Here is a 144,179-nt window from a genome sequence, read left to right on the forward strand (position 1 = left end):
GTTGTCTCGTGTCACCATCACATCGTGCACAGGAGATTGTTCCATCATCATCTTATTCCTACAAGGAGATGTTCAGTCTCTTTCCTCTGCTGCTTCTTCACTGGTTTCCTTTCACAGAATTAGCATGTGATCTCAGGATAAGAGAAGTTATAGATCATCTACATAAATCTCACCAGGATGGAGACCTCATCATCGGGGGGTTGATAACAATACATAAATATTCAAGTAATCTACATCTTCCATCAGAAAACTTCCCAGATATACATTGTACAGTGTAAGTCCTTGTCCTTCTGTATATTCTGATCTGTTGTGTGAAGGAGCTCGTGTTTCTGGGGTCTCCTTTTGGACCCTCTGCAGACAGTCTCCTGGTACCTACCTGCAGTGTTCTATTATATCATCACTGATATCAGATGGATAGGTGGCTACATTCACTCCCTGATCCCTCACATCCCTCGTCAGATCAGTTCTCTGTCACCAGACACTTCATGTACAATACAGCTGCTGATCTGTGGGGTCTGGATTGTTAGACCCCCAGTCTGATATGGGGGCCTAGTCCATGGATAGCTCATTATCTATATAGAAAAGCTAGAAAAGCTCTTTATGGTGTAAATGCACATATACAGGGGGTGCACAGTACAGGGGACATCATGTACATTGTGAGCTGTAGGGTGTAGGATCCTATGAATATGGAGCCGCTCATCATGTGTTTTATCATCAGTTCATGTCACTTCCATCCTGATGTCACATCTCTGTATAATACGAGGCTGTTATATGGAAATGTAAGGGGAAGCTATTAGGAGGTGGGGAGGGGGCACATACTTATTACTGTATTGTATAAGGTAAATCTGCAGTAATCTCTCATCTTCCTGAGGTGTGTAGTACAGACATGTCCTCTAGTCACTTACTCATCTGGATGTGTCTTTATCTTTATTTACAGGCATGAGTTTGATGGATTTCTACATCCTCTGATTTTTTTCTTTGCCATTGATAATATTAATCAGAATCCTGACATCTTACCCAATATTACACTGGGATACAATGTCTATGACTCGTGTCTAGCTGGACAAGTGGCGGTCAGCCGTGTGTTACATCTTCTGTCTGGTCCAGATAAGGTGATACCTAATTACTCCTGTCCGGGGCGTGGCCAGCTGGCTGGTGTCATTGGAGATCAGTACTCATCTACCACTATTCCCGCAGCACAGATCCTGGGACTATACGGATATCCTCAGGTACTGGATACTGCAGTCATTATCTATTGGTACCAGCAGGTGCCCCATACAGGAAGCTTTTCTGCCTCCGTCCACCCCAATCCCAGGGCACACATTACTGATCACCACTGTGACCCATATGACAATGTCACACACTAGGAGGTTAGTCAGTGACTACAGCACAGATCCTGGGACTATACGGATATCCTCAGGTACTGGACACTGCAGTCATTATCTATTGGTACCAGCAGGTGCCCCATACAGGAAGCTTTTGTGCCCCCGTCCACCCCAATCCCAGCGCGCACATTACTGATCACCACTGTGACCCATATGACAATGTCACACACACTAGGAGGTTAGTCAGTGACTACAGCACAGATCCTGGGACTATACGGATATCCTCAGGTACTGGATACTGCAGTCATTACCTATTGGTACCAGCAGGTGCCCCATACAGGAAGCCTTTGTGCCCCCGTCCACCCCAATCCCAGCGCACACATTACTGATACCACTGTGACCCATATGACAATGTCATACACACTAGGAGGTTAGTCAGTGACTACAGCACAGATCCTGGGACTATACGGATATCCTCAGGTACTGGATACTGCAGTCATTATCTATTGGTACCAGCAGGTGCCCCATACAGGAAGCTTTTGTGCCCCCGTCCACCCCAATCCCAGCGCACACATTACTGATCACCACTGTGACCCATATGACAATGTCACACACACTAGGAGGTTAGTCAGTGACTACAGTACAGATCCTGGGACTATACAGATATCCTCAGGTACTGGATACTGCAGTCATTACCTATTGGTACCAGCAGGTTCCCCATACAGGAAGCCTTTGTGCCCCCGTCCACCCCAATCCCAGCGCACACATTACTGATCACCACTGTGACCCATATGACAATGTCACACACACTAGGAGGTTAGTCAGTGACTACAGTACAGATCCTGGGACTATACGGATATCCTCAGGTACTGGATACTGCAGTCATTATCTATTGGTATCAGCAGGTGCCCCATACAGGAAGCTTTGTGCCCCCGTCCACCCCAATCTCAGCGCACACATTACTGATACCACTGTGACCCATATGACAATGTCACACACACTAGGAGGTTAGTCAGTGACTACAGCACAGATCCTGGTACTATACGGATATCCTCAGGTACTGGATACTGCAGTCATTGTCTATTGGTACCAGCAGGTGCCCCATACATGAAGCTTTTGTGCCCCCGTCCACCCCAATCCCAGCGCACACATTACTGATACCACTGTGACCCATATGACAATGTCACACACACTAGGAGGTTAGTCAGTGACTACTGCACAGATCCTGGGACTATACGGATATCCTCAGGTACTGGATACTGCAGTCATTATCTATTGGTACCAGCAGGTGCCCCATACAGGAAGCTTTTGTGCCCCCGTCCACCCCAATCCCAGCACACACATTACTGATACCACTGTGACCCATATGACAGTGTCACACACACTAGGAGGTTAGTCAGTGACTACAGCACAGATCCTGGGACTATACGGATATCCTCAGGTACTGGATACTGCAGTCATTATCTATTGGTACCAGCAGGTGCCCCATACATGAAGCTTTTGTGCCCCCGTCCACCCCAATCCCAGCGCACACATTACTGATCACCACTGTGACCCATATGACAATGTCACACACACTAGGAGGTTAGTCAGTGACTACAGTACAGATCCTGGGACTGTACGGATATCCTCAGGTACTGGATACAGCAGTCATTATCTATTGGTACCAGCAGGTGCCCCATACAGGAAGCTTTGTGCCCCCGTCCACCCCAATCCAAGCGCACACATTACTGATACCACTGTGACCCATATGACAGAACAATGTAACATACGAGGAAGTTAGGAATTGCCAAGAAGATGATTGCGGCACATCCATAAAAGTACAAAGCCTTCATTCAAATTTCTTTTAAAACATAATGGGTTAGTAGACGAGCTGCCTACGCGTTTCGAGCATCTTGTGCTCTTAGTTATAATGCCAATACATTGGTTTAAAAATTTAAAAGGAACATCAACCAATCCCACCACGTGGTGTGATACATCACAAAGGGAGGAAACCTTCCGGGACACATCACCCCTCGCCCACACATCTTCCAATATACAGGCCGTCCCCTACTTAAGAACACTCAACTTACAGACGACCCCTAGTTACAAACGGACCACTGGATATTAGCAATTTACTGTACTTTAGTTCTAGGCTACAATAAACAGCTATTACAGGTATTAAAGGAGTCTGCAATGAAGCTTTATTGTTAATCCTGGTTCATATGAGAACCCAACATTTTTAAAATGTAATTGTCACAGAGACCACAAAAATTCTGGTTGGGGCTACAATTATAAAATATACAGTTTCGACTTACATACAAACTCAACTTAAGAACAAAGCTACAGACCCTATCTTGTATGTAACCCGGGGACTGCCTGTAATGAAAATGCTTTACTTGCATTAAGAACAGGTGACTTTGTATATAACAGATGGCAGAACATAAACGGGATCGTAAATTCAGTTTAGAAAGAAATGATGTCTAATAAATACAAATATAACAAGCAAATTTATAGGACAAAAAAAAATGATGAAATGGGCATGTAAATATGTGGATACGAGAACCATGAATATTCATAGCTAACAGCCAGGACAAATTCATACGTATGCGCCAAATAACCCAATATTAAAAATCGTGCTTTACATATGAAATCCAAAACATCCAAAATTGATCAGTGACAAGGTCAATAAAATATGATATTTTGGTTCTTAAATTTAGACCTGATGGTGACCTGGTGCCTAACCAAAAATACAAAAGTCTTCTCTACATTTTTTTAATGCCGTAAAAACAAAATGTTTCTCCTGCATTTTTACTGGCAAAGTGTCTAGAAGCTCCTGACCTGCTATTCTGTATGTTTTTGGTTCTATCTCTCAGATGTTCCACAATTCTAGTTTTGAGTTTACGGATTGTGGAACCGACATAGTGGACGTTGCAGGTAATTCATTCTATAATGTAAACTGTGACTTTAGATTCACAATTAATGAAAAATATAATTGGAAATCTTTCTGAATTGTCCACAGTGCAGAAAAAATTCATGCGTTTTGTGTTGCAAACATTACATCGTGCGGTGCCGCAACGTTGAAAACCTTTTGTATCCAAGCAGGTGCCTGTATTTGATTGATCATTGGTGAATAAACTGGGGGATAGTGAGGAACATAACGTTGACCCCCTTCTTGAACAAAAATAGCAACCAAATGGATAAGTTTAAAGTTCCTCCCGTAACTTACAGTACAGAAAACAAGCTAAATAGGGGTATATAGGAGTAGAATTATGCTAAAATGTAACTTTTATTTAGTACACATAAAACCGCACCAAAGTAACATGTGCTATTGGTATGATGTAAGGAAAAAAAAGAGTGCAAGTTCCTGTGCCAGCTGCACACAACAGGTTCCTAAGTCCACCACTGGGACTAGGGATAAGCAGCTTCTATTAATGTCTTCGGGGCAGCAGCTTACAGCGAGCCCGTTCATGTTTTCCTATGCATGCCACTTGCGACCGCAACTAAAGCCGAGCATCTGGCAGGTTGCTTTATTTATCTACAAATCCCTCTGAAGAGTCTATTTTGACGAAACGCGTCAGGGTATACGGTGTTTTTTAGGGGGCATGCTTTGACTTTACAGGGTCAGTTGTGGACTGTCCTTGTAAGGGCAGGAGTCAATTGGGGTACTATAGGGACAGATGTCCACTTGTCACCCCTAACCTCCGGCCCGAATGATCCTTTTGGCGTCAGAATCACGGTAAAAGTGTTATTGTTTCTGATATTGACGTCCAAATTCACACCGAGACCTGTGAAGATACGGCACTCAATAAGGTTTAAATTGTTTTGTCTTTTTTTTCCTTACATCATGCCAATAGCACATGTTACTTTGGTGCGGTTTTATGTGTACTAAATAAAAGTTACATTTTAGCATAATTCTACTCCTATATACCCCTATTTAGCTTGTTTTCTGACCCCCTTCTTGAAACAAAATTGCAGCCATCTTTTAAGGCATTCAATTCATCGTCTTGGTATAGTATTGGCAATTTTTTTTAAGGATGTTAATAATTTGATGATAATTAGAGATGAGCGAGTATACTCGTCCGAGCTTGATGCTCGGTCGAGTATTAGCATATTCGGACCGGCTCGTTGCTCGGACGAGTATTTGCCCTGCTCGATAACGAACATTTAATTTTAAAAAAAAAGAGAAGAACAGTAAAAAAATACAATTAAAACATTTAATTTAATCATTTAATTGAAGAATACAGTGAAAGAACACTATGTTTGGAAACATCTGCAAGTTGTTCTCTACTAGAGATGAGTGAGCACTAAAATGCTCGGGTGATCGTTATTCGAGAAGAACTTTTCCCGATGCTCGAGTGCTCGTCTCAAATAACGAGCCCCATTGAAGTCAATGGGAGACTCGATCATTTCTCAAGGGGACCAAGGCTCTTCACAGGGAAGCTTGGCCAAACACCTGGGAACCTCAGAAAATGATGGAAACACCACGGAAATGGACAGGAAACAGCAGGGGCAGCATGCATGGATGCCTCTGAGGCTGCTTAATCGCACCATTATGCCAAAATAATGGGCAACAGCATGGCCATGACAGAGTGACAGAATGAGGCTAGATAGCATCTAAAACATCCAATAATTGACCCTGACACTATAGGGGACGGCATGCAGAGGCAGCGGCAGCAGCGGCAGGCTAGAGAGTGGCATGGCGACATACCCTAAATGGACTCAGGCTTCAAACCAATTTAAAAAATTCCTTTTGGCGAGGATAACGTGTAGCACTGTATGTATCAGTATTTTGCCTGGTTAAGGCGGCAGAGAGGAACCAAAGGAGGTGAGCAAGAAGCGCTGAAATGATTTCCTATGTGAACAAAAGGTTGACGGTATATTTAGTCGATAACACAGCATGGTGGCGACATAGAGACCAAGTTCCATAACGTATCTGGTGAAACAACCGAAAAATTAGCCTGACACAGCTCGTTTGATAAGGGGACGACATGTGGAGGCTGCCATGGAGACGACTTCCATGATTAAGAGTGACAGTATGGGGCATCCATATTGTGCTGCTATGATTGCAACTTCAGGTCTCCAGCATAGCGGCGACAGATGGGCCGAGTTCCATTATGTGTCTGGTGAAACACCCGAAAATTCTGCCTGACACAGCTCGTTTGATAAGGGGACGAGGCAGTAAAGTAGTAATAGATTAAAGGTGCTGCAGTTAAAACTATGTTAGTTGGATCTTGGGATGGAGCTGGCGCTCCGCTGCCAGGCGAGCTTTCGCCTGTCCAAGCCCCTGTCTCTCGGCTCCTCCCCAAACAGCACTTCTAAGAACCTTTTGTTTAAGATCAAGTGTAGTAGTGTTCTTATAAGTTTGGGTTATGGCGGGTGAGGGGAATGTAAACAGATGCGCAAGAAGTGCTGAAATAATATCGGTAAATGATAAAAGTTTGCCGGTATATTTTGCGGATAACACAGCAGGGTGGTGACAAAGTTAACGAGTTTGATGTGGAAGTAATGAAAACAACCCAAAATTCTGCCTGACACAGCTCGTTTGCTAAGGGGACGATGTATGGAGGCAGTAAGGTAGAAGTAGATTAAAGGTGCTGCAGTTAAAATTATGTTAGTTGGATCTTGGGATGGAGCTGGCAGTCCGCTGCCAGGCGAGCTTTCGCCTGTCCAAGCCCCTGTCTCTCGGCTCCTCCCCAAACAGCACTTCTAAGAACCTTTTTATAAGATCAAGTGTAGTAGTGTTCTTATAAGTTTGGGTTATGGCGGGTGAGGGGAATGTAAACAGATGCGCAAGAAGCGCTGAAATAATATCGGTAAATGATAAAAGTTTGTGGATAACACAGCAGGGTGGCGACAAAGTTAACAAGTTTGATGTGGAAGCCATGAAAACAACTAAAAATTCTGCCTGACACAGCTCGTTTGCTAAGGGGACGATATATGGAGGCAGCTATATGGACGACCTTTGGAGGCAGCTATGGAGATGACGTGTGGAGGTAGCAATGGAGACAACGTGTGGAGGCTGCTATGGAGACAATTTAATTTGGATAGTGCCTGTATGTGGCAGTCCAAAAAAGTTTTCAAACCAGAGGAGCAGGTAGGTGGTCCTCCAGAAAAATTAAATAGATTGAGTGCCTGTATGTGGCAGTACAAAAAAGTTTTCAAACCAGAGGAGCAGGTAGGTGGCCCTCCAGAAAAATTAAATAGATTGAGTGCCTGTATGTGGCACTCCCAAAAAATGTTTAAAACAGAGAACCGGGTAGGTGGCCCTCCAGAAAAATTAAATACATAGAGTACTATAGCTAGAGCCAGTTGGCCCTGGCAAAAAATAGCCAGTTTCCTCTGCTTTAGTGTACAAACAGGAGGAGAAGGAGGAAAATGAGGAGGAGGAGTGCATAAATTATTCAGGCAAGAACTTCCAAGGCGTGCAGCGCCAGTTCGTGCCACATGTCCAGCTTTAAAACCCAGTAGTTGTAGGGAGTTGTGATCATTTAGGACGATGGTATGGTCAACTACGTACTCCCTCACCATCTTTCCGTAAAGATCAGCCCTACTCTGCCGAGACTGGAGACAGGTGACAGTGTCTTGCTGGGGTGACCTAAAACTGGCAAAGGCCAAAGGAGGCATAGCAGGCCTGAGAGACCTGGACCGAGGTAGGCCCGCAATCCTCTGCGTCGGCAGTATATGACCAGCCCCAGGGTCAGACTCGGTCCCAGCCTCCACCAAGTTAACCCAATGTGCCATCAGCGATATATAGTGGCCCTGCCCGGCAGAACTCTTCCACGTGTCCGTGGTCAGGTGGACCTTCTCAGAAACGGCGTTGGTCAGGGCACGGATGATGTTGTCTGACACGTGCTGGTGCAGGGCTGGGACGGCACATCGGGAAAATTAGTGGCGGCTGGGGACCGAATACCAAGGGGCGGCCGCCGCCATGAGATTGCGAAAGGCCTCGGTCTCTTACATCCTTTAGGGCAGCATCTCAAGGCTGAGTAATTTGGAGATGTGGACGTTGAGGGCTTGGGCGTGTGGGTGGTTTGCACTGTATTTCCTCTTGCGCTCCAGCGTCTGGGATATAGAGAGCTGGACGCTGCGCATGGAGACATTGGTGGATGCTGTGGAGGATCGTGGAGGCGAAGGTGTGGTTTTCGCACGAAAGGTGTTTGGGCCGGGGTCCTGGGCAGGGGGCTGACTAGCAGAGGCAGCAGATGACACAGCGGAAGGATTAGTGGTGTGCCCGGCCAGAGGTGAATGGCCTTGGTTCTATTGAGGGGGGTGTTTAGCATTCATATGCCTGCGCATACTGGTGGTGGTTAAGCTGGTAGTGGTGGAACCCCTGCTGATCCTTGTGTGGCACAGGTTGCACATCACAGTACGTCAACAATGTCATTATCACCCACAGACTGCACTACTAGTGCCAGCAAGCCCAGCCACAAGCAAAGAAAAAAAAAAATATATATAATGCTATTGTAGCCCTAAGAAAGCTGGTTGGGTTCTTGTATGCCTAGTTTCTAACCTACACTGACAGTACACAACTGGATTTTGTGGTTTGCCTGTGACTTTAAGTTTTGAAAAAAAAAAAATCGGCAGACTGTGCCTAATTCAATCAAAACCCCTAATACATTGTCCCACTTAGGTGTTTGAGATGGATATGTTTGTCACTAAGAGCTAAATAGAACGTTTGCAAGTCTCCCTGCAAATTTGTCACAATATGGTACTAGCTGCACTACTAGTGCCAGCAAGCCCAGTCACAAGCAAAGTAAAAAAAAATATATTCTAGCCCTAAGAAGGGCTGTTGCGTTCTTGTAGAATCACTCCTGCCTAACAGTAAGCTAATATAGTACCCTAACGCTATCCCTGCAGCAGCAGCAGCTCTCTCCCGAACGGCATCCAGACAGAGAATGATCCGAGCAGCGTGGGCATGGACTAGTCTATTCCAGGGTCACCTGATCAGGCCAGCCAACCACTGCTATCGAAGTGTAAGGCTACCATGTCATGCTGGGTGGAGTGCAGAGTCTCCTGGCTTGTGATTGGCTCTGTTTCTGGCCACCAAAAATCAAAACGGCGGGAGATGCCATTTTCTCGAGCTGGCGAAATACTCGTCCGAGCAGCGAGCAGTTTTGAGTACGCTATTGCTCGAACGAGCATCAAGCTCGGACAAGTGTGTTCGCCCATCTCTAGTCAACACAGATGGTCAGTGGCGATTCCGCCATCATCAGCCTCACCATCCCACCGCTTGGCCTATTGAAAAACTCTCTATTCAGCATGAAGTCGGAAGCTTTGCGCTCGTCACAAGAGATGGGGGAAGAAGATTCCCTTGTTGATAGCCAAAGCACCCTTAGGTCTGTTTCTCAGCGCATATCGGAGGAGGTGGAGGAGGATGCGGAGGAAGAGGAGGAGAATGTTGGCGAGACAGAAGAGGGGAGCATTGCTCAGACCTTCACTGTTCAGCGTGTATGGGCAGAAGAAGAGGAGTTGGAGGAGGAGGAGGAAATGGAGAGTCAGGCCAGTGAGGGGAGTGAATTCTTGCGCGTTGGGACTCTGGCGCATATGGAAGATTTCATGCTAGGCTGCCTATCCCGTGACCCTCGTGTTCAAAGAATTTATTCCAGCACCTATTACTGGGTATTCACTCTCCTGGACCCACGGTACAAGCAAAATCTTTCCACTCTCATCCCTGGAGAGGAAAGGAGTGCGAGAATGCATGAATACCAGCAGGCCCTGGTGCACAAGCTGAAACAGTATTTCCCTTCTGACAGCGCTAGCGGCAGAGGGCGTACTTCTGCGGGACAAGTAGCGAGGGAGAGTAGGCGACCAGGCAGCTTGTCCAGCACTGGCAGGGGTACGCTTTACAAGGCCTTTGCCAGTTTTATGTCACCCCAGCAAGACACTGTCACCTGTCCCCAGTCTCAGCAGAGTAGGGCTGATCTTTACAGAAAGATGGTGAGGGAGTACGTAGCTGACCATACCATCGTCCTAAATGATCACACAGCTCCCTACAACTACTGGGTTTCAAAGCTGGACATGTGGCCCAAACTGGCACTGTACGTCTTGGAGGTTCTTGCCTGCCCTGCCGCTAGCGTGTTGTCTGAGCGGGTTTTTCAGTGCAGCTGGTGGCATCATCACCGATAAGCGTACACGCCTGTCGACTGACAGCGCTGACAGGCTGACGCTTATCAAGATAAATAAAGCCTGGATTTCACAGGATTTCCATTCTCCACCAGGTGAAAGCAGCTCAACCTGAATAATTCTCATGTATGCACTCCTCCTCCTTCTCCTCCTCTTTGTTCACTAAAGCAGAGGCAACTGGCTATTTTTTGCCAGGGCCAACTGGCTCTAGCTACAGTACTATATCTATTTAATTTTACTGGAGGGCCACCTACCCGCTTCTCTGTTTTGAAAACATTTTTGGACTGCCACATACAGGCACTCTATCTATTTAATTTTTCTGGTGGGCCAAATATGCGCTCCTCTGTTTTGAAAACTTTTTTGTCTCCATAGCTTTCTCCACACGTTGTCTACATAGCTGCCTCCACATGTCGTCTCCATAGCTGCCTCCAAAAGTCTTCTCCATATCTGCCTCCACATGTCGTCCCCTTAGCAAACGAGCTGTGTCAGGCTCATTTTTCGGTTGTTTCACCAGATACGTTATGGAACTTGGTCACTATGTCGCCACCATGCTGTGTTATCGACTAAATATACCGTCAACCTTTTGTTCACATAGGAAATCATTTCAGCCCTTCTTGCTCACCTCCTTTGGTTCCTCTCTGCCACCCATTGGTTTGAAGCCTGAGTCCATTTGGGGTATGTCGCCATGCCACTCTCTAGCCTGCCGCTGCTGCCGCTGCCTCTGAATGCCATCCCCTATAGTGTCAGGGTCAATTATTGGGTGTTTTAGATGCTATCTAGCCTCATTCGGTCACTCTGTCATGGCCATGCTGTTGCCCATAATTTTGGTATAATGGTGCGATTAAGCAGCCTCAGAGGCATCCATGCATGCTGCCCCTGCTGTTTCCTGTCCATTTCCGTGGTGTTTCCATCCTTTTCTGAGGTTTCCAGGTGTTTGGCCAAGCTTCCCTGTGCAGACCCTTGGTCGCCTTGAAAAATGCTCGAGTCTCCCATTGACTTCAATGGGGTTCGTTATTCGAAACGAGCACTCGAGCATCGGGAAAAGTTTAACTCTAGTAACGAGCACTCGAGCATTTTAGTGCTCGCTTACCTCTAGCGCCTATACATGAGAAACACGAGCCCATAGGGCTTCCCTGGGTTTGCAAATAAAAAGTTTTATTAAAAAAGAAAAAATTGTTAGTTAGTAAAATGTGTGTCACTGATTAGATGTAATGTTGCACATCATAATCGGGCCCTTAGTAAATGACCCCCAATGTATCTATTTTGACACATGAATTTATTTCTGCTTTTCTAAACAATGTTTCTGCTTATACAGTGTTAAGTATACGTTAAAATTCCTTCTTATTTCTCTGTTAGCGGTTAACATTGCAGCCGGCAAGCTGTAATGTTGTACGCGTGCGCTCATCACAAAGTCTTCCATTTCACCTGTTACCTGCCTTTTATAAATCGAGTGTTTGTGCATTTCCTATAGACCATGAATAAGAACTAAATAGCTAGGCTTGAAACGCGTAGGTCCTTGGATCATGCTATGTATTTTTTGCTATTTTTAATGGATGTAAATTAAAATGAGATTTTTTTCTCCTTGGATATTGCTTTAGTTTGGACCTTCTGAGACAATTCGGGTCGTAGTCGGGATTCCAGGTAAATGTCACTAAATGTGAAATACTTAGTCTAAAGTCTAGGCCTCATGGTAACCTGCTAGAGCCCCCAGAGATATCACTTCAGTTGCAGAGTCATCCATTAAATACCTGGTTCTTAATTGTAGTATACAAATACCGACTGATGCTAAAAATATTATTTTCTTCCAGGCCTGCGAGAGCCTACCAGTCACGTTTAAGGCATGAATGTACTTTTCTGTATTTTTTTATTTCCTGTTTATAAAACAATAAAAAGTATGAAAAAATAATATCCTAATGTATAATGTGAGACCCCACTTCCCGGGAGAAAAAGCTTGGGATATTTGGTTGAATCTGCCCAGAATGATTGTTGTTTTGTGTCCTGTAGATCAGCTATGGAGCCAGCGACCCCTCGTTATCTGATAGACTCCTCTATCCACACGTCTTCCGAACAGTCCAAAGTAGCCACACCCACAATATGGTGATCATTGAGCTGTTGAAGTATTTTGGCTGGACCTGGGTCGGGATTATAGTATCAGATGATGATAACGGAGAGAGAGAACTGCAGATACTGACAAAGTACATGAGAGAGAACGGGATCTGTGCCGCCTTCACCATAACAATGACAGAGGAGTACAGATATAATTCTGAAAATAATCATGAGATTTTACGTGTCATGAGCAATCCACAAATCAGTGTCATTATAATGTGTGGGACCATGTCTTATGTTGGAATAAGTTTACTACAAATCCAAAATCTTGTATTAGCAAACAAAACCCTCGTCCTTCCCCCATCCTGGGTCTCCAGTCCTGTTCTTATGGAGTTTGCGTACATGAACCTGAATGTGAGTCTAGCGGTGGACTTCTCATCGCAGCTTTTTGTAGGAGAGGAAGATTTTGTGAAAAATTTTGGGAAATTACCTAAAATATTTGATCATGATTACTACTGGAAAATATTAAATTTTATAGCAAAAAACAAAAAATATAATTACTTTATTTCATTCTACAGAAACGCGACTTTAGCTATGGTCCGCTATACATATAGTTCCCCAAATCTGAGAACCCTCCTCTCCTCCGGGGTGACCCCACGATTGTATGAGGCAGTAGAAATCCTGGCAAAGTCTATACATGAAATGTTCTTACATATAAAAGACAAATATAAAGAAAACCCAATAACTGGACTTGTACAATACACACGGAAGTTACAGCGCTACATACAGAGGATGAAGAATTCCCGGGACCCAATGTCTCCTTCATATTACTTTACTGACCAGGGGGAAGCTCTACATCCATATAAGATCATGAATAAGAAGTTTGTAGATGAGGCCACAGGGGACGGGGAAGTAGGAAATTTTACCCCATGGGCTGTGAGTGGTCAGAAGCTTTACATAAATCCCCAGTCTATAACCTGGAGACACACACAGGAGGTAAGTAGCCTTACATTATATGTATATGGATGTGTAACGCTTTGGTTTGCTGTTGATCCTCATATACTGCAGGTTACATATAGAAGTGACAGTTTTATATAGGGAAGAGAGTAGCCACCATATTAGGGATGACCACAGGGACCTCCTGCTCATCAAAATGTGAGTTAGTGTTGAAGTCCTCTTGCTGCAGATCCTATGAGCCGGACGAGGTCCAGGTATTGTGTCTGTAATGGAGAAACACACATTACACCTATCCGGAAGCATCATTACTTATTTTTGTACAGATCCATGGTGCATGCTGTACTGCTCTCATCTGCTTACAAGGGCTGATGGGTCAATACCTTTTAAGTCACTAACAGTCTTGGGAAAAGCCAATCTTGATAAGCTCCACGGCCTGCTGCCCATTACACTATGCTCAGGACATGGACCCTGCTGAAAGATCTCTAAGAGAATCTGGAATGTCAGTTTAATTATCAGGAACAGCTTCATTAGCCCATAAATACTTATTATTGTAGTGGTGACTCTATTACTACTCTGCCTCCACCACAGCTGCAGTTCCTGGTGCCAGAGGAGACTCAATGGGGCACATTTACTAAGGGTATGTGGGACCGCGATACCATCGGGTTTTACGAATATTTACGATGTGCGCCGAATTGCCCCGGGTTTTTGGTGCATGCGAGTCCTAGATCTGTTGGGTCGCTCTCCTGTGTTCACCTGGTGTGGATTTATGAGAACAGTTTGACTGTCCTGATACAGTGTTATCTTCCACATTCAAGCAGGCTTAGTGGTCTACTTGTGGCCTACTGACTATATTGATTCTCATTCTTCGGTTTATGCGTTTTTATCCTAAATTGTGTGATCTATTTACAAATGAATAACATGTCGGATTCATTAATTGTTTAAAAGGGGGATAAGAACTGTTACAAATATCGATTGGATTCTGCTATCTACATCAGGTTCCTGTATCCAGTATTTTTGCTCTAGTTCTTCAGCAGTGCTCACCCATATGTGACAATGCCGGCAGCCCGTAAATAGGTTCTGTAGGAACAAGCTGATAAGTCTAAGGTCTGCTCTTACACGTTGGAGTATTATATGTGCTTTTCTGCCTCTTGAGTTTTCGAGGCCATTTTGAGGAACAAGTACATTGAGAAGGAAAAAGTTAATGAAGGCCAAGGTCAAACTTCCTGTGTCTTACTGAAACTTGGTTGAGGGGTGAAATATTGGAGGGATGCATTGAACTACATGGATTCCAAACTGTGCATGTAGACTGGAAGAAGGTGTGTAAAAACAAAGCAGTGGCCTAGTGGCATATGTTAATGAACGTTTGTGTCCTCCTGGACATTATAACGGGGAAGGAAGTGTTGTGTGATACAAATATTGAGATTCTTCAGGTATTTTGTAATGTGAGCTTCTGCCCTTACTGTCTGCCAGGGGAATTCCTTGGTTGATTCTGTCTTTGTGGTATACGTTCCTCTTTCTGGCGATGCTCGTATTGCCGGTGATCTTTGGGTAGTCAAGTGTGCGAGGCACAGCAAAATAATCCTCAGTCGTTAGCTATGATACTAGGGGAATTGAATCATTTAGAATTGGATGTAAGTTTTCTGGACTTCTATCTATACATAACATGTAATACTAGAGGTGGAAAGTGATTGTACTGGGTCTATGTTAATATCAAGCATGCTTATCCATGTAGTGCATCACCGGCCCTGGGAAATGATGTGTGGAATATGTCCCTAGTTGTCCGGTTGTTAAGTGCCAGCAGGATACAATTAGGATAGGCGGGCATTGGACTACAGAGAGGAATGAGAGGCTTAGAGCATGTTCTGATACCACTGATTGGTCAGTTTTTATAGATGTGAAGGATACATCAATGAATAGTAGCACAGAAAGTGTGTCGGCATATAGAAGGTTTTGTGTAGACATGATTGTTCTGGAGGAGCCAGTTAGAATTTTTCCTAACAATAATCCCTGGATAAGTAAAGATCTGAAGAAGGTTCCTTTTAGGAAAGGTGATACTGAAGGCTTAAGTAAAATGCAGAAGGTACTGAAAACTAAAATCAGGGAGGGAAAGATTTATTATAAGAGAAGCTTGAGACGAAGCTGAGAAAAGAGATGGAAGCAAATCTGTGGCCTGAATCCTGAAAGCAATAACTCTGCCCTGATAGAGAAATAAGTGTCTGAGTTACATCTTTACTTTGATGGGATTAGTGAGGGCAGTCAGTCACGTAGTTCAGAGGTGATTTTGTCTGATGCGTTGGGGGAGACGTACTATGTGGAGCTGATATGAATATAGTATCATGTACGGAAGTCGAGGGGAATTTTTAGAAACGTAATAGTCGTAAGTCTATGGGCGCTGATGGAATAGGACCAGTCGTGTTACAGACGTGTGCACAAGAACTGAGGGGGATTTTGTCTTTTTTTTGTTTCATTGGAGTTTAGCAGTGGAGATTGTACCAAACTTATGGAAGACCTCCCACATTGTTCCTCTACCAAAATGCTCCCGTCCGAGTAAATGAAAAGACATCTGTTACGTCTTTGCCTGTATCGTCTTCTGTCCGCGGTATGCGGCTTAGAAGGCGTTGAGGTTGTTCAGTGTTCCTGTGTGTGAACTGGGACTGAGATTGCTGCATGGTTTATTGTTGCACCACACCCTTTTCCCTGCAGTCTAGCAACGGTTAACCTGCTGTGAGTGACAGATCTCTCCTCCAGTCACCTTGAGGGGAGGTTCCCCAGTCACCTATATTACTTCCCAGCACAGGTTCCTCAGCGCTGGTAATATTCGTATTTTCAGCTCCCCAGTCCTTTCAGCGTTTTGTTCTTATATTGACTTCTCTGGCATTCTGACTTTGGCTTTCGTTACTTACCTCGGCTCTCGCTTTCTGATTCTGCTTATATATTGCTCTCTCCGTTGTGACCCGGTTTACCTGACTTCGCTACCTTTGTGTATTGTTTGTTTGTCGTGTTCTTTGTCTACACTGTGGCCTAGGAAGGGATCGTCTTCGTGGTTGTCCCGTATCAATAGGATACCGGAGGCAAGTAGGCAGGTGACAGCATTGGGGGGCTCAGACTTAGGGCTCACTGTCTGGTTTGTTGTCCCTGTATCCCCGAGCCATCATTACATTATTACCAGCCCATTAAAAATCCTTAGTTTGCTACGTCTTCCGGATCCGCCAGGATGAGCTCCATCCCGGATCTTGTGCATCGCATGGAAGGCCTAGCAGGCATTGTGGCTGATCTGGCTAACCAGGTCCATGTTCTAACTCAGTTTAGAGCAGAGACCCCTGCCACGTCTCCTGCTGCTCCGCAACCTCCACTCCCCAGTATTAACAAGGTAAAAATGTTACTCCCGGATCGATTCTCAGGTGATAGAGAGAAATTTGAGACTTTCAGGGAATCCTGTTTGCTTTATTTTTGGGTTAACCCGTTATACTCCCAAACTCAAATGGTGGGGGTGGTTATTTCCTTACTCCAGGGGGATCCCCAGGCATGGGCCCTGAAACTACCTCCAGCCGCAGAGGAGTGGTCCTCTTTGGAACGCTTTTTTCAATCCTTGGGGGCCATATACTCAGAACCCGATCATATTGGGCTTGCGGAGTCCAGTTTGCTGTCTCTTTCGCAGGGTACCCGCTCTGCGGAGGAATACTGCATGGAATTCCGCAAACATTGCGTAACCTTGAACTGGTGTGAACCGTCCTTGAAAGCCCTTTTCAGAAAAGGCCTGTCAGAACCTGTAAAGGATGCCTGGATTGGTCATCCTGATCCAAACTCACTGGAGCAAACCATGGCCTTAGCAGTCCGCATTGATCGTCGCCTACGGGACAGACGAAAAGATAGAGTAGATGCGAGTCACTCCTCCGGGTCACCTTTACTTTCTCCTAAAAACTCTGTCTCTCCTATATCTGAACAAGAACCTATGCAGTTGGGCACAGCGAGAGCCAAAACCCGGAAAGAGCATCGCCAGAAGAATCGTCTTTGCTTTTACTGCGGTGAATCTGGACACTTCCTGAGAGGCTGCCCTACCAGACCCAGGCCACAGGCGGAAAACTTCAGCGCCTGAGTGATAATCGGGAGTGTCACTCAGGCGCACAGGTATCTTCCGACTCTGTATCTAAAATTTTGTTGCCAGTGTCTCTGTTTGCTAATGATAAGTCTATATCTGGACAAGCTATGGTTGATTCTGGATCCGTTGCTAATTTTATTGACTCTGCTTTTGTTTCAGCCCTAGGGCTGGAGTTGGTTAACCAGAATCCTCCTGTCCTGGTTGTGGGGGCAGATTCTACCCCTTTAAGGGGGGGTAGAGTTTGTTTCAGAACTCCACAGATAACCATGCAGGTTGGTGCTATCCACACCGAACGGGTAGTGTTTTTTGTTTTAAAAAACTTGTCCGCTGATGTCATTTTGGGGTTTCCATGGTTATCTGTACACAATCCTGTATTTAATTGGACCACTGGAGAACTGGTTAAATGGGATCCGCTGTGTTCCTCCCATTGTAATACGCTGTTCCTCTCTAAATGTCAGTCAGAGGAAGAAACTCTGCCTGAATTTATCTCTGATTTCTCTGATGTTTTTGATAAAAAGACTGCCGAGTCCCTGCCTCCTCATAGGCCTTATGACTGTGGGATCGATCTCATTCCCGGGTCTAAATATCTCAAGGGAAGGATTTTTAATTTGTCTTCCCCAGAACGAGAGGCTATGCGAGAGTATATACAAGAGAGCCTTCAAAAGGGTCATATACGATCCTCGAATTCCCCTATGGGGGCTGGTTTTTTCTTTGTTGGGAAAAAAGATGGTGGACTTAGACCCTGTATTGATTACCGTGAACTGAATAACATCACTGTCAAAAACCAATACCCTCTTCCTCTTATCCCTGATTTGCTTAACCAGGTGGTGGGTGCCCGCTGGTTCTCCAAAATTGACCTCCGTGGGGCCTACAACCTGATTCGCATCAAAAAGGGGGACGAGTGGAAAACTGCTTTTAATACCCCCGAAGGACACTTTGAATATTGTGTGATGCCCTTCGGGTTGTGTAATGCACCAGCAGTATTTCAAGAATTTGTGAATGATATTTTTCGTGATATCCTGGGTCAATATGTGGTAGTCTATCTGGATGATATTCTGATTTTTTCCCCTGACTGGTCAACCCATATCCGACAGGTCAGGGATGTTCTCTCTAGATTACGTAAGAATTCCTTATGTGCTAAGTTGTCTAAGTGTCTGTTTGGGGTCCAAAAGATTACTTTTTTGGGTTATATCATCACCCCTAAATCTTTTTGTATGGATCCACTCAAGGTCACGGCTATCGAGAAATGGGAACGTCCCAACACTCTTAAAGCCCTTCAGCGGTTTTTAGGGTTTGCCAACTATTACCGCAAATTTATTAAGAATTTTTCTGTTGTGGCTAAGCCGTTGACGGATCTCACTAAAAAGGGTGCTGATCTGACCAATTGGACTCCAGAGGCGGAGCAAGCATTTGCACAGCTTAAAAGATGTTTTGTAACCGCGCCAGTTTTGACTCAACCTGATTTGAATCACCCTTTTGTAGTTGAAGTTGATGCATCCGAAGTAGGGGTGAGAGCAGTGTTATCTCAGGGATCAAAGTCTCTCACTAACCTAAAACCTGTAGCGTTCTTCTCCAGGAAGTTCTCCTCTGCCGAACATAATTATGATGTGGGTAACAGAGAGCTTTTGGCCATAAAATGGGCATTCGAGGAATGGAGACACTTCCTAGAAGGAGCTAAACATCCCATAACTGTGATTACTGACCATAAAAACCTGTTATACTTAGATAATGCTAAACGACTGTCCCCCAGACAAGCTCGCTGGGCACTCTTCTTTACTCGTTTTAATTTTGTTGTTACTTACCGTCCAGGCACTAAGAATATCAAAGCTGATGCTCTATCACGTAGCTTTGGTAACGACAATACCCCAGAGGTTGTCCCAGATAAGATTCTATCGCCTGGTATTGTGTTATCTGCTATTGACCATGACCTCGCCACCGCTATCTCGAACTCTCAAGATCTTGCGCCTAGTAATCTTCCTATGGGTAAATTGTTTGTGCCACATAATCTTCGGCTCCGGGTCTTAGAGGAGATCCATTGCTCTGTGCTCGCCGGACATCCTGGTATTGCCGGCACTAAGTATCTCTTAGAAAGGTTGTACTGGTGGCCCTCGTGGTCACGTGACGTTCAGGAGTTCGTAGCAGCATGTGATATATGTGCCAGGTCTAAGGTGCCCAGAAGAGTACCAGAGGGACTTCTCCAACCTCTCCCTCTGCCTAAAAAACCCTGGACTCATATCTCCATGGACTTCATAACTGACTTACCTGTCTCTCAAGGGAAAACTGTCATTTGGGTGGTTTGTGACCGATTCTCGAAAATGTGTCATTTAGTACCCCTCAGGAAATTACCTAGTGCTAAATTATTGGCCTCATTGTTCATAAACAATATTTTGCGTCTTCATGGTATACCAGAAAATATTGTCTCTGATCGGGGGGTACAGTTTGTCTCTAAATTCTGGAGAGAATTTTGTGGTCAATTGGGAATCTCTCTTTCGTTTTCTTCCGCTTTCCATCCTGAGACTAATGGGCAGACAGAGAGACTTAACCAATCGCTTGAACAGTTCTTAAGATGCTTTATTTCCGATAACCAGGAGAAATGGAGATCCTTCCTCCCGCTCGCCGAATTTGCCTTAAATAACAGGGTTAGTACCTCATCTAAAATGTCGCCGTTCTTTTGTAATTACGGGTTCAACCCAAAGTTTTCGTCCTGCCAAGACATTGAGTCTGTTAACTCTTCCGCTGAAGCAACGTTCCAAAGGCTGAGCTCAGTCTGGGCACGGGTTCTGTCGAACCTGGTGAAAGCCCAAGATACCCAACGGCGTCAGGCTAATAAAAAACAATCTCCTGGTCCTGAATATAATGTGGGGGAACGAGTGTGGCTATCTACTAGAAATTTGCGTCTCAGAGTGCCATCTGGGAAATTTGCTCCTCGATTCATTGGGCCATACACGATTAATGAAATTATTAATCCCGTCTCTTTTAGGTTACAATTACCTAGCTCTCTTCGCATTCATAATGTTTTTCACAAATCTCTTCTGAAAAAATATATCCCTCCCGTGTTACCCGTGACTAAACCACCAGCTCCTGTGGTGGTCCAAGGTGAACTAGAGTTTGAGGTAGAAAAGATTTTGGATTCCCGCAGGGTACAAAACTCTGTCCAATATCTGATCCATTGGAAGGGTTATGGCCCGGAACATCGTACCTGGGTCTCTGGTAAAGATCTCCATGCTCCACGTCTCCTCAACATATACCACCGCCAAAATCCTTCTAAACCAGGTGGGAATAATGAGGGTCCAGTGGCCCCTCATAAAAGGGGGGGTACTGTTACATCTTTGCCTGTATCGTCTTCTGTCCGCGGTATGCGGCTTAGAAGGCGTTGAGGTTGTTCAGTGTTCCTGTGTGTGAACTGGGACTGAGATTGCTGCATGGTTTATTGTTGCACCACACCCTTTTCCCTGCAGTCTAGCAACGGTTAACCTGCTGTGAGTGACAGATCTCTCCTCCAGTCACCTTGAGGGGAGGTTCCCCAGTCACCTATATTACTTCCCAGCACAGGTTCCTCAGCGCTGGTAATATTCGTATTTTCAGCTCCCCAGTCCTTTCAGCGTTTTGTTCTTATATTGACTTCTCTGGCATTCTGACTTTGGCTTTCGTTACTTACCTCGGCTCTCGCTTTCTGATTCTGCTTATATATTGCTCTCTCCGTTGTGACCCGGTTTACCTGACTTCGCTACCTTTGTGTATTGTTTGTTTGTCGTGTTCTTTGTCTGCACTGTGGCCTAGGAAGGGATCGTCTTCGTGGTTGTCCCGTATCAATAGGATACCGGAGGCAAGTAGGCAGGTGACAGCATTGGGGGGCTCAGACTTAGGGCTCACTGTCTGGTATGTTGTCCCTGTATCCCCGAGCCATCATTACAACATCCCCCTGATTGTGATAACCTCTCACGTGATTCAGGTGATGGAAAAACTGGTCCTGTCTCACCCTAGTGGTTTGACGGAGGACAAATGTGATGACAAACAATTTGCCTATCGTGACACTGGTACATACTGTGGGAGAATTGGCCCAGTAGAGACCTTGGTAGCGGGGTGCTGTGATGCAGTTCACGACAGTGACACCAAAGTACAGTCCAAAACAGGTCTAGCCTGTGTTTATTTCAGCAGGAACAAAATAAAACAGCCTACCCGTCAGGGTGCTAACTAAACAATGGTTCTCTGACTCACCACTAACAAAACACTTTTGTTGCTCCAGGCACAGAGGTCAAGGCTGTGTGCTCTCCAGCCTCCTTCCAGAGAGACAACACTTTCAGCTCTGCTCAGCCACTTTATGCAGACTGATTAGGCTGCTCCCACCACCTGTGTCCAAGGTGCTGGACAACACAACCTCAGCACTAAGGCCTTGCATAAAAGCAAAACCTAGGGAAAACATACCACCCATCCACAGTTAACCCCTTCAGTGTCTCACAATACCTACTAAATACCTACATACCTACTAAATACCTACATACCTACTAAATACCTACATACCTAGTAAATAGGGTTCCCACCTATCTTGAGTCTAGTGGAGCGACTGTGCCACATGTCATTGTTTGATTTCTGTAGAGCTATTAACCACATTAGACCTGAAATCCTTCTGTTCCAAATCTGCAGGAGGGAAGTATCTTCTGGTTTAATGAATTATTTGATTGGTCGCCGCTGTTGGAGGTAATGTTGGGGCTCCTCAGTTTTGGCTCCTCACTTATTCTATACATCAGATTTCCCGTATTACAGTGAGTCCTGTCATTTGCAGACATTTTCTGATGACACTGAGGTGGTTGGTAAAATTGATCAGGACGATGAAGATGAATATTGAGGTGCTTCAAAGTTTGTTCAGTGGAGTAAATATAATGGTCTTAAATAAAATGTATTGGGGCACATTTACTTACCCATCTTGTGCGATTTACAAAAGTGCATTGTCCAACCGGAATGCAGATCTGCTGCGATTCATGAAGATCATGCGCCCTGTCTGTCCACCGCTCAGGTCCACCGGAGTTCACCTTCTTCTTCCTGGTGCATGTAAGTGCATTGATTGCAACACAATTTTAAATACCTGTCACAGTGGCGCAAATCTCGACAATGTCGGAAAGTCCGACGGAAATGCGTTCCACGGACCCTTAGTAAATAAGCCCCATTGAGATGATTGTAAGATCAGGTAACACGAATCATTCTATTTATGTTGTGAAAATGGGAGGTAAAGTGGTTGAGATTGTAAGGACTTATAAGGACTTGGGTGTTTATTTACATAACAACATAAACTGGAAGTGTCACGGGAAAGATGTAAGAAGGAAGGGACAATCTAGATTTTTTCTCAAGAAATTGAAATCATTTAATGTCTACAATAAAAGTGTAATTCTGTTTTATGAGACTACGATTAGTGCACGGGATAGAAAAAGTATGGAGAAAGTTATCCGTCCAGCATGTAGGGTAATTGGAGTGGAAGTTGAAAATTTTGTATCGGTGGTTGAAAGACGGATACTGGGTAAATGAAGCTCGTAACATTCTCCGTCTGAGCTTATAAACTCATCAGAAGAGAACTTTCAGTGCAGATATTTACAGGTGGTGATGGTCGTTTATCCTTATGGGAATCCACTAATTAATTTCTCCTTGGGTATAAATAAAGTTTTATGGTATCATAGGGTGTGTGGTCTGTATGCTATAAGGAGCCCGTATCTATCACCACTCACCCTATAACTCACCCTTGTACATTAGGGCCATACTTGTAAGCTTCTGGAGCCACCAGCACCTTAATAGGATATTACAACTTCCCCCAAGCCAGGGAACCAGTATCACTCAGCCCCGACTCCCTTCCCTGATACTCAGAAAGACACCTGAGAGAAGTGAGGAACAGACTTCTGTGAAAAAATAATGGGGCCCATTAGTGATGCAAACTGCAGTAAAAAAGTGCATTGCGGGTGTATAATGCTGGGGGCGACACATTCATTAAGAACGGGCGCCAGAAATCATCCATCTGTACTGGCCTGACACCAACTTAAAACAGTGCCCCAGCAACAATTCCTGAGGGTACAGTGCAATGATTGGCTCCCGATCCCTCTGGAGAAAGCTTTGCAGTTAGTAGTGGAGAGAACCCACAGAGTTCTTTACCCTAAACCCAAAGAAAATAAACCACTGAGGGATATCAGTGTCTTTGCCAAAAAAGAACTGCAAAGGTGGCACCAGCAGCAGCATGAGGTCAGAGTTGTGGAGGTGGCGGCAACATGGTAGGCCACAGGGTGGCACAATGATAGAGTGTGGAGGTGGTGGCAGTAGCATCAGCAGTAGGAGCCCAGAGAGTGGCACAATGAGAAAGTGTGGAGGTTGCAGCAACCTGGTAGGCCACACAGTGGCACAACTATAGAGTGTGGAGGTGGTGTCAGCAGCAGCAGTACTAACAACTTGGACAAGAGCACGGTCAGCTTCTGTACCTTAGGATGGCTGGACGCATACATTTGTCTCTGAAAATAATGGGGCCCATTTACTAAGAGTGATGCAAACTGCACTAAAAGTTCATTGCGGGTGTATAATGCTGGGGGCGACACATTCATTAAGAACGGGCGCCAGAAATCATCAATCTGTCTCTTCCCTGCACTGGCCCGACAGAGTTCATCAACTTTATTTGTGCCCTTTAACATGGGGATTGCGACAGAATTTGCATGTTAATTACGGCGTACGTCCTGACTGAGCACCAGAATGCCCCCTAACTTGTGTCGCATGCTGATTAGCGCAGCTGCGCCACAAAACGATCGTGTGCCACACATTTGTGGTGCACCAACTTCTTAAATACCTGTGAAGCAGTTTACACCAGAAAGAACGTGCAAAAGTGGCGCACGACCCTTAGTAAATGTGCCCCAATGTGTTCCCATTTCTTTACACGATGGCCGTTTAATCTCTCCATCCCTGCTGGAGTCCGGGGAGGCTCCTGGTAATTGTAAGAAACTTTACAGGCAGTTCCTAAAACACAAAGAATAATGGTGGAGGGGAAGATAGCATTAATGCTCCTCTGAAGAAAGCGTCACAAGCTGAGAAGATGAAATACTGAGCCTGAAGAAAAAGTCCCCATTCCATCCATAAAATGCTGTGCATTCCATAAAACCTTCATACTCACTCGCTTCCTCAGATGTGAATAAGGCTCCAAACAAAACCACATGAATATTATGCAAATTTCCCACCAAGCTTTGCAGAAGATAATCGATAACTGGGTAGAACAACTGGAAAAAACAACTAAAGCTTTACAGAGCTGCCAGTCTCAATCCAACAGCATGCTATCATATATTGGGGACCAAGATAATAGAGGGGGAAGAGATAACATATGTGTCAAGGGTGTTCTTAAAAAAGTGCCCCCAGCAACAATCCCTGAGTGTACAGTGCAATTATTGGCTCCCGATCCCTCTGGAGAAAGCTGTGCAGCTAGTAGTGGAGAGATCCCACAGAATCTCCACCCTAAACCCAAAGAAAATAAACCACTGAGGGAAATCATCTGTAAAATCTTAAATGTAGCGCACAGTAATGTAATGGATCACCTACACAGCGAGGCTAGAATGTATTTTTTCAAGATACCCCTCCCCAGTTACTTTAAATAAACATTGACGATGAAGCCTAAACCAGAGGTCCTCAGAGCCAAGCAAGTCCAATGCCATTGTCTCTTTCTCTTTAAACTATCCAACAACTTATCCACAGACTTGATAACTTTCTACCCTTGTGTGAGGCTGGAATAACATGCCGGATTGGCTCCAAATGAAGAATAGCTCCACCTTGTCTCCTCCCCCAGCGGACCAGCGACCTCCACATTCAGCAAAAAAGCGCTTGGCGGCCACAGACCGATAATGCAGCAAGTACTTTTCTTTTTCCTTTAGGGGGTTTACTTGATGGAAGACGACTCTTGTTGGTATTCCTCTACTTTATGGGACTCTCCAATTAGGACTGGAATAAGGTAACGATCTGTCATATCCTGTTACTGATAGCTTGATGTACACCCGACATACTCATCAATACATTACATTATTAGAGGGTAATTGCAAGGTAGGAATCCCTAAGGATCTCATGGAAAGACCACCCTTACCCCCCATCCCCACATCTACACTCAGGTTAGAATGGGACTCTTCATCTAAGATATTGTTGATCTGTTATTGATTGTTACTGGAAGTTGAGTGTACACCATACACACAATAGGTCAACTGATAATGGGTAATAACTAGGTAGGAATCCCTGTGGATCTCCAGAAGAGACCTCCAGAATCCTCCCCACACCTCCACTCATCTTATGTTAGTAATATTTGTTTTTTGCACACCTTTTGCCACATTCAAACATAAAGATATAAAATTTAAATTTTTTGGTAAAGAACAAACATCAAGTGGGACACAATTGTGAAGTGGAACAAAATATACTGGATATATGGTAAAACTTTTATAAAAAATAATAAACTGAAAAGTGGGGCAGTAATATTATACGGCTCCTTTACTCTCAGTGCAGCAAACTCCTTCCAGAAGTTCAGTCTCTGATCTCTGAATGATCCAATGTCGTCCTAAATGACTTGAGTGTAATCAAGTCTCCATATAAATCCACCTGCTCTGTGATAGTCTCAGGGCTCTGCCTCATGAAGACCAAGGAACACACCAGGCAGGTCCATGATACTGTTGTGGAGAAGTTTAAAGCTGGATTTGGATACAAACAAGGAGCCGAGTGCAAGCGTCATATTGTAATGGAAGGAGGATCAGACACTGCAAATCTACCAAGACCCGGATGTCCCTCTAAACTTTTATCTTACACAAGGATAAGACTGATCGGAGAAGCAGCCAAGAGCAGCAGAGATCTACAGCTGAGGTGGGAGAGTCTGTCCATAGGACAACAATCAGTCGTACACTGCACAAATCTGCCCTTTTATGGAAGAAGCAAGAAGAAAGACATTTCACAAACATATTGATAAAAAGTCTCCACAAACCACCTGGGAGGCACCAAACATGTGGAAGATCGTGCTCTGGTCAGTTGAAACCAAAATCAAACCTTTTGGCCACAAAGCCAAACCCTGAACTCACCATCCCCACTGTCAAACATGGTGGTGGCAGCAGCATCATGTGGGCCTGCTTTTCTTCATCAGGGACAGGGAAGATTGTTGAAATTGATGGGAAGATGGATGGAGCCAAAGATCCCAAATATAAAGCAACATCTACAATGGAAGGTTAACAAATAACCGTCTCCAGGTGTTAGAGCAGCCAAGTCAAAGTCTAGACCTTAATCCAATCAAGAATCTGTGGAAAGAGCGGAAAACTGCTGTTCACATACGCTTCATCCAAACTCCCTGAGCTCTGGCTGTTTTCCATGGAGAGATTAAATTCTTCCCGTTCTTCCATGTGTAAAACTGATAGAGACCTGATACTCCAAGGGACTTGCAGCTGTAATTGCTGCAAAAGGGGGCGCTACAGAGTATTCAGTTTATTATATATTCAATAGGTTCTTACTTGAGATCGGCGAATTTGTTGAAATTCGGTTCGACGCGATTCGTCAAATTTTTCTAAGAAATTTGATAAGACCCGAATCGAATCATGATGAATATAGTTAAAAACAGGTATTTCCTGGCTGCAGAGAGCCTGTAGGGTGTTGTAGAACATTGTGTCATGCTTAAATATGCATAGGGAGCGTGGTTTGGGCTTCAAACAATGCTGTGTTTTAGTATGACATGCACATGACAGCTGCCGCTGTGAACTTTCAGGGCCAACTTCACCAAATAAGCAAAGCGGGAACGCAGCCTGACAAGGTAAAGTCTGTGCCAGCTCGAAAGGACCGAGCTGAGGGCCAAGACCCCACTATAACATCAAAGAGTGCAATCTTTTTACACTGACATCAGATTACGACAGAACCTGTTCTGTTAAACGCGGATACATGTAGAAACCCCCCAAAAGAAAAAGCAGCAGGAGCCCAGAGAGTGGCACAATGACAAAGTGTGGAGGTGGCAGCAACCTGGTAGGCCACAGAGTGGCACAAGGATAGAGTGTGGAGGTGGCGTCAGCAGCAGCAGCAGTACCAACTGGGAGAGTTTGCAGTACCAACAACTTGAACAAGAGCATGGTCAGCTTCTGCACCTTAGGATGGCTGGACGCATACAGTTGTTTCTTTGTAATCACCTCTTTCAATGACTGCTGGCACCATGCGTAGCGAGGAGCAGGAGCATTTGGACTGGGAGATGATGTCAAAGACAAACACACTCTTATCATTGTGACACTTTGTGGCCTACCATGTTTCCCCACCTCCATAATTTGTCATTGTGACACTCTGCGGCCTACTCATGCTGCTGCCAACTGACTGCTGTCTCCCTGGAACACCCTGTGATTTCCATAATGCTGTTTTCACCCTCCACCACTCTATGACGTTGCCACTGTTTGGATTTCCTCTTCATTTCATCTGTCAGAAGGAATGAAAAGCTCCAGGATTGATAGCCAAAAGCAGGAGTGGATACAGAACACAGAGGACATGCAAGTATCCCATTTACTGGTCATCTCTGTTCTGGATCAACTCCTGTTTGTTTTTGGCTTTAGCAATACTGATGGATTATTGACCGATTAACAGAGGACACTGACGTGTAAAAAGAAGGGCAAAATGATCAGTGACGTCAATGAAAAATTACTGCCGACACCCTCTCTTTTTGGGGGGTCTCTAAATGTATCTGTGTTTAACAGAACAGGTTCTGTCGTAATCTATGATCTGATGTCAGTGTAAAAAGAGTGCACTCTGTGATGTTATAGTGGGATCTTGGCCCTCAGCTCGGTCCTTTCGAGCTGGCACAGACGTTACCTTGTAAGGCTGCGTTCCCGCTTCGCTTATTTGGTGAAGTTGGCCTCTGTAAGTGCACATGGAAGTGAAGAGTGAAGCGATTCTAAGAGTGGCGGCTGTCCTGTGCGTGTCATACTAAAACACAGCATTGTTTGAAGACCAAACCATGCTCCCTTTGCATATTTAAGCATGGCACAACATTCTACAACACCCTACAGGCTCTCTAAGTCAGGAAATACCTGGTTTTTAATGTGATTCATTATGATTTGATTCGGGTCGAATCAAATTTTTTTGAAAAATTCGGGCGGATCGGGATGAACCGAATTTTAACAAATTCGCCCATCTCTAGTGCCATTGTTAGCTCCCTGGCCATGCTTCACTTTCTGCCTGCAGTTTCTACATAAAGACACGCTCGGCTCCTATGGTGTCTTAACAAAAAACTGCCACACTGCCGAGGTGGTGATTTTACTGCCAACACTCTGCGCTGAGTGACTACTACCGCCGCTGCCTCGCTGAGCCCCTGTGCAACTGCTTACTTGGACCTCTGAAGCGGAACTTGTACCCCGCGGCCGTTTGGCTCTCGTCCTCACGCTGCTGCCACCCTGTTGACTCACGGCCACAGTAGCGACCAGCTGCCCACTTCGCTGCCTTATACGCAAGCTGACACTCTCTTCTCCTGAATATGACGATGAATCGCTGGCTTCACCAAGCTCCCAAGTGTGATCTGCTACATCATCATCGATTTGTGTTTCCCTGTCACTGATATCCTCCTCAACAGTCTTAGTATGCACATAACCTCCCTTGCCACTCCACATCTCTACTTTCCCGCCTCCTGTATAAAGCAGCGGATGTCTGCCCCACCTCTTCACTGCCAAGCAGCTGCTGACTGTCCTCAAAGAATTCATCTTCCCTATATAGTGGTGCTGAGCCCAGACCACCTAGTAGATCTCTGGCTGAGGGAATGAACAGGACAGAGCCTGGTTGAGGACAGGTGAGTGCCGCTGACCTGCTCCTGGGCCATGCCAACTAAGGGTTGTATCTGTCAAACCCACGGACTCTTGGCTGGGGTTGTCAGATGTCATCTGGGAGGAAGTGGATGACTTAGTCAACCAATCGACAACCTTTGGGTTGTTTATCAACACACTGCCACTAGATGACACCGGCAGTTCTGGCCTCACAGAGCCACCCCTGCTGCGACATTACTGTTATGTAGCTTTGTTATGTCGTCTAAGATACATACTGCGCCGAACGGGATGATGTCAATTGACTGTAGTAGGGAGCATTTGTGCTATGGTAATCCTAACAGAGGATGGCACTTTTAAATTTCGGAGCGCCGAAATTAATACTTGCATCTTATTACCACATGTCAAATTCTGTACTGCATTGTACTGGTTCTTGATTGGCTTTCGCAGATCATTGGTATACGTTTGCCACATGATATATGGTTAAACGCCATAAAGTGCCATCCCTTATGCCTCTGTGTACGAGTGGTGTGACATAGCCACTTGATTACTGGTGGCTGGGCCATCCCTATAATTCGCTGTACCTTTGTAGCTCGATATGCGCCTCTACTTGCCGGTTTTGAGAACTGGTTGCCTAGTTACTTCTTTAACAAAGCCCCGGGCCGGGGTACGCATGTGCAGCAGCTTATGGGTGTGCGCATGCGCAATTGTGCATTACGATCAGGTACTTCCGGTCTCGTACCAAGACGCTGACTTAGCATTTTTCTGTGGACGCCGCACTTATGGGGGGGAACATATATAAGGTGATTGAACCAGGCATTTGGCTACTGACCCCTGAGGAAGTCGTCCATGTGACGACAAAACGCGTGGGAAACCTCTACCTCACCTCCTGCCTCACCTCCGCCTGTTTGTCAGTCCTGCAGGAGTTATCTTTGCATCTCTAACATTATGACTCAGAAAACCTTGCAGTAACTATTTATTCCGTCTGATAGATTTTTCTAGACTAGTACTACATCACTTTATTTCTTATATGGTACATTTTTGAAGCACTTGCACTTTGTGATATTTGGTCATTGTATAGGAGATAACACTTTGTATTTATAATACCTTGGTTGTTTCTTTGGTCTTTCATCCTGCAGGCTGTGCTTGGGCAAATGTCATTTGTGTATTGAACCATATATTTGTATGACATCTGGAGGGTGGTTTCTAGACACTACACAGTGTCGGAGAGAGGTGTTATACGGGTAACCCTCACCTGGGTCCCCTTCTGTTTTGCTTGTATATTAGTGTTTTAGATGTTTTTAGATGTATATGGAGTGTGATGTTTGTCTTTGAATTTCAGTAAAGCCTTTTATATATATTTTTAGATTGATATAACGTTTGGCCGTTTTTTGTGGATTGCTTTAGCTCCGTTTGTCCATTTATACATTTCTTTGCACAAGGCCACTTTTTGATTAACTTGGGCTGTGCCAGCCAATCTCTCTTTTTGGTATTGGCCCATTACTGTGCTGCGCCCTGTGCCTGCTCTACCTTCCACCTTTCTGTCTGACATATTGGGGCAGATTTACTTACCTGGTCCATTCGCGATCGAGTGGCGCATTCTCTGCGGAGGATTCAGGCCTTCTGGCGATTCAGTAAGGTAGTTTCTCCGACGTCCACCACGTGTCACTGTGCTGAAGTTGTCGCTGTGCTGAAGTTCATCGGAATGCACTGAAGTACACCAACCCAGGCCTGGTGCAGGTACGGGCGTGTCAAGTGAAACATTTTTTTTTTTTTTAATATGGCAGTTTCTCTGAATCTGGCGGGTTTTTCGATGGCCATGCCCCCCGAATTCCGTCTGGTGCATGCCGGCGCCAATGCGCCACAATCTGATCATGTGTGCCAAAATCCCTGGGCAATTCAGGGAAAATCGTTGCAAAACGGTAAAATTTGTGTAACCTGACGTAAAAACTCGATTTGGGCCCTTAGTAAATGACCCCCAATGTTTAATCAACTATGTTGATTTGACACAGATCTACTTTATCTACCCAAAAAAATTGAAATTTGTGGTATACAGAAGCACAAGAACTGACACCCAGGAAAAGGAGCAGAAATTACTACAGAGAGTATGCGGATTTCACACGAATTTCTTCCAATTCACTTCAGCAAAAAAAAAAAAATCTGCTATTTGGGGTATACAGATCCCCCAAAAAGGGACACCCTTGGAGCAGAAATCACTACAGCACAGTACAGTAGAAGAAGCTCGACATTACAGACAGCACATGAAGTGTGAAGTGCCAAGATTTGAAAATGGCTGCCTCTTTTATAGGGCTCTGTGACATCACATAAGCCTGCCGGTCACTGATAGGCTTACAGGTCTGCACATGTGATCGAGGGTGTTCCTTTCTCCTTCCCAGAGTTCTCTGCCCCATGTAACACGTTGTACTGGCGCTCATTTTGGTAATAAAGGAGGGGAAAAAAACCTTTGTTCCCACGAATCACCGTAAACTTCGGATTTGCGACAAATCGAAATTTTCCTGAAATTCTAAACGAATTCTGATTCATTAGAATCGATTCGTCCATCTCTAGTTCTTACACTAAAAAAGGGAAAGAGGAAAATGGGCCAATTACTGGCGGAAATGATAAGACTAGAAAGTAAATACAAACTCTCCCTTGAGCGCTCATTACTAGCTGAATTCACTGAAAAAAAGAGAACGTCTAAACCCAAAACTGAACATAAAAGCTGCTAAGACGTATTTGTATAGTAAGTATAGAACAAACAGCAACAAAAGCTCCAAGATGATGGTCTTCTTAGCAAAAAGGAGGAAGGAGAAAGCCCTCACACATAGATTCTGCTGCCAAGGAAGAGGAATGTGTGGACACAATAGTTTCTTGTTTTGTAGATTTCCACTCACTATACAACTTAAGAAAAGAAAATATGAGGGTATGAAGGTTTCAAATTGACAGTTTTTTGGATATACTTCAACTCCCCTCTGTATCCCCATTGCAATGTGGGGGTTTAACAAGTCCATTCAGCCAAAAAGAACTTAAAGTAGCCATAACCGAGTCACCAGCAGGGAAGAGCAGGTCAGGCGACCTTCCTGTCCAGTACTATACTAATGTAGGCAGGTGCTGTGACTACTGGCTACTGCGAGAGCAGGTGCTGTGACTACTGACTACTGCGAGGGCAGGTGCTGTGACTATTGGTTATTGTGGCGCAGGTACTGTGGATATTGGTTACTGTGGGGCAGGTGCTGTGACTATTGGTTATCGTGGGGCAAGTACTGTGACTATTGGTTATTGTGGCGCAGGTACTGTGGATATTGGTTATTGTGGCGCAGGTGCTGTGACTACTGGTTATCGTGGGGCAAGTACTGTGACTATTGGTTATTGTGGCGCAGGTGCTGTGGATATTGGTTATTGTGGCGCAGGTGCTGTGGATATTGGTTATTGTGGCGCAGGTGCTGTGGATATTGGTTATTGTGGGGCAGGTACTGTGACTATTGGTTATTGTGGCGTAGGTGCTGTGACTATTGGCTATTTTGGGGCAGGTGCTGTGACTATTGGTTATTGTGGGGCAGGTACTGTGACTATTGGTTATTGTGGCGTAGGTGCTGTGACTATTGGTTATTGTGGGGCAGGTGCTGTGACTATTGGCTATTTTGGGGCAGGTGCTGTGACTATTGGCTATTTTGGGGCAGGTGCAGTGATTATTGGTTATTGTGGGGCAGGTACTGTGACTATTGGTTATTGTGGCGTAGGTGCTGTGACTATTGGTTATTGTGGGGCAGGTGCTGTGACTATTGGCTATTTTGGGGCAGGTGCAGTGACTATTGGTTATTGTGAGGCATTCGCATTAACAACTGGCTGCTGGGGCATGCACTTGGTCTATAAGATGCCATGGGGCTGTCACTGTGACTATGGGCTAATAAATGCAAGCTACTAGAAGCAGAGGCTGTGAAAATTATCCATGGTGAGGAATAACACCTTGACAATTGGCTCTTGGATGTAGCACTGTGACCATATGCTAGTGGGGGCAAGCGCTTTGACTTTGGGATACTGTGAGCCTGGAAATTGTTCCCGTTGGCTTCTGTTGGGCTGGTGCTGTGACTTTTTGCTATGGTGGGAGGGGGCACAGTTACCACATTTGCTCCTGTGAAGGGGGCACTAACTATATGGACTGGTGTGTTGGGGCACTGTGAATAGGTTCGTTACTGTGTGGAGGCATCGTTATTGATACAATAGTGATCTCTAGGGAACAATAGGACATGTGTTATGTCTGTGATAAGATGATGGACAAAATGTTGACGAGAGAAACCTAAAATGTTAGTGCTGCTAAATCTGAGAGACAAGTCCTTGCTGGATGTGGGAGTCGCTAAAGTTACAGTAAGAGCTGAGCTCACAATTCTGCGATCCAAACTAGATATTTATTCCCTGAGCTTGGTTCTATTCTCCTGTACTAAGCTAGGTGCTGGTGCTGTTTATATGTATATTGGCCTCTGGACTTCTTGCTCCCAAAGTAGGGTGTCTGTTAAAATTTCAATCACACCCGTGTAGATATGTAACATTTCAATCTCCTCCTTGTATATACATAAGGTCGTACAGTAAAAGTCTCTAAATGGGATCTGGTTGCAGGATTCTGAGCTTGTGAGTCACACCCTCAGCTGTCTTGCAGTAACCGTTCCTTGGAAAGCTGGGTGGCTCAATCTGGTGCTCAGTGTTAGTCTCGGCTGTGGATTAGGTGATGCATGGCCTAGCCAGCCAGCTGCTTGGGTAGCGTCCAGTAACTGAATAAATGGCTAATCCCCAGTTTACTCAGGGCTGGTTATACTTTCTCCTGTAAGAGTATAACCTGTGCCTGACCCTGTATCCTCTCTGATCTGGAACTCAGAACCTGTACTTGAACTCTGTGTCCTGCTTGATATGGAACCCCAACATGATCCAGAACCCAATATCCTGCCTCATAAAGAGCCCTGAAACCAGTATCCTGCCTGGTCCGGAAGCCAAATCTGTATCTGTGCTTGTCCCCTGTAGAGGTCAGAGAAAGGTTTATGTGGAGACGCAGATCTGAGAAAGGAACAGAAACATTTCTGCTGCGCTAAAGATCCCCAAAAATGTAACAGTCTTCATTATTGGGAAATAAGTGAAACTGAAACAAGCAGGAATCCAATGAGAGCTTCGCCACCACCAAACTAATCAGGAGAGGGAGGACCTGGCCCGATGGTCGTCCCCTCTGGCTCCATAGACTGATCAAGGATGAGGGAAAGTGTCATGGAGAAAACTACAGAGATATTTGTAATAAAAACCAAGATCCTTTCAGCTTCCATCACTCATATACAGGGGCGGACCCATGAGGCGAGCAGAGAAAGTCACCTCGGGCGGCAGCCCTGCTGCATTACAGAGGGGGCGGCATCTCGCTGCACCTCCCCCCACCTCCGTAAAATACTGCCTGGCTGCGACCCAGGAACACCCAATCCCGTGTGGCCAGTGCATTTACTCCCCATGGATCTGTCTTCTTCCTGGCCCAAACGCACCCATTATGACGTCACGTGGTGCCGCGGGAGAAGAAACCGAAGGGAGAAGAAGCGGAAGGTGAGCATAGGGGTTTCTTTCAAAGGAGCCTTGCAATGGACATTACATTACAGGGAGACACTGGAGGGGACATTACATTAAAGGGGGACTCCACTAGATAATGCATTCAAGGGGGGCTCAGCTGTACACATTACATTAATGGGGGACTCTGAGGGGGACCTTTCATTAAAGGAGGGTACTGGAGTGGATATCACATTAAAGGGGGGCTCAGATCTGTCAGTAACGATTCCTGGTTACTTCCCTCTGGAGTTTAAACATTCACTAAAAGGAAAAAAATATTTTTGTGTTGTATAAAAGATGCATGTTATAAATTGTGCATTGTGATATAATGATATATGTACAGCCGGTATAACCTGAGGATCTCCTGTATATAATGATATATGTACAGCCGGTATAACCTGGGGATCTCCTGTATATAATGATATATGTAAAGCCGGTATAACCTGGGGATCTCCTGTATATAATGATATATGTACAGCCGCTATAACCTGGGGATCTCCTGTATATAATGATATATGTACAGCCGCTATAACCTGGGGATCTCCTGTATATAATGATATATGTACAGCTGGTATAACCTGGGGATCTCCTGTAGATAATGATATATGTACAGCCGGTATAACCTGGGGATTTCCTGTATATAATGATATATGTACAGCCGGTATAACCTGGGTATCTCCTGTATATAATGATATATGTACAGCTGGTATAACCTGGGGATTTCCTGTGTATAATGATATATGTACAGCCGGTATAACCTGGGGATCTCCTGTATATAATGATATATGTACAGCTGGTATAACCTGGGGATCTCCTGTATATAATGATATATGTACAGCTGGTATAACCTGGGGATCTCCTGTATATAGTGATATATGTACAGCCGGTATAACCTGGGGATCTCCTGTATATAATGATATATGTACAGCTGGTATAACCTGGGGATCTCCTGTATATAGTGATATATGTACAGCCGGTATAACCTGGGGATCTCCTGTATATAATAATGATATATGTACAGCCGGTATAACCTGGGGATCTCCTGTATATAATGATATATGTACAGCCGGTATAACCTGGGGATCTCCTGTATATAATGATATATGTACAGCCGGTATAACCTGGGGATCTCCTGTATATAATGATATATGTACAGCTGGTATAACCTGGGGATCTCCTGTATATAATAATGATATATGTACAGCCGGTATAACCTGGGGATTTCCTGTATATAATGATATATGTACAGCCGGTATAACCTGGGGATCTCCTGTATATAATGATATATGTACAGCCGGTATAACCTGGGGATCTCCTGTATATAATGATATATGTACAGCCGGTATAACCTGGGGATCTCCTGTATATAATGATATATGTACAGCCGGTATAACCTGGGGATTTCCTGTATACAGTGATATATGTACAGCCGGTATAACCTGGGGATCTCCTGTATATAATGATATATGTACAGCCGGTATAACCTGGGGATCTCCTGTATATAATGATATATGTACAGCTGGTATAACCTGGGGATCTCCTGTATATAATAATGATATATGTACAGCCGGTATAACCTGGGGATTTCCTGTATATAATGATATATGTACAGCCGGTATAACCTGGGGATCTCCTGTATATAATGATATATGTACAGCCGGTATAACCTGGGGATCTCCTGTATATAATGATATATGTACAGCCGGTATATCCTGGGGATCTCCTGTATATAATGATATATGTACAGCCGGTATAACCTGGGGATCTCCTGTATATAATGATATATGTACAGCCGGTATAACCTGGGGATTTCCTGTATACAGTGATATATGTACAGCCGGTATAACCTGGGGATCTCCTGTATATAATGATATATGTACAGCCGGTATAACCTGGGGATCTCCTGTATACAGTGATATATGTACAGCCGGTATAACCTGGGGATCTCCTGTATATAATGATATATGTACAGCCAGTATAACCTGGGGATTTCCTGTATATAATGATATATGTACAGCCGGTATAACCTGGGGATCTCCTGTATATAATGATATATGTACAGCTGGTATAACCTGGGGATCTCCTGTATATAATAATGATATATGTACAGCTGGTATAACCTGGGGATTTCCTGTATATAATGATATATGTACAGCTGGTATAACCTGGGGATCTCCTGTATATAATGATATATGTACAGCCGGTATAACCTGGGGATCTCCTGTATATAGTGATATATGTGCAGCTGGTATAACCTGGGGATTTCCTGTATATAATGATATATGTACAGCTGGTATAACCTGGGGTTATCCTATATATAATGATACATGTACAGCCGGTATAACCTGGGGATCTCCTGTATATAATGATATATGTACAGCCGGTATATCCTGGGGATCTCCTGTATATAATGATATATGTACAGCCGGTATAACCTGGGGATCTCCTGTATATAATGATATATGTACAGCCGGTATAACCTGGGGATTTCCTGTATACAGTGATATATGTACAGCCGGTATAACCTGGGGATCTCCTGTATATAATGATATATGTACAGCCGGTATAACCTGGGGATCTCCTGTATACAGTGATATATGTACAGCCGGTATAACCTGGGGATCTCCTGTATATAATGATATATGTACAGCCGGTATAACCTGGGGATTTCCTGTATATAATGATATATGTACAGCCGGTATAACCTGGGGATCTCCTGTATATAATGATATATGTACAGCTGGTATAACCTGGGGATCTCCTGTATATAATAATGATATATGTACAGCTGGTATAACCTGGGGATCTCCTGTATATAGTGATATATGTGCAGCTGGTATAACCTGGGGATTTCCTGTATATAATGATATATGTACAGCTGGTATAACCTGGGGTTATCCTATATATAATGATACATGTACAGCCGGTATAACCTGGGGATCTCCAGTATATAATGATATATGTACAGCCGGTATAACCTGGGGATCTCCAGTATATAATGATATATGTACAGCCGGTATAACCTGGGGATCTCCTGTATATAATGATATATGTACAGCCGGTATAACCTGGGGATCTCCTGTATATAATGATATATGTACAGCTGGTATAACCTGGGGTTCTCCTATATATAATGATACATATGCTTCTGGTATAACATTAATGGTCATTACCCTAGAGGGGGGGCTCTTTGGTTGACATTTTATTAATGAGTAGCGGCTGCATTCCCCTCCCTAGGCTTATACTCCATTTATCTTTTTGCTTGTGGTATAATTAGGGCCTCGGCTTATACTCGGGTATGTGATGTATGTACATTATTTTCCTCAAAGTGAAAAAGCCAAAGACCAGGGGTAATATAATGTCCCCTTTCTGTATCCCCTTTTTTATAGACAGACAACAGTAAAAGAAACACTTCAATTGGGGGGGGGGGGTAGCTGCAGGAAAGAGGTAGCTGCCGGAAAGGGACAGCTACAGAAGGGGCAGCTGCACGAAAGGGACAGCTACAGAGGGGGCAGCTGCAGGAAAGGGGCAGCTGCAGAAAAGGGACAGCTACAGAAGGGGCAGCTGCAGGAAAGGGACAGCTACAGAGGAGGCAGCTGCTGGAAAGGGACAGCTTCAGAAGGGGCAGCTGCAGAAAAGGGACAGCTACAGAGGAGGCAGCTGCAGGAAAGGGACAGCTACAGAGGGGGCAGCTGCGGCAAAGGGGCAGCTGTGGGAAAGGTACAGCTGTAGGAAAGGGGAAGCTGCAGGAAAGGGGCATTTTAGACTGAGAGCTGCAGGAAATGGCACGTTATATGGGGGCGGGGGCAGGTGCCACCGGCTTTTCTACCAATTCTGTGATCCATGGGTTCCCCTACTGATTATTATTATTACTAAGCCCAGTATATAACTCTCTGACCGTTCCGGGGGGTGGGGTAATGGGGGGCATTTTTTTTAAATCGCCTTAGGCAGCAGAAAGGCCGGGAACACCCCTGCTCATATAGAATTGCTGGCAACTTATCTGGCAAACGGGGCACAGTGTAGAGCAGGTAATGACTGTGGTGCAGCATAAGACTAGTCTTCTCCATGTCTGCAGTGTCGGAGCCGGGGACACATCAATGACTCCCCCAGCCTATCGGCGCTGACCACAGTTGGGCGTCTGTTCCTTATGAAATAGATTTACTGGTTTGGCTTCTATCTAGAAGAATTAGACTCAGGAAAACAATATAATGACAGGCCGCCTCCTCCAGGCTGAGATGTTATATATCTAACTCGTGTGCATGCGTTTACTTTAACTGTTGCGTATCACGCGCATTTTTCACGCCCCATTCAAGTCTATGGAGACGCATCAAAAATGCATTGCACTCGCGAGCATTGCAAGTGCAAAACGAGTGCAATGCGTTTTTCACACATCAGTTGCAATAGAAGAGATGGAGCTCAGTCCTGAGTCATTTTCACGCGCCTTATCTGCGCATGAAAAACACATTGAAACTGCATTGAAAACGTGCAGGAAAAACTGAGACACTGAACAAACTCTGACTAAAAACTGATTGAACTCTGATGAAAACACTTACCAAACCCTGATCGCTCCCGGAACAGACTCTGACGTGATCTGTAACGCAAGTGTGGAAGAGACCTTAGGGTGATGTCAAGCGTTCAGTTTTTCAGATGCAGTTTTTGATGCCCAAACCAGGAATAGAGTAAGTAGGAGGAGGAGCAGCACCTTTCAATTATTTGTCTCACCCATCATGATGCACACCTGCTTTTGGCTTCAAAAACTGCATTTGAAAATCTGAACGTGTGCCATCACCCTCAGACCGTCGCCTGTCCCTCCACCCAGAACCACCAGCAGGAGACATGATAGTAAATATACTGATAACAAAGGGGACAATATCCTCTTATTATCCGTCCATCCATCAGGGTTATGTCTCCTCCAGCTACTTATTGTGAGGTCAGGAGGAAACTTCATGTGACTGGATCCTTCACCTTCTCTGGTCCTTCCTCCCAGGTCTCCTCATCACTTGTATCACATATGTATATTTTGTCTTTGTTTTTCCAGTAAATGTTCTGGTCTTTCCCCTCAGATCCCAGTCTCCCGCTGCTCAGATCCGTGTTTACCCGGAAGCAGGAAAAAGCCAAGAGAAACCATTCACATCTGCTGCTATGACTGCGTCCCATGTTCAGAGGGAGAGATCTCCAATATAACAGGTACATGGTAGTAGGAGTAGTAGGAAACAACAAAGGACTAAGTGCTACAGCAGAGCCCTAACAGGTGGGGAAGAAGAGGTTAATGTATTTTATATGAGACCAGATAGATCTGAGTTGTGGCCCATAGAGACAACCCCCCTTTCTATCTTGTGTGACAGTTTTGTATGCGTAAGAAATGTTCTACATGCGCTGCACCTCCAGCTTTTCCGAGCTGCACCGCGGTCTAGCACCATCCACCAAAGTCCACCAAAGTCCAACAAAGTCCAACAAATATGGAGAAAAAAGTTTTATCTGCCGGAGCTCTTGATGTAACGTGCCGTCTCTTCTCCATGGTCTTTCCAAGGTTGGTCCAACTTTATTTAAGGTTTCAGCACAGCCAGAAGGTTTTCCTCCGGAATAATCCACCAATCAGACACAAAACGCTATTGGTTGCTTTCCTCCAGTATCACTAGTGTTCTCCACCAGTTACTAGATAGAGGGAATTCACACAAACACAGTGCAGGACCTTCTAGTAATCCAAAAATATTTTATCAAAAAACACATAAAAGTGAAGATAAAAATGTGCATATACAGTGTGTTACTGAAGACGCCAGTTTCATGTGCCAGACCCTGGGTGTCACCACAGAACATCTTCCTGACGTGTGAAAGGGTCATGTGGTAGGATCTATCCAGTCACATCTTTCCAAGTGTTCCTACAATGGCAGGATGGGCAGGATATTTGTTTCATCCTATGTATCCTACCTATAACAAGGTGAATGTTTGCCCTCTAGTGGCTGTAGCCTGGTACCTGACTGGTTATATGTGATAGATGGTCGGACCTTCCTTTCGGGGCTGGGCGCATGTGTGGTGGAGGTTTTGCTTCGGCCACTTGGGCGAGATATTTAGCAATTTCCTGAATTCTGGGCTCTGGTCCTGGCAGTTTCTCACGAGGTTTCGGAACACCTCAGTGTAACACCCGCTGTTGGGGTGAGCTCTGTTTGTGGTTTTTATCCTGCTTGCATGACCGCAGCAATTAAATTGGCTTCTGAGGGTCTCTCCCACACTATTGCCTCTCGAAGCTTCGGGAGGCACCAATCACTTCAATGGCGGGGGGCAGGGCCTGTAAGATTCTGTCTGTGACAGGATCTTGCAGTCACAGTGTCAGCTTATGGATAGGCTGACTGAGCTAATAGCCAACCATACTTCAGTGTTGCAGGGTATTATCATGAGCAAGCAATCAGATGATTGCTATTCCATGTCCCATGGTGGAACTAATAAAAATGTTTTAAAAAATTTAATTAAATGAAAAATAAATTATTATTTTGCCAAAAATGTTCATAAGGCCCCATTATTGTGGACATTTAATGTGAAAAGTCAAAATCACAACACAATCCCCACACATATTGTATCACCGTCTGCAATGTCCCATAGAATAAAAAGAAATCATTATTAAACATTGTTAAAAAAAAACCTGTTGAAATCCATCCAAAAGTTACCTACAAAATTTTTACCTATTTTATAAAAAAAAATGCAATAAAAAGTAAAAACACATCTACACCTCGGGGCGGAGCCTGACCGCGCTGCATGGCGGACGTCTGAGCGTTGAGCTCCCGCTTACAAACATAGATCCACGGATATTTCGCGGCTTGTATCCTCGCAAAATGGGGAAAAATGATAAAGAAAAGGGGCTAGACCATATGGGAACCCCCCGAAACAAGAAAAACCAGGGAGATCTGGACAAATACCTGAGAAAGAAGATGTTAACGCCGCCAGCACGACTCCGCAAAATGGCGCCCGAGCCACCTCCGGAATCTGACTGCCAGGAAGATTCAGACGCCGACAGTCTAGTTGATGCAGAATCTGTCGCGACCTCGCTGGACACAGCTCCTCTGTCCAAGCCGATACTGCAAAAGGTATTAGAGAAAGCCTTGGCTCCGGTAATAAAAGAACTGGCGGGAATACGGGAGGAGATAAAATCAGTGGAACATAGTACGGCATTAGCACATGGCATATCAACACAAGCAGACGGCCTGAATATGGCCCTGATGCAAATCGAGGACCAAGAGAACAGAAGCAGGCGCAAGAATATTAGATTTAAAGGCTTGCCAGAGACTATCCCCCATGAAAAGCTGTCGGAGACAGCGTTAACGATTTTTACAAACCTGCTAAATGAAGAGAAGGCTCAACGCATTATTATAGAAAGGATCCACAGATCCCTAAAGCCTCCACCGAGGCCGGACGAACCTCCCAGGGACGTCATTTGCGGTCTCCTGAGCTATAGAGACACAGCAGAAATATTAAGGGCAGCGAGAGAAGCTAAGGAGATTGAATTCAATGACACCAGCATAGCCCTATTCCAAGATCTAGCTCCATCCACACTATACAAGAGGAGGCTGCTGAAACCTTTAACAGATTATCTGAAGAACCAAAGAATAATGTTTAGATGGTTATTCCCATGTGGACTAAGCTTCATCAAGCAAGGTAGAAGATGCACAGTGAAAGTTCCAGCTGACCTGCAGAAAGTATGGGATATTCTGGACATACAACCATTGGAAATTTCATCCTGGTTGCCTGTAACTGAACAGCATCTGGATTTCCCTAACTTGCCAGTGATCGAAGCTTGGTCAACGGTCATGAAGAACAAGTCTCCCCGGTCCAGGAAGGGCAAGTGAGCTGATTCCTTTGCAACCATACGAGACTTTCCTCTGTACTAAGCAAGTTAAGCAAAGTTACCGATTTTGATGGGTTACATAACCCTATGTGTAGTTCAGAAACATCACACTTTCACAATTGAACAGAAAACATACCACTCCAAATTAAGTAAGCCACTACCCCCCCATCCACCATCACACCGATAGATTACCCCCATTAAATCCTAAATCATATCAATAATAATAAGTAGGAATCGATATGAGTCTCCAAAACACCCACTTATTGGGTCAATTTATTATTTATATAGGTGGATAGATGTTTGTAACTCCGATCAGGACACCTACCACCCCCCCCCCCTCCCAGAACTAACCAACATCTCACTAACACACGAATAATCATAGTCCTTAAAGTCTGAGCCAATCACCTTTACCACTATACATACTCTTTGAGTCAACATGAGGTGTTATATGGTTAAAGAGTCATCATATAAATACATTTGGAACAAACTTCAGTCATCTGTTTACTATGTACTCTCTTACAAAAATGCATCAGAGGAAGTACAAGGATTCAATATTTTAACTGTTACCATGTTTTGGTTTTATGTTTTAGTTGTAATCTCACTCACAGTACAACTATGTGAACTTTGCTTGGTCTTACGAATTGAGCCGGACTAATGAGTACTATAAAAGTGACCAAGTTTAATGTCAGAGGCATAAATATACCGAGAAAAAGAGCCCAGATTTTGACCTTGTTAAAACAATCACGGTCAGACATATGTTTTTTACAGGAGACCCTTTTTAAGCATGGATTGTCACCAAAGTTCCCTAAATTTAGCTTTAGCCATTGCTACCATAGCACATATGCTAAAGCAGCAAGAGGAGTTAGTATCCTCATTTCCAAAAAACTACCTTTTACGCACTCTTTAACATGGGCAGATCCTGAAGGTAGGTGCGTACTAGTCAAAGGTAAAATTGGCTCTACTCCTATAACGCTGGTATCACTGTACGCTCCCAACAAGGGACAGTCTGTGTGGCTAAGAGGTCTACTAAGCAAAATTCACGATCTGGCTGAAGGCATTAGAATTGTGGGAGGTGATTTAAACCTAGCTTTGCATCCAGCCCTAGACAGTTCTACAGGTACATCTTCACACTCGCAAAAATCCTTAAGCATAGCACACAAAGCTCTGAACAATGAGGATTTAGTGGATACATGGAGAACGCTTAACCCGAACACTAGTGATTACTCTCACTTTTCAGCGGTGCACCGATCTTACCAAAGGCTAGACTATATATTTTGCTCGGATTCGTATATTGAAGCAATCAAATCAGCTAGCATAGGCCCACAGACATTGTCAGATCATGCCCCAGTATCAGCATCCTTCTCTTTAAAAGAAACATCTTACAACTCATATACATGGCGTCTGAATGAAACACTCCTAGACTCATCAGAAACAGTAGATAGATTCAGCAAGAGAATCACTACCTTCTTTACCGAAAATAATATATCTGACACTTCGCATACCATCAATTGGGAAACACATAAGGGCGTTATAGGAGGGGAATTAAGAGAGCTCGGAGCTAGACTTAAAAAGAAAAGTACCGCCAAATTAAATGAACTACTATTAAAAATTTCAGCTATAGAAACTCTGAGTAAACAATCAAAAATGATAGCCCATCTGGAACAACTTGAGCGATTAAGGAATGAAGTACCAAATCATCTTAATATTAAGTCAGCCAAACAATACCAATATTCAAAATTTAAATACTATGCCCATGGAGACAAAGGCAATAAGCTTATGTCACACTTATTGAAAAAAGAGAGGGATTCCGCACATATTTCTAGTATTATCAACTCCAGTAATAATAAAGTCACCAAAACACCAGATATAGCAGAAACTTTTAGAACATTTTATTCAGACCTTTACAACATTAAAAAACCCACTCAGGATAATTCACTTAATACCCAACAACACATAAAACTATTTCTAGACAAATTGTCTCTTCCTAATTTAGATGATGCAGCGCAGAAGACATTATTAAATCCAATAACCAATAAGGAATTGTCAGACATCATCAATTCCCTTCCCGCGGGTAAAAGCCCAGGCCCAGATGGCTTACCATCAGGGTATTACAAGACATTCTCTAAAGTTTTACTCCCACATATGGTTGAATGGTGTAACGCACTACTAACTGGAGGCTCACTACCCCAACAAGCTTTAATAGCCAATATAACAATATTACTCAAACCTGGGAAAGACTTGGAGAGGTGTGGAAGCTACAGACTAATTTCTCTACTTAACGTAGATGTTAAGATCTGGGCGAAATTACTAGCGATGCGGTTAAGGCCACATATCCCTGGATTGATCAACCCAGAGCAAACTGGGTTTGTACAAGGTAGAGAGGGAAATCATAATTCGGCAAGAGCAATCCAAGCTATATATGATGCTAAGTCCAAACAAATCCCCCTGATCCTCTTGGGTACGGACGCGGAAAAAGCATTTGACAGGGTGGACTGGACCTTTTTAACAGCCACCCTGTCAAGCTTTGGAATCCCGTCGCAATTTATATCCGCGATTATGACATTATACCACCAACCTAGTGCACGCATAAGAGCTAATGGATTCCTATCCAAGCCCTTTGCAATAGCAAATGGTACGCGACAAGGATGCCCCCTCTCCCCAACTTTATTTATTTTAGTCATGGAGACTTTGCTTCAAGCCATTAGATTAAACCCCAACATAGAGGGTCTGAGAATAGGCAAGGAGACTCATCTTAATGCAGCTTTTGCAGATGACCTTTTACTATTTCTAACTAACCCATCCAAAGCTTTCCCACATATTATAGAATTATTCTCAGAGTTTGGTCATCTTTCAAATTTTAAAGTAAACTTGACAAAGTCGGAAGCCTTGAATATTTCTCTCCCGCAGACAACAATTGACCATCTAAAAACGACCTACCCATTCAAGTGGCAACCCTCCAAAATTAAATATTTAGGGATTTATTTGACTAATACGTATACCTCCCTTTATAAAGAAAATTATATACCTGTGCTATCCCAAATAACAACTACCCTAAAGGGTTTAACTCTTCCATATATCTCCTGGATGGGAAGGAAAAATCTCCTCAATACATTTATCATGCCTAAGCTGCTGTACCTGATACAAACCCTGCCGATTAACATACCTAAGTCATTTTTTCACAATATTAAATCATTATTCTCAACCTTTCTTTGGAGGGGGAAAAAATCTAGAATAGCATACGACAGGTTGAGACTTAAAAAAACATCCGGGGGGTTTGGACTTCCAGATATATATAATTACTTCAGAGCCATTCATCTCAAAAGATGGGTCCAATTACACAATAATGCACTTAATAATTTAGGTACACTGATGGAAACAAGTATTTTATCAGAAAACCATAAAGCACAATTATGGGACATTAGAACAATAGAAAAGTGTGATAACCCAGTCACAAAAGGAATGATACACACCATTACAACATTAATGACAGAAAAACGTTTGCTAGGCTCCCCTTCACCAATGATGCCGTGCAATCTAACACCAATTCTATTAAGACCAAAAGAAGCTAGGAGAAGCTCCAATATCTGGCAATGTCTGGACAACATTACCCTTAAACAATTTCATAAAGACTCACTAGACGATATAATTAAAAATAAACTTGGGAAACACCTTTCAATCAATTTCCTACATAAAGAAGAACTTAGAAATAACCAACTTACCTTATGTAAGAAATATCCAGTGCTGCTCGACTGTACTTGGTTGGAAAAATGGCTGCGGAAAGACACTTTACCGAAAGGGGCAATTTCTATATTATATAATTATATCTTATCAACAAACCACTTAATAACCCCGGCATATATAAGAAACTGGGAAGCGGACTTAAACATATCGCTAACAACGGATCAGGTCAAACTAGTACACCAGAGGTCGCACGGTTTTTCAAAATGTATTAGAATTCAAGAAACTTCATATAAGTTGATGACTAGGTGGTATAATACACCCACAACTCTCATGCAGAAAAAGTTAATACCCGTAGACACTTGTTGGAGATGTGGTAATAACGGGGGAACATTAGCACACATTTTTTGGAGATGTCCGAAATTGCGTCTATACTGGACTAATGTCCAATCACACATAAACCAGATAACTGGGAAAACATTAATACTCAGCCCCGAATCAGTGCTTCTGTGGCTCCCAACCTCCTCATGGAAACCTTCAAAGAAGGATCTCCCCACACTTCTAGTGCAAGTAGCGAAACTAGTGATACCACCCAAATGGCTACAAAAAGAGCCCCCAACTATAAAAGAGTGGTTAGACCGAATAGACCACATATATCGCATGGAAGAGTTAGCCAGCTGGGAATTGAGAAACCATGGTGCTTTCGCCAAATTATGGGCTCCTTGGAAGAATTTTAGATACCAATAACCCTCAACAAAGGAAATATCTTATCTTATATAATACCTCAGTAGGTCACTCTTTACACTAAGGTATATAAACAATAAGGAAATGAAAAGTTTGTAAAATGATTGAAACTGTGAGTGGGAATATTAATGTAATAATATGCTATTGTAAATGTTAAAAAATTATCTAAATATGTTCTCGTACCATCATGTTTTAGATGGTTTTATGGTTTCTTTTCGAAGCCATACTCACCCCCCCCCCCCTTCCCCACCACCCCTACCCTCCCCTATAATCTACTGCTTATGGCTACATAAATAAGGCGGGATATGCCTATAAGTAATACAAAACTGCTATCCCCCCCCCCTCCTTTGCATAAGCTACATATATGCACCGAATATTTTTGAGAATATATTTCTTGGATAAGAATCTTATGCACATTTGTACCCTCATTTTTGTCTTCTGTAAAATTTTATCTGAAAAACAATAAAAAGAGTTATACAAACAAAAAAACACATGTACACCTCATTAATACGATGCAATGAGGCACAGAAACCCCAAAGTGGTATCACTGGAAAATGCATCTCATCCCACAAAAAAAAATGGCATCACATGTAAAAGCTAAAGGAAAAACCAAAATTTTATAGCGACGATGAGGAAATTAAAATCCGCTCCATTCTATAGGACAAAAATGTCTTCTGCTCCGCGCTCCTTCCCCTCTGTGCCTCGCTGTGCGCCCATACAACACGGAACATCTACATGTGGGGGGTCTCTGTACTCAGGAGAAATTGCATAAAAAATTTGAGATTTATTTTCTCTTATCTTTTGGGTATGTGTCAAATTTTAGGGATAAATGATTTTATTACGGACACAATTAGACCATTCTAAATTTCACCAACAATATGAGGGATGTACTTTTGAATTTGGATGGGGGGGGATTTATAGGAATATTCTAATAATTTATTTTTCAATCTCAAAAAAAATTATCCCAAAAATTTCAATTTAGAAATTTCTGGAAAAAATAATTAAAATCTATGTCCGATTTGTTTACTGTCTTATATGAATAAAAATACTGTTAAAAAAGGATGTAATAAAGTTGAAATATGGGAAATGTTAATAAGTAACTAATTTCGGTGATAAAACTCAGTTTACTTTGCGGTTTCGTTCTATTTTTGAGTTTTGATCTTTTGTTTGGAGTGGTAATGGCAAATATTCTCCCTCCTGCCCCTTGTTACAGTAAAGGAGTTGTGTATTGTCTGTGTCTTATTTTCACCACCTACTTATCTTACTTATTCATTGTGAGTTATAAACCGATGTCACTTACTTCATTTCTCTTCGGTTTTGCCCAATAATTCCAAAACCCCCACAAGCACAAGTGTGTCCACCCCCCCCATATCCACACCTGTCATTCTCCTCCCCAGATAGATAGATATTATCACCCTATAATATGTTATGTGATATTCCTACAGATGCCGACAACTGCATACAATGTGAAAGTGATGAATGGCCGAATGAGGAGAGAGACTGATGTCTCCCCAAAGTGATAGAATTCATCTCTTACCAGAATGACCCAATGGCTTCTGTATTCTCCTGTCTCTCGCTCTTCGGATGTCTTGTGACCGGCTTCATATTCACAATATTTATTTCCTACTGGGACACTCCTATTGTCAAAGCTAATAACCGGAACCTGAGTTACCTCCTCCTGGTCTCCATCTTCCTCAGCTTCCTCTCCGTCTTCTTGTTTCTTGGTCGTCCCAGTGATGTCACTTGTAGATTACGTGAGGAGTTTTCTTCTCAGTTGCCGTCTCTTCACTTCTCGCCAAGACTGTGATGGTTTGTGTTGCTTTTAAGTCCACCACTCCTGGAAGCCCCTGGAGAAGATGGCTGAGTGTGAAGCTGCCCTACACCATAGTGTTGGTGTGTTCTTCCATACAAGTTGTCATCTGTGTTATCTGGTTGTCTATTTCTCCCCCATTCCAGGACCTGGACACTCAGTCTTCTCCTGGGAAGATCATCATTCAGTTTAAAGAGGGGTCAGATATCTGCTTCTACTCCATGTTGGGTTATATGGGGCTCCTGGCAGCGGGCAGCTTTCTTCTGGCTTTCATGGTGAGGACATTACCGGACAGTTTTAATGAGGCCAAGTACATCACCTTCAGCATGCTGCTGTTCTGCAGTGTCTGGATCTCCATGATCCCGGCTTATCTGAGCACCAGAGGGAAATACATGGTGGCTGTGGAGATATTTGCAGTAATGGCTTCCAGTGCTGGACTCTTAGGTTGTGTGTTTTTCCCAAAATGTTTCATAATTTTATTCAGATCTGAAATGAACACAAAAATTGATCTGCTGAGGAAATAAAGGAAGAATAGTGATTAATTCTGCACATTACATATATCAATAATAGAGATGAGCGAGCACTAAAATGCTCGGGCACTCGTTATTCGAGACGAACTTTTCCCGATGCTCGAGTGCTCGTTTCGAGTAACGAGCCCCATTGAAGTCAATGGGAGACTCGAGCATTTTTCAAGGGGACCAAGGCTCTGCACAGGGAAGCTTGGCCAAACACCTGGGAACCTCAGAAAAGGATGGAAACACCACGGAAATGGACAGAAAACAGCAGGGGCAGCATGCATGGATGCCTCTGAGGCTGCTTAATCGCACCATTATGCCAAAATTATGGGGAACAGCATGGCCATGACAGAGTGACCGAATGAGGCTAGATAGCATCTAAAACATGCAATAATTGACCCTGACACTATAGGGGACGGCATGCAGAGGCAGCGGCAGCAGTGGCAGGCTAGAGAGTGTCATGGCGACATACCCTAAATGGACTCAGGCTTCAAACCAATGGGTGGCAGAGAGGGACCAAAGGAGGTGAGCAAGAAGCGCTCAAATAATATCGGTACATGATAAAAGTTTGCCAGTATATTTTGTGGATTACACAGCAGGGTGGCGACAAAGTTAACATGGAAGCCATGAAAACAATCCAAAATTCTGCCTGACACAGCTCGTTTGATAAGGGGACCATGTATGGAGGCAGTGAACTAGTAGTAGATTAAAGGTGCTGCAGTTAAAACTATGTTAGTTGGATCTTGGCATGGAGCTGGCGCTCCGCTGCCAGGCGAGCTTTCGCCAATCCAAGCCCCTGTCTCTAGGCTACTCCCCAAACAGCACTTCTAAGAACCTTTTGTATAAGATCAAGTGTAGTAGCGTTCTTATAAGTTTGGGATATGGCGGGTGAGGGGAATGTAAACATCTGCGCAAGAAGCGCTGAAATAATATCCGTAAATGAAAAAAGTTTTCCAGTATATTTTGTGGCTTACACAGCACGGTGGCGACAAAGTTAACAAGTTTGATGTGGAATGCCCTGTAATAGCTCTTGGGCGGTGTGCCTTTTATCACCTAGGCTCAGCAGTTTGAGCACCGCCTGCTGTCGCTTAGCGACGGCACTGCTGCTGTGCCTAGAGCTACCGACTGATGGCGCCATGCCCACGGATGGTAATTCAGAGGAGGAGGAGGTGGAGGAGGGGTGGGAGGAGGAGGAGGCATAGTAGGCCTGAAACACCTGGACCGAGGTAGGCCCCGCAATCCTCTGCGTCGGCAGTATATGACCAGCCCCAGGGTCAGACTCGGTCCCAGCCTGCACCAAGTTAAGTGTAGTAGCGTTCTTATAAGTTTGGAATATGGCGGGTGAGGGGAATGTAAACAGATGCGCAAGAAGCGCTGAAATAATATCCGTAAATGGTAAAAGTTTGCCAGTATATTTTGAGGATTACACAGCAGGGTGGCGACAAAGTTAACAAGTTTGTTGTGGAAGCCATGAAAACAACCCAAAATTCTGCCTGACACAGCACGTTTGATAAGGCGGCCATGTATGGAGGCAGTGAACTAGTAGTAGATTAAAGGTGCTGCAGTTAAAACTATGTTAGTTGGTTCTTGGCATGGAGCTGGCGCTCTGCTGCCAGGCGAGCTTTCGCCAATCCAAGCCCCTGTCTCTAAGCTACTCCCCAAACAGCACTTCTAAGAACCTTTTGTATAAGATCAAGTGTAGTAGCGTTCTTATAAGTTTAGGATATGGCGGGTGAGGGGAATGTAAACAGATGCGCAAGAAGCGCTGAAATAATATCCGTAAATGGTAAAAGTTTGCCAGTATATTTTGAGGATTACACAGCAGGGTGGCGACAAAGTTAACAAGTTTGTTGTGGAAGCCATGAAAACAACCCAAAATTCTGCCTGACACAGCACGTTTGATAAGGCGGCCATGTATGGAGGCAGTGAACTAGTAGTAGATTAAAGGTGCTGCAGTTAAAACTATGTTAGTTGGTTCTTGGCATGGAGCTGGCGCTCCGCTGCCAGGCGAGATTTCGCCAATCCAAGCCCCTGTCTCTAGGCTACTCCCCAAACAGCACTTCTAAGAACCTTTTGTATAAGATCAAGTGTAGTAGCGTTCTTATAAGTTTAGGATATGGCGGGTGAGGGGAATGCAAACAGATGCGCAAGAAGCGCTGAAATAATATCCGTAAATGGTAAAAGTTTGCCAGTGTATTTTGTGGATAACACAGCAGGGTGGCGACAAAGTTAACAACTTTGATGTGGAATCCATGAAAACAACCCAAATTTCGGCCTGACACACCTCGTTTGATAAAGGGACGATGTATGGAGGCAGCTATATGGACGACTTTTGGAGGTAGCAATGGAGACAACGTGTGGAGGCTGCTATGGAGACAATTCAATTTGGATAGTGCCTGTATGTGGCAGTCCAAAAAAGTTTTCAAACCAGAGGAGCAGGTAGGTGGCCCTCCATAAAAATGGAATAGATTGAGTGCCTGTATGTGGCAGTCCAAAAAAGTTTTCAAACCAGAGGAGCAGGTAGGTGGCCCTCCAGAAAAATTGAATAGATTGAGTGCCTGTATGTGGCAGTCCAAAAAAGTTTTCAAACCAGAGGAGCAGGTAGGTGGCCCTCCATAAAAATGGAATAGATTGAGTGCCTGTATGTGGCACTCCCAAAAATTGTTTAAAACAGAGGACCGGGTCGGTGGCCCTCCATAAAAATTAAATGCATAAAGTACTATAGCTAGAGCCAGTGGGCCCTGTCAAAAAATAGCCAGTTTCCTCTGCTTTACTGTACAAAGAGGAGGAGAAGGAGGAAAATGAGGAGGAGGAGGAGTGGATAAATTATTCAGGTTGAGCTTCCTTCACCTGGTGGAGATTGGAAATTAGGAGAAATCCAGGCTTTATTCATCTTAATAAGCGTCAGCCTGTCAGCGCTGTCAGTCGACAGGCGTGTACGCTTATCGGTGATGATGCCACCAGCTGCACTGAAAACCCGCTCGGACAAGACGCTAGCGGCAGGGCAGGCAAGAACCTCCAAGGCGTACAGCGCCAGTTCGTGCCACATGTCCAGCTTTGAAACCCAGTAGTTGTAGGGAGCTGTGTGATCATTTAGGACGATGGTATGGTCAGCTACGTACTCCCTCACCATCTTTCTGTAAAGATCAGCCCTACTCTGCCGAGACTGGGGACAGGTGACAGTGTCTTGCTGGGGTGACATAAAGCTGGCAAAAGCCTTGTAAAGCGTACCCTTGCCAGTGCTGGACAAGCTGCCTGCTTGCCTACTCTCCCTCGCTACTTGTCCCGCAGAACTACGCACTCTGCCGCTAGCGCTGTCAGAAGGGAAACACTGTTTCAGCTTGTGCACCAGGGCCTGCTGGTATTCATGCATTCTCACACTCCTTTCCTCTCCAGGGATGAGAGTGGAAAGATTTTGCTTGTACCGAGGGTCCAGGAGAGTGAACACCCAGTAATTGGTGCTGGAATAAATTCTTTGAACGCGAGGGTCACGGGATAGGCAGTCTAGCATGAAATCTGCCATATGCGCCAGAGTACCAGCGTAAGAATTCACTCCCCGCACTGGCCTGACTGTCCATTTCCTCCTCCTCCAACTCCTCCAAATCCTCTTCTTCTGCCCATACACGCTGAACAGTGGAGGACTCAACAATGGTCCCCTCTTGTGTCTCGCCAACATTCTCCTCCTCCACCTCCTCCGATATGCGCTGAGAAACAGACCTAAGGGTGCTTTGGCTATCAACAAGGGAATCTTCTTCCCCCGTCTCTTGTGAGGAGCGCAAAGCTTCCGACTTCATGCTGACCAGAGAGTTTTTCAACAGGCCAAGCAGCGGGATGGTGAGGCTGATGATGGCGGCATCGCCACTGACCATCTGTGTTGACTCCTCAAAGTTACTCAGCACCTGACAGATATCAGACATCAACGTCCACTCCTCATTGTAGACTTGAGGAAGCTGACTGACCTGACTACCAGTTCTGGTGGAAGTTGACATCTGGCAGTCTACAATCGCTCGGCGCTGCTGGTAAACTCTGGATAACATGGTCAGTGTTGAATTCCACCTCGTGGGCACGTCGCACAACAGTCGGTGAGCGGGCAGTTGGAGGCGGCGCTGCGCTGCCCTGAGAGTGGCAGCATCTGTGCTGGACTTCCTGAAATGCGCACAGATGCGGCGCACCTTCGTGAGCAAATCAGACAGATTGGGGTATGTCTTGAGGAAACGCTGAACTATGAGATTTAACACATGGGCCAGGCATGGCACATGTGTCAGTCTGCCGAGTTGCAGAGCCGCCACCAGGTTACGGCCGTTGTCACACACAACCATGCCTGGCTTCAGGTTCAGCGGTGCCAGCCACAGATCAGTCTGCGCCGTGATGCCCTGTAATAGTTCTTGGGCGGTGTGCCTTTTATCGCCTAGGCTCAGCAGTTTGAGCACCGCCTGCTGTCGCTTAGCGACGGCACTGCTGCTGTGCCTAGAGCTACCGACTGATGGCGCCATGCCCACGGAGGGTAATTCGGAGGAGGAGGAGGTGGAGGAGGAGGAGGCATAGTAGGCCTGAAACACCTGGACCGAGGTAGGCCCCGCAATCCTCGGTGTCGGCAGTATATGACCAGCCGCAGGGTCAGACTCGGTCCCAGCCTCCACCAAGTTAACCCAATGTGCCGTCAGCGATATATAGTGGCCCTGCCCGGCAGCACTCGTCCACGTGTCCGTGGTCAGGTGGACCTTGTCAGAAACGGCGTTGGTCAGGGCACGGATGATGTTGTCTGACACGTGCTGGTGCAGGGCTGGGACGGCACATCGGGAAAAGTAGTGGCGGCTGGGGACCGAATACCGAGGGGCGGCCGCCGCCATGAGGCTGCGAAAGGCCTCGGTCTCTACTAGCCTATAGGGCAGCATCTCCAGGCTTAGCAATCTGGAGATGTGCACATTAAGGGCTTGGGCGTGCGGGTGGGTTGCACTATATTTGCGTTTCCGCTCCAGCGTCTGGGGTATGGAGAGCTGAACGCTGGTGGATGCTGTGGAGGATCGTGGAGGCGACGATGGGGTTTTTGTGGCAGGGTCCTGGGCAGGGGGCTGACTATCAGCTGACACAGGGGAAGGAGCAGTGGTGTGCACGGCCGGAGGTGAACGGGCTTGGTGCCACTGATTCGGGTGTTTAGCATTCATATGCCTGCGCATACTGGTGGTAGTTAAGCTATTAGTGGTGGAACCCCTGCTGATCCTGGTTTGGCAAATGTGGCACACCACAGTCCGTCGGTCATCCGGTGTTTCCTTATAGAACCTCCAGACTTCTGAAAATCTAGCCCTCGCCGCAGGAGCCCTCGCCACGGGAGCTTCACTAGTTGACACATTTGGCTCTGATGCACCAGCTCTGGCCCTGCCTCTCCGTCTGGCCCCACCACTGCCTCTTCCAACCTGTTCTGGTCGAGGACTCTCCTCCGTCTCAGAAGCACTGTGTTCACCCGGCCTCTCAACCCAGCTTGGGTCTGTCACCTCATCATCCTCCGATCCCTCAGTCTGCTCCCCCCTCGGACTTCCTGCCCTGACAACAACTTCCCCACTGTCTGACAACCGTGTCTCCTCATCGTCGGACACCTCTTTACACACTTCTTCCAGTACGTCAACAAGGTCATCATCACCCACAGACTGCGACTGGTGGAAAACCTGGGCATCGGAAAATTGCTCATCAGCAACCGGACAAGTGGTTTGTGACTGTGGGAAGGGTCCAGAAAACAGTTCCTCAGAGTATGCCGGTTCAAATGGCAAATTTTGCTGGGAGGGGGCAGACTGGGGGGGAGGAGGCTGAGGTGCAGGAGCTGGAGGAGTGCCGATTTCGGTGACATGGGTGGACTGCGTGGAAGACTGACTGGTGTACAAATTGCTCGAAGCATTGTCGGCAATCCACGACATCACCTGTTCGCACTGTTCTGGCCTCAACAGTGCTCTACCACGAGTCCCAGTAACTTCAGACATGAACCTAGGGAGTGTAGCTCGTTCCCCTGCTCCCTCATAAGCAGGTGGTGTCTCACCCCGCCCAGGACCACGGCCTCTGACCCCTGCAGTAGTTGGACGCCCACGTCCCCGCCCTCGTCCTCTACTCCTAGCCCTCGGGTTAAACATTTTGAAAATGAGAGGTATAACTTTAATTTTTTTTTTAACTTTTTTTTGTGTTTTTTTTTTTTGTGTGTTTTTTAGTTTTTAAAACCAAACAATGCTATCCTATTGCTATGGCTATTTTCTAGCCAAGTATGAAAGCACACTACTATGCCAGATGAGATGACACTGAGTTATTAAAAAAATAAACGTAAAATAAAAAAGGAAATGGCAGACTGTGCCTAATTGAAATCCAACCGCGGGCCCTAATAAATTTTCCCACTTCGGTCTTTGCGATGGAGAGGTGCGTCACTAAGCGCAAAACACAGTGGTCGCAAGTCTCACTCCAAATTGCTCACAATTTGCTAGTAGATGCACTGCAGCAACTACAGCCACCAGCAGATCAACCAGAAATCAAATATATATAACGCTACTGTAGGCGTAAGTAAGCCGTTTGGATTCTCCTATGGCTATTTTCTAGCCAAGTATTAAAGCACACTACTATGCCAGATGAGATGACGCTGAGTTATGAAAAAAATAAACGTAAAATAAAAAGGGAAATGGCAGACTGTGCCTAATTGAAATCCAACCCCGGGCCCTAATAAATTTTCCCACTTCGGTCTTTGCGATGGATATGTGCGTCACTAAGCACAAAACACAGTGGTCGCAAGTCTCACTCCTAATTGCTCACAATTTGCTAGTATATGCACTGCAGCAAGTACAGCCCCCAGCAGATCAACCAGAAATCAAATATATATAACGCTACTGTAGGCGTAAGTAAGCCGTTTGGATTCTCCTATGGCTATTTTCTAGCCAAGTATTAAAGCATACTGATGAGATGACGCTGAGTTATGAAAAAATAAATGTAAAATAAAAAGGAAATGGCAGACTGTGCCTAATTGAAATACAACCCCGGGCCCTAATAAATTTTCCCACTTCGGTCTTTGCGATGGATATGTGCGTCACTAAAACACAGTGGTCGCAAGTCTGACTCCAAATTGCTCCCAATTTGATAGTAGATGCACTGCAGCAAGTACAGCCACCAGCAGATCAACCAGAAATCAAATATATATAACGCTACTGCAGGCGTAATTAAGACGTTTGTATTCTCCTATGGCTATTTTCTAGCCAAGTATTAAAGCACACTACTATGCAAGATGAGATGACACTGAGTTATTAAAAAAATAAACGTAAAATAAAAAGAAACTGCCAGACTGTGCCTAATTGAAAACAAACCCCTAATAAATTTTCCCACTTTGGTGTTTGAGGTGGATATGTGTGTCACTAAGAGCTAAACACAACGGTAGCAAGTCCCCCTGCTAATTCCTCACAATATGGTACTAGCTGCACTACTAGTGCCAGCAAGCCCAGCCACAAGCAAATAAAAAAAAAAAGTATAACGTTATTGTAGCCCTAAGAAGGGCTGTTGGGTTCTTGTAGAATCACTCCTGCCTAACAGTAAGCTAATAGAACACCCTAACGCTTTCCCTGACCAGCAGCAGCTCTCTCCCTAGCGGCATCCAGACAGAGAATGATCCGAGCAGCGCGGGCAGCGGCTAGTATATCCCAGGGTCACCTGATCTGGCCATCCAACCACTGCTATCGACGTGTAAGGGTACCACGTCATGCTGGGTGGAGTGCAGAGTCTCCTGGCTTGTGATTGGCTCTGTTTCTGGCCGCCAAAAAGCAAAACGGCGGGAGCTGCCATTTTCTCGAGCGGGCGAAATACTCGTCCGAGCAACGAGCAGTTACGAGTACGCTAATGCTCGATCGAGCATCAAGCTCGGACGAGTATGTTCGCTCATCTCTAATCAATAACTATATTATCATGAAATAAAAGCTTCTCTAGCAGTTTGAGTGCAAATTACATTAATATGTGATTATTATTCCATATTCTGCCTCCTAATTTCTGTATGAAGTATTGTTGTTGTAATGTAAATGGCGCACCCTTGATGTTATCAGACTTGTGCAGGGTTCACTCGGAGACAAGGGATGTCAACTTATAGATCCTTTATAGAATATGGCAATGGTATCAACCGCAGATGACAATTCACCTGATACAAGGTTCCTGGTTGGATGGTGTTCGGGAAAGGTTGCTCTCAGGAGGCTGGGGATGAGTTGGCTGCTATGCAGTACTCCAAGGCAGGCTATGGTAGGTAGCTCAGAATCCTGCAGGCCTTAGTTGTAGGCATGTGTTTGGGGAGAAGGTCTCAGACACATGTGCTCAATTCTCCATCTTAGGAAAAACTCACAGAAAAACTAAAATCCCACTGTGAGGTGGCAAGCTCATAATTAGAGATGAGCGAACACACTCGTCCGAGCTTGATGCTCGTTCGAGCATTAGCATACTCGAAACTGTATTTCGCCAGCTCGAGAAAATGGCATCTCCCGCCGTTTTGATTTTTGGCGGCCAGAAACAGAGCCAATCACAAGCCAGGAGATTCTGCACTCCACCCAGCATGACGTGGTACCCTTACACGTCGATAGCAGTGGTTGGCTGGCCAGATCAGGTGACCCTGGAATAGACTAGCCCCTGCCCGCGCTGCTCGGATCATTCTGTCTGGATGCCGCTAGGGAGAGAGCTGCTGCTGCTGCAGGGAAAGCATTAGGGTGTTATATTAGATTACTGTTAGGCAGGAGTGAGTCTACAAGAACCCAACAGCCCTTGTTAGGGCTAGAATAGCGTTATATATTTTATTTTTTTTTTGTTTGCTTGTGGCTGGGCTTGCTGGCACTAGTAGTGCAGCTAGTACCATATTGTGAGGAATTTGCAGGGAGACTTGCGACCGTTGTGTTTAGCTCTTAGTGATCAAAAGGGGAAAAGAGTGTGTCCTGTAAGGACGGTACCACCCATTTGTCACATAAAACTTAACTTTTATTTCTAATTAGCTTTAAAAGATAAAGGATGGATCAGAGATCATTTAACTAGAAGTGACAACAAAAATGTGTTATGTTTTCTGTATTGTGTATCCTTGGTGCTCAGAAAATAAGATACTGCCTGTAATCCAAGTGTATGCTGTATGTTACAATATAGGGCCTCCACATCTAGGCTTGCCAAGTAGGTCTCTTTGGTAACTGTAACATCCTGTAGTTTGGTGATTACATCTTTTGTATCACGTAGGTATGAGGGGAGTGAGATAACAAATGGTCGTAAAAGTTTGTCTAGATATTCGCTAATCCCCTGTGTGAGGCAATCTGTGCCCGAGATGATGGGTCTCCCGGGTATGGGCTTGACACACTTATGCACTTTTGGTATCTTTTGGTAGGGCATAGAAAGTTGGTATCACTGGTTTTTTGTTAAGTAAGTATTTGTGCTCATCCTTTGAGATCATATTTTCTTGCAGAGCCTCTTATGAGGGAGAATAAGGATCTAGAATAAATGATAGGACCCGATCATTTTACTAAGGCACACCGCTATGTAGGTCATCAGACAGATAAGATACAATCTGATACTGAACCCGAACACAATGTATAATATACCCACATAAAATTTAAAATAAAATAAAATAAAATTATACACAGGCTATCAAGTTTCATGTATGTTGTCCATTATAGATGACATCTGTGACTAGATCTAATAATAAAGGGGAATCTATGGGGAACTAGAATGAAGAAGGTCCGTTATGTACATACCAGATACACCTACTGAATCCCATGCATGGGAGGCGGTTAAACATCTGTGGAAGTATGAAACTTACAATCCATCAAAGATGGATACTAATGATACTACCTACGTTCTAGCCCCCACAAAAAGAGAGCTCTGCCCCGATATGTACACACATGCCCATATGAGACCAGTGGCAGTGTCGGAGCTTCTATATCGAAGCCCCCTGCTATGCACATATATGATAGCCGCAACAGCTATCTATAATGATCATCTATATGATAGCCGCAACAGCTGGCATTTAAGCTTTTGGACATACAAAGTCCAGCTTGGTCGGGGTGTGCTGTTCGGGTAGACGACTAAGTTAGCTGACATGCGCATATGCAAGTACTGCAAGAGTTCGCAACCAAGTCCTTGGCATGCGCAGTGCGGGTCCGCTGACACCTTACACACAGGCATGCGCAGTGCGGGTCCGCTGACACCTTACACATGGACAGGCGCATGAGAGCGACAGGGGGATGCGCCCGAACCGCGCCTCCGGCATTTGTGACGCACGACCTCTCGTGCCAGGATTGGATGAAAGGGACGAGCCCTTGGGGTTATGATTGGACGCCGACAATGGACCCACCCACCCCTCCTCCCCCATACGGATACGTCACCATGAAGAGCCTGTAAATATCGCAGCTGTGATCGGTGTGCCGCACTATAGCCCCGGTACCCCTGAGGACGCCACGTGTGTGTATAGTGCAACCCACCCACACGCCCAAGCCCTCAACATCCACATCTCCAGATTACTTAGCCTGGAGATGCTGCCTTATAGGCTGGTAGAGAACGAGGCCTTTCGCAATCTCATGGCGGTGGCCGCCCCTCGGTATTCGGTCCCCAGCCGCCACTACTTTTCCCGATGTGCCGTCCCAGCCCTTCACCAGCAAGTGTCAGACAACATCATCCGTGCCCTGACCAACGCCGTTTCTGACAAGGTCCACCTGACCACGGACACGTGGACGAGTGCTGCCGGGCAGGGCCACTATATATCGCTGACGGCACATTGGGTTAACTTGGTGGAGGCTGGGACCGAGTCTGACCCTGCGGCTGGTCATATACTGCCGATGCCGAGGATTGCGGGGCCTACCTCGGTCCTGGTCTCTCAGGCCTACTATGCCTCCTCCTTCTCCCACCCCTCCTCCACCTCCTCCTCAGAATTACCATCCGTGGGCATGGCGCCATCAGTCAGTAGCTCTAGGCACAGCAGCTGAGCCTAGGCGATAAAAGGCACACCGCCCAAGAGCTATTACAGGGCATCACGGCGCAGACTGATCTGTGGCTGGCACCGCTGAACCTGAAGCCAGGCATGGTTGTGTGTGACAACGGCCGTAACCTGGTGGCGGCTCTGCAACTCGGCAGACTGACACATGTGCCATGCCTGGCCCATGTGTTAAATCTCATAGTTCAGCGTTTCCTCAAGACATACCCCAATCTGTCTGATTTGCTCACGAAGGTGCGCCGCATCTGTGCGCATTTCAGGAAGTCCAGCACAGATGCTGCCACTCTCAGGGCAGCGCAGCGCCGCCTCCAACTGCCCGCTCACCGACTGTTGTGCGACGTGCCCACGAGGTGAAATTCAACATTAACCATGTTATCCAGAGTTTACCAGCAGCGCAGAGTGATTGTAGACTGCCAGATGTCAACATCCACCAGAACTGGTAGTCAGGTCAGTCAGCTTCCTCAAGTCTACAATGAGGAGTGGACGTTGATGTCTGATATCTGTCAGGTGCTGAGTAACTTTGAGGAGTCAACACAGATGGGCAGTGGTGATGCCGCCATCATCAGCCTCACCATCCCGCTGCTTGGCCTGTTGAAAAACTCTCTGGTCAGCATGAAGTCGGAAGCTTTGCGCTCTTCACAAGAGACGGGGGAAGAAGATTTCCTTGTTGATAGCCAAAGCACCCTCAGGTCTGTTTCTCAGCGCATATCGGAGGAGGTGAAGGAGGATGAGGAGGAAGAGGAGGAGAATGTTGGCGAGACAGAAGAGGGGACCATTGTTCAGTCCTTCACTGTTCAGCGTGTATGCGCAGAAGAAGAGGAGTTGGAGGAGGAGGAAATGGAGAGTCAGGCCAGTGAGGGGAGTGAATTCTTGCGCGTTGGTACTCTGGCGCATATGGCAGATTTCGTGCTAGGCTGCCTATCCCGTGACCCTCGCGTTCAAAGAATTTATTCCAGCACCGATTACTGGGTATTCACTCTCCTGGACCCACGGTACAAGCAAAATCTTTCCACTCTCATCCCTGGAGAGGAAAGGAGTGTGAGAATGCATGAATACCAGCAGGCCCTGGTGCACAAGCTGAAACAGTATTTCCCTTCTGACAGCGCTAGCGGCAGAGGCCGTACTTCTGCGGGACAAGTAGCGAGGGAGAGTAGGCGAGCAGGCAGCTTGTCCAGCACTGGCAGGGGTACGCTTTACAAGGCCTTTGCCAGTTTTATGTCACCCCAGCAAGACACTGTCACCTGTCCCCAGTCTCGGCAGAGTAGGGCTGATCTTTACAGAAAGATGGTGAGGGAGTATATAGCTGACCATACCATCGTCCTAAATGATCACACAGCTCCCTACAACTACTGGGTTTCAAAGCTGGACATGTGGCATGAACTGGCGCTGTACACCTTGGAGGTTCTTGCCTGCCCTGCCGCTAGCATGTTGTCCGAGCGGGTTTTCAGTGCAGCTGGTGGCATCATCACCGATAAGCATACACGCCTGTCGACTGACAGCGCTGACTGGCTGACGCTTATCAAGATGAATAAAGCCTGAATTTCTCAGAATTTCCATTCTCCACCAGGTGAAGGAAGCTCAACCTAAATAATTTATGCACTCCTCCTCATTTTCCTCCTTCTCCTCCTCTTTGTACACTAAAGCAGAGGAAACTGGCTATTTTTTGCCAGGGCCAACTGGCTCTAGTTATAGTACTCTATGTATATAATTTTTCTGGAGGGCTACCTACCCGGTCCTCTGTTTTAAACAATTTTTGGGAGTGCCACATACAGGCACTCAATCTATTTAATTTTTCTGAAGGACCACCTACCTGCTCCTCTGGTTTGAAAACTTTTTTGGACTGCCACATACCGGCACTATCCAAATTAAATTGTCTCCATAGCAGCCTCCACACGTCGTCTTTATAGCTTCCTCCACACGTTGTCCAAATCGCTGCCTCCATACATCGTCCCCTTAGCAAACGAGCTGTGTCAGGCAGAATTTTGGGTTGTTTTCATGGCTTCCACATCAAACTTGTTAACTTTGTCGCCACCCTGCTTTGTTATCCACAAAATATACTGGCAAAGTTTTATCATTTACCGATATTATTTCAGCGCTTCTTGCGCATCTGTTTACATTCCCCTCACCCGCCATAACCCAAACTTATAAGAACACTACTACACTTGATCTTATACAAAAGGTTCTTAGAACTGCTATTTGGGGAGTAGCCGAGTGACAGGGGCTTGGATAGGTGAAAGCTTGCCTGGCAGCGGAGCGCCAGCTCCATCCCAAGATCCAACTAACATAGTTTTAACTACAGCACCTTTAATCTACTACTAGTTCACTGCCTCAATACATCGTCCCCTTATCAAATGAGCTGTGTCAGGCAGAATTTTCAGGTGTTTCACCAGATACATAGTGGAACTCGGCCCATCTGTCGCCGCCATGCTGGAGACCTGAAGTTGCAATCATAGCAGCGCAATATGGATGCCCCATACTGTCGCTCTTAATCATGGAACCAATTCCGAAAAAACAATTAAAATTGAACCACTATGCTATTCCATTATTCCTAGGTGAAATATTCAAACGACCCCGCCTGCTTTGAAAATTATAATTTTTTCAAAGTAAACGCTTCTGGCCCCCAGGCCCATTTTGGGTGGGGAGGAGCAGAGAGACAGGGGCTTGGACAGGCGAAAGCTCGCCTGGCAGCGGACCGCTAGCTCCATCCCAAGATTAGGCAGCCTCAGAGGCATCCATGCATGCTACCCCTGCTGTTTCCTGTCCATTTTGCCTCCACGATCCTCCACAGCGTCCACCAATGTCTCCATGCGCAACTTTCAACTCTCTATACCCCAGATGCTGGAGCACGAGAGGATATGCAGCACATCATCCCCTTATCAAAGGAGCTGTGTCAGGCAGAATTTTCAGGTGTTTCACCAGATACATGGTGGAACTCGGCCCATCTGTCGCCGCCATGCTGGAGACCTGAAGTTTCAATCATAGAAGCAATATGGATGCCCCAGTAGTCACTCTTAATCATGGAAGTCGTCTCCATGGCTGCCTCCACATGTCGTCCCCTTATCAAACGAGCTGTGTCAGGCTCATTTTTTGGGTGTTTCACCAGATACGTTATGGAACTTGGTCACTATGTCGCCACCATGCTGTGTTATCGACTAAATATACCGTCAACCTTTTGTTCACAGATGTCAGGGAAATATCCCCATATCTCGATGTGATGTGTGGTTCCAAATCATTGTATAGTACGAGCTGCTCGGTGAATCACTCAGACCTTCACATGTTTGAGAGAATTCCAATTTATTTAGGTTGCAGACAGTTTTTATAGGTTCTTGAGACAAAGGAACCTACTGACCATTCCTCTCTGCCGCCTTAACCAGGCAAAATACTGATACATACAGTGCTGCACGTTATACTCGCCAAAAGGAATTTTTTTAATTGGTTTGAAGCCTTAGTCCATTTAGGGTATGTCACTATGCCACTCTCTAGCCTGCAGCTGCTGCCGCTGCATGCCGTCCCCTATAGTGTCAGGGTCAATTATTGGATGTTTTAGATGCTATCTAGCCTCATTCGGTCACTCTGTCATGGCCATGCTGTTGCCCATAATTTTGGCATAATGGTACGATTAAGCAGCCTCAGAGGCATCCATGCATGCTGCCCCTGCTGTTTCCTGTCCATTTCCGTGGTGTTTCCATCATTTTCTGAGGTTTCCAGGTGTTTGGCCAAGCTTCCCTGTGCAGAGCCTTGGTCCCCTTGAAAAATGCTCGAGTCTCCCATTGACTTCGATGGGCTCGTTATTCGAGACGAGCACTCGAGCATCAGGAAAAGTTTGTCTCGAATAACGAGTACCCGAGCATTTTAGTGCTCGCTCATCTCTACTCATTATCCAACCAGCACCTGTGTAACAGATATGAATAACAATTCATTTGATTGGTCATCATTTGTAACATTCCTTCCCAGACAGATATTAACCAGCTGCATTACCGTTTATAGACACTGGATGGCTCATTGAGGGGAGCAGTTTTAATGATTCTATTATATCTATTAGGAGTTTTATTTAGTAACACACTGCTTTGGCAGGGGTGTTACACCTGTTTCTGACCAGTCTCTATATTGTTAGATACATATTGGTATGTATAGTGTTATAGACAGTGCCAGTGACCTAAGACTCCCATCTCCAATGTGGACCAATGGCGCCAGATCTATGGTGTATTTGGTGATAAGGAATGCTGTCAGTATTTTTAGAGACACATCAGAGAAATTATACAATTTTCTCTGTAAATTTCATTCAGCCAACTGAACTTTTATACCACAACCAATCAGCACTTATCTTGGCTCCTCAGGGTGTCTCCTATAGAACCTATTACTGCAGAGTCCCATAGTCAGGCCTCTGCCAGTATGCTGCACCCTAAGGTCTGGTGGTAGAAGGTTGATATTCAGGTAAATATGGTTCTGGTGGTACTTGCTCTCCACTGGAGTATTCTGTATAAAAACATTACACAGTTTGGTAATTTTAGAAGGTTCTGGTTCATTCTAGAATACTAGACCTCAAATAGGCCTCAGTCTTAAGTGGCTGAAGTGTAATTTTCCACTAGTGGTCAAGATGTGTAATTGTTGGTAATTAATATCTTTATTGTAGAACCAATAGTCTTACCTGATAAAAGCAAGAAGTGATAAATGATCCCTTTTCAGTCTACAATTTAGTTCATTCTAGGCTTCTCCACAGACTCTCTATAATCCCACCACAGCGTGTGCTCAGGGTTAGTCGGGCAGATTGCTGTTATGTTGCTTTGTGTACGGGGATTCTATATTACGATTCTGCACCCTTCCTTTTCTTTAACCCCAAAAAGGAAACCACGGCCTCTGCGTGGACACCTGCCCAGTGGTCTCCAGGTACCACACATCCTCCAGTCCCCGATTTCTTTTATCATTAACCTTTCTCTAATTGTTTGCTGGATGTTGTGGTTCGCCAGGTTTTGTAAAAGCAGCATCTATTTCACATGTGCCAATAAGCCTTGTCATAGCCGCAGACCTTCTCACAGCCTCCTAAGAACACTGGGTAATACAAGACAAGGATCTTCTTTCCTGTATGACATTTATATTCTAATTTTCTCTAGTAAGTGGAGATGCTAAAAAGACAATTACCAGGGCTGGGGCCAGTAATGTGCCCCTCAACCGTACAAGTCTCATTGAAATATAACTGGAATTGATTAGTATCAGAAATTCTTGCGATTGAGGAGTTGATTTGTCAATTAAGATTTCATCTTCTATGAAACATTGAATCAATGAATGTGTTAAGGTGTCAAGCGACACAAATTTTATTTAAATACCGCGGTTTTTCCGAACTCCATCGGGTTTTCCGATGGCCACGCCCCCTGATTTCCATCGCATGCAAGCCGGCGCCTGTTGCGACACAATCCGATGGCATGTGGAAAAACTGGGGGCAATTCAGCGCAAAATGGCGCAAATTTGAAATAATTGGGAAAACCCGACGGAATTGCAGCCAATGAGCCCCATAGAGTAAGTGTAAGAGTTCCATTGCCCTATGTAAAAACAGAATTAATTGTGCATAGAACAGTCAATCAACTAGTGATAACTGCGATCCTTGCAAACGGAAATCTCAACAGTGTCCAAGTAAAGTTGTAAATACCTGGAGTCTTTTCCTTCTGATGGTTGATATGGTGATAGTTCTGTGTTATTCACCCCAAAATTAAGCGAGCCCCTTTCTGCCGCTAGCTACTTCCGGGTACTGGCAAAAAAGTTCTGTATAGCGATGTTCAATCCGCTTGTGGTGCCATCACCTACTCAGCTATGGATCGCTGTTTTTGGAAAAAAATTAGAGAGAAATAAAATACTTTGTTCCCACGAATCACCGTACACGGATTCATGATGAAACAAAGTTTTCCTGAAATTCTAACCGAATTCCGATTCATCAGAATCGATGGCACATCTTTATACATGATCCATAACCAGCCGCCATCTATATGTACAGAGTCCATTGCACATAATCCATCACCAGCCGCCATCTATATGTAAAGAATCCATGGTACATGATCCATCACCAGCCTCCATCTATATGTACTTAGTCCATGGTGGATGATCCATTTCCAGCCGCCATCTATATGTACAGAGTCCATGGTACATGATCCATCACCAGCCGCCATCTATATGTACAGAGTCCATGGTACGTGATCCATCACCATCCACCATCTATATGTACAGAGTCCATGGTACATGATCCATCACCAGCCGCCATCGATATGTACAGAGTCCATGGTACATGATCCATTACCAGCCGGCATCTATATGTACAGAGTCCATGGTACATGATCCATCACCAGCCGCCATCTATATGTACAGAGTCCATGGTACATGATCCATCACCAGCCGCCATCTATATGTACAGAGTCCATGGTACATGATCCATCACCAGCCGCCATCTATATGTACAGAGTCCATGGTACATGATCCATCACCAGCCGCCATCTATATGTACAGAGACCATGGTACATGATCCATCACCAGCCGCCATCTATATGTACAGAGTCCATGGTACATGATCCATCACCATCCACCATCTATATGTACAGAGTCCATGGTACATGATCAATCACCAGCCACCATCTATATGTACTTAGTCCATGGTGGATGATCCATTACCAGCCGCCATCTATATGTACAGAGTCCATGGTACATGATCCATCACCAGCCGCCATCTATATGTACAGTGTCCATGGTACATGATCCATCACCAGCCGCCATCTATATGTACAGAGACCATGGTTCATGATCCATCACCAGCGGCCATCTATATGTACAGAGACCATGGTACAATATCCATCACCAGCCACCATCTATATTTACAGAATCCATGGTACATGATCCATCACAAGCCACCATCTATATGTACAAAATCCATGGTACATGATCCATCACCAGCCTCCATCTATATGTACAGAGACCATGGTACATGATCTATCACCAGCCGCCATCTATATGTACAGAGTCCATGGTACATGATCCATCACCAGCCACCATCTATATGTACAGAGACCATGGTACATGATCTATCACCAGCCGCCATCTATATGTACAGAGTCCATGGTACATGATCCATCACCAGCCACCATCTATATGTACAGAGTCCATGGTACATGATCCATCACAAGCCGCCATCTATATTTGCAGAGTCCATGGTACATGATACATCACCAGCAGCCATCTATATGTACAGAGTCCATGGTACATGATCAATCACCAGCCGCTATCTATATGTACAGAGTCCATGGTACATGATCCATCACCATTTACCATCTATATGTACAGAGTCCATGGTACATGATCCATCACCATTTACCATCTATATGTACAGAGTCCATGGTACATGATCCATCACCAGCCACCATCTATATGTACAGAATCCATGGTACATGATCCATCACCAGCCTCCATCTATATGTACTTAGTCCATGGTACATGATCCATTACCAGTCACCATCAATATGTACAGAGTCCATGGTACATGATCCATCACCAGCCGCCATCTATATGTACAGAGTCCATGGTACATGATCTATCACCAGCCGCCATCTATATGTACAGAGTCCATGGTACATGATCCATCACCAGCCGCCATCTATATGTGCAGAGTCCATGGTACATGATCCATCAGCAGCCACAATCTATATGTACAGAGTCCATGGTACATGATCCATCACCAGCCGCCATCTATATGTACAAAGTTCATGGTACATGATCTATCACCAGCCGCCATCTATATGTACAGAGTCCATGGTACATGATCTATCACCGCCTGCCATCTATATGTACAGAGTCCATGGTACATGATCCATCACCAGCCGCCATCTATATGTACAGAGCCCATGGTACGTGATCCATCACCAGCCACCATCTATATGTACAGAGTCCATGGTACATGATCCATCACCAGCCACCATCTATATGTACAGAGTCCATGGTACATGATAAATCACCCGTCACCATCTATATGTACAGAGTCCATGGTACGTGATCCATCACCAGCCGCCATCTATATGTATATATTCCATGCTGTATGATCCATTACCTTTACACATATATATGTACAGAGTCCATAGTACAGGAAACACCAGCCTCCATCCAAATGTATAGAGTCCATGGTATATGACATGCCGCATCTTCTTTCTATACGTTCAATGTTCTTGGGGTTAGATTTATCACTATCTGACATCTTTATCTGTAATCCATGGTAACTCAGCTGACTGGTACCTGCCACTTCTGTGTCCTCACCTGCTCCCCCTGAGCATTCTACTCTGGGTCCTAAAACCGGCTTACACAACAAACTCCAGGTGTTAGGACACAGAGCGGAGCAGCAGATTGCGGGTGCAACTCGAAGCACATGGTGAATATCTAAAACAAGTCCAAGGAAAGTTTTCCTTTATTATCTTGGTTGTCTTATCAGGAAGGTCACCTGTTACATGTCTTAGGGCCCTTCAGGTTTCTTATCATGGATAATACATCTACATTGACGTCCAGTCCAGATACAGAAGACGCGTGAGCCCTGAGCTTTACAAACGTCATACTTGATTGTCCTGCCCGAATTTGCTGGAGGTAACTGTGCAGCCGTCTCTAACCAGGATAAGTTCCCATTATGGACTAGTGAAGACGACTATGAAATTAGTTCTTAACCAATAAGAAATGAGGTACAAAACAGAATGTGAAAGAGTAAAGTTAAAAGACAAAGGCCCACATTTATCAAAAACAGTGTAAACTGCACTAGGTACAATGTCCTTTGTATAGTGCAGGGGGTGCGCAGTCCGACTGTGCACTAAAATGCCCCTTTAGGTGCAAAATTTTGTGTCACATCGGGGATAGAGCAGCCGCAACACAAATGTGTGGACACTTTATAAATACCTGTGCAAGTCTGTACTGAAATGAATGTGGAAAAAACTGGCGCAGAGGCTTCAATAATTGGGGCCAATATCTCACAACAAGACAAGAAGCCAAAAAACAAGATCTTATTCCAGCAGGTGAACGGATCCGCAGAACCCAAACAGCAACCAATGAGCAGAAGGAATCAGTCCAGGAAGTCCAAGGCTTTAGAGTTACAGTTACTGAACTTATTTCTACTTCTCCAGTTATTACAGAGATAGTTCCATGTAATGTGCACATCTACAGATTATAGACCCGGAGAAACTTTACCAGGAGCGACGGGTGTGGGAAATGGCAAACTTCAGATGATCGGACACAAAGCTCCAAATTCATGTGATGTTCCAGATTGTGGATGTGACCAGAACCTTCTATTATCCCATTCTATTCCTTCCATTTCCCAATGTGCAGGAAGTTTCTGGTAGTAAATAGCGAGAAGTTTGTCTTTGTTCTCTGGAGTCTGATCTCAGGGATAATCTGGTTCCTGCTCTGTAATTATGATGGTGAATGAGGCGTCCGGCCAGGGAATTGTACATGTGGGCGGCACCGGGACTGAGATGTGAGGAGGGGGCCGCTCCGCTCATCCACAGGTTATTACTAGAAGCTTTATTCATCGTCCTGTGTAATTATGTATCAGGTGTAAGGGAGGGGGCGTAGCCAGAGAGCAAAGTCACCTGTCACCTGTTACACAGAACCCGGCTATGTGTAATACAATGTATAATACAAGGAGCTCATAGGTGATAGCATAATACATGATATACAGTAATACACATAGAGGGCTATATACTAAGGGATATAATACATGATATACAGTAATACACATAGAGGACTATATACTAAGGGATATAATACATGATATACAGTAATACACATAGAGGGCTATATACTAAGGGATATAATACATGGTATACAGTAATACACATAGAGGACTATATACTAAGGGATATAATACATGATATACAGTAATACACATAGAGGACTATATACTAAGGGATATAATACATGATATACAGTAATACACATAGAGGACTATATACTAAGGGATATAATACATGATATACAGTAATACACATAGAGGACTATATACTAAGGGATATAATACATGATATACAGTAATACACATAGAGGGCTATATACTAAGGGATATAATACATGATATACAGTAATGCACATAGAGGACTATATACTAAGGGATATAATACATGATATACAGTAATACACATAGAGGGCTATATACTAAGGGATATAATACATGATATACAGTAATACACATAGAGGACTATATACTAAGGGATATAATACATGATATACAGTAATACACATAGAGGGCTATATACTAAGGGATATAATACATGATATACAGTAATACACATAGAGGACTATATACTAAGGGATATAATACATGATATACAGTAATACACATAGAGGACTATATACTAAGGGATATAATACATGATATACAGTAATACACATAGAGGACTATATACTAAGGGGTATAATACATGATATACAGTAATACACATAGAGGACTATATACTAAGGGACATAATACATGATATACAGTAATACACATAGAGCACTATATACTAAGGGATATAATACATGATATACAGTAATACACATAGAGTACTATATACTAAGGGATATAATACATGATATACAGTAATATACATAGAGGGCTATATACTAAGGGATATAATACATGATATACAGTAATACACATAGAGGACTATATACTAAGGGATAGAATACATGATATACAGTAATACACATAGAGGACTATATGCTAAGGGATATAATACATGATATACAGTAATACACATAGAGGACTATATACTAAGAGATATAATACATGATATACAGTAATACACATAGAGGGCTATATACTAAAGGATATAATACATGATATACAGTAAAACACATAGAGGGCTATATACTAAGGGATATAATACATGATATACAGTAATACACATAGAGGGCTATATACTAAGGGATATAATACATGATATACAGTAATACACATAGAGGGCTATATACTAAGGGATATAATACATGATATACAGTAATACACATAGAGGACTATATACTAAGGGATATAATACATGATATACAGTAATACACATAGAGGACTATATACTAAGGGATATAATACATGATATACAGTAATACACATAGAGGACTATATACTAAGGGATATAATACATGATATACAGTAATACACATAGAGGACTATATACTAAGGGATATAATACATGATATACAGTAATACACATAGAGGACTATATACTAAGGGATATAATACATGATATACAGTAATACACATAGAGGACTATATACTAAGGGATATAATACATGATATACAGTAATACACATAGAGGGCTATATACTAAGGGATATAATACATGATATACGGTAATACACATAGAGGACTATATACTAAGGGACATAATACATGATATACAGTAATACACATAGAGGACTATATACTAAGGGATATAATACAGGATATACAGTAATACACATAGAGGACTATATACTAAGGGATATAATACATGATATACAGTAATACACATAGAGGACTATATACTAAGGGATATAATACAGGATATACAGTAATACACATAGAGGACTATATACTAAGGGATATAATACATGATATACAGTAATACACATAGAGGACTATATACTAAGGGGTATAATACATGATATACAGTAATACACATAGAGGACTATATACTAAGGGGTATAATACATGATATACAGTAATACACATAGAGGACTATATACTAAGGGATATAATACATGATATACAGTAATACACATAGAGGGCTATATACTAAGGGGTATAATACATGATATACAGTAATACACATAGAGGACTATATACTAAGGGATATAATACATGATATACAGTAATACACATAGAGGGCTATATACTAAGGGATATAATACATGATATACAGTAATACACATAGAGGACTATATACTAAGGGATATAATACATGATATACAGTAATACACATAGAGGGCTATATACTAAGGGATATAATACATGATATACGGTAATACACATAGAGGACTATATACTAAGGGATATAATACAGGATATACAGTAATACACATAGAGGACTATATACTAAGGGATATAATACATGATATACAGTAATACACATAGAGGGCTATATACTAAGGGATATAATACATGATGTACAGTAATACACAGAGGACTATATACTAAGGGGTATAATACATGATATACAGTAATACACATAGAGGACTATATACTAAGGGATATAATACATGATATACAGTAATACACATAGAGGACTATATACTAAGGGATATAATACATGATATACAGTAATACACATAGAGGACTATATACTAAGGGGTATAATACATGATATACAGTAATACACATAGAGGACTATATACTAAGGGATATAATACATGATATACAGTAATACACATAGAGGGCTATATACTAAGGGGTATAATACATGATATACAGTAATACACATAGAGGTCTATATACTAAGGGATATAATACATGATATACAGGAATATACATAGAGGACTATATACTAAGGGATATAATACATGATATACAGTAATACACATAGAGGACTATATACTAAGGGATATAATACATGATATACAGTAATACACATAGAGGGCTATATACTAAGGGATATAATACATGATATACAGGAATACACATAGAGGACTATATACTAAGGGATATAATACATGATATACAGGAATACACATAGAGGGCTATATACTAAGGGATATAATACATGATATACAGTAATACACATAGAGGACTATATACTAAGGGGTATAATACATGATATACAGTAATACACATAGAGGACTATATACTAAGGGATATAATACATGATATACAGTAATACACATAGAGGGCTATATACTAAGGGATATAATACATGATATACAGTAATACACATAGATGACTATATACTAAGGGATATAATACATGATATACAGTAATACACATAGAGGACTATATACTAAGGGATATAATACATGATATACAGTAATACACATAGAGGGCTATATACTAAGGGATATAATACATGATATACATTAATACACATAGAGGACTATATACTAAGGGATATAATACATGATATACAGTAATACACATAGAGGACTATATACTAAGGGATATAATACAGGATATACAGTAATACACATAGAGGACTATATACTAAGGGATATAATACATGATATACAGTAATACACATAGAGGGCTATATACTAAGGGATATAATACATGATATACAGTAATACACATAGAGGACTATATACTAAGGGATATAATACATGATATACAGTAATACACATAGAGGACTATATACTAAGGGGTATAATACATGATATACAGTAATACACATAGAGGGCTATATACTAAGGGATATAATACATGATATACAGTAATACACATAGAGGGCTATATACTAAGGGATATAATACATGATATACAGTAATACACATAGAGGGCTATATACTAAGGGATATAATACATGATATACAGTAATACACATAGAGGGCTATATACTAAGGGATATAATACATGATATACAGTAATACACATAGAGGGCTATATACTAAGGGATATAATACATGATATACAGTAATGCACATAGAGGGCTATATACTAAGGGATATAATACATGATATACAGTAATACACATAGAGGACTATATACTAAGTGATATAATACATGATATACAGGAATACACATAGAGGACTATATACTAAGGGATATAATACATGATATACAGTAATACACATAGAGGGCTATATACTAAGGGATATAATACATGATATACAGTAATACACATAGAGGACTATATACTAAGGGGTATAATACATGATATACAGTAATACACATAGAGGACTATATACTAAGGGGTATAATACATGATATACAGTAATACACATAGAGAGCTATATACTAAGGGATATAATACATGATATACAGTAATACACATAGAGGACTATACACTAAGGGATATAATACATGATATACAGTAATACACATAGAGGACTATATACTAAGGGATATAATACATGATATACAGTAATACACATAGAGGACTATATACTAAGGGGTATAATACATGATATACAGTAATACACATAGAGGACTATATACTAAGGGGTATAATACATGATATACAGTAATACACATAGAGGTCTATATACTAAGGGATATAATACATGATATACAGTAATACACATAGAGGACTATATACTAAGGGGTATAATACATGATATACAGTAATACACATAGAGGACTATATACTAAGGGGTATAATACAGGATATACAGTAATACACATAGAGGGCTATATACTAAGGGATATAATACATGATATATAGTAATACACATAGAGGACTATATACTAAGGGATATAATACATGATATACAGTAATACACATAGAGGACTATATACTAAGGGATATAATACATGATATACAGTAATACACATAGAGGGCTATATACTAAGGGATATAATACATGATATACAGTAATATACATAGAGGACTATATACTAAGGGATATAATACATGATATACAGTAATACACATAGAGGGCTATATACTAAGGGATATAATACATGATATACAGTAATACACATAGAGGACTATACACTAAGGGATATAATACATGATATACAGTAATACACATAGAGGGCTATATACTAAGGGATATAATACATGATATACAGTAATACACATAGAGGACTATACACTAAGGGATATAATACATGATATACAGTAATACACATAGAGGGCTATATACTAAGGGATATAATACATGATATACAGTAATACACATAGAGAGCTATATACTAAGGGATATAATACATGATATACAGTAATACACATAGAGGACTATACACTAAGGGATATAATACATGATATACAGTAATACACATAGAGGGCTATATACTAAGGGATATAATACATGATATACAGTAATACACATAGAGGGCTATATACTAAGGGATATAATACATGATATACAGTAATGCACATAGAGGACTATATACTAAGGGGTATAATACATGATATACAGTAATACACATAGAGGACTATATACTAAGGGGTATAATACATGATATACAGTAATATACATAGAGGACTATATACTAAGGGGTATAATACATGATATACAGTAATATACATAGAGGACTATATACTAAGGGATATAATACATTATATACAGTAATACACATAGAGGACTATATACTAAGGGGTATAATACATGATATACAGTAATACACATAGAGGACTATATACTAAGGGATATAATACATGATATACAGTAATACACATAGAGGGCTATATACTAAGGGATATAATACATGATATACAGTAATACACATAGAGGACTATATACTAAGGGATATAATACATGATATACAGTAATATACATAGAGGACTATATACTAAGAGATATAATACATGGTATACAGTAATACACATAGAGGACTATATACTAAGGGATATAATACATAATATGCAGTAATACACATAGAGGACTATATACTAAGGGGTATAATACATGATATACAGTAATACACATAGAGGACTATATACTAAGGGGTATAATACATGATATACAGTAATACACATAGAGGACTATATACTAAGGGGTATAATACATGATATACAATAATATACATAGAGGACTATATACTAAGGGATATAATACATGATATACAGTAATACACATAGAGGAGTATATACTAAGGGATATAATACATGATATATAGTAATACACATAGAGGGCTATATACTAAGGGATATAATACATGATATATAGTAATATACATAGAGGACTATATACTAAGGGATATAATACATGATATACAGTAATACACATAGAGGACTATATACTAAGGGGTATAATACATGATATACAGTAATATACATAGAGGACTATATACTAAGGGATATAATACATGATATACAGTAATACACATAGAGGACTATATACTAAGGGAAATAATACATGATATACAGTAATACACATAGAGGACTATATACTAAGGGGTATAATACATGATATACAGTAATACACATAGAGGACTATATACTAAGGGGTATAATACATGATATACAGTAATACACATAGAGGACTATATACTAAGGGGTATAATACATGATATACAGTAATACACATAGAGGGCTATATACTAAGGGGTATAATACATGATATACAGTAATACACATAGAGGACTATATACTAAGGGGTATAATACATGATATACAGTAATACACATAGAGGGCTATATACTAAGGGGTATAATACATGATATACAGTAATACACATAGAGGGCTATATACTAAGGGGTATAATACATAATATACAGTAATACACATAGAGGACTATATACTAAGGGGTATAATACATGATATACAGTAATACACATAGAGGACTATATACTAAGGGGTATAATACATGATATACAGTAATATACATAGAGGACTATATACTAAGGGATATAATACATGATATACAGTAATATACATAGAGGACTATATACTAAGGGATATAATACATGATATACAGTAATACACATAGAGGACTATATACTAAGGGATATAATACATGATATACAGTAATACACATAGAGGACTATATACTAAGGGATATAATACATGATATACAGTAATACACATAAAGGGCTATATACTAAGGGATATAATACATGATATACAGTAATACACATAGAGGACTATATACTAAGGGATATAATACATGATATACGGTAATACACATAGAGGACTATATACTAAGGGATATAATACATGATATAGAGTAATACACATAGAGGACTATATACTAAGGGATATAATACACGATATACAGTAATACACATAGAGGACTATATACTAAGGGATATAATACATGATATACAGTAATACACATAGAGGACTATATACTAAGGGATATAATACATGATATACAGTAATACACATAGATGACTATATACTAAGGGATATAATACATGATATACAGTAATACACATAGAGGGCTATATACTAAGGGATATAATACATGATATACAGTAATACACATAGAGGACTATATACTAAGGGATATAATACATGATATACAGTAATACACATAGAGGGCTATATACTAAGGGATATAATACATGTTATACAGTAATACACATAGAGGACTATATACTAAGGGGTATAATACATGATATACAGTAATACACATAGAGGGCTATATACTAAGGGATATAATACATGATATACAGTAATGCACATAGAGGACTATATACTAAGGGATATAATACATGATATACAGTAATACACATAGAGGGCTATATACTAAGGGATACAATACATGATATACAGTAATACACATAGAGGGCTATATACTAAGGGATATAATACATGATATACAGTAATACACATAGAGGACTATATACTAAGGGATATAATACATGATATACAGTAATACACATAGAGGACTATATACTAAGGGATATAATACATGATATACAGTAATACACATAGAGGACTATATACTAAGGGATATAATACATGATATACAGTAATACACATAGAGGGCTATATACTAAGGGATATAATACATGATATACAGTAATACACATAGAGGACTATATACTAAGGGATATAATACATGATATACAGTAATACACATAGAGGGCTATATACTAAGGGATATAATACATGATATATAGTAATACACATAGAGGGCTATATACTAAGGGATATAATACATGATATACAGTAATACATATAGAGGACTATATACTAAGAGATATAATACATGATATACAGTAATACATATAGAGGACTATATACTAAGGGATATAATACATGATATACAGTAATACACATAGAGGGCTATATACTAAGGGATATAATACATGATATACAGTAATACATATAGAGGACTATATACTAAGAGATATAATACATGATATACAGTAATACACATAGAGGACTATATACTAAGGGATATAATACATGATATACAGTAATACACATAGAGGACTATATACTAAGAGATATAATACATGATATACAGTAATATACATAGAGGACTATATACTAAGGGCTTTAATACATGATATACAGTAATACACATAGAGGACTATATACTAAGGGCTTTAATACATGATATACAGTAATACACATAGAGGACTATATACTAAGGGATATAATACATGATATACAGTAATACACATAGAGGGCTATATACTAAGGGATATAATACATGATATACAGTAATACACATAGAGGACTATATACTAAGGGATATAATACATGATATACAGTAATACACATAGAGGGCTATATACTAAGGGGTATAATACATGATATACAGTAATACACATAGAGGACTATATACTAAGAGATATAATACATGATATACAGTAATACACATAGAGGACTATATACTAAGGGATATAATACATGATATACAGTAATACACATAGAGGACTATATACTAAGGAATATAATACATGATATACAGTAATACACATAGAGGACTATATACTAAGGGATATAATACATGATATACAGTAATACACATAGAGGACTATATACTAAGGGATATAATACATGATATACAGTAATACACATAGAGGACTATATACTAAGGGGTATAATACATGATATACAGTAATACACATAGAGGACTATATACTAAGGGATATAATACATGATATACAGTAATACACATAGAGGACTATATACTAAGGGATATAATACATGATATACAGTAATACACATAGAGGACTATATACTAAGGGACATAATACATGATATACAGTAATACACATAGAGGGCTATATACTAAGGGATATAATACATGATATACAGTAATACACATAGAGGGCTATATACTAAGGGATATAATACATGATATAGAGTAATACACATAGAGGACTATATACTAAGGGATATAATACATGATATACAGTAATACACATAGAGGACTATATACTAAGGGATATAATACATGATATACAGTAATACACATAGAGGGCTATATACTAAGGGATATAATACATGATATACAGTAATACACATAGAGGGCTATATACTAAGGGATATAATACATGATATACAGTAATACACATAGAGGACTATATACTAAGGGATATAATACATGATATACAGTAATACACATAGAGGACTATATACTAAGGGATATAATACATGATATACAGTAATACACATAGAGGACTATATACTAAGGGATATAATACATGATATACAGTAATACACATAGAGGACTATATACTAAGGGATATAATACATGATATACAGTAATACACATAGAGGACTATATACTAAGGGATATTATACATGATATACAGTAATACACATAGAGGACTATATACTAAGGGATATAATACATGATATACAGTAATACACATAGAGGACTATATACTAAGGGATATAATACATGATATACAGTAATACACATAGAGGGCTATATACTAAGGGATATAATACATGATATACAGTAATACACATAGAGGACTATATACTAAGAGATATAATACATGATATACAGTAATACACATAGAGGACTATATACTAAGGGCTTTAATACATGATATACAGTAATACACATAGAGGAATATATACTAAGGGATATAATACATGATATACAGTAATACACATAGAGGGCTATATACTAAGGGGTATAATACATGATATACAGTAATACACATAGAGGGCTATATACTAAGGGATATAATACATGATATACAGTTATACACATAGAGGACTATATACTAAGGGATATAATACATGATATACAGTAATACACATAGAGGGCTATATACTAAGGGATATAATACATGATATACAGTAATACACATAGAGGTCTATATACTAAGGGATATAATACATGATATACAGTAATACACATAGAGGACTATATACTAAGGGATATAATACATGATATACAGTAATACACATAGAGGACTATATACTAAGAGATATAATACATGATATACAGTAATACACATAGAGGGCTATATACTAAAGGATATAATACATGATATACAGTAATACACATAGAGGGCTATATACTAAGGGATATAATACATGATATACAGTAATACACATAGAGGGCTATATACTAAGGGATATAATACATGATATACAGTAATACACATAGAGGGCTATATACTAAGGGATATAATACATGATATACAGTAATACACATAGAGGACTATATACTAAGGGATATAATACATGATATACAGTAATACACATAGAGGACTATATACTAAGGGATATAATACATGATATACAGTAATACACATAGAGGGCTATATACTAAGGGATATAATACATGATATACAGTAATACATATAGAGGGCTATATACTAAGGGATATAATACATGATATACAGTAATACACATAGAGGGCTATATACTAAGGGATATAATACATGATATACAGTAATACACATAGAGGACTATATACTAAGGGATATAATACATGATATACAGTAATACACATAGAGGACTATATACTAAGGGATATAATACATGATATACAGTAATACACATAGAGGGCTATATACTAAGGGATATAATACATGATATACAGTAATACACATAGAGGGCTATATACTAAGGGATATAATACATGATATACAGTAATACACATAGAGGACTATATACTAAGGGATATAATACATGATATACAGTAATACACATAGAGGACTATATACTAAGATATATAATACATGATATACAGTAATACACATAGAGGACTATATACTAAGATATATAATACATAATATACAGTAATACACATAGAGGGCTATATACTAAGGGATATAATACATGATATACAGTAATACACATAGATGACTATATACTAAGGGATATAATACATGATATACAGTAATATACATAGAGGACTATATACTAAGGGATATAATACATGATATACAGTAATACACATAGAGGTCTATATACTAAGGGATATAATACATGATATACAGTAATACACATAGAGGACTATATACTAAGGGATATAATACATGATATACAGTAATACACATAGAGGACTATATACTAAGGGATATAATACATGATATACAGTAATATACATAGAGGACTATATACTAAGGGATATAATACATGATATACAGTAATACACATAGAGGACTATATACTAAGGGATATAATACATGATATACAGTAATACACATAGAGGACTATATACTAAGGGATATAATACATGATATACAGTAATACACATAGAGGACTATATACTAAGGGATATAATACATGATATACAGTAATACACATAGAGGACTATATACTAAGGGATATAATACATGATATACAGTAATACACATAGAGGACTATATACTAAGGGATATAATACATGATATACAGTAATACACATAGAGGGCTATATACTAAGGGGTATAATACATGGTATACAGTAATACACATAGAGGACTATATACTAAGGGATATAATACATGATATACAGTAATACACATAGAGGACTATATACTAAGGGGTATAATACATGGTATACAGTAAAACACATAGAGGACTATATACTAAGGGATATAATACATGATATATAGTAATACACATAGAGGACTATATACTAAGAGATATAATACATGATATACAGTAATACACATAGAGGACTATATACTAAGGGATATAATACATGATATACAGTAATACACATAGAGGACTATATACTAAGGGATATAATACATGATATACAGTAATACACATAGAGGACTATATACTAAGGGATATAATACATGATATACAGTAATACACATAGAGGGCTATATACTAAGGGGTATAATACATGATATACAGTAATACACATAGAGGACTATATACTAAGGGATATAATACATGATATACAGTAATACACATAGAGGACTGTATACTAAGGGATATAATACATGATATACAGTAATACACATAGAGGGCTATATACTAAGGGATATAATACATGATATACAGTAATACACATAGAGGGCTATATACTAAGGGATATAATACATGATATACAGTAATACACATAGAGGGCTATATACTAAGGGATATAATACATGATATACAGTAATACACATAGAGGACTATATACTAAGGGATATAATACATGATATACAGTAATACACATAGAGGACTATATACTAAGGGACATAATACATGATATACAGTAATACACATAGAGGACTATATACTAAGGGATATAATACATGATATACAGTAATACACATAGAGGACTATATACTAAGGGATATAATACATGATATACAGTAATACACATAGAGGTCTATATACTAAGGGATATAATACATGATATACAGTAATACACATAGAGGACTATATACTAAGGGATATAATACATGATATACAGTAATACACATAGAGGACTATATACTAAGGGATATAATACATGATATACAGTAATACACATAGAGGACTATATACTAAGGGATATAATACATGATATACAGTAATACACATAGAGGACTATATACTAAGGGATATAATACATGATATACAGTAATACACATAGAGGACTATATACTAAGGGATATAATACATGATATACAGTAATACACATAGAGGACTATATACTAAGGGATATAATACATGATATACAGTAATACACATAGAGGTCTATATACTAAGGGACATAATTAGAGATGAGCTCGTTCGAGCATTAGCGTACTCGAAACTGCTCGTTGCTCGGACGAATATATTTAGCCAGCTCGAGAAAATGGCATCTCCCGCCGTTTTGCTTTTTGGCGGCCAGAAACAGAGCCAATCACAAGCCAGGAGACTCTGCACTCCACCCAGCATGACGTGGTACCCTTACACGTCGATATCAGTGGTTGGCTGGCCTGATCAGGTGACCCTGGAATAGACTAGCCCCTGCCTGCGCTGCTTGGATCATTTTCTGTCTGGATGCCGCTAGGGAGAGAGCTGCTGCTGGTCAGGGAAAGCGTTAGGGTGTTATATTAGCTTACTGTTAGGCAGGAGTGAGTCTACAAGAACCCAACAGCCCTTGTTAGGGCTAGAAAATATATTTTTTTCTTTGCTTGTGGCTGGGCTTGCTGGCACTAGAAGTGCAGCTAGTACCATATTGTGAGTAATTTGCAGGGAGACTTGGGACCGTTGTGTTTAGCTCTTAGTGACACACATATCCATCTCAAACACCTAAGTGGGACAATTTTTTTAGGGGTTTGATTGAATTAGGCACAGTCTGACGATTTTTCTTTTTTACTTTTATTTTTTTTTTACTAAAAGTCATCAGGCACAGCACAAAATCCAGTTGTGTGCTGTCAGTGTAGGTTAGAAACTACCCATAGAAATCATCATCACCTTCTGTGGTTGCTGTGTGATTTCTTCTGATTGTTTTGTTAAAAAAAAACACAAAAAAAATTTACAATTAACACTTTAATTTTGAAAATGTTGAATCCGAGGGCTAGGGGTAGGGATAGAGGGCGTGGGAGTCCAACTACCGCAGGGGTCAGAGGCCGTGGTCCTGGGCGGGGTGAGACACCACCTGCTGATGAGGGAGCAGGGGAACGCCACAGAGCTACACTCCCTAGCTTCATGTCTCAAGTTACTGGGACTCGTGGTAGAGCACTGTTGAGGCCATAATAGTGCGAACAGGTGATGTCGTGGATTGCGGACAATGCTTCTAGCCATTTGTCCACCAGTCAGTCTTCCACGCAGTCCACCCATGTCACCGAAATCAGCACTCCTCCAGCTCCTCCACCTCAGCCTCCTTCCCCCCAGTCTGCCCCCTCCCAGGAAAATTTGGCATTTGAACCGCCATACTCTGAGGAACTGTTTTCTGGACCCTTCCCAGAGTCACAAACCACTTGTCCGGTTGCTGCTGAGCAATTTCCCGATGCCCAGGTTTTCCACCGGTCTGTGGGTGATGATGACATTGTTGACGTAGTGGAAGAAGTGTGTAAAGAGGTGTCGGATGATGAGGAGACACCGTTGTCAGACAGTGGTGAAGTTGTTGTCAGGGCAGTAAATCCGAGGGTGGGAGCAGACTGAGGGATCGGAGGATGATGAGGTGACAGACCCAAGCTGGGTTGATAGGCCGGGTGAACACAGTGCTTCTGAGACGGAGGCAAGTCCTCGATGAGAACAGGTTGGAAGAGGCAGTGGTGGGGCCAGACGGAGAGGCAGGGCCAGAGCTGGTGCATCAGCGCCAAATGTTTCACGTAGTGAAGCTCCCGTGGCGGGGGCTAGATTTTCTGGAGGTTCTTTAAAGAAACACCGGATGACCAACGGATTGTGGTGTGCTACCTGTGCCACACCAGGATCAGCAGGGGTTCCACCAATACCAGCTTAACCACCACCAGTATGCAAAGGCATATGAATGCTAAACACCTCACTCAATGGAACCAAGGCTGTTCACCTCCGGCCGGGCACACCACTGCTCCTTCCCCTGTGTCATCTGCTAGTCAGACCCCTGCCCAGGACCACGGCCCAAACACCTCCCAAGCGAAAACCCCTCCACGAGCATCCACCAATGTCTCCATGCGCAGCGTTCAGCTGTCTATACCCAAGACGCTGAACCGCAAGAGGAAATACAGTGCAACCCACCAACACGCCCAAGCCCTCAACGTCCACATCTCCAAATGACTCAGCCTGGAGATGCTGCCCTATAGGCTGGTAGAGACCGAGGCCCTTCACAACCTCATGGCGGTGGCCACCCTTCGGTATTCGGTCCCCAGCCGCCACTACTTTTCCCGATGTGCCGTCCCAGCCCTGCACCAGCACGTGTCAGACAACATCATCCGTGCCACGGACACGTGGACGAGTGTTGCCGGGCAGGGCCATTATATATCGCTGACGGCACATTGGGTTAACTTGGTGGAGGCTGGGACCGAGTCTGACCCTGGGGCTGGTCATATACTGCCAACGCCGAGGATTGCGCGGCCTACCTTGTTCCAGGTCTCTCAGGCCTACTATGCCTCCTCCCACTCCTCCTCCACCTCCTCCTCCGAATTACCATCCTTGGGCATGGCGCCATCAGTCCGTAGCTCTAGGCACAGCAGCAGTGCCGTCGCTAAGCGACAGCTGGTGGTGCTCAAACTGCTGAGTCTAGGCGATAAAAGGCACACCGCCCAAGAGCTATTACAGGGCATCACGGTGCAGACTGATCTGTGGCTGGCACCGCTGAACCTGAAGCCAGGCATGGTTGTGTGTGACAACGGCCGTAACCTTGTAGTGGCTCTGCAACTCGGCAGACTGACACGTGTGCCATGCCTGGCCCATGTGTTAAATCTCATAGTTCAGCGTTTCCTCAAGACATACCCCAATCTGTCTGATTTGCTCACGAAGGTGCGCCGTATCTGTGCACATTTCAGGAAGTCCAGCACAGATGCTGCCACTCTCAGGGCAGCGCAGCGCTGCCTACAACTGCCCGCTCACCAACTGTTGTGCGACGTGCCCACGAGGTGGAATTCAACATTAACCATGTTATCCAGAGTTTACCAGAAGCGCAGAGCGATTGTAGACTGCCAGATGTCAACTTCCACCAGAACTGGTAGTCAGGTCAGTCAGCTTCCTCAAGTCTACAATGAGGAGTGGACGTGGATGTCTGATATATGTCAGATGCTAAGTAACTTTGAGGAGTCAACACAGATGGTCAGTGGTGATGCCGCCATCATGAGCCTTACCATCCCGCTGCTTGGCCTGTTGAAAAACTCTCTGGTCAGCATGAAGTCGGAAGCTTTGCGCTCGTCACAAGAGACGGGGGAAGAAGATTCCCTTGTTGAAAAGCCAAAGCACCCTCAGGTCTGTTTCTCAGCGCATATCGGAGGAGGTGGAGGAGGATGAGGAGGAAGAGGAGGAGAATGTTGGGAGCATTGCTCAGTGCTTCACTGTTCAGCGTGTATGGGCAGAAGAAGAGGAGTTGGAGGAGGAGGAAATGGAGAGTCAGGCCAGTGAGGGGAGTGACTTCTTGCGAGTTGGTACTCTGGCGCATATGGCAGATTTCATGCTAGGCTGCCCGTGATCCCGTGACCCTCGCGTTCAAAGAATTTATTCCAGCACCGATTACTGGGTATTTACTCTCCTGGACCCAAGGTACAAGCAAAATCTTTCCACTCTCATCCCTGTAGAGGAAAGGAGTGTGAGAATGCATGAATACCAGCAGGCCCTGGTGCACAAGCTGAAACAGTATTTCCCTTCTGACAGCGCTAGCGGCAGAGGGCGTACTTCTGCGGGACAAGTAGCGAGGGAGAGTAGGCGAGCAGGCAGCTTTTCCAGCACTGGCAGTGGTACGCTTTACAAGGCCTTTGCCAGTTTAATGTCACCCCAGCAAGACACTGTCACCTGTCCCCAGTCTCGGCTGAGTAGGGCTGATCTTTACAGAAAGATGGTGAGGGAGTACGTAGCTGACCATACCATCGTCCTAAATGATCACACAGCTCCCTACAACTACTGGGTTTCAAAGCTGGACATGTGGCACGACCTGGCACTGTACGCCTTGGAGGTTCTTGCCTGCCCTGCCGCTAGCGTGTTGTCTGAGCGTGTTTTCAGTGCAGCTGGTGGCATCATCACCGATAAGCGTACACGCCTGTCGACTGACAGCGCTGACAGGCTGACGCTTATCAAGATGAATAAAGCCTGGATTTCTCAGGATTTCCATTCTCCACCAGTTGAAGGAAGCTCAACCTGAATAATTTATGCACTCCTCCTCCTCATTTTCCTCCTTCTCCTCCTCTTTGTACAATAAAGCAGAGGAAACTGGCTATTTTTTGCCTGGCTCTAGCTATTGTACTCTATGTATTTAATTTTTCTGGAGGGCCACCTACCCGGTCCTCTGTTTTAAACAATTTTTGGCAGTGCCACATACAGGCACTCAATCTATTTAATTTTTCTGGAGGACCACCTACCTGCTCCTCTGGTTTGAAAACTTTTTTGGACTGCCGCATACAGACACTATCCAAATTTAATTGTCTCCATAGCAGTCTCCACACGTCGTCTTTATAGCTGCCTCCACACATTGTCTCCATTGCTACCTACACATATCATCTCCATAGCTGCCTCCCAAAGTCGTCCATATAGCTGCCTCCATACATCGTCCCCTTATCAAACGAGCTGTGTCAGGCAGAATTTTGGGTTGTTTTCATGGCTTCCACATCAAACTTGTTAACTTTGTCGCCACCCTGCTGCCTAATCCATAAAATGTACTGGCAAACTTTTATCTTCGATCAATGTTATTTCTGCGCTTCTTGCGCATCTGTTTACATTCCCCTCCCCTACCATAACCAGGACAATTACTTATGAGAACACTACTACACTTGATCTTATACAAAAGGTTCTTAGAAGTGCTGTTTGTAGCACCCGCCTGCTTTGAAAATTATAATTTTTTCAAAGTAAACGCTTCTGACCCCCATGCCCATTTTGGGTGGGGAGGAGCCGAGAGGCAGGGGCTTGGACAGGCGAAAGCTCGCCTGGCAGCGGAGCGCCAGCTCCATCCCAACATCCAACTAACATAGTTTTAACTGCAGCACCTTTAATCTACTACTAGTTCACTGCCTCCATACATGGTCCCCTTATCAAACAAGCTGTGTCAGGCAGAATTTTCGGGTGTTTCACCAGATACATAATGGAACTCGGCCCATCTGTCGCCGCCATGCGGGGGACCTGGAGTTTCAATCATAGCAGTGCAATATGGATGCCCCATACTGTCACTCTTAACCCCTTAGAGCTCCGCGCCATAGCTGTACTGCACAGCTTCCCACTATTAGCGCTCAGCGCAGTACAGCTACTGCGCGAGCGCATAGGATTATAGAATTGTCACCACGTCGTGAGACGTGGTGACATCGGGATGAGATTTGGGTAACAGAGGCAGGAGGAGTTCCTGTCTCCGTCACCTGACCAATCAAATCGGTCCCGCCCGCTGATCGCCGTGATTGGCCAGTCAAACCTGACTGGCCAATTACAGTGATTTTGGGCTAAAAAACGTGGTTTTAGCCCCTTCCTCTTCCTCCAGCGGCACCATTTTGGTTTGGTATCGCTGGAGAGAGGAAAGAGCGTTACTGTGTGCACCAAAATACACCTTTACACTATAATTAGTGTTCTGATCCTTATCTGATCCCTATTGTTCCCTACAAATCCCTATCCCTATCTGTTTTTTCCTGTGTCCTGTGTGTTCCCTGTGTGATCGGCTTGTGTGATCCCACGTGTCTTCCGTTTTTCCCTGTCTGTCCCTTCTGAACCCAGTGCGCTGTGTTAGCGCTGTTCTGCACTGGACGCACTTTTCAGTGCGCCGTATGAATAGCGCTGCACAGAATCTTTAGCAGTAGTTAGTTTGTCTTAGTAACCCGAAGTTACTTAGCATCTGACATATAGGTGCATTTGTAGCGCCTTTTTGCGCGGTGCACATAGGTTTTTTTTCGGTGCCTGGTAATATTTTTTTCCAGAGCGCCGTAGGTGTACCCGTAGTTGGGTGCACTTAGCTATTTTTTTGTGTGTGCTATCTGTGCGGCTTGTCCGTGTAGTTTGGTGCGCATTATCTTTTTTTTTTGTGTGCTATCTGTGTGGCTTGTCCGTGTAGTTTAGTGCGCATTATTTTTTGTGTGTGCTATCTGTGCGGCTTGTCCGGGTAGTTTAGTGCACATTGTTTTTTTTGTGTGCCATCTGTGCGGCTTGTCCGTGTAGTTTAGTGCACATTATTTTTTGTGTGTGCTATCTGTGCGGCTTGTCCGTGTAGTTTGGTGCGCATTATCTTTTTTTTTTGTGTGCCTGCTAGACGGTTTATTCGTGTAGTTTGGTGCACATTATCTAATTTTTCTAGTTCTCTATTTTTTTTGTGTGCAATGTCTCAAAAGACGTACACCGTGTTGGAGTCAGCTAGTGGGGATGAGGTCCCCTTTTACCTATCATCATCCTCCTGCTCATCTTCCAGTGACCTGGAAGGACCCCCAAGAAGGCGGCGTAGGGTTCCAGGGACTTCTGCGATTGAAGTGCCTGGGACTTCTGCAGGAGAAGTGTCTGGGACTTCTGCAGGAGAAGTTTCTGGGACTTCTGCAGGAGAAGCGTCAGGGGCTTCTGCAGGAGAAGTTTCTGGGACTTCTGCAGGAGAAGCGTCTGGGGCTTCCACTGACCCCACATGGGTAGCCCCAGATAATTATACCCCTCAGGTCTCTGACTTTTTGGGCCATCCTGGAATTAATTTTGACACGACAGGGCTCAGAGCTGTGGACTTTTTTAAGTTTTTTTTTGATGAGGAGCTGCTGAATGTTATTATATTTCAGACAAATCTCTACGCTGCACAGCATATTGCCCAAAACCCCACGTCCTTTTATGCACAACCCTACAGGTGGGCCCGTGTCACTGCAGCAGAGATGCACAAGTATTGGGGCATAATACTCCTTATGGGGATAGTAAAGAAGCCATCGATCAGGGACTCCTGCAGTGCAGACATTCTGTACCACACCCTGATGTTCCGCATGGCAATGAGCAGGATGCGCTTTGAAGCCATCCATAAGTTTTTGACCTACACTGACAACACACAGTGCCCACCCAGAAGTGACCCCAGTTATGATCGGTTATTTAAGGTCAGGCCCATATTAGATCATTTTAGTGCCAAGTTTGCCCAGGCATATACCCCCGCCAAACATGTGAGCATAGATGAGTCCCTGGTACAATTCTAAGGGAGACTTCAATTCCGCCAGTACCTGCCCAATAAGAGGGCAAGGTATGGTGTGAAGATGTATAAGCTGTGCGAAAGTTCATCAGGGTATACCTACAAGTTCAGGGTACATGAAGGGAAGGACTCCACTATAGTGCCCCTAGAATGCCCCCCCCCCCCTTCCTGGGTGTTACAGGGAAGATAGTGTGGGATTTGGTGCACCCACTGCTGGACCAGGTCACTGTACGCAGAAATCAGAGAGGTCTCCCTAAGTCGCTGCTTGGGCAAAAACTTAAAAGGCACGAAAGCAGGGCACTATGCAGCGACTCTGTATTGTGTGTTAAGTACAAGGACAAGAGAGAGGTCCTTGTATTAACCACAATACATGAGCACACCACCACCCCTGTCCCAGTACGAGGTGCCAGTACAGAAACCCCCAATCCGGACTGTATTTTAGATTATAATAAATACAAGGGAGGGGTGGACTTGTCTGACCAGGTGCTTCAGCCGTACAATGCCATGCGGAAGTCGAGGGTGTGGTACAAGAAGCTGGCCGTGCACATCATGCAGATGGCATTGTATAATGCTTATGTGCTGCATCGATATGCTGGCCAGAGGGGAACTTTCCTGGAATTTCAAGAGGTGGTAATAAAGTACTTTCTTTTTGGAGACCAGGAAGGGGGGAGTGCTAGCACATCTGGAAGTGAGGCCACATCACGTATTGTACCAGGGCAGCACTTTCCAGGAGTAGTTCCCCAAACAGCCAGCAAGGGAAGGTCACAAAAGAGGTGCAGGGTGTGCTCCAAAAATGGCATTCGGAAGGACACAATTCATCACTGTGAGACATGCCCAGAAAAACCAGGGTTATGTATGAAAGATTGCTTCCGAATTTATCATACATCCCTGGATTTTTAGAGTACCCTGTTGTTACCCTGACGCACAGCTTATACATCATGCCGCACCTTCCCTTCTAAGCCCTGCCATGTGCCCAGCCTGTAGATTACTGCCCCGTATGCTTTACCCGGGAAAACAGGATGAGGGTAATGATAATAAGATACAGAGGTATTTTAATTAGTCATAGGTCTAGGACTTAGGGGATCTCCTTATCCTCCAGAAAGACGCATCTATGAACAGTGTCCTATAAATCGACCATTAGAAACCGTTTTTGATTTTATCAGGTTTTACTTCTTTCAGATATGTACATGTATTTACATCAATTCATTTTCTTAAGTCTTCTTATATACAACAAAGTTTTTTTCTCGGCTAGTAAATATACATCCTTGTGAGTGTGCTGTCACTTAAAATATAGAAAAGTTCACCTTGTTTGGCGTTCTGGCAGTTTTTCACAGCACTCACGTGTTCGAAGGCCCCAGGGCTGAGACGACCATGAATTGATGTAAATACATGTACATATCTGAAAGAAGTAAAGTCTGATAAAATCAAAAACGGTTTCTAATGGTCGATTTATAGGACTCTGTTCATAGATTACCCGGGAAAACATGCATCATGATTTTTAGGTTTGTCTCCCATGGCAGCAGCTGGGCACAAAATGACATAATGGATATTTTTTACTATGCACTATCCATTTTGCACTTTTTCAGGGGTCCACCTGTGGGGTTAAAATGCTAACTATACCCCTAGATTAATTCATGGAGGGGTGTAGTTTCCAAAATAGGGTCAGTTCTTAGGGGTTTCTACTGTACTGGCCCCTATTGGCATCTACAAATATTTCATGATGCCAAAAAGGAAAAAAAAAATGTACAATGTCTGTGCTCCAACAAGTTATTCCCTTATGAGCCCTGCCGTGTATCCATCCTACAGATTATTGCCTCCTATGGGTATTGCCCTAACCGGGGTAACCCGCAGAATGATTTTTGATGTGTTTTTCCCCAGTGGCATGAGTTGGGCAAAATACTTTTGTCACTTCAATGGCAGATTTGATAAATTGCAATACAATTGTTTCTCTGCACTACTCATTTTGTATTACATTTGAGCCAGCACCTTAGGGGTTAAATGCTCATACAAGCCTACATACATTCTTTGAGGGTTGCCCTTTCCAAAATGGGTTCACTGGGGGTTTCTATTGTACTGGTACCTCGGGGGTACCCCCCCCCCATTACCAATCTAGTGAAAACGAAGCTTGAAAACCTAAATTGTGCTTCTTTCTTCCTGACCCCTGCCGTGTGCCCAGCCTGTAAATTATTGGCACATGTGTGGTATTGCCGCACTCGGGACAACCCGCAGAATGATTTTTGGGGTGTTTGTCTAAAGTGGCATGGGTTGGGCACAGTACATGAGGCACTAAAATGACATTTTTGAGATAAAAACGCAATTTTTACTCTGCACCATTTACTTTGCATTCAATTTTGACCAGCGTGTTGGGGTTAAAATGCTCACCACGACCACCGATAAATTTTTTGAGGGGTCTAGTTTCCGAAATGGTGAAATTTTTTGGGGTTTTCTATTGTACTTTTACTTCAGGGGCTCTTCAATTACACTGTGGCACCACAAAATATTTGCAGCCAAATTGGCCTTCCAAATTCCCAATGGTACAAACTCTGTTCTGGACATCGCTGTGCGGGGAAACAGCAGCTGACATCCACATGTCTGGTATTGCCGTACTCGAAAGAAGCAGGGCAAAAAATAAGGGATATATATTTACCTCAAATTCCTTCTCAATGTATCCATTTTAGGGCTAAATTAGAAATTGAAATTTCAAAATTTCCACTCTATTTTCATATGGTTCCGGAAAAAGAATTAAAGGGTTAACAGACTTCTTAAATGCTGATTGAATAGGTTGAGATGTTAGGTTCATAAAATGGTGTTACTTGTGGGGGTGTATAGTACAGAAGCCTTTATAGGGCACTTCCAAACTGAATTGATCACCAAAAAGTTCGCATTTTTCAAATTTCCAGAAAATCTGAGAAGTTGCTACTAAAACTTCAAACCTTCTCACATCCATAAAAAAAATGGAAACGTAAAACAAATAATGGATATAAAAAGAAGACCAATGGCAAAAGGTTTCTATAAAAAAAATTTGTGGTATCACTTTTTGTCTAAAAAGTATAACAAATTTTTCCAAAATATTTCAATTTTTACCCCCCAAAAAAGGAACAGATCACCGAAATGACACTACTAACATAAACTACAATGTCTCATGAGAAAACTGTCTCAAAATCACAGAGATATCTTAAAGCGTTGAAAAGTTATTACCAGAGAAGAGCGAACATACTCGTCCGAGCTAGATGCTCGTTCGAGCATTAGCGTACTCGAAACTGCTCGTTGCTCGGACGAATACTTCGCCAGCTCGAGAAAATGGCAGCTCCCGCCGTTTTGATTTTTGGCGGCCAGAAACAGAGCCAATCACAAGCCAGGAGACTCTGCACTCCACCCAGCATGACGTGGTACCCTTACACGTCGATAGCAGTGGTTGGCTGGCCAGATCAGGTGACCCTGGAATAGACTAGCCCCTGCCCGCGCTGCTCGGATCATTCTGTGTCTGGATGCCGCTAGGGAGAGAGCTGCTGCTGGTCAGGGAAAGCGTTAGGGTGTTATATTAGCAAACTGTTATGCAGGAGTGAGTCTACAAGAACCCAACAGCCCTTGTTAGGGCTACAATAGCGTTATATATTTTATTTTTTTTGTTTGCTTGTGGCTGGGCTTGCTGGTATTAGTAGTGCATCTACTACCATATTGTGAGGAATTAGTAGGGGGACTTGCTACCGTTGTGTTTAGCTCTTAGCGACGCACATATCCATCTCAAACACCAAAGTGGGACAATTTGATAGGGGTTTGATTTCAGTTAGGCAGAGTCTGCCATTTTCTTTTTATTTTACGTTTATTTTTTGATAACTCAGCGTCATCTCATCTGGCATAGCAGTGTGCTTTCATAGTTGGCTAGAAAATAGCCATAGCAATAGGATAGCATCGTTTGGTTTTAAAAACAAAAAAACACAAAAAAAACACAAAAAAACACAAAAAAAAAAAAAAAAAAATTACAGTTATAACTTTCATTTTCAAAATGTTTAACCCGAGGGCTAGGGGTAGAGGACGAGGGCGAGGACGTGGGCGTCCAATTACTGCAGGGGTCAGAGGCCGTGGTCCTGGGCGAGGTGAGACACCACCTGCTGATGGGGGAGCAGGGGAACGCCGCAGAGCTACACTCCCTAGGTTCATGTCTGAAGTTACTGGGACTCGTGGTAGAGCACTGTTGAGGCCAGAACAGTGCGAACAGGTGATGTCGTGGATTGCCGAAAATGCTTCGAGCAATTTGTCCACCAGTCAGTCTTCCACGCAGTCCACCCATGTCACCGAAATCGGCACTCCTCCAGCTCCTGCACCTCAGCCTCCTTCCCCCCAGTCTGCCCCCTCCCAGGAAAATTTGGCATTTGAACCGCCATACTCTGAGGAACTGTTTTCTGGACCCTTCCCAGAGTCACAAACCACTTGTCCGGTTGCTGCTGAGCAATTTTCCGATGCCCAGGTTTTACACCGGTCGCAGTCTGTGGGTCATGATGACCTTCTTGACGTAGTGGAAGAAGTGTGTAAAGAGGTGTCCGACGATGAGGAGACACGGTTGTCAGACTGTGGTGAAGTTGTTGTCAGGGCAGGAAGTCCGAGGGGGAGCAGACTGAGAGATCGGAGGATGATGAGGTGACAGACCCAAGCTGGGTTGATAGGCCGGGTGAACACAGTGCTTCTGAGACGGAGGCGAGTCTTATAGCAGAACAGGTTGGAAGAGGCAGTGGTGGGGCCAGACGGAGAGGCAGGGCCAGAGCTGGTGCATCAGCGCCAAATGTTGCCCGTAGTCAAGCTCCCGTGGCGAGAGCTAGATTTTCATAAGTCTGGAGGTTCTTTAAAGAAACACCGGATGACCGACGGACTGTGGTGTGCAACCTTTGCCAAACCAGGATCAGCAGGGGTTCCACCACTACTAGCTTAACTACCACCAGTATGCGCAGGCATATGAATGCTAAACACCCCACTCAATGGCACCAAGCCCGTTCACCTCCGGCCGTGCACACCACTGCTCCTTCCCCTGTGTCATCTGCTAGACAGCCCCCTGCCCAGGACCACGGCCCAAACACCTCCCGTGCGAAAACCCCATCTTCGCCTCCACGATCCTCCACAGCATCCACCAGCGTTCAGCTCTCCATACCCCAGACGCTGGAGCGCAAAAGGAAGTATAGCGCAACCCACCCACATGCCCAAGCCCTCAACGTCCACATCTCCAAGTTGCTTAGCCTGGAGATGCTGCCCTATAGGCTGGTAGAGACTGAGGCCTTTCGAATCCTCATGGCGGCGGCCGACCCTCGGTATTTGGTCCCCAGCCGCCACTACTTTTCCTGATGTGCCGTCCCAGCCCTGCGCAAGCACGTGTCAGAGAACATCATCCGTTCCCTGACCAACGCCGTTTCTGACAAGGTCCACCTGACCACGGACACGTGGACGAGTGCTGTCGGGCTACTGGCAAACTTTTATCATTTACCGATATTATTTCAGCGCTTCTTGCGCATCTGTTTACATTCCCCTCACCCGCAATATCCCAAACTTATAAGAACGCTACTACACTTGATCTTATACAAAAGGTTCTTAGAAGTGCTGTTTGGGGAGTAGCCTTGAGACAGGGGCTTGGATTGGCGAAAGCTCGCCTGGCAGCGGAGCGGCAGCTCCATCTCAAGATCCAACTAACATAGTTTTAACTGCAGCATCTTTAATCTACTACTAGTTCACTGCCTCCATACATGGTCCCCTTATCAAACGAGCTGTGTCAGTCAGAATTTTCAGGTGTTTCACCAGATACATAATGGAACTCGGCCTATCTGTCGCCGCCATGCTGGAGACCTGAAGTTTCAATCATAGAAGCAATATGGATGCCCCAGTAGTCACTCTTAATCATGGAAGTCGTCTCCATGGCTGCCTCCACATGTCGTCCCCTTATCAAACGAGCTGTGTCAGGCTCATTTTTCGGGTGTTTCACCAGATACGTTATGGAACTTGGTCACTATGTCGCCACCGTGCTGTGTTATCGACTAAATATAATGTCAACCTTTTGTTCACATAGGAAATCATTTCAGCGCTTCTTGCTCACCTCCTTTGGTGAAGCCTGAGTCCATTTAGGGTATGTCGCCATATATATATATATATATATATATATAATATATATAGCATCCCCCCCCCCCTAGTATAAAATAATTATGGCCCCAAATAATACATATAGCATCCCCCCACCTAGTATAAAATAATTATGGCCCCAAATAATATATGTAGCATCCCCCCCCACCTAGTATAAAATAATTATGGCCCCATATGATATATAGCGTCGTTCCCCCCCCCCCCCCAGTATTAAACGTTTTCTATCCCCATATAGTACCCCCCCCTCAAAGTATAACATGAAACCTCCCCATATTTAATTAAAGTACATGAAAAATAATAAAATCCTACTCACCTGCAGGCAGCTGCTCCCTCGGCGCGGCTCCGGTCTTCACGCGGCTCTTCTGTGAGTCGCGGCTCCGCACAGTGACACAGGCGCGTGACGTCATGACGCCTGTGTCACTGATTAGAACGGAGCAACGCAGCTGCCGGAAAGGCGATGCGTCGCTCCGCATATAAATCGCGCCTGTGTCTTAAAGAGACAGGCATGATTTATTGAGCTGGTGGGCCCGAATCGCCCACTTTAGAACGGCAAATTTCGCCGCCCTGTACAGGGACCCGCATTCTGCCGCCTGAGGCGAGATTTTCATCTCGCCTCATGGCAGATGCGGCCCTGGCTATAAATTTTCGCTTTTTCGTTATTGGGGCCATGTGCTGGCATTTTTTTTTTGCGGGATGAGATGCTTTTTCCAGTGTTGCCATTTTGGGGTTGGTATCACCTATTGTTGAAAATTTAGGAACTCGTTTTTGAGGGTATGAGTAGAAAAGCATCAATTCTGTACTGGATTTTTGACCTTTTTTTTTTCGTGTTCACCGTATAGCCTAATAATCCTGTTATCTTTATTCTATGGGTCGATACGATTATGGGGATACCAGACATGAATATATTTTCTTAAATTTTACTAAATTTGTCAAATAAAACCGTAATGTGGGAAAAAATCTGTCATTTTTGCATTGCCGTCTTCCAAGTGGCATAACATTTTTAATTTTTTGACTTGGGAGCTGGTTGATGGCTTGTTTTTTGCGGGACATGCTGTACTTTGCAGCAGTATCATTATGGAGTACATATGTTTTTTTGATCACTTTTGATGGCATTTTTTGTAAGATTGAATAGGTAAAAATGTTAATTTTTGGTGGGTTTTCAATAGTTTTTTTTAACGGCGTTCATCGTACGGGTTCAATAATGATTTACGTGTATGCTACGGGTTGTTTCAGATGCGGTGATACTATATATGTGGGGTTTTTGTTATGATTTAGACTTTTTTGGGGTTATATGTCTCTTTATATGTTATTGGGCTTATGGGCATTTTTATTGATTTATTACTTTATTTTTTATTGAATACATTTTTTTTTTACTTTTTCACTTTTTCCACCATGGGAAATGACCAAGCAATCATCTGATTGCTTGTTCATGATAATACTCTGCAATAATCATGTATTGCAGGGTATTATCAGTGTTAGCCTATGCACTTGCATAGGCTGGCACTATGCCAGTAAGATGACGTCACAGACACCATCTTACTGGCAGTGCCTGCAGGCTGTGCTGGGGACCAGATCGGACCCCAGCACTTCCATAGCAGCGATCGGACCCCCAGAAAACGGTTCAGGGGGGCCGATCGTGGGGGAAAGACCCCCAGAGGCATGTTAGATGCCGCGGTCGTGCTGACCGCGGCATTTAACGGGTTACACACTCGCGATCGGAGCCCACTCCGACCGCGGGTGTTACACTGGGGTGCCGGCTATTAGTTACAGCCGGCATCCCGTGTTTCCCGATGCTGGTTTGGCTCTGATCCAGAGCCAAACCGGCATAAGCGCCGTGGTGGATATAAGTCACTGAGTCACTGCGCTCCGTGGCGGATATATCCGCCACGGAGCGTGAAGGGGTTAACCGATTGTCTGATTTATGTCACCGTGGTTTTTCATGCATTCTCTCATTTTTGTAAGATGTTTTGGGGATTTGAACTTTAGGTGCGATTTCTTAAATTTTCATAAAAAACACAAAATCACGCTTTTGCAGGACCTGCTTAGATTTCAAGTCACTTTAAGAGGCCTAAATAAAAGTAAAATCCCATAAATTAACCAATTATAGAAACTGCACCCCTTAATGTATGTAAAACAACTTTCATGAAGTTACTTAACCCTTTAATTATTTTACAGGGGATAAAAATAAATCGGATGCAATTTTGAAATTTAAATTTTTTTGGCTAAATTAATGTGTTTTTCAAAAAAATTTACCAATTCTCAGTGGATAAAATACCAAAATGCTCCCCAAAGTTTCTGAGTTTAACTATCCCCCATATGTGGTGGTTAACAGTTGTATGGGGACACGCTAGGGCATTGAAGGGAAGCTGCGCCATTTAGAGCAGATTATGCACTGTCACTTTTTATTGGCTATACAATCTTTATTTTTTTGGAATTTTGGACAAAAAAGGGCGATTTTTTTGCTACATTAGACATTTGCGACAAATACTTCATTTAAGTGGGTCATTAGCTCATTGATGAGATTTTATTAACTCTTAAATGTATGTAGGAAAAAAAAATCGTAAATTTTGGTTTCCTTTCTTCTTGTATTTTTTTGGGGCCATTCACCGTACCATAAAAATAACATAATGGGGGTCATTTACTAAGGGCCCGATTCGCGTTTTCCCGACGTGTTACCCAAATGTTTCTGATTTTGAACCAATTTTTCATGAATTGCCCCGGGTTTTCGGCGCATGCAATCGGATTGTGGTGGCGGCATACAAGCGATGGAAATCGGGGGCGTGGCAGAACGAAAACCCGACGGATTATGAACTACCTTCATAAATCCCGGCCGGACACAAATCCACCGCAGAGAACGTGCCGCTGGATCACGAATGGACCGGGTAAGTAAATCTGCCACATTGGGGCAGATTTACTTACCCGGTCCATTCGCGATCCAGTGAACGCGCCGGAATACACCAAGCTGGACCAAGTGAAGGTAAGTGCGTCCCAAGTGACACATTTGCAGTTTTTAAATGCAGCGTTTTTTCCGAATACGTCGAATTTTCATTCGGCCACGCCCCCCGATTTCCGTCGCACGCATGCGATCACAATCCAATCGCATGCGCCAAAAACCCGGGGCAATACAGGGGAAATCGCCGCAAATCGGAAATATTCGGGTAACACGTCGGGAAAATGCGAATCGGGCCCTTAGTAAATGACCCCCATTATCTTTATTCTGTGGATCACTATGATTTCGCTGATACATCATTTATACAGTTTTTTAAATATATTTTTACAATTTTACTGAAGAAAAACGAATACAGAGAAAATCTCATTTATTTTCGTATCGCCATCTTTTCGGAGATATAACGCTAATATTTTTTGGTTGACAGAGCTGGTTTAGGGCTTATTTTTTGTGTGCTGAGTTGTCCTTTTCAGTGACACCATTTTGGCGTACATAACTTTTTTGATCACTTTTTAGAAAATTTTTGTGATGGGATTTTATGAAAAATCTACATTTTTGGCGATTTTTTCGGGTTTGGTTTTTATGGCACTCACCATGCGGGTCCAATAATGTTACTGAGTTATTGCACAGATTGTTACGGATGCGGCAATACCAAATATGTGTTTTTTTCTGGTGATTTTGTGATTTTTTACTTCTTTACTTAGATATGTATAGGGTATGTTTGATTTGTGTTTAGGGGACTTTAACTTTATTTAATTAATTATTTTTATTAATAAATGTTTATATCAAGGGTTTTTTAAATTTTTCTTTTACTTTACAGATTGGCTTGATCCTCTGATTGCTTGTTCAAGCTCTTCTTCACCTAATGCAGTATAATACAGATGAATTACATTGTATTATATAACACACTGAGCATGCTCTGGAAGAAGCCGCGCAGCCCCAGGGCACTGGCAGACTCCGTGGCTGGCAGGGGAGGATCAGACCCTGGTAAGTACCGCGGGGGGGGGGGGGGTCCGATTTGGCGCACGGGACCCTTGCACGCTGTGGTCACACGTGATTGCGGCATGTAAGGGGTTAATGCCCGCGATTGGAGGAAACTCGCGGGTACTAGCGACGCGGGCCAGCTGTAACATACAGCTGGCACCCCATGCTTCTGGTACCGGCTCCTTTCCAGCCAGCCAGTGCCAGAAGCATGATGTAATAATACTGCAAAATGCGGGAACGCACCTCGCTCCATGCAGTATTATTATGTCAAATGTCGGGAAGGGGTTAATCTCCAACACAAGTTATTGGGAATCTTTCAACGCTATTTCTGCAACTGGGGTAGGGGCAGGTGGATTGCCCATGGAATCCCAGCTAGAGGAGTTATCATAGAGCATTAGTGACTGCTCCATGACCTGTGCCTGAGCCATCCTTGCTGATTTGAACAGGGGTGATGTGGAGGGCTCTGCACATAAGTGGTGGAGCAGGTTTAAGACAATCTGATGAAACTTGAGGCATTGTTTTCAATGTTATTGACCAATGCCCTAAATGCATCAGGTCTCTCCTGGGAATACACACGCAGTATACTTCAATTATTAGAATTCTCTAGTTGTCCCTCACTGTTATCCTACTTGCCTGTTCTCCCATGAACACTGCTGGTTGGGTCCACTCATCACTACCCATTCCTTCTTCTAGGCCATGACATTTAAAGCATATTTTGTTCTTCATCCCCTCCATTTTTAGCCCTTAATATAATAGCCCATTATAACAGTAAAGTAATTTTTCTTCAACGAGATTCTTCTTCAGCTCAAAGTTTGGTCCAAAGTCTGGGTTCCGACCCAAATTTTGATGTGGAAGAACCCAACAAACCCAATTTTAAGCTAACCCACTCATCTGTATCCATCATAATCTAGATTCTTTGCATTTCACATGGTAAGAAGAGACTTCATTTCCAAAATGTCTCATGCAGAGTCAAAACTAATTTTTGAGTTTGAGTCCCTAGACCCCTGAAACTTAATGCAGGGATAGAAGGTTTTAATTTGAAGTAAGAAGGTTTATCCGGGGATCCAGGGCAGGTTCTGTAAATACTCAAATGAACAAAGCTAAGTGAATAAATATCTGCCCATCCCTGGGGGATAGTGTCATTATACATGCGTTACTTAGGAAATAGATACATGGAGACGTGTTCAGTGGATTTTATAAGGAGGATCTCCTGTGCATCGTACCTGCCTCTATCTTTGTCCTAAGTAGCCCTACATTCATCTGTAATATATGAGCGGTAAAAACGGAGATCCTGACGCCATCATATCAAAATCTGGCACTTGGCTGCAGCAGAGTCCGGTGGGTCGGCCGATGTAGACATAGTCTGCTCATGCACTACTAATCATCATATTCAGGACGTCAGGCAGATAGCAGCAGTAATCTCATCGTGCCTCCAGAGCTGGGAGTAATCTGCTGGGCAGACAACTATAACTTACTATAAATTATGCATCTACAACTTACAGCTGTAGGATACTGTACACAGCGCCTCATGAATATATAAGTACTGCTGGTCATACTATACTGATCTGCAACAAGTTACCTTCATAAGAGCTGCTCTCTATACTATCAGTAGAAACAAGGAAAAGTCAGCTCACGTGGACACAGTGGGGCAAATTCACATACCCGTCCCTGGCGTTCACCATCCTCTTCCTGGTGCATGTAAGTGCATTGGATGCGACACAATTTTAATCTTAAATCCTGCACTAAGTCCGAATCAGTCTAATCGTCCGACGGCCCGTCCTCCTATTTCTGCTGCACGAAAGCCGGCGCCGCTGCACCAAAATCCGATCACGTGCCACACAATCCTCTTCTAAATACCTGTCAAAGGGGCGCAAATCCCGAAAACCATTGGGCAGTATGACGGAAATGCGATCTGCGGACCCTTAGTAAATAAGCCCCAGTGGGTTTAAAAGATAAATGCATACTCCAAAGAAAAAAATGATTCAGCTTCAGGTTCAATGTAGAAGATAAAAACTTGTATATTTTATTTTCAAATTCATTAAAATACTGTCCATAGAACATCCATCAAGAGGAAAAAGTACAAAGGTCTGCAGGCGAAGCCTACGCGTTTCAATACAATGTCTTAATCATGGCTTAGTGTGAGAATCTGTGTGCCTTAGTGCGCCTCTCTGAGACAAGGGAAAATATCCCACAACCCTATCAGTCTTTCGCTGATGTGCTCAGCAAGTCTTGGGCAGAGAAGCTTCCACCCCATCGTCCCTGGGATTGTGCTCTCGACTTGCTTCCAGGTGAAACCTCTCCATGAGGAAGGATTTACCATCTGTCTTTACAGGAGAAAAAGGCCATGTCTGAATGCATCAAGGACAATGTCCAATTTGGGTTTATTCATCCGTCTTCCTCTCCAGCAGGCACAGGATTCACTGTGGAAAAGAAGGATGGGGGTCTCCGACCCTGTATCGACTATCACGGGCTAAATGAAATTACTATCAAAAATAAGCACCTGCTACCCCTCATTTCTGAACTTTTTGAGAGAATCCGTGGTGCCACTTTTTTTTACAAACTGGATTTACGGGGGGGGGATGCCTACAACCTCATCCATGGAAAGACGGCGAAGACACATCTCATCCAACCGGCAAGGTTAGTGGCAGCTGGGACAATCTGCTAGGCTGACTAATATTCCACTGTTGAACTGGTGTCACATGACTACAGACTACTGTATTAGACACAATTAAAAAGAAAAGTATTTAGAATACCTCAAAAATCTGTAAAAATAGATGACATCTTGTCTCTTCTACAGACATAGCGGAGTGAATGTTTTGAGGTGGAAGATCCAGTTTCTCGCTTACGTAAGCACTTTTTATGGTTTCCACCTCTTTTAGGTTTATTTACCTTCTCGTTAGCAACTACTTTACAGGAATCGCAATTACCTGCATGTACATCGCGGAAGGGCTTTTTCTTTTTTCAGAAAGTAATCCTTTTCTTCTCCATATCAGGTGGTATGGTTGGTATATCGATGGCCTCCTTTCGGTATGGGGAGGCACCAGACAAGAAACTATATAAAAACCAACAGCAAAAGCATCAACTTTCTAGTCATTTCTTTGACAGAAGATAAAACCATAAACATCTCCCCATGTACCAAACCCACTGCTTGTAATGTGATACTCCGTGTAGTTATGTGCCCTCCGAAGCATGTTATTAAAAACATCCCTATAGGCAAACTCATTCGCATAAAAAGAAATTGCACAGACCCCAATGTTTTCTTTTTTTTTCAATTAAGATTACATTCTGGCTCTATACATCGAGATGAGAGCCCAATATATATACATACTGACATCATAAAGGGTTATAATGTTGTCTGTAGGTCTGCATGGAAACATTACATACATAACCGGTGCTGCAGGGGTATCAGAGCTTTTGCCGTCACCAATAAATTTTCTGCCTGCAGCTTGTAGTGGAGCCTGCACATCGGGAGAAATTGTAGGAGTGCTTCAGCACCCATGTTTTTTGTTTGTCTGTTAGGGTGAGGCCCAGCTCTTTCTCCCATGCTGCTATGTACAGAGGTGGAGAGGGGAATTTGGAATTCAGTAAGAAATTCTGGATGTATCAGACCTTAGTTGTCGTAGATTCTCTTATTTCTATTGTTAGTTCTAAGGGATTGGGTTTTCTTGGCTGGCCATTTTTTATATATCGCACAGCGTTTATTAACCTTATGACAAGCTTGCAAGACGTGTCCCAACACTCTATCAATATGATAAAGGTTCCTGTGCCACGGGGATTGGATCCATAGACCCCCCCCCATAAGCATTCTCCATTTGTGACCTAGCTGGAGGCAGTGAGGAGGTCTCCTCCCTAGCCCACCACGAGAGTCCCCTTGCTGCATGAATTGCCCAGTAAAAAGATATCACATCCTGTAGCCCCAGATCTCCCTCTCATTTCTAATGTGTCAACAGTGAGTGTGCAAGTCTATAAGCACTTCCATAGACAGGAAGAAAACATTTTCTTAACTTCTGTGAAGAACCTACCAGGGGTGAATATGGGTAGCATCAGCAGAGGGTATAAGATCTTACGCTTTTAGCACATTTTTCCTACCCATCCATGAGATGTTCGGTAAATCATATTTCTCTAGTACCTGCTTAATGGTAGCCAGTAGTGGGGAAAAATTCTACTTATATAGAGACTTGGGTCACCCGAGACTTACTTGTTGGACTCCGACTGTCAGGGGAAAGGAGACAGGGGCTTAAAGTCCTTCACCACCGACGGGGATAGATGTTCAGGATCTTTGACTTGTTCATATTTATTTTAAAGTCAGCTTACAGCTCAAAGTGTTCACACAGCAGGGGTAAAGCCTCTTTAGGGTTAGAAACTAGAAATATGAGGTGGCCTGAAAATGCAGTTAGCTTATAGGTGCTGCCTCCTGTCACCATCCCCCTGACCTGAGAGTCTAGTCATATGTGCTGGTTAAGCGCTTCTAGGCATTGTATGAAAAGTATAGGGGAGAGCGGGCACCCCTACCGATTTTTATGAGAAAGGACAGGGATAGTGTCCTGTTCACTCTGATCTGAGCAGATGGTTAATTCCCAGTTAATTCTGAGTTACAGTAATGCCTGAAAACTGACACTGAATATACAGTTTAATCAAAATTAATAAGGGCACTGCTCTTATGTCTGTAGTCCTGGGAATGCATGGTGGATGCTCTGCCCCTCTGCCGTGTCTAGGGTGACCTGGAGCAAGGATCGTGCATATTATATAGTACTCAGTAGTATCAGTGTCGTCCTCAGTAGACTATTATTGCTGCTTTAAAGGCAGGCAGGATGGTGGGGACCCCTAATCTTCTTCACTGGTGGGGGACTGGGCGCACACTCTGGATGTCCTACCTATAATCCATATTACAAAAATGATTAAGATTTCTATTATATGCTATATTACTGAGGCTAATATTCTAGAGTCATTCCTTTCTTCTCCCAAGCAGATCCATTTTTTTATTGTTTTCAGATCTAAATAAAATGATAAAACATTTTGGGAAAAACACACAACCTAAGAGTCCAGCACTGGAAGCCATTACTGCAAATATCTCCACAGCCACCATGTATTTCCCTCTGGTGCTCAGATAAGCCGGGATCATGGAGATCCAGACACTGCAGAACAGCAGCATGCTGAAGGTGATGTACTTGGCCTCATTAAAACTGTCCGGTAATGTCCTCACCATGAAAGCCAGAAGAAAGCTGCCCGCTGCCAGGAGCCCCATATAACCCAACATGGAGTAGAAGCAGATATCTGACCCCTCATTACACTGAATGATGATCTTCCCAGGAGAAGACTGAGTGTCCAGGTCCTGGAATGGGGGAGAAATAGACAACCAGATAACACAGATGACAACTTGTATGGATGAACACAACAACACTATGGTGTAGGGCAGCTTCACACTCAGCCATCTTCTCCAGGGGCTCCCAGGCTTGGTGGACTTAAAAGCAACAAAAACAAGAACAGTCTTGGCGAGAAGTGAAGAGACGGCAACTGAGAAGAAAACTCCAAAACTGGTTTCACGTAATCTACAAGTGACATCACTGGGACGGCCAAGAAACAAGAAGACCGAGAGGAAGCTGAGGAAGATGGAGACCAGGAGGAGGTAACTCAGGTTCCGGTTATTAGCTCTAACAATAGGAGTGTCCCGGTAGGAAATAAATATTGTGAATATGGAGCCGGTGACAAGACATCCGAAGAGCGAGAGACAGGAGAACACAGAAGCCATTGGGTCATTCTGGTAAGAGATGAATTCTGTTACTTTGGGGAGACATCGGTCTCTCTCCTCATTCGGCCATTCATCACTTTCACATTGTATACAGTTGTCGGCATCTGTAGGAATATTACAAAACATATTACAGGGTGATAATCTCTATCTATCTGGGGAGGAGAATGACAAGTGCTGATATGGATTTGGAGATTGAGATACTTACAAGGGGATTTGGAAGTTTTAGGCATCGGTTTACAACCCAGAAAAAATAACTAAGATAAGTAGGTGATAAAAATAAGATGTAGAGAATACACAACACCTTTACCAAGGGGCAAAAGGGCCAATATCAGCAATTACCATTCCCTAAAAAAGAAAATACACACCAAAACACCAAAGATGAAGTAAACCGTGTAGTAAACCTTATTCTTACACATAAAATTATAAATAGAAAAAAGTACAAACTAAATGATGATACACATTCTAGTACTTCCTGTATTAGTAGCCCCTGTGTGTAGTCAAGATACATTATAGACGTATGAAACCCATTCTAAGGAATCAGTTATATCCAGAGAAAGTCGCCCAATAACATTGGAACATCACATCAGCAGTAAGAAGGCGACGTATGGACCAGGGCAGCAGTTGATCTCCAACACATCATTGACTGTGTAGTCTTATAGATTTTATCTGATTGCGATTGATATCTTATCTATTACTATATACAGCAGTTACTTGTTGTTAGATGTATACAAAGAACAAGAGTTAGGAAAGGAATACTTGTTTAACTCGTACCTGACATGTGCTGTACTACTACGGGCAGCGTCGGGCCCTGTGTATGGTAAAGCCCTCTCCATACAAGGTGGAAATATGATGCATATTGGAGCAAACACCCATTATCATTGCTGTCACCAATCACAGGTGTTTAAGGGAACTTCTCATCACAAAGGGCATTTTTCAGTGATGACGCATTCCAAAAGGGTCTCATTGTTTACTTCATACAGTCCTGATGTGTTGCAGGATTTTATAACTGTCAGCAATTGCATAGTGTGACGCAGAGACTGTAAGACGATGAGCTGAACTGTCAAGACGTGTACAGCCCCGAGCGTTAATTACCAGCGTTCTGTGCCTTACATGTAGTGTGCGAGGCGTGAACGGGTTAACATTCCCCTACACAATGACATTGACACTATTAGATCTTCAGCATTGAACGTCCGTCAATATATCACTGTCCTATCAAGATGTATCGCAGCCCTGAGCACCAGACATGGAGGTAACTGCTGTATCACGATTCAGGTGGGGACTCCGACAGATTGTTGTATCTTCTGCAATTCTTTAGTGATTAGTGATGAGTAGAGATGAGCGAGCACTAAAATGCTCGAGTGCTCGTTACTCGAGTCAAACTTTTTCCCATGCTCGAGTGCTCGTTTCGAATAACGAACCCCATTGAAGTCAATGGGAGACTCGAGCATTTTTCAAGGGGACCAAGGCTCTGCACAGGGAAGCTTGGCCAAACACCTGGGAACCTCAGAAAAGGATGGAAACACCACGGAAATGGACAGGAAACAGCAGGGGCAGCATGCATGGATGCCTCTGAGGCTGCCTAATCGCATCATTATGCCAAAATTATGGGAAACAGCATGGCGATGACAGAGTGACCGAGTGAGGTGAGATAGCATCTAAAACACCCAATAATTGACCCTGACACTATAGGGGACGGCATGCAGAGGCAGCGGCAGCAGCGGCAGGCTAGAGAGTGGCATGGCGACATACACCAAATGGACTCAGGCTTCAAACCAATTTAAAAAATTCCTTTTGGCGAGTATAACTTGTAGCACTGTATGTATCAGTATTTGGCCTGGTTAAGGCGGCAGAGAGGAACCAAAGTAGGTGAGCAAGAAGCGCTGAAATGATTTCCTATGTGAACAAAAGGTTGACGGTATATTTAGTCGATAACACAGCATGGCGGCGACACGGTGACCAAGTTCGATAACGTATCTGGTGAAACACCCAAAAAATGAGCCTGACACAGCTCGTTTGCTAAGGGAACGATGTATGGAGTCAGCTATGTGGACGACTTTTGGAGGCAGCTATGGAGAAGACATGTGGAGGCTGCTATGGAGACAACGTGTGGAGGGAGCTATGGAGACAACGTGCGGAGGCTGCTATGTAGATGACGTGTGGAGGCATTGGGGACGGTTATGGCACCCGAGGTGAACATAAGAAGGTGAGAAAAGAGGAGTGAAAAGATAGATTTTAGAGGTAAAAGGTTATAGTAGTAGATTAAAGTTGCTGCAGTTAAAACGATGTTAGTTGGATCTTGGGATGGAGCTGGTGTTCCGCTGCCAGGCGAGCTTTCGCCTGTCCAAGCCCCTGCCTCTCGGCTCCTCCCCACCCAAAATGGACCTGGGGGCCGGAAGCGTTTACTTTGAAAAAATTATCATTTTCAAAGCAGGTGGGGGCTACAAACAGCATTTCTAAAAACCTTTTGGGTAAGATCAAGTGTAGTACTGTTCTTATAAATATTTGGCCTGGTTATAGCGGGGGAGGGTAATGTAAACAGATGCGCAAGAAGCGCTGAAATAATATTGGCAAATGATAAAAGTTTGCCAGTATATTTTGTGGATAACACAGCAGGGTGGCGACAAAGTTAACAAGTTTGATGTGGAAGCCGTTAAAACAACCCAAAATTCTGCCTGACACAGCTTGTTTGCTAAGGGAACGATGTATGGAGGCAGCTATGTGGAAGACTTTTGGAGGCTGCTATGGAGACAACGTGTGGAGGGAGCAATGGAGACAACGGGGCAGATTTACTTACCCTGTCCGTTCGCGATCCAGCGGTGCATTCTCTGCGGTGGATTTGGGTCCGGACGGGATTCATTAAGGTAGCTCCTCCGCCGTCCACCAGGTGGTGCTGCTGCGCTGAAGAGCATCGGAACGCACTGTATTACACCGGCCTATCCTGGATGAAGGTAAGTGCAAGCTCCACGACACTTTTGGTTTTTTAAATGCGGTGTTTTTTCCGAATCCGTTATGTTTTCGTTCGGCCATGCCTCCCGATTTCCGTCGCGTGCATGCCAGCGCCGATGAACCAAAATCCGATCGTGTGCGCCAAAAACCCGGGGCAATACAGGGAAAATCGGCGCAAATTGGAAATATTCGGTTAACACGTCGGGAAAACGTGAATCGTAAATGACCCCCAACGTGTGGAGGCAGCAAAGGAGACAACGTGTGGAGGCAGCTATAAAGACGACGTGTGGAGGCTGCTATAATGACGGTGTGTGGGGCAGCTATAAAGACGATGTGTGGAGGCTGCTATGGAGACAATTACATTTGGATAGTGCCTGTATGTGGCAGTCCAAAAAAGTTTTCAAAACAGAGGAGCGGGTAGGTGGCCCTCCAGAAAAATTAAATACATAGAGAACTATAGCTAGAGCCAGTTGGCCCTGGCAAAAAATAGCCAGTTGCCTCTGCTTTAGTGTAAAAGGGGAGGAGAAGGAGGAGAAGGAGGAATGCATACATAATAATCATTCAGGTTGAGCTGCTTTCACCTGATGGAGAATGGAAATCATGAGAAATCCAGGCTTTATTCATCTTGATAAGCGTCAGCCTGTCAGCGCTGTCAGGCAAGAACCTCCAAGGCGTACAGCGCCAGTTCGTGCCACATGTCCAGCTTTGAAACCCAGTAGTTGTAGGGAGCTGTGTGATCATTTAGGACGATGGTATGGTCAGCTACGTACTCCTTCACCATCTTTCTGTAAAGATCAGCCCTACTCTGCCGAGACTGGGGACAGGTGACAGTGTCTTGCTGGGGTGACATAAAACTGGCAAAGGCCTTGTAAAGCGTACCCCTGCCAGTGCTGGACAAGCTGCCTGCTCGCCTATACTCCCTCGCTACTTGTCCCGCAGAAGTACGCCCTCTGCCGCTAGCGCTGTCAGAAGGGAAATGCTGTTTCAGCTTGTGCACCAGGGCCTGCTGGTATTCATGCATTATCACACTCCTTTCCTCTCCAGGGATGAGATTGGAAAGATTTTGCTTGTACCTTGGGTCCAGGAGAGTGAATACCCAGTAATCGGTGCTGGAATAAATTCTTTGAACGCGAGGGTCACGGGATAGGCAGCCTAGCATGAAATCTGCCATATGCGCCAGAGTCCCAACGCGCAAGAATTCACTCCCCTCACTGGACTGTCCATTTCCTCCTCCTCCAACTCCTCCAACTAATCTTCTTCTGCCCATACACGCTGAACAGTGAAGGACTGAACAATGCTCCCCTCTTCTGTCTCGCCAACATTCTCCTCCTCTTCCTCCTCATCCTTTTCCGATACGCACTGAGAAACAGACCGAGGGTGCTCTGGCTATCAACAAGGGAATCTTCTTCACCCGTCTTTTGTGACGAGCGCAAAGCTTCCGACTTCATGCTGATCAGAGAGTTTTTCAAGAGGCCAAGCAGCGGGATGGTGAGGCTGATGATGGCGGCATCGCCACTGATCATCTGTGTTGACTCATCAAAGTTACTCAGCACCTGACAGATATCAGACATCCACGTCCACTCCTCATTGTAGACTTTAGGAAGCTGACTGACCTGACTACCAGTTCTGGTGGAAGTTGACATCTGGCAGTCTACAATCGCTCTGCGCTGCTGGTAAACTCTGGATAACATGGTTAATGTTGAATTCCACCTCGTGGGCACGTCGCACAACAGTCGGTGAGCGGGCAGTTGGAGGCGGCGCTGCGCTGCTCTCAGAGTGGCAGCATCTGTGGTCGACTTTCTGAAATGCGCACAAATGCGGCGCACCTTCGTGAGCAAATCAGACAGATTGGGGTATGTCTTGAGGAACCGCTGAACTATCAGATTTAACACATGTGCCAGGCACTCTGCTGAGTTGCAGAGCCGCCACCAGGTTACGGCCGTTGTCACACACAACCATGCCTGGCTTTAGGTACAGCGGTGCCAGCCACAGATCAGTCTGCGCCGTAATGCCCTTTAATAGGTCTTGGGCGGTGTGCCTTTTATTGCTTATGCTTAGCAGTTTGAGCACCGCCTGCTGTCGCTTAGCGACGGCACTGCTGCTGCGCCTAGAGCTATCGACTGATGGCGCCATGCCCACGGATGGTAATTCGGAGGAGGAGGTGAAGGAGGGGTGGGAGGAGGAGGAGGCATAGTAGGCCTGAGAGACCGTGACCGAGGTAGGCCCCGCAATCCTCGGTGTCGGCAGTATATGAGCTGCCCCAGGGTCAGACTCGGTCCCAGCCTCCACCAAGTTAACCCAAAGTGCCCTCAGTGACATATAGTGGCCCTGCCCGGCAACACTCGTCCATGTGTCCGTGGTTAGGTGGACCTTGTCAGAAACGGCATTGGTCAGGGCACGGATGATGTTGTCTGACACGTGCTGGTGCAGGGCTGGGACGGCAGATTGGGAAAAGTAGTGGCGGCTGGGGACCGAATACTGAGGGTTGGCCGTCGCCATAAGGCTGCGAAAGGCCTCGGTCTCTACCAGCCGATAGGGCAGCATCTCCTGGCTTAGTAATTTGGAGATGTGGATGTTGAGGGCTTGGGCGTGTGGGTGGGTGGAACTGTATTTCTTCTTGCGCTCCAGCATCTGGGGTATAGACAGCTGAACGCTGCGCATGGAGACATCAATGGACGCTGTGGAGGATCGTGGAGGTGAAGGTGTGGTTTTCGAGCGGGATGTGTTTGTGCCGGGGTCCTGGGCAGGGGGCTGACTAGCAGAGGCAGCAAATGACACAGGGGAAGGAGCAGTGGTGTGCCCGGCCGGAGGTGAACGGCCTTGGTTCTATTGAGTGGGGTGTTTAGTACTCATATGCCTGCGCATACTGGTGGTGGTTAAGCTGGTAGTGGTGGAACCCCTGCTGTTCCTAGTGTGGCACAGGTTGCACACCACAGTCCGTCGTCATCCGGTGTTTCTTTAAATAACCTCCAGACTTCAGAAAATCTAGCCCTTGCCATGGGAGCTTTACTATGTGAAACATTTGGTGCTGATGCACCAGCTTTTTGTTTTATAGAACAAAAAGTGCAGAAGAAATCAGACAGCACAGCAACCTCAGAAGATGATTGCTATGGCTAGTTTCTAACCAACACTGACAGCACACAAAAGGAATTTGTGCTGTGACTTTCACTTTGGGGAAAACAAAAAAAAAAAAATCGGCAGACTGTGCCTAATTCTATCAAACCCCCAATAAATTGTCCCACTTAGCTGTTTGATCTGTGTGTCACTAAGAGCCAAAATTAACGTTCGCAAGTCTCCCTACAAAAATACTGCAGTAGCTGCACTACTAGTGCAAGCCCAGTCACAAGCAAATAAAAAAAAAGCAATTGTAGCCCTAACAAGGGCTGTTGGGTTCTTGTAGACTCACTCCTGCCTAACAGTAAGCTAATAGAACACCCTAACGCTATCCCTGTGGCCTGGGTGTACTGCAGAGTCTCCTGGCTTGTGATTGGCTCTGTTTCTGGCCAAAAATCTAAACGCCGCGAGATGCCATTTTCTTGAGCTGGTGAAATACTCGTCCTAGCTTGATGCTCGTTCGAGCATTAGCGTACTCGCAACTGCTCGTTGCTCGGACGAGTATTTTACCAGCTCGAGAAAATGGCATCTCGCGGCGTTTAGATTTTTGGCGGCCAGAAACAGAGCCAATATACGAGTATACTCGCTCATCTCTAGTGATGAGCAGGTTTGTCGACATTCAGGGTCATAGAGTTCGGATATAATCCAGTGAAATTTTTGGTTTGTGCACCTGAACTTGGCCCGATCACAAACCCCAATAAAATCAATGGGGACCAGAGTATTAACACTCAAAAACACCCATAAAAGGGACCGGGAGCTGCAAAATGGGGGTAAGAACAGGGCAAGGGAAAGTACTTAAAATAATAACATTAGATAAAAAAATATTAACAAATAAAAAAAATTATGAAAAATAAAATGCTGATAATGTGGCTGTAGTAGAAGACAGTATGGGTAGTGATGAGTGGACCTGACCTGGACTGTGCCTGGGAGAGGAGGCAGCTAGAATGACAGTAAGAGGCCGCTAGAAATGGTGCAGAGTCATGTACTGGGGGTGTATTACCAAACCGTAATAGGTGATACTAAAAAACAAACAGAGAGAAGGAAGCACAACCTGGTGCAATATTACTCTTTACATAGCAGGGATATCAATAGTGAAAATTCATTAACCTTGTGGAGCTGTGCTTAATGGGCATCTACCACCTGTATGCAAATGAGCCTGAGGGGCTCCATTAACACCTATGGAGCCTTTAGTGCTCCCATTGTTAGCTAATACTTAAACAATCGGAATTCGGTCCTGGCTTTGGATTACCGGGTGGTGCCCCCAGAAGTGGCTTATTTTGTGGGACATACTGGTCTTGTTTGTTGCTCGATTTCAGTAAAGTGCTCTGTAACCCTTCAGTCTCCAATTCCTGTCTGCTCTCTAATACTTATCCCATAACAGCTATATTTAGTTGTAGGAGCTGCATATATTCATAAGGGGCTGTATATAGTTATAGATGGCAGTAAATAGTTGTAGGGAGGCAGTAAATATTTATAAGGGGCTTTATATAGTTATGGGGAGGCTCTATATAGTTATAGAGCAGCTGCATATAGCCATAGGAGGCTTTATATAGTTATAGGGGGCTGTATATATTTCTAGGTAGCTGCATATAGTTAAAGGGGGCTGTATATAGTTAAATGGAGGCTGTATATAGTTATCGAGTGGCTGTATGCAGTTATAGGAGGCTGTATCTAGTTATAGGGGAATGTACATAGTTAAAGGGAAGCTGTATACATTTCTAGGGAGCTGTTTATAGTTATTGGTGACTGTATTTAGTTATAGAGATGTTGTATATAGTAATAGGAGGCTGTACATAGTTATAAGGGATGGTTAATATTTATAGGGAGGTTGTATTTAGTTATAGGATGTTTACAGTTTTGGGGGCTGTATATAGTTACAGAAGGCTGTATATAGTAATAGGGAGGCTGTATAGTTAAACGGGGCTGTATATTATTATAGGGAAGTTGTATATATTTCAAGGGAGCTGTATATAGTTATAGGGAGGCTGTATATAGTTATAGGAGGCTGAATATAGTTATAGGGGCCTCTATAGAGTTATAGGGGCCTGATCATAGTTATAAGGAGGCTGTACATAGTTATTGGTGGCTATAAATAGTCACAGGGGACTGTATATAGTTATAGGGAGCTGTATATAGTTATAGGGAGGCTGTATATAGTTAGAGGAGGCTGAATATAGTGATAGGGAGGCTGAATATAGTTATAGAAAGGCTGTATATATTTATAGGGGCTGTATATAGTTATTTTAGGAGGTTCAATATATTTTTAGGCAGCTGTATTTAGTTATAGGGGGGATGTATATAGTTTTAAAGGACTGCGTATAATTATGTGGAGGCTGTATATAGTTTTAGGGAGGTTGTATATAGTTATATGGAGGTTGTATATAGTTATAGGGGGTTGTATATAGTTGTAGGGGGTGTATATGGTTTAGGAGGCTGTATATAGTTAAAGGGAGGCTGTATATAGATATAGGGGCCTGCATATAGTTTAGTGAGGTTGTATGTAGCTATATGGGGCTGTATATAGTTTATCAGAGAAGTTATATAGTTATAGGGAGGCTGCATATAGTTATAGAAAGGCTGCATATATTTATAGGGGGCTGCATATAGGTATTATAGGAGGCTGTATATATTTCTAGGTAGCTGTATATAGTTATAGGGGGGTTGTATATAGTTAAAGGGAGGCTGTATGTAGATATAGGGAGACTGTATATAGTTATTGGGGCCAGCATTTAGTTATATGGGGCTGTATATAGTTTATAGGAGGCATTATATAGTTGTAGGGAGGCTGTATATAGTTATAGGGAGGCTGTATATAGTTATTATAGGGAGGCTGCATACAGTTATAGGATAGTCTGTACATAGTTACAGGGCAGGGCCGCATCTGCCATGAGGCGGGATGAAAATGCCGCCTCAGGTGGCAGATGCAGAGCCCTGAAAGATGGCGCGAAAAAGGTGTGGGTGCTTTGGGCGCTCATCCGAATCACCCTCTAGCAGTAAGGACCTGCCGCTGACTGCAGAATTACCAAGCGTATCCTCTGTGTCTGTAGACATGGAGACAAGCGCAACCGTGCGGTACTGGGTGGCAGTACAGACCTGTTTGTCTGCACTGCTCTTTGGCATTACCGGTGCCATAGAAGAGCCGAGAGAAGAGGAAAGGACCTTGGCGTGGGACGACGCAACTAAAAGTTTTATTATTTTTTGGGGTTGGAGGGGACATTTTATGGGGGAATGAATATTAATGTAAATAGGGGGTGGGCTGATGGGCTGCTGTATATAGCTTTACTGGGGTGGATTGGATATGGGAGTGGGATCTTAAATAAAAGAGGGGCATTTATGGGGAGGGCTGTTATAGGATACTGTATATAATTAAAGGGGTTTTCCCACGAAGACAAGTTAGGCCCTATCCGCGGGATAGGGCCTGGTTGCTGATCAGTGGGGGTCTCACTGCTGAGACCCTGCAGATTGCAAAAACTTTCTGCTCCATTAATCTCTATGGAGCTGACGGAAATTGCAGAGCATCGCTCTCACTGATCTCCGTCAGCCTCATAAAGAATAATGGAGCAGAACGGTCATGCACAACCGTCTGCTCCATTAATCTGACGGAGCGACGAGGGGTCCGACGGATCAGCACTGAGACCCCCACTGATCAGCATGTTAGGCCCTATCCTGTGGAAAGGGCCTAACTTTTCTTTGTCGGAAAACCCCTTCAAAGTTGGAAGTTCCATCTAAGGGGGGTACATTTTAAGTACGGGGGGCTGTATAACGGGTTCTGTATATAATTTAATTGGGGGCTATAGATAAGTTCATTAGGGTGGTGTTTTATATATAAGTTAATTAGGGTGACACTATTAAATTATTAGGGGTCTGTATATTAAATTGTGTAGTTTGGGATATATAGTACTTAGGAGAATAGTGTTGTTATCCAGGTGACATATTGTAAGTGACTTTTGTATTTTACGGGTGCAGTGCGGAGATGCTGCGCGGAGATGAAAACATCAGGCCGTGAATTCAACAGTTATTGTCATGGGAGAAATCGTAATGCAGTTCTCTTCCTGATGGAGCAGATCATCACCTGCAAGGTACCAGATGTCACTAATGTCACTGACTGATACCAGTGTGTGAGGCAGCGTCAGCCTGTGTAGTGTCAGTCACAGGGTGTCCGTGATCTGTGACGCTTTGTGAGGATGTTATTAGTAATGTTGTCAGAAGACTTTACACAGGTTCTAGATCCTTTTTAAATTTGCGTAAGGATTTGCGTAAATTTGTATGTTCAGTGTGCTGCATATAGGAGATCAGGGCTAGGCTTTTTTTGTGTGTGTGGGGGGGCATTTCAGTTTTCGCCTCAGGTAGCAAAAAGTCTAAAATCGGCCCTGCTATAGAGGGGCTGTAAATAGTTATAGGAGCCTGGATATGGTTATAGGGAGGCAGTATATAGTTATATGGGGGCCATATATATAGGGGCCTGTATATAGTTATAGGGAGACTGAATATAGTTATAGGGGTCTATATATACTTATAGGAGGCTGTAAATACTTATAGGGGGCTGTATATAGTTATAGGGGCTGTATATAGTGATATGGAGGCTCTATAGAGTTATAGGCAGGCTGCATATAGTTATAGGGGGCTGAATATACTTATTATGGGAGGCTGTATATATTTCTAGGGAGCTGTATATAGTTATAGGAGACTGTATACAGTTTTAGGTGGTTGTATATAGTTAATATAGGAGGCTGTATATAGTTATAGGGGACTGTATATAGTTATATGGAGGCTGTATATAGTTATAGGGCCTGTATATAGTGATATGAAGGCTCTATAGAGTTAAAGGCAGGCTTCATATAGTTATAGGGGGCTGAATATACTTATTATGGGAGGCTGTGTATATTTCTAGGGAGCTGTATATAGTTATAGGAGACTGTATACAGTTTTAGGTGGTTGTATATAGTTAATATAGGAGGCTGTATATAGTTATAGGGGACTGTAAATAGTGATAGGGAGGCTCTATAGATTTATAGGCAGGCTGCATATAGTTATAGGGGGCTGTATATTGTTATTATAGGAGGCTGTATATATTTCTAGGCAGCTATATATAGTTATGTGGAGGCTGTACATAGTTATAGGGGGCTGTATATAATTATAGGGGGCTGAATATACTTATTATGGGAGGCTGTGTATATTTCTAGGGAGCTGTATATAGTTATAGGAGACTGTATACAGTTTTAGGTGGTTGTATATAGTTAATATAGGAGGCTGTATATAGTTATAGGGGACTGTAAATAGTGATAGGGAGGCTCTATAGATTTATAGGCAGGCTGCATATAGTTATAGGGGGCTGTATATTGTTATTATAGGAGGCTGTATATATTTCTAGGCAGCTATATATAGTTATGTGGAGGCTGTACATAGTTATAGGGGGCTGTATATAATTATAGGGAGGCTGAATATAGTTATAGGGGGCGTATCTAGTTACAGGGAGCTGTGTATAGTTATTATAGGAGGCTGTATATAGTTATAGGGGGCTGTATATTTTTTATTATAGGAGGCTGTATATATTTCTAGGCAGCTATATATAGTTATGTGGAGGCTGTACATAGTTATAGGGGGCTGTATATAATTATAGGGAGGCTGAATATAGTTATAGGGGGCGTATCTAGTTACAGGGAGCTGTGTATAGTTATTATAGGGGGCTGAATATAGTTATAGGGGGCGTATCTAGTTATAGGGAGCTGTGTATAGTTATTATAGGAGGCTGTATATATTTCTATGGAGCTGTGTATAGTTATAGGAGTCTGTATATAGTTAGAAGGGGCTGTATATAATTATAGGGGGCTGTGTATATTTATTGGGGGACTGTAGATAGTTAAAGGAGGCTGTATGTAGTTTTAGGGACCTGTATATAGTTATTATAGGAGGATATATATGGTCATAGGTAGGCTGTAAATAGTTAAATGGGGCTGTGTATAGTCACCACTGGGGGCTGTATACAATTATTACTGGTGGCTATATACAGTGATTACTGGGGGGCTGTTGTTGAGATGTGCATTTATTTGCACAAAAATCAAATGTACAGAAAAAAATGCAGATAATTCAGGGATCAGGTTGCAGCTACCTTGGAACAAGCAGCTCCCCTGTGGTCAGATCAGACACTCTGACCTTGAGACAATCCATGTACACACAGGTGTCATTAAATACCCAACTATTTCCCTTGAGTCTTAAAGGGATACACCCCTGGGTTGCACCTTTAACAAACATCACACAAAATACATTTCTTACTTAATATACATAACACCACAATACAGTATAATACACAATATAAAAATAAAGGGGAGTTTACAATATACACAAAGTAACCAAAGTAAGAAATACAAATATAAACCGCATGGCTTCAGCTCTGCATCACCTGGCAGTAATCAGGTGCAGGCTATATGACCCCAGCTCACCCTCTGCTCAGGTTTTGCACACACAGGTAAGATCAGGTAATGCTGAGTGGTGACTGCTGAACTGGTTTGTCTGGTGAAACAATAGTGGACAGAGACAAAGGTTTGCTGGCCAGCAGGAGGAGAAAAAGAAGAAAAGATACAAACACACACAGAAGACAAACCGTTCACCATTCACCCCTCAACATACCTCCCTGCTTAAGTGGAAGCTTGCCCTTCCACAAAGTAGTTCTCTTGGACTTGGGTATTAAATCGGGATAAGTGATCGGCATTCTTATGCTGACTCCCTGGTTTGTACTGTACCAAGAACCGGTAAGGCTGTAAGCCCAAGTACCAACATGTTAGACGAGCATTGTTACCCTTCATTGTATTCAACCAAAATAAAGGATGATGGTCAGAAACTAACACAAATTCTTTACCCAATAGATAATAACGTAGACTTTCTATGGCCCATTTTATGGCTAAACATTCCTTTTCTATTGTAGAATAGTTTAGTTCTCTGGGGAACAGTTTTCTGCTAATATACAGAATTGGATGTTCTTCTCCATCCTGCATTTGGCAGAGAACAGCCCCGATACCCCTTTCTGAGGCATCAACCTGGACTTGAAATGGCAGAGTAAAATTTGGGTTATTTAATACAGGTGCACTACACAATTTCTCTTTTAAAGTATTAAATGCTTTTTCAGGTGTCCATTCCACAAGGTTCTTTTTTGTTTTCTTTGTAAGATCACTTAAAGGGGAGGCTAAATCAGAAAAATTTGGAATAAATCGGCGGTAATAGCCAGCCAGCCCTAAAAATGACCTCACTTCCTTCTTTGTTTTTGGAGTTGGGGCAACCTTTACAGCTGTGACTTTTGAAATTTCGGGTTTAATTTTCCCACCACCTACAATGTATCCAAGATAAGAGGTTTCTTTCTGAGCTATGGCACATTTTGCTGGATTGATTGTAAGTCCAGCTTTAGCCAAGGCTGAGATGACATTTTCCAATCAGAACTAAAGACAATGACATCATCAAGGTAAGCGGCACAGTATGAGGAGTGTGGTCTGATTACTGTATCCATTAGCCTTTGGAATGTAGCAGGGGCATTATGGAGGCCAAATGGCATACAGGTAAACTGAAACAAGCCCTGTGGGGTGGCAAAAGCTGCTTTTTCACGGGAATTACCTTCAAGTGGTATCTGCCAATAGCCCTTAGTCAGATCAAATGTAGATATATACTGGGCTTTTCCCAAGCTACTTATTAGGTCATCAATATGGGGTAGCTGTCAAATTTTGAGATCTGATTGAGTTTTCTAAAATCAATGCAGAATCTAATGTCCCCATTTTTCTTGGGTACAACAACAATGGGGGAGCACCAAGGACTGCAGGATGGTTCAATGACCCCTAATTTTAGCATGTTTTGAACTTCCATGTCCATCACAGGCTTCAGTTTTTCAGGCACCCTGTAGGGTTTCTGACGTATTGGTTTGGCATCACCAGTGTCAATCACATGTTGGACTAACTTGGTGTGACCTGGTGTAGAGACAAAGGTGTGTTCATGCTTCTGCAACAAATGGTCTAAGTCTTTATTCTGGTCATCAGAAAGTTCACTTCCCCTCTGAATATCAGAGACATGAGAACTAACGGGAGACAGAATAGAATAAGCCTGATCAAGAAGATTTGGACGACATTCTGAAAGAATTGTACAGGCCACATTTGGTCTATCAACCCATTTTTTAAGTAGATTGGCATGAAAGATTTTCTTTTCCTGAACCCTGCCAGGCATAAAAATCTCATAATCTACTGGACCAGTTTGACGCAAGACCTCAAAGGGTCCCTGCCACCTTGCTAGCAATTTGTTATCAGATGTTGGCAGTAACAGTAGAACCTTATCCCCGGGTATTAAACATTTATCTTTAGCATTTTTGTCATACCATTGTTTCATGTGGGATTGTGCATCTCTGTAACATTGACCTTCACAAACTCTGCTAACTCAGCAAGTTTGTCCCTCATCGAGAGGACATACTCCACTAAGGTTTTTTGGTCTGGGCTAGGGTTTTCCCAGTGTTCTTTGATCACATCCAGTGGTCCCCTTGGTCTTCTACCATAGAGTAACTCAAAGGGAGAAAAACCAGTGGATGCCTGTGGAACCTCTCTATAGGCAAACAAAACATATGGGAGCAACTGATCCCATTGTTTTGGATATTGTACCACAAACTTGCAAAGGATTCTTTTAAGCGTCTGGTTGAAGCGCTCCACCAAGCCATCTGTTTGTGGATGATAGGGAGCAGTTCTTACTGCCTGGATTCCTAAAAGCTGATGGATTTGCTTCATTAAGTTGGACTGAAAATTTGAACCTTGGTCTGTTAGAATTGTGCGAGGAATACCCATCTGACTGAAACACTTCATCAGTTCCTCTGCAATTCTTTTTGTGGTGATAGTTCTTAAGGGAATAGCTTCTGGATAGCGGGTCATGTAATCACTAATAACTAAAATATATTGGTTACCTTTTTTACTTTTTTCAAGAGGACCAACTATATCCAGACCTATTCTCTCAAAGGGAGTATCAACCACAGGTACAGGAATCAGCTTACATTTTTTGTTACCCGGGGAAACACTGACATTCTGGACAAGAGTCACAAAAATTGGCAACATCTGCATGTACTTTAGGCCAAAAGAATCGAGTTAGTATCCTTGACAGTGTTTTATTCCTACCCAGGTGTCCCGATAGTGGTATACTATGAGCTACTTTCAGAATTGACTCCCTGTATTCAGAAGGAACCACAAGTTGCCATACTTTTTCTTTTGTCTTTGGATGCCCACAAACCCTATACAAGAGGTCATTTTTTAAAGTGTACATAGGAAACTGTTTGAGTTCCCCTTCATTTTTAACCTGAGAAAATGCTGAAGCAAGGGTGCCATCTTGTTTTTGTTTAACGGACATATTTTCCCACTTTAGGGATCCTTTTTCTAAGAGAGAATGCGCAGACCGCCATTTCGCACGAGAAAGGCGCATTTCTCTCCTATAAAGGTGACCTTTGCCACTACCATGGAAAACATCATCGTGCAATGGAAATATGTCACCCAGAGATTCTGCATCAGACACCTTTTTAACTTGAGACCTTGTGGTCACAGCAGAAGTTAAACTGTCACTTTTAATCATGCTACAAAAACCGGGTAGGTCTTGGCCCAAAACCACAGGATATGGTAATTTTGGGACAATTCCCATTTCTAAAGACACTTCTACATCAGCTATTTGTATAGGTATCACAGTTTTAGGATACATCTTCATGCACATAAGTTAGGAACAAATGACCGGTAGTATTAGCAGAGCCCACCAAGTCTGATCTTATCAGAGACTGCTGGCTCCCAGTATCAATCAGGGCAGTCACAGTCTGGGAGTTAACAGTAACGGGTTGTAAATAGTCTCTCACAAGTCCTACACAATTTACTGCAGACCCTTTAACTTTTTTGCTAGCTATATTGGTACAGTCTTTAGCATAATGTCCAGCTTTACCACAGGCAAAGCAAGTAAGGTCATTATGCTGACCTTTAGATTTTACAGTCTCATGTTTTGGCTTATCAGTGGTAGTATTGAAAGAAGGTCTTACCACACTTGACTTCTGGACCAGTCCTTTCCTTGCAAGCAGATAATTTTCAGCGAGTGTCACAGCTTGCTCACCACTTTCAGGCTGATGTTCCTTTACCCATATTCGCATTGGTGTAGGAAGAACCTCCAGAAACTGTTCAAGGATGATGGTCTCCAACACCTGCTGGACAGTCTTGCCCTCTGGGGGAATACACTTGGAACATAGTTCACTCAGCTGGGTGTAGGCCTCTCTAGGTCCATCTTTATCTTGGTAACTGTAGGTCCGGAATTTTTGGCGAGATGTTTCTGTATGTATGTTGTATCGTCTTAAAATTGCAGTTTTGACTTTTTTATAATTTTCAGCGTCATCAGTCCTCATCTGGCTATAGGCCTGCTGTGCTTTGCTGGTGAGGAAGCGCACTAAATGAAGGACCCATTGATCTTCAGGCCACTTGTTTGCTTGAGCCACTCTTTCAAATACTTTTAGATATGACTCTATATCATCAGTCTCTGTTAGCTTGGTCAGCTTTAATTTTGGGGCAGGAGAAAGATTTTGCTGCATGGCTTGTAGTGCCCGGATAAACTGTTCATCTCTCCTTGCTCTTTCCATCTCTTGTTGCTTGATGTCAATTCTGCGTTGCTCCTCCTCCTTGTCTCTCCTCCATTGCTCTTTTTCATGGTAGAATTTTTCCTCCTCTTTTCTACATTGATCACTTAAGTCTTGGCGCTGGACCAATCATACAAGTAGTTCCTCCATGCTTTTTGGAGCAGTTGCACTCACTGGTGGATCAGTACCAGCTGCAGCGCCCTCCTCTGGAATCACAGGTTTGCAAACCTCTGGCTGGGCGCTCTCCATCTCCAACACAGGAGCTGCTTTTGCCTTTTGGCGAGATCCTTCTGCCAGTTTGGGACGTGCAGATGCTGTAGTGCGCTGCGGAGGTCTAGCAGGCTGCGTCGTTATAAATCTCCTGGTACGTCCTGCCATCAGCTGAGTAGTAAACTGTACTTAGTCCAGTACAAACAGCCATCCCACTGCTGCCACCATATGTTGAGATGTGGGGTCTTCTGGCCGTTAAAAAAAAAGAAATCTTTACTCAGGCTTCAGGTCCAAAGAAAAGGCTTGCATTTATTTGCACAAAAATCAAATGTACAGAACAAAAATGCAGATAATTCAGGGATCAGGTTGCAGCTACCTTGGAACAAGCAGCTCCCCTGTGGTCAGATCAGACACTCTGACCTTGAGACAATCCATGTACACACAGGTGTCATTAAATACCCAACTATTTCCCTTGAGTCTTAAAGGGATACACCTCTGGGTTGCACCTTTAACAAACATCACACAAAATACATTTCTTACTTAATATACATAACACCACAATACAGTATAATACACAATATAAAAATAAAGGGGAGTTTACAATATACACAAAGTAACCAAAGTAAGAAATACAAATATAAACCGCATGGCTTCAGCTCTGCATCACCTGGCAGTAATCAGGTGCAGGCTATATGACCCCAGCTCACCCTCTGCTCAGGTTTTGCACACACAGGTAAGATCAGGTAATGCTGAGTGGTGACTGCTGAACTGGTTTGTCTGTTGAAACAATAGTGGACAGAGACAAAGGTTTGCTGGCCAGCAGGAGGAGAAAAAGAAGAAAAGATACAAACACACACAGAAGACAAACCGTTCACCATTCACCCCTCAACAGCTGTATACAATGATTACTGGATACCGTATGCAGTGATTACTTGGGGCTGTATATAGTGATCACTGGTGGCTGTATACAGTGATTACTGGGGGGCTGTGTACAGAGATTACTGGGGGGCTGTACATAGTGAATACTTGGGGCTGTATACAGTGATTATTGGGGGCTGTATACAGTGATTACTGGGGGGCTGTATACAGTGATTACTGGGGGGATTGTATATATTTATTGCTGGTGGCTATATATAATGATTACTTGGTGCTGTATATACTGGAAGCTGTATATAGTTATTGTTAGGGACCTGTATATAATTATTAGTGGGGAGTATGTGTATAGTTATTGCTGGGGGATGTATATAGCCATTGCTGTTCCCGGTTTGGAATACATTCATTGGGGGTCTCTACCAGATTTTGCACCCAGAGCTCCCGACCAATCTTAATCTGGCCCAGATTCCGTTGCTTGTATCCTCTCCTGTATATAACCCCTCACATGGCTTGTATCCTCTCCTGTATATAGCCCCTCACATGGCTTGTGTCCTCTCCTGTATATAACTCCTCACATGGCTTGTGTCCTCTCCTGTATATAACCCCTCACATGGCTTGTATCCTCTCCTGTATATAGCCCCTCACATGGCTTGTGTCCTCTCCTGTATATAACTCCTCACATGGCTTGTGTCCTCTCCTGTATATAACCCCTCACATGGCTTGTATCCTCTCCTGTATATAACCCCGCACATGGCTTGTATCCTCTCCTGTATATAACCCCTCACATGGCTTGAATCCTCTCCTGTATATAACACCTCACATGGCTTGTATCCACTCCTGTATATAACCCCTCACATGGCTTGTATCCTCTCCTGTATATAACCCCTCACATGGCTTGTATCCTCTCCTGTATATAACCCCTCACATGGCTTGTATCCTCTCCTGTATATAAACACTCACATGGCTTGTATCCTCTCCTGTATATAACACCTCACATGGCTTGTATCCTCTCCTGTATATAACCCCTCACATGGCTTGTATCCTCTCCTGTATATAAACCCCTCACATGGCTTGTGTCCTCTCCTGTATATAACCCCCTCACATGGCTTGTATCCTCTCCTGTATATAACCCCTCACATGGCATGTATCCTCTCCTGTATATAACCCCTCACATGTATCCTCTCCTGTATATAACTCCTCACATGGCTTGTATCCTCTCCTGTATTTAACCCCTCACATGGCTTGTTTCCTCTCCTGTATATAACCCCCTCACATGGCTTGTTTCCTCTCCTGTATATAACCCCTCACATGGCTTGTATTCTCTCCTGTATAAAACCCCCTCACATGGATGGTATCTAGAGATGAGCGAACATACTTGTCCAAGCTTGATGCTCGTTCGAGCATAAGTGTACTCGAAACTGCTTGTTGCTTGGGCGAGTATTTCGCCAGCTCGAGAAAATGGCATCTCCCGCCGTTTTGCTTTTTGGCGGCCAGAAACAGAGCCAATCACAAGCAAGGAGACTCTGCACTCCACTCAGCATGACGTGGTACCCTTACACATCGATAGCTGTGGTTGGCTGGCCAGATCAGGTGACCCTGGGATAGACTAGCCGCTGCCCGCGCTGCTCGGATCATTCTGTGTCAGGATGCCGCTAGGGAGAGAGCTGCTGCTGGTCAGGGAAAGCGTTAGGGAGTTATATTAGAATAGTGTTAGGCAGGAGTGATTCTACAAGAACCCAACAGCCCTTCTTAGGGCTACAATAACGTTTTATTTTCCTTTTTTTTGGTTTGCTTGTGGCTGGGCTTGCTGGCATTAGTAGTGCAGCTAGTACCATATTGTGAGGAATTTGCAGGGAGACTTGCTACCGTTGTGTTTAGCTATTAGTGACACACATATCCATCTCAAACACCGAAGTGGGACAATTTATTATGGGGTTTGATTTGAATAAGGCAGAATCTGCTGATTTATTTTTTTTCACGTTTATTTCTTTTTATAACTCAAAGTCATCAGGCACAGCACAAAATCCAGTTGTGTGCTGTCAGTGTAGATTAGAAACTAGCCATAGCAATAGGATAGCATAGTTTTGTTAAAAAAAAAAAAATTAAAGTTTACACTTTAATTTGGAAAATGTTTAACCCTAGTGCTAAGGGTAGAAGACGAGGGCGTGGATGTGGGCGTCCAACTACTGCAGGGGTCAGAGGCCGTGGTCCTGGGCGGGGTGAGACACCACCTGCTGATGAGGGAGCAGGGGAACGCCGCAGAGCTACACTCCCTAGGTTCATCATGTCTCAAGTTACTGGGACTCGTGGTAGAGCACTGTTGAGGCCAGAACAGTGCGAAGAGGTGATGTCATGGACTGCGGACAATACTTCTAGCCATTTGTCCACTAGTCAGTCTTCCACGCAGTCCACCCATGTCACCTAAATCAGCACTCCTCCAGCTCCTGCACCTCAGCCTCCTTCCCCCCAGTCTGCCCCCTCCCAGGAAAATTTGGCATTTGAACCGGCATACTCTGAGGAACTGTTTTCTGGACCCTTCCCACAGTCACAAACCACTTATCCTGCTGCTGCTGAGCTATTTTCCGATGCCCAGATTTTCCACCGGTCGCAGTCTGTGTGTGATGATGACATTTTGACGTAGTGGAAGAAGTGTGTAAAGAGGTGTCGGACGATGAGGAGACACTGTTGTCAGACAGTGGTGAAGTTGTTGTCAGGGCAGGAAGTCCGAGGTGTGAGCAGACTGAGGGATCGGAGGATGATGAGTTAACAGATCCAAGCTGGATTAATAGGCCGGGTGAACACAGTGCTTCTGAGACGGAAGCGAGTCCTATAGCAGAATAGGTTGGAAGAGGCAGTGGTGGGGCCAGACGGAGAGGCAGGGCCAGAGCTGGAGCATCAGCGCCAAATGTTTCCCGTAGTCAAGCTCCCGTGGCGAGGGCTAGATTTTCAGAAGTCTGGAGGTTATTTAAAGAAACACCGGATGACCGACGGACTGTGGTGTGTAACCTGTGCCAAACCAGGATCAGCAGGGGTTCCACCACTACTAGCTTAACCACCACCAGTATGCGCAGGCATATGAATGCTAAACACCCCACTCAATGGCACCAAGGCCGTTCACCTCCGGCCGGGCACACCACTGCTCCTTCCCCTGTGTCATCTGCTAGTCATCCCCCTGCCCAGGACCCAGGCCCAAACACCTCCCATGCGAAAACCCCATCTTCGCCTCCACGATCCTCCACAGCATCCACCAGCGTTCAGCTCTCCATACCCCAGACGCTGGAGCGCAAAAGGAAGTATAGTGCAACCCACCCACACGCCCAAGCCCTCAACATCCACATCTCCAAACTGCTTAGCCTGGAGATGCTGCCATATAGGCTGGTAGAGACCGAGGCATTTCGAAACCTCATGGCGGCGGCCGACCCTCGGTATTCGGTCCCCAGCCGCTACTACTTTGCCCGATGTGCCGTCCCAGCCCTGCACCAGCATGGGTCAGACAACATCATCCGTGCCCTGACCAACGTTTCTGACAAGGTCCACCTGACCACGGACACGTGGACGAGTGCTGCCGGGCAGGGCCACTATATATCGCTGCCAGCACATATGGTTAACTTGGTGGAGGCTGGGACCGAGTCTGACCCTGGGGCTGGTCATATACTGCCGACGCCGAGGATTGCGGGGCCTACCTCGGTCCAGGTCTCAAAGGCCTACTATGCCTCCTCCCACCCCTCCTCCACCTCCTCCTCCGAATTACCATCCGTAGGCATGGCGCCATCAGTCGGTAGCTCTAGGAACAGCAGCAGTGCCGTCGCTAAGCGACAGCAGGCGGTGCTCAAACTGCTGAGCCTTGAAGATAAAAGGCACACCGCCCAAGAGCTATTACAGGGCATCATGGCGCAGACTGATCTGTGGCTGGCAGCGCTGAACCTGAAGCCAGGCATGGTTGAGTGTGACAACGGCCGTAACCTGGTGGCGGCTCTGCAACTCGGCAGACTGACACATGTGCCATGCCTGGCCCATGTGTTAAATCTCATAGTTCAGCGTTTCCTCAAGACATACCCCAATCTGTCTGATTTGCTCACGAAGGTGCGCCGCATCTGTGCGCATTTCATGAAGTCCAACACAGATGCTGCCACTCTCAGGGCAGTGCAGCACCGCCTCCAACTGCCCGCTCACCGACTGTTGTGCGACGTGCCCACGAGGTGGAATTCAACATTAACCATGTTATCCAGAGTTTACCAGCAGCGCAGAGCGATTGTAGACTGACAGATGTCAACTTCCACCAGAACTGGTAGTCAGGTCAGTCAGCTTCCTCAAGTCTACAATGAGGAGTGGACGTGGATGTCTGATACCTGTCAGGTGCTGAGTAACTTTGAGGAGTCAACACAGATGGTCAGTGGCGATGCCACCATCATCAGCCTCACCATCCCGCTGCTTGGCCTGTTGAAAAGCTCTCTGGTCAGCATGAAGTCGGAAGCTTTGCGCTCGTCACAAGAGACAGGGGAAGAATATTGCCTTGTTGATAGCCAAAGCACCCTCAGGTCTGTTTCTGAGGAGGAGGTGGAGGAGGATGAGGAGGAAGAGGAGGAGAATGTTGGCGAGACAGAAGAGGGGAGCATTGCTCAGTCCTTCACTGTTCAGCGTGTATGGGCAGAAGAAGAGGAGTTGGAGGAGGAGGAAATGGAGAGTCAGGCCAGTGATGGGAGTGAATTCTTGCACGTTGGTACTCTGGCGCATATGGAAGATTTCATGCTAGGCTGCCTATTCCAGCACCGATAACTGGGTATTCACTCTCCTGGACCCACGGTACAAGCAAAACACTTTCACTCTCATCCCTGGAGAGGAAAGGAGTGTGAGAATGCATGAATACTAGCACGCCCTGGTGCACAAGCTGAAACAGTATTTCCCTTCTGACAGCGCTAGCGGCAGAGGGCGTACTTCTGCGGGACAAGTAGCAAGGGAGAGTAGGCGAGCAGGCAGCTTGTCCAGCACTGGCAGGGTACGCTTTACAAGGCCTTAGCCAGTTTTATGTCACCCCAGCAAGACACTATCACCTGTCCCCAGTCTCGGCAGAGTAGGGCTGATCTTTACAGAAAGATGGTGAGGGAGTACGTAGCTGACCATACCATCGTCCTAAATGATCACACAGCTCTTTACAACTACTGGGTTTCAAAGCTGGAGATGTGGCACGAACTGGTGCTGTACGCCTTGAAGGTTCTTGCCTGCCCTGCCGCTAGCGTGTTGTCCGAGCGGGTTTTCAGTGCAGCTGGTAGCCTGTCGACTGACAGCGCTGACAGGCTGATGCTTATCAAGATGAATAAAGCCTGGATTTCTCCGGATTTCCATTCTCCACCAGGTGAAGGAAGCTCAACCTGAATAATTTATGCACTCCTCCTCCTTCTCTTCCTCATTGTACACTAAAGTAGAGGAAACTGGCTATTTTTTGCCAACTGGCTCTAGCTATAGTACTTTATGTATTTAATATTTCTGGAGGGCCACCTACCCGGTCCTCTGTTTTAAACAATTTTTGGGAGTGCCACATACAGGCACTCAATCTATTTAATTTTTCTGGAGGACCACCTACCTGCTCCTCTGGTTTGAAAACTTTTTTGGACTGCCACATACAGGCACTCAATTTGTTTAATTTTTCTGGAGGACCACCTACCTGCTCCTCTGGTTTGAAAACTTTTTTGGACTGCCACATACAGGCACTCAATTTATTTCATTTTTCTGGAAGACCGCCTACCTGCTCCTCTGGTTTGAAAACTTTTTTGGACTGCCACATACAGGCACTATCCAAATTAAATTGTCTCCATAGCTGCCTTCACACGTTGTCTCCATTGCTACATCCACACGTCATCGCCATAGCTGCCTCCAAAAGTCGTCCATATAGCTGCCTCCATACATGGTCCCCTTATCAAACGAGCTGTGTCAGGCAGAATTTTGGGTTGTTTTCATGGCTTCCACATCAAACTTGTTAACTTTGTCGCCACCCTGCTGTGTAATCCACAAAATATACTGGCAAACTTCTATCATTTACCAAGATTATTTCAGCGCTTCTTGCGCATCTGTTTACATTCCCCTCACCCGCCATAACCCAAACTTATAAGAACGCTACTACACTTGATCTCATACAAAAGGTTCTTAGAAGTGCTGTTTGGGGAGGAGCCGAGAGACAGGGGCTTGGATTGGGGAAAACTCGCCTGGCAGCGGAGCGCCAGCTCCATCCCAAGATCCAACTAACTTAGTTTTTAACTGCTGCACCTTTAATCTACTACTAGTTCACTGCCTCCATACATCGTCCCCTTATCAAACGAGCTGTGTCAGGCAGAATTTTCAGGTGTTTCACCAGATACATAGTGGAACTCGGCCCATTTGTCGCCGCCATGCTGGAGACCTGAAGTTGCAATCATAGCAGCGCAATATGGATGCCCCATACTGTCGCTCTTAATCATGGAACCATTTCCGAAAAAACTATTAAAAATAGAACCACTATGCTATTCCATTATTCCTAGGTGAAATATTCAAACGACCCGGCCTGCTTTGAAAATTATAATTTTTTAAAAGTAAACGCTTCTGGCCCCCAGGCCCATTTTGGGTGGGGAGGAGCCGAGAGACAGGGGCTTGGACAGGCGAAAGCTCGCCTGGCAGCGGACCGCCAGCTCCAACACAAGATTAGGCAGCCTCAGAGGCATCCATGCATGCTGCCCCTGCTGTTTTCTGTCCATTTCGCCTCCACGATCCTCCACAGCATCCACCAATGTCTCCATGTGCAACTTTCAACTGTCTATACCCCAGACGCTGGAGCATGAGAGTATATGCAGCACATCATCCCCTTATCAAACGAGCTGTGTCAGGCAGAATTTTCAGGTGTTTCACCAGATACATAATGGAACTTGGCCCATCTGTCGCCGCCATGCTGGAGACCTGAAGTTTCAATCATAGAAGCAATATGGATGCCCCATACTGTCGCTCTTAATCATGGAAGTCGTCTCCATGGCTGCCTTCACATGTTGTCCCCTTATCAAACGAGCTGTGTCAGGCGCATTTTTCGGGTGTTTCACCAGATATGTTGTGAAACTTGGTCACTATGTCGCCACCATGCTGTGTTATAGACTAAATATACCGTCAACCTTTTGTTCACAGAGGAAATCATTTCAATCATACCCCATTTAGGGTATGTCGCCATGACACTCTCTAGCCTGCTGCCGCTGCCTCTGCATGCCGTCCCCTATAGTGTCAGGGTCAATTATTGGATGTTTTAGATGCTATCTAGCCTCATTCGGTCACTCTGTCATGGCCATGCTGTTGCCCATAATTTTGGCATAATGGTGCGATTAAGCAGCCTTAGAGGCATCCATACATGCTGCCCCTGCTGTTTCCTGTCCATTTCCGTGGTGTTTCCATCCTTTTCTGAGGTTCCCAGGTGTTTGGCCAAGCTTCCCTGTGCAGAGCCTTGGTCCCCTTGAAAAATGCTCGAGTCTCCCATTGACTTCAATGGGGCTCGTTATTCGAGACGAGCACTCGAGTATCGGGAAAAGTTTGTCTCGAATAACGAGCACCCGAGCATTTTAGTGCTCGCTCACCTCTAATGGTATCCTCTCCTGTTTATAACCCCTCACATGGCTTGTATCTTCTCCTGTATATAACCCCTCACATGGCTTGTTTCCTCTCCTGTATATAACTCCTTACATGGCTTGTATCCTCCCCTGTATATAACCCCTCACATGGCTTGTGTCCTCTCCTGTATATAACCCCTCACATGGCTTGTATCCTCTCCTGTATGTAACCCCTCACATGGCTTGTATCCTCTCTTGTATATAACCCCTCACATGGCTTGTATCCTCTCCTGTATATATCCCCTCACATGGCTTGTATCCTCTCCTGTATGTAACCCCTCACATGGCTTGTGTCCTCTCCTGTATATAACCCCTCACATGGCTTGTATCATTTCCTGTATATAACCCCCTCACATCGCTTCTGTCTTCTCCTGTATATAACCCTTTACATGGCTTGTATCCTCTCCTGTATATAACCCCTCACATGGCTTGTATCCTCTCCTGTATATAACCCATCATATGGCTTGTATCCTCTCCTGTATATAACCCCTCACATGGCTTGTATCCTCTCCTTTATATAACCCCTCACATGGCTAGTATCATTTCCTGTATATAACCCCCTCACATCGCTTCTGTCTTCTCCTGTATATAACCCCTCACATGGCTTTTATCCCCTCCTGTATATAACCCCTCACATGGCTTGTATTATCTCCTGTATATAACCCTTTACATGGCTTGTATCCTCTCCTGTATATAACCCCTCACATGGCTTTTATCCCCTCCTGTATATAACTTCCTCACATGGCTTTTATCCCCTCCTGTATATAACTCCCTAACATGGCTTGTAACCTCTCCTGTAAATAACCCCTCACATGGCTTGTATCCTCTCCTGTATATAAGCCCTCACATGGCTGGTATCCTCCCCTGTATATAACCCCTCACATGGCTTTTGTCCTCTCCTATATATAACCCTCTCACATGGCTTGTATCCACTCCTGTATGTAACCCCTCACATGGCTTGTATCCTCTCTTGTATATAACCCCTCACATGGCTTGTATCCTCTCCTGTATATAACCCCGCACATGGCTTGTATCCTCTCCTGTATATAACCCCTCACATGGCTTGTATCCTCTCCTGTATATAACCCCTCACACGGCTTGTATCCTCTCCTGTATATAACCCCCTCACATGGCTTTTGTTCTCTCCTGTATATAAGCCCTCACATGGCTTGTATCCTCTCCTGTATATAATCCCTCACATGGCTTGCATCCTCTCCTTTATATAACCGCTCACATGGCTTGTATCCTCTCCTGTATATAACCCCTCACATGGCTTGTATCCTCTCCTGTATATAACCGCTCACATGGCTTGTATCCTCTCCTGTATATAACGCCCTCACATGGCTTGAGTTCTCTCCTGTATATAACCCCTCACATAGCTTGTGTCCTCTCCTGTTTATAACCGCTCACATGGCTTGTTTCATGTCCTGTATATAACCCCCTCACATGGCTTGAGTTCTCTCCTGTATATAACCCCTCACATGGCTTGTATCCTCTCCTGTATATAACCCTTCTCATGGCTTGTGTCCTCTCCTGTATATAACCCCTCACATGGCTTGTATCCTCTTCTGTATATAACCGCTCACATGGCTTGTATCCTCTCCTGTATATAACCCCCTCACATGGCTTGTATCCTCTCCTGTATATAACCCCTCACATGGAATGTATCCTCTCCTGTATATAACACCTCACATGGCTTGAGTTCTCTCCTGTATATAACCCCTCACATGGCTTGTGTCCTCTCCTGTATATAACCCCTCACATGGCTTGTATCCTCTCCTGTATATAACCCCTCACATGGCATGTATCCTCTCCTGTATATAACACCTCACATGGCTTGAGTTCTCTCCTGTATATAACCCCTCACATGGCTTGTATCCTCTCCTGTATATAACCCCTCCCATGGCTTGAGTTCTCTCCTGTATATAACCCCCTCACATGGCTTGTATCCTCTCCTGTATATAAAACCTCACATGGCTTGTATCCTCTCCTGTATATAACACCTCACATGGCTTGAGTTCTCTCCTGTATATAACCCCTCACATGGCTTGTATCCTCTCCTGTATATAACACCTCACATGGCTTGAGTTCTCTACTGTATATAACCCCTCACATGGCTTGTGTCCTCTCCTGTATATAACCCCTCACATGGCTTGTGTCCTCTCCTGTTTATAACCGCTCACATGGCTTGTATCCTCTCCTGTATATAACCCCTCACATGGCATGTATCCTCTCCTGTATATAACACCTCACATGGCTTGTATCCTCTCCTGTATATAACCCCCTCACATGGCTTGTATCCTCTCCTGTATATAACCCCTCACATGGCTTGTTTCATCTCCTGTATATAACCCCTCACATGGCTAGTATCCTCTTCTGTATATAACCGCTCACATGGCTTGTATCCTCTCCTGTATATAACCCCCTCACATGGCTTGTGTCCTCTCCAGTATATAACCCCTCACATGGCATGTATCCTTTCCTGTATATAACACCTCACATGGCATGTATCCTCTCCTGTATATAACCCCTCACATGGCTTGTATCCTCTCCTGTATATAACCCCTCACATGGCTTGTATCCTCTCCTGTATATAACACCTCACATGGCTTGTGTCCTCTCCTGTATATAACACCTCACATGGCTTGTGTCCTCTCCTGTATATAACACCTCACATGGCTTGTGTCCTCTCCTGTATATAACCCCCTCACATGGCTTGTGTCCTCTCCTGTATATAACCCCTCACATGAAAGTGAAGTTAAACCCTATACCAGCACACGGCATCTGGTGCATGAGTGCTGCACAGAGGAATTAGGAAGTGTCTGCTCAGCTAATGCCGCCCACAGAGCTGACGTCCACTGAGCAGCTAATGCAGGGATAGGAGCAAAAGCAGCAATAACACTGAGTAATTGTACGGGGTTAAATTTAATGGGCAGAGCCTTTTAAGATCTGTTATGCCTATTGAGTATTAGTAGATAATTTAACCCTTCTTACAACAGTTGGAAATTGATTATTTTATCACAAAGGCAATTATCTATAAGGATCCAAATAGATACAGTTGGACTGTGCACCACAATTCTGCAGAGTGGAGGAAGTGTATCACAAAAAAAAAAGTGCATTCTGCCGGAGAAGTGCAGGGGGCACCAGATTCATGAAGAATGTGTGACACTTCTCATGAATCTGTCACACTCTGCGCCCTCTACAGGCAACTGCACATTAGTGTGACCCAATCCCAGCTTGTGATTGTGTTGTCCTCCCTCTAGGACATCATTGTCCTCCTCAGCGCTGGTCAGACACTACTACTCCTACTACCATGTACCTGTTATATTGGAGATCTCTCCCTCTGAACATGGGACACAGTCATAGCAGCAGATGTGAATGGTGGATCCTTTCATTTTCCGGCTTCCAGGTAAACACGGACCTGAGCAGCGGGATACTGGGATCTGAGGGGAAAGACAAAAAACTTAGTGTTGTTCTATACTGGATGCACTGTTCAGTGTGCTGTGTTAGTGTTGTTCTATACTGGATGCACTGATCAGTGCACTGTGTTAGTGTTGTTCTATACTGGATGCACTGTTCAGTGCGCTGTGTTAGCGTTGTTCTGTACTGGATGCACTGTTCAGTGCGCTGTGTTAGTGTTGTACTGTACTTGATGCACTGATCAGTGCACTGTGTTAGTGTTGTACTATACTGGATGCACTGTTCAGTGCACTGTGTTAGTGTTGTACTATACTGGATGCACTGTTCAGTGCGCTGTGTTAGCGTTGTTCTGTACTGGATGCACTGGTCAGTGCACTGTGTTAGTGTTGTTCTGTACTGGATGCACTGAGCAGTGCACTGTGTTAGTGTTGTTCTATACTGAATGCACTGGTCAGTGTGCTGTGTTAGTGTTGTTCTATAGTGGATGCACTGTTCAGTGCGCTGTGTTTGCGTTGTTCTGTACTGGATGCACTGCTCAGTGCGCTGTGTTAGTGTTGTTCTATAGTGGATGCACTGTTCAGTGCGCTGTGTTAGCGTTGTTCTGTACTGGATACACTGTTCAGTGCGCTGTGTTAGCGTTGTTCTATACTGGATGCACTGTTCAGTGCGCTGTGTTAGTGTTGTTCTGTACTGGATGCACTGTTCAGTGCGCTGTGTTAGTGTTGTTCTGTACTGGATGCACTGTTCAGTGCGCTGTGTTAGTGTTGTTCTATACTGGATGCACTGTTCAGTGCACTGTGTTATTGTTGTTCTATACTGGATGCACTGTTCAGTGCGCTGTGTTAGTGTTGTTCTATACTGGATGCACTGTTCAGTGCGCTGTGTTAGCGTTGTTCTGTACTGGATGCACTGTTCAGTGCGCTGTGTTAGTGTTGTTCTGTACTGGATGCACTGTTCAATGCACTGTGTTAGCGTTGTTCTATACTGGATGCACTGTTCAGTGCGCTGTGTTAGCGTTGTTCTGTACTGGATGCACTGTTCAGTGTGCTGTGTTAGTGTTGTTCTATACTGGATGCACTGTTCAGTGCACTGTGTTAGCGTTGTTCTGTACTGGATGCACTGTTCAGTGCGCTGTGTTAGTGTTGTTCTGTACTGGATGCACTGTTCAGTGCGCTGTGTTAGCGTTGCTCTATACTGGATGCACTGTTCAGTGTGCTGTGTTAGCGTTGTTCTGTACTGGATGCACTGTTCAGTGTGCTGTGTTAGTGTTGTTCTATACTGGATGCACTGTTCAGTGCACTGTGTTAGCGTTGTTCTGTACTGGATGCACTGTTCAGTGTGCTGTGTTAGTGTTGTTCTATACTGGATGCACTGATCAGTGCACTGTGTTAGTGTTGTTCTATACTGGATGCACTGTTCAGTGCGCTGTGTTAGCGTTGTTCTGTACTGGATGCACTGTTCAGTGCGCTGTGTTAGTGTTGTACTGTACTTGATGCACTGATCAGTGCACTGTGTTAGTGTTGTACTATACTGGATGCACTGTTCAGTGCACTGTGTTAGTGTTGTACTATACTGGATGCACTGTTCAGTGCGCTGTGTTAGCGTTGTTCTGTACTGGATGCACTGGTCAGTGCACTGTGTTAGTGTTGTTCTGTACTGGATGCACTGAGCAGTGCACTGTGTTAGTGTTGTTCTATACTGAATGCACTGGTCAGTGTGCTGTGTTAGTGTTGTTCTATAGTGGATGCACTGTTCAGTGCGCTGTGTTTGCGTTGTTCTGTACTGGATGCACTGCTCAGTGCGCTGTGTTAGTGTTGTTCTATAGTGGATGCACTGTTCAGTGCGCTGTGTTAGCGTTGTTCTGTACTGGATACACTGTTCAGTGCGCTGTGTTAGCGTTGTTCTGTACTGGATGCACTGTTCAGTGCTCTGTGTTAGTGTTGTTCTATACTGGATGCACTGTTCAGTGTGCTGTGTTAGTGTTGTTCTATACTGGATACACTGTTCAGTGCGCTGTGTTAGCGTTGTTCTGTACTGGATACACTGTTCAGTGCGCTGTGTTAGAGTTGTTCTGTACTGGATGCACTGTTCAGTGCTCTGTGTTAGTGTTGTTCTATACTGGGTGCACTGTTCAGTGTGCTGTGTTAGTGTTGTTCTATACTGGATGCACTGTTCAGTGCACTGTGTTAGCGTTGTTCTGTACTGGATGCACTGTTCAGTGCGCTGTGTTAGTGTTGTTCTGTACTGGATGCACTGTTCAGTGCGCTGTGTTAGCGTTGCTCTATACTGGATGCACTGTTCAGTGTGCTGTGTTAGCGTTGTTCTGTACTGGATACACTGTTCAGTGCGCTGTGTTAGAGTTGTTCTGTACTGGATACACTGTTCAGTGCGCTGTGTTAGAGTTGTTCTGTACTGGATGCACTGTTCAGTGCTCTGTGTTAGTGTTGTTCTATACTGGGTGCACTGTTCAGTGTGCTGTGTTAGTGTTGTTCTATACTGGATGCACTGTTCAGTGCACTGTGTTAGCGTTGTTCTGTACTGGATGCACTGTTCAGTGCGCTGTGTTAGTGTTGTTCTGTACTGGATGCACTGTTCAGTGCGCTGTGTTAGCGTTGCTCTATACTGGATGCACTGTTCAGTGTGCTGTGTTAGCGTTGTTCTGTACTGGATGCACTGTTCAGTGTGCTGTGTTAGTGTTGTTCTATACTGGATGCACTGTTCAGTGCACTGTGTTAGCGTTGTTCTGTACTGGATGCACTGTTCAGTGTGCTGTGTTAGTGTTGTTCTATACTGGATGCACTGTTCAGTGCACTGTGTTAGCGTTGTTCTGTACTGGATGCACTGTTCAGTGCGCTGCGTTAGCGTTGTTCTGTACTGGATGCACTGTTCAGTGCGCTGTGTTAGCGTTGTTCTGTACTGGATGCACTGTTCAGTGCGCTGTGTTAGCGTTGTTCTGTACTGGATGCACTGTTTAGTGCGCTGTGTTAGCGTTGTTCTGTACTGGATGCACTGTTCAGTGCGCTGCGTTAGCGTTGTTCTATACTGGATGCACTGTTCAGTGCACTGTGTTAGCGTTGTTCTGTACTGGATGCACTGTTCAGTGCGCTGTGTTAGCGTTGTTCTGTACTGGATGCACTGTTCAGTGTGCTGTGTTAGTGTTGTTCTATACTGGATGCACTGTTCAGTGCACTGTGTTAGCGTTGTTCTGTACTGGATGCACTGTTCAGTGTGCTGTGTTAGCGTTGTTCTATACTGGATGCACTGTTCAGTGCACTGTGTTAGCGTTGTTCTGTACTGGATGCACTGTTCAGTGCGCTGCGTTAGCGTTGTTCTGTACTGGATGCACTGTTCAGTGCGCTGTGTTAGCGTTGTTCTGTACTGGATGCACTGTTCAGTGCGCTGTGTTAGTGTTGTTCTGTATTGGATGCACTGTTCAGTGCGCTGTGTTAGTGTTGTTCTGTACTGGATGCACTGTTCTGTGCGCTGTGTTAGCGTTGTTCTGTACTGGATGCACTGTTCAATGCACTGTGTTAGTGTTGTTCTGTACTGGATGCACTGTTCAGTGCGCTGTGTTAGTGTTGTTCTGTACTGGATGCACTGTTCAGTGCGCTGTGTTAGTGTTGTTCTGTACTGGATGCACTGTTCAATGCACTGTGTTAGCGTTGTACTATACTGGATGCACTGTTCAGTGCGCTGTGTTAGTGTTGTTCTGTACTGGATGCACTGTTCAGTGCTCTGTGTTAGTGTTGTTCTGTACTGGATGCACTGTTCAATGCACTGTGTTAGCGTTGTTCTGTACTGGATGCACTGTTCAATGCACTGTGTTAGTGTTGTTCTATACTGGATGCACTGTTCAGTGCGCTGTGTTAGCGTTGTTCTATACTGGATGCACTGCTCAGTGCTCTGTGTTAGCGTTGTTCTGTACTGGATGCACTGCTCAGTGCTCTGTGTTAGCGTTGTTCTGTACTGGATGCACTGTTCAATGCACTGTGTTAGTGTTGTTCTATACTGGATGCACTGCTCAGTGCTCTGTGTTAGCGTTGTTCTGTACTGGATGCACTGTTCAGTGCGCTGTTTTAGTGTTGTTCTGTACTGGATGCACTGTTCAGTGCGCTGTGTTAGCGTTGTTCTATACTGGATGCACTGTTCAGTGCGCTGTGTTAGCGTTGTTCTGTACTGGATGCCCTGCTCAGTGTGCTGTGATAGCGTTGTTCTATACTGGATGCACTGTTTAGTGCGCTGTGTTAGTGTTGTTCTATACTGGATGCACTGTTCAGTGCGCTGTGTTAGCGTTGTTCTATACTGGATGCACTGTTCAGTGCACTGTGTTAGTGTTGTTCTGTACTGGATGCACTGTTCATTGCGCTGTGTTAGCATTGTTCTATACTGGATGCACTGTTCAGTGCACTGTGTTAGTGTTGTTCTATACTGGATGCACTGTTTAGTGCACTGTGTTAGTGTTGTTCTATACTGGATGCACTGTTCAGTGCACTGTGTTAGTGTTGTTCTGTACTGGATGCACTGTTCAGTGCGCTGTGTTAGCGTTGTTCTGTACTGGATGCACTGTTCAATGCACTGTGTTAGTGTTGTTCTATACTGGATGCACTGTTCAGTGTGCTGTGTTAGCGTTCTACTATACTGGATGCACTGTTCAGTGCGCTGTGTTAGTGTTGTTCTGTACTGGATGCACTGTTCAGTGCGCTGTGTTAGCGTTGTTCTGTACTGGATGCACTGTTCAATGCACTGTGTTAGTGTTGTTCTATACTGGATGCACTGTTCAGTGTGCTGTGTTAGCGTTCTACTATACTGGATGCACTGTTCAGTGCACTGTGTTAGCGTTGTTCTATACTGGATGCACTGTTCAGTGCGCTGTGTTAGTGTTGTTCTGTACTGGATGCACTGTACAGTGTCTGTGTTAGTGTTGTTCTATACTGGATGCACTGTTCAGTGCACTGTGTTAGCGTTGTTCTATACTGGATTCACTGTTCAGTGCGCTGTGTTAGCGTTGTTCTGTACTGGATGCACTGTTCAGTGCGCTGCGTTAGTGTTGTTCTGTACTGGATGCACTGTTCAGTGCGCTGTGTTAGCGTTGTTCTGTACTGGATGCACTGTTCAATGCACTGTGTTAGTGTTGTTCTATACTGGATGCACTGTTCAGTGCGCTGTGTTAGCGTTGTTCTATACTGGATGCACTGCTCAGTGCTCTGTGTTAGCGTTGTTCTGTACTGGATGCACTGCTCAGTGCTCTGTGTTAGCGTTGTTCTGTACTGGATGCACTGTTCAGTGCGCTGCGTTAGCGTTGTTCTGTACTGGATGCACTGTTCAGTGCGCTGTGTTAGCGTTGTACTATACTGGATGCACTGTTCAGTGCGCTGTGTTAGCGTTGTTCTGTACTGGATGCACTGTTCAATGCACTGTGTTAGTGTTGTTCTATACTGGATGCACTGTTCAGTGCGCTGTGTTAGTGTTATTCTGTACTGGATGCACTGCTCAGTGCGCTGCGTTAGCGTTGTTCTGTACTGGATGCACTGTTCAGTGCTCTGTGTTAACGTTGTTCTGTACTGGATGCACTGTTCAGTGCGCTGCGTTAGCGTTGTTCTTTACTGGATGCACTGTTCAGTGCGCTGTGTTAGCGTTGTACTATACTGGATGCACTGTTCAGTGCGCTGTGTTAGCGTTGTTCTGTACTGGATGCACTGTTCAATGCACTGTGTTAGTGTTGTTCTATACTGGATGCACTGCTCAGTGCTCTGTGTTAGCGTTGTTCTGTACTGGATGCACTGTTCAGTGCGCTGTGTTAGTGTTGTTCTATACTGGATGCACTGCTCAGTGCTCTGTGTTAGCGTTGTTCTGTACTGGATGCACTGTTCAGTGCGCTGTGTTAGTGTTGTTCTATACTGGATGCACTGTTCAGTGCGCTGTGTTAGCGTTGTTCTATACTGGATGCACTGTTCAGTGCACTGTGTTAGCGTTGTTCTGTACTGGATGCACTGTTCAGTGCGCTGCGTTAGCGTTGTTCTGTACTGGATGCACTGTTCAGTGCGCTGTGTTAGCGTTGTTCTGTACTGGATGCACTGTTCAGTGCGCTGTGTTAGTGTTGTTCTGTATTGGATGCACTGTTCAGTGCGCTGTGTTAGTGTTGTTCTGTACTGGATGCACTGTTCTGTGCGCTGTGTTAGCGTTGTTCTGTACTGGATGCACTGTTCAATGCACTGTGTTAGTGTTGTTCTGTACTGGATGCACTGTTCAGTGCGCTGTGTTAGTGTTGTTCTGTACTGGATGCACTGTTCAGTGCGCTGTGTTAGTGTTGTTCTGTACTGGATGCACTGTTCAATGCACTGTGTTAGCGTTGTACTATACTGGATGCACTGTTCAGTGCGCTGTGTTAGTGTTGTTCTGTACTGGATGCACTGTTCAGTGCTCTGTGTTAGTGTTGTTCTGTACTGGATGCACTGTTCAATGCACTGTGTTAGCGTTGTTCTGTACTGGATGCACTGTTCAGTGCGCTGCGTTAGCGTTGTTCTGTACTGGATGCACTGTTCAGTGCGCTGTGTTAGCGTTGTACTATACTGGATGCACTGTTCAGTGCGCTGTGTTAGCGTTGTTCTGTACTGGATGCACTGTTCAATGCACTGTGTTAGCGTTGTACTATACTGGATGCACTGTTCAGTGCGCTGTGTTAGTGTTGTTCTGTACTGGATGCACTGTTCAGTGCTCTGTGTTAGTGTTGTTCTGTACTGGATGCACTGTTCAATGCACTGTGTTAGCGTTGTTCTGTACTGGATGCACTGTTCAGTGCGCTGTGTTAGCGTTGTTCTGTACTGGATGCACTGTTCAATGTGCTGTGTTAGCGTTGTTCTATACTGGATGCACTGGTCAGTGCGCTGTGTTAGTGTTGTTCTGTACTGGATGCACTGTTCAGTGCGCTGTGTTAGTGTTGTTCTGTACTGGATGCACTGTTCAATGCGCTGTGTTAGCGTTGTTCTATACTGGATGCACTGGTCAGTGCGCTGTGTTAGCGTTGTTCTGTACTGGATGCACTGTTTAGTGCGCTGTGTTAGTGTTGTTCTATACTGGATGCACTGTTCAGTGCGCTGTGTTAGCGTTGTTCTATACTGGATGCACTGATCAGTGCGCTGTGTTAGTGTTGTTCTATACTGGATGCACTGCTCAGTGCTCTGTGTTAGCGTTGTTCTGTACTGGATGCACTGCTCAGTGCTCTGTGTTAGCGTTGTTCTGTACTGGATGCACTGTTCAGTGCGCTGTGTTAGTGTTGTTCTGTACTGGATGCACTGTTCAATGCACTGTGTTAGCGTTGTACTATACTGGATGCACTGTTCAGTGCGCTGTGTTAGCGTTGTTCTGTACTGGATGCACTGTTCAATGCACTGTGTTAGTGTTGTTCTGTACTGGATGCACTGTTCAATGCACTGTGTTAGCGTTGTTCTGTACTGGATGCACTGTTCAGTGCGCTGTGTTAGCGTTGTTCTGTACTGGATGCACTGTTCAGTGCGCTGTGTTAGCGTTGTTCTATACTGGATGCACTGTTCAGTGCGCTGCGTTAGTGTTGTTCTGTACTGGATGCACTGTTCAGTGCGCTGTGTTAGCGTTGTTCTGTACTGGATGCACTGTTCAATGCACTGTGTTAGTGTTGTTCTGTACTGGATGCACTGTTCAATGCACTGTGTTAGTGTTGCTCTATACTGGATGCACTGTTCTGTGCGCTGTGTTAGCGTTGTTCTATACTGGATGCACTGCTCAGTGCTCTGTGTTAGCGTTGTTCTGTACTGGATGCACTGCTCAGTGCTCTGTGTTAGCGTTGTTCTGTACTGGATGCACTGTTCAGTGCGCTGCGTTAGCGTTGTTCTGTACTGGATGCACTGTTCAGTGCGCTGTGTTAGCGTTGTACTATACTGGATGCACTGTTCAGTGCGCTGTGTTAGCGTTGTTCTGTACTGGATGCACTGTTCAATGCACTGTGTTAGCGTTGTTCTGTACTGGATGCACTGTTCAGTGCTCTGTGTTAACGTTGTTCTGTACTGGATGCACTGTTCAGTGCGCTGCGTTAGCGTTGTTCTGTACTGGATGCACTGTTCAATGCACTGTGTTAGTGTTGTTCTATACTGGATGCACTGCTCAGTGCTCTGTGTTAGCGTTGTTCTGTACTGGATGCACTGTTCGGTGCGCTGTGTTAGTGTTGTTCTATACTGGATGCACTGTTCAGTGCACTGTGTTATTGTTGTTCTATACTGGATGCACTGTTCAGTGCACTGTGTTAGTGTTGTTCTGTACTGGATGCACTGTTCAGTGCGCTGTGTTAGCATTGTTCTATACTGGATGCACTGTTCAGTGCACTGTGTTAGTGTTGTTCTATACTGGATGCACTGTTCAGTGCACTGTGTTAGTGTTGTTCTATACTGGATGCACTGTTCAGTGCACTGTGTTAGTGTTGTTCTGTACTGGATGCACTGTTCAGTGCGCTGTGTTAGCGTTGTTCTGTACTGGATGCACTGTTCAATGCACTGTGTTAGTGTTGTTCTATACTGGATGCACTGTTCAGTGTGCTGTGTTAGCGTTCTACTATACTGGATGCACTGTTCAGTGCACTGTGTTAGCGTTGTTCTATACTGGATGCACTGTTCAGTGCGCTGTGTTAGTGTTGTTCTGTACTGGATGCACTGTACAGTGTCTGTGTTAGTGTTGTTCTATACTGGATGCACTGTTCAGTGCACTGTGTTAGCGTTGTTCTATACTGGATTCACTGTTCAGTGCGCTGTGTTAGCGTTGTTCTGTACTGGATGCACTGTTCAGTGCGCTGCGTTAGTGTTGTTCTGTACTGGATGCACTGTTCAGTGCGCTGTGTTAACGTTGTTCTGTACTGGATGCACTGTTCAATGCACTGTGTTAGTGTTGTTCTATACTGGATGCACTGTTCAGTGCGCTGTGTTAGCGTTGTTCTATACTGGATGCACTGCTCAGTGCTCTGTGTTAGCGTTGTTCTGTACTGGATGCACTGCTCAGTGCTCTGTGTTAGCGTTGTTCTGTACTGGATGCACTGTTCAGTGCGCTGCGTTAGCGTTGTTCTGTACTGGATGCACTGTTCAGTGCGCTGTGTTAGCGTTGTACTATACTGGATGCACTGTTCAGTGCGCTGTGTTAGCGTTGTTCTGTACTGGATGCACTGTTCAATGCACTGTGTTAGTGTTGTTCTATACTGGATGCACTGTTCAGTGCGCTGTGTTAGTGTTATTCTGTACTGGATGCACTGCTCAGTGCGCTGCGTTAGCGTTGTTCTGTACTGGATGCACTGTTCAGTGCTCTGTGTTAACGTTGTTCTGTACTGGATGCACTGTTCAGTGCGCTGCGTTAGCGTTGTTTTGTACTGGATGCACTGTTTAGTGCGCTGTGTTAGCGTTGTACTATACTGGATGCACTGTTCAGTGCGCTGTGTTAGCGTTGTTCTGTACTGGATGCACTGTTCAATGCACTGTGTTAGTGTTGTTCTGTACTGGATGCACTGCTCAGTG

This window comes from Engystomops pustulosus, chromosome 1 (genome assembly GCF_040894005.1).
Source record: "Engystomops pustulosus chromosome 1, aEngPut4.maternal, whole genome shotgun sequence".
In the NCBI taxonomy this organism is placed as follows: Eukaryota; Metazoa; Chordata; class Amphibia; order Anura; family Leptodactylidae; genus Engystomops; species Engystomops pustulosus.